Source organism: Bufo bufo, chromosome 1, assembly GCF_905171765.1.
Source record: "Bufo bufo chromosome 1, aBufBuf1.1, whole genome shotgun sequence".
In the NCBI taxonomy this organism is placed as follows: Eukaryota; Metazoa; Chordata; class Amphibia; order Anura; family Bufonidae; genus Bufo; species Bufo bufo.
The window spans coordinates 97,298,514-97,442,692 of record NC_053389.1 but is presented as its reverse complement, the minus strand read 5'-3'; the positions used below and the strand labels follow the sequence as shown (position 1 = coordinate 97,442,692).

The window sequence follows — 144,179 nt, the reverse complement described above, 5'->3', positions numbered from 1 at the left end:
TTATTCCAGATTTCCCCATGACTCCCTCATAAAACACAATAAAGATTGTATAACATATTGTTGCAAATGAATAAATGGTGCAGTATGGCATCAACCGAGCAGTCTATACAGAAAAATGTCACGAAGGGTCAGCTGCTTTCCATATATTTCAAAAACTAGTAGGGATGAGTGAATCAACTTCGGGTGAAACATCTGAAGTCGATTTGCATAAAACTTGGTTTGAATACTGTACGGAGCGAGCATTCTGTACAGTATTAGAATGTATGGCCTCAGATGAGCCAAAGTTATTACTTTGCGAAGTCTCGCAAGACTTTGGGTAATAACTTCAAAAATTAATTTCTACTGTTAAAAACCTTTTCCCGAACTCGGGTTCGGTTCCAAGGTACCACTTAGTACACAGTAATAATTTCGGCTCATCAGAGCCAATACATTCTAATACTGTACGGAGCTCCTGCTCCGTACAGTATTCAAACGAAGTAAAAGTCATACCTCACTGATCCCCTGGTGTTCCCTCTGATTGGCTGAGCAGTCACATTTCCAAGTTGAGGGGACCAGAAAGCAGAGATGGGCAGGGGGCCTAGTAAGCTCCTAAACAGGAGTAGTGGGATATTGGTGAGGAATGACTTACTTTTTTTTTTTAAACCATTTGTAGCCTTTTTCAAAAAATGTTATTGACCAGACAACCCCTTTAAAGTGGTTTTCAAGGATTAAAACACTGATTAGACCGAATCAGAGGGCCTTCAGTAAGCAAAGAGGCCAGGCGCTGCCTCACTTCTAGACACGTTGATGTACCTGGAGAGACAATGGTGACATTGGTACCTGGTCAGAGACTGGACGTTCACAATCAAACACTGGTGGCTTATTCTAATTTTTTTTTAGCCCCATAAAACTCTGGGGGGCTTAGCGCTAGAATATGCCCCCATTGTCTGATAGGTGCGGGTCCCACGCATGGGACCCACACCTACACTGAGAATAGAGCGGGGAAGGATAGTGGCCAGAGAACCGGCCACCACCAAACACTCTCCCTATAGTACTAAATGGGAGCGTGCCGCGCTTGCGCGGCCATTGCTCCCTTTCATTTCTATGGGGCCGACAGAAATAGCCGAGCCAGCGCTATGGAGGGAGGCTGCACATGTGCAGTGCGCCCTCCATAACTTTCGGGGCTCGGTTCTCAGTGTGGGTGCTGGTCCCAGAGATGGGACCCACACCTGTCAGACAATAGGGGGCATATCCTAGCGATATGCCCCCAGTGTCTAATATGGGAATACCGCTTTAAAGCCAGAATTCCAGAGGGCATGACTTGTTAAATTCAAACCTTTGACCAAAAAAAAAAAAAAAACCTTCTTTAAAGTGTCAATGTTGATTCTGGTCCAAAAACGTCGATATTGCGTTCTCTAAATAGGGTGCTCCAATTTTTATATAACAACCGCATGATCCCCATTGTCACTATATTATTTTAAAAAAAATGGGCTGTGGATTTCTATGTCATATTTCACATTTTTTTACTCCATAATACCATTTACATTTTATGTTTTTTTAACTATTCATCAGGTGGCAGAACACCGACACATACAGTAGATATACAGTAAATACCTGTCACATTCACTTCCTGATACTTTATGCCCTCTTTTTTACACACTTTAGGGCTCTTCCATGCAGCAGCCAGAGATACACCTGTTAAATGCATGTGAATTACCATCTGGATCTGTAGTCTCACTCTCTGTAGGGTGCAGCAGATGTTTAATGCAGATCTATAGCATCTCAATGTCCGCAGTTCTGCAATATGAACAATACAATTCTTCCACTTTGCGATGCAAACTGTGGTCACATTTCTCAGTAGGCTTGGGGTGATCTAAATATTGGTCTCTAATATCAGAGGCCATGGAGGTTCTGTATGACAAGAAGTATACTTTATACATTAAGGCTTCAGATATTTTGATACTTAAGTCTTGAAGAAAGCTGTTGGAGTATATTTGGTTATCTGGAGTCATATCTGTCCTTTGAGCCTCCTCCAAGGATGCTATTGACAAGTTTGTTTGTTTTTCCCCAAAAAATTTACATCATTTTTCATCCACTGATATTAATAATAGCAGAAAAGCTAATATGCATCCTGTAAAATAGCTGATCAGGACAAAATGAATGATAATTTATTATAAAATCCCATAGAAACATATAGGTTCTGATTTGATAATATATATATATATATATTATATAACATGATGGAGCCTCATCATACAGCAGAGCCTTGTGCGGTACACTACTGAACTGTAAAAACTTTGAGGGCCATTTATTATCCTGTAATACGCCTATACTAGACATATTTCAGGCGCAGTTAGTTGCGCCGCAATCAGCGAATTTTCCCCGCTCACACCAGGTCTAAAAAAGTGGGCATGGCGTGGGGCGGGGAACGGTCAGCAGGCATGTCTTATTCATCATTTTCTACACATGTTTTAGGTGTAGAAGATGGTCTAAATGTAACACAGCAAGGGAGCTGTCTTACATCTAGAATCGGAGGTGGAGATGCTGAAGTTATGTAGAGGCCGGAGCCACTTCATAACTTCGGCGGATCCACCGCCAGATATAGGAGTTATTAAGACCGGCTGTAAAACGCCGGTCTTAATAAATAACCCCCTTTGTGTGCTGCCAAATGGTGCCTCTGTATAACATTAGATTACAGAGATATTAAAATATTACTTCTGGGGAGAATACCTCTATTATGCAGGATCCGATGGATCATGCCAGATTATATATTGGTCCATACTTTGCTTGGATGAGTGTGCATTTTGGCTTTAAACATTTTTTGGCTTAAGGGAAACCTGTCATGTTGAAAATGCAGCCTGATCTGCCAGCATCATGGGATTGGGCAGGAGGAGCTGAGTAGAATGATATATTGCTGCATAAGATTTGGAATAAGGGTTCATTCACACGACCATGGTTTTAGTCCACATCCAATCCGCATTTTTTCACTTCAATGGGGCCGCAAAAGATGCAGACTCCACACTGTGTGCTGTCTGCATCCGTATGTCCATTCCACGACACCCGCAAAAAATAGAACATATCCTATTCAAATCCATATTACATAGGACAGTTGTATTATGGGTCGAGCGTTCCCTTCCACAAAATGCGGAATGCACACGGTCGGTATCTGTGTTTTGCGGAAACGCAAAAACATCTACGGCTGCGTGCATGAGCCCTAAGGCTGAGTTCACATCATTGCTATTTATTTCCGTTAGATATGCAGAACAAGGAAAACAACAGAAGTGGAGACTTCGGCACATAAATAAAAACGAACGGAGCCGAACAGACTCTATGGACTACAATGGGGTCTGTTCAGTTTTGAGATTTATTTTTACTAGTCCTTTTAAGGAAAACCCTTATTTGTCATTTATTGATCATAATCCCTGCTAATTCTGTGCTTTGAAGTCCAGTGGGTGGTCCTAATCAGTGTCATACGGGGAGGCTGTCAATTACTGAGTAGGACCGCCCACTGGACTCATAAGCCCAGAAAGAAACTGAGATTTTAAACAATAGATTACAATTTTGCTGAATCTCTTCCCATAAAGCTATATATGTATCTGCTCAGCTTTTTCAATGTGTTTCCTTTAAATAAAAAAATTAAATCAAGAAAGTCCAATAATTTCTAGGAAATTCAACTGATGATACAAATGAAGTGATGGATTGTTACAAATCATGATCTGTTTAGCTGGACACAAATGAATGATGGACTAAAAGGTTTCATGCCCCGGTCATCCAGTCAGTTTGGATCAGTTGTACAAAGCACAAAAAAAAAAGATGCAACAAGTCACCATTTTTCACTCCACTTAAAGAGGAGCTGTCCCCTCTCCTGACATGTCAGTTTTAGTAACTACTTGCATTCTCCACGTAATAGCAATTCTGGAGCATCGATTTATGACTCTATGTTGTGTCATTCCTATATTATTCCTGATAGAAGTTTACATATAAATTGCCAGCAGTCTGAAGTAAAGGTACTGCTGGGTGTTACCAGTAGCGGGTGTGTCTGACTCTGTGCTATCAGTGCTGCTGGTGTCAGACTGTGCAGGGACACACCCCCAACTGGTAACACCCATCTGTACCTTTACTACAAGCTGCTGACAATTTATCCATAAACTTCTAGTACAGTGATGGCGAACCTATGGCACGCGTGCCAGAGGCGGCACTCAGAGCCCTCTCTGTGGGCACCCACACCCTGGAGAAAGTCTATGGTGTACCAATATGCCTTAGACTTTTCCTGCCATTCATCAGTGCAGGACATGCTATAAACAGCACAGGCAGCACATTGAATGTAGGCAGGTTATTATAGCTAAATGATAAAGTACATGGAAGATATATGATATTGGTGTTCAGGTTAAATTGCCGTGTTGGCACTTTGCGATAAATAAGTGGGTTTTGGGTTGCAGTTTGGGCACTCGGTCTCTAAAAGGTTCACCATCACTGTTCTAGTAGAAATGGCAAAAGAACAGCACAACATAGAGTCAAAAGAATAGAATCACCATTTTCCAAAACAGTGTGAATGCACACTATATCATATAAACAAGAGGTATACCGATAGGGAATGAAGAGGTTGCATCAGGGTCCTGGACAATGAGGGGGCCCCAAGGCCTCTCTGCCACCTAAGAGGACACCAACTTTATAAATGCCACTTACAGATTTTGCATTGGGGCCGAGAGCTTCAAGTTAGGCCTTTGCATACATCACAACTAAAAATCGACACCTTCTCCAACATCTCTTCTTTCACCGAAAGTCCTCTTGAAGCGTTATTTACTCCGGGCTGAGAAGTACAAGGTCCTCCTTGCGCTGCATGGAGGGATGGTAGAGTGATAAATCTACACCTCATTGAGCGGCTAATAGTTTAGGAGGCTCCAGCACGGATGGGGTTAAACCAAAGGGACAGCGCTAAGTGAAAGCCTTTCAGAAATGACACCGGGTTTGATAAACAAACTCGTTATTGTGACGAGGCTTCTTTTCTGAGAGATTCCTTTTATTGAAAGCTGGTAATGAATTCAGGACTGAGGCCTGCGGAGACATTTACATCTGATTAGAGTTTAATGGGCCGGATCAGGACTACCAACTGATCTCTATGGGAACCAAGGCTTTCTCAAGATTTTAAACAGGCTGCAATGTCCTTTTATTGTCTGCTTTAAATGTGCCCTGCGAGGCCAATGGGATGGGAGCTTGTATGTATCAATTTGTTTCCCTCTTTAAAGACATGCCACTGCCAAGCCATGAATATATGGAGTATTCTCCACCGGCTGGACAAAGGACGATGCTGATCCGGGCGTCATGGAGACACATACTGACGAGTCAGAAGAATGGTAACATATGGTCTCCACCTGACCCTTGGAGGAAGCGCACAATAGCCGGCCACGTTACTCACACTGCCAGCCATTCATCCTGCCCCTTTCAACCCGGGGGAAAGTAAACTTTACTTCTACATATATTTTTGGCCACTTAAGGACTCCAAAAAAAAGAAAGATTGAGTGTCGGCCATGTGAGTCTATTAGAGGAGGCCAGGAATTTGGTAGCAATTGCCAAATGTGATTATTTTCTTCAGTACAAGAGACATCAGGGACTCTATCAGTCACTGGCAACCGGCCGCTTCTAGGCTTTTTTTCTATTGAGAAATATATCATTTATGTTGTCTTTTTTGAACACTGGCAAAAAAATATAAAATTGTGCAACTGTGCAGAAGTAAAAAAGGTCAGGATAGAGTAGTAGTAGTGAATGATAGTGGTCATGATTTAAACAGATAAAGGGGGGATTTATCTTAGCTGATCTAAAGGAAAATTGGCTTATTTGCCCATAGCAACCAATCAGATTCCACCTTTCATTTTCCAAAGGAGCTCTGAGAAATGAAAGGTGGAATCTGATTGGTTGCTATGGGCAACTAAGGCTACTTTCACACTTGCGTTTTGGCTGGATCCGGAAGGGCTCAGCAAAAACGCTTCCGTTACTGATAATACAACCATCTGCATCCGTTATGAACGGATCCGGTTGTATTATCTTTAACATAGCCAAGACAGATCTGTCATGAACTCCATTGAAAGTCAATGGAGGACGGATCTGTTTTCTATTTTGTCAGAGTTAAACAAATCCGTTCCCATTGACTTGCATCGTGGGTCATGACGGATCCGTCTTGCTCCACATCCCATGACGGAAAGAAAACCACAGCTTGTTGTGGATTGCTCTCCGGTCTGGGAACATAACCAAACGGAACAAAATGCTTTTTGGAGCACTCCGTTCTGTTCAGTTACGTTTTGTCTCCATTGACAATGAATGGGGACAAAACTGAAGCGTTTTTTGATGGTATTGAGACCCTATGACTTGAAATGAGCGGACCCGTGGATGTTCGTGTTCGTCGGGTTTGTCCGAAATTCGGGTCAAAGTTCGGGTTCGGGACCCGAACTTCTTGACCCGAACCCCATTGAAGTCAATGGGGACCCGAACTTTGGTGCACTAAAATGGCTGTACAATAGTCATAGTAAGAGCTAGAAGGCTGCTGCAAAAGGAAGCAAAATGGGGAAAAGAGCAGGACAATTGCCCTGCAAACAAATGTGGATAGGGAAATGACTTAAAATAACATAGAATAGAAGAAAATTTAAAAATAATAATTTTGAACTAGGAGGTGAAGGTCAAAGTGGAGTAGGAGGTTGAGGAGGTGGTAGAGGTGGCGGTGTAGGTGGAAGTGGCGGTGAAGGAGTAGGAGATAGCCAAGACAGTTTTTTTTTTTTTTTCTTTATTTTTTATTAATTTGTGAAGGCCCCAAAACATTGGGAAATGGAAAAGAGAACGCAAAGAGAAAGTGCGCTGGAGTATAACAATGGCTGGGTGTGGCCGGTATACTTTAGCACAAGGTACGGACAAGTCCTGTGGGATCCATGCCTGGTTCATTTTAATGAACATGAGCTTGTCCCCATTGGCTGTGGACAGGCAGCTGCACTTGTCTGTGATCACCCCCCCTGCTGTGCTAAACACACGTTTGGACAATACACTGGCCGCAGGGAAGGCCAGCACTTCCAAGGCGTAAAGGGCAAGCTCAGGCCTTGTGTCCAATTTGGAGATCAAGAAGTTGAATGGGGCAGACCCGTCATTCAGTACGTGTAGGCGTGTGCACACATACTGTTCCACCATATTGCTGAAATGCTGCCTCCTGCTAAGATGTTCCGTATCAGCTGGTGGTGCTGGTTGTTGTGGCATGCTGACAAAGCTTTTCCACATTTCGGCCATGCTAACCCTCCCTTCTGAGCTGCTGGTGGTGCCCCAGCTGCATTGGCGACTCCTTCCTACTCCTCTGCCTTCGCCTTGTGCTTCCACTCAGCCCCCCCCGCTGTCAGGTGGGAATGCCATCAGCAGCACGTTTACCAGAGCGTGCTTGTACTCGCGCATCTTCAGATCACGCTCCAGTGACGGAATTAAGGACGGCACGTTGTCCTTATAGCGGGGATCCAGCAGGGTGGCCACCCAGTAATCAGCACTGGTTAGAATGTGGGCAACTCGGCGGTCGTTGCGCAGGCACTGCAGCATGAAGTTGCTCATGTGTGCCAGGCTGACCAGAGGCAATGACAAGCTGTACTCTGTGTGAGGTGCATTGTCTGTATCCTCTGTGTCCCCCTAGCCACGCTCAAGTGATGTCCGTGAGCTTCTTTGGGTGCACCCTGCTGTGAACACTGTTCCTCCTCCTCATCATCATCCTCCTCCTCCTCATCCTCCAGAACTGTGTCCTGGCTGGACAGTTGTGTACCTGGCCTCTGTTGGTGCAGGAACCCACCCTCCGAGCCACTTGTGAATGACTGGCCTGATAACCGTGGAAACGATCCCTCTTCCTCCTCCTCTTCCTCCTGTGCCACATCCTCTTCCATCATCGCCCAAAGCGTTTTTTTCAAGAAGACATAGAAGTGGGATAGTAACGCTGAGGATGGCGTCATCGGCACTGGCCATGTTGGTGGAGTACTCAAAGCAGCGCAACACGGCACACACGTCCCGCATGGAGGCCCACTCGGTGGTGAAGTGGTGCTGTTCCGCAGAGCTACTCACCCGTACGTGCTGCAGCTGAAACTCCACTATCACCGACTGCTGCTTGCACAGTCTCTCCAGCATGTGCAAGGTGGAGTTCCACCTTGTGGGTATGTCGCATATGAGGCGGTGAGCGGGAAGGCCGAATTTAGGCTGCAGCGCAGACAGGCGAGCAGCAGCAGGGTGAGAATGCTGAAAGAAAACACAGACAGCCCGCACTGTCTGCAGCAGCTATGACATTTTTCAGGAACCTCTACACCACCAAATTCAGCACATGCGCCAGGCAAGGGATGTGCGTCAAACCGGCTATTCCTAGAACTGCTACAAGATTTTGCCCGTTAACGCACACCACCAGACCGGGCTTGAGGCTCAGTGGCACCAACCACTCATCGGTCTGTTGTTCCATGCCCATCCACAGCACCTCCGCGGTGTGTTTATTTCCCCCCCCCAAACAGATGAGTTTCAAAGCAGCCAGATGTTGCGCTGACCAGATGAGGAGGCGGTAGAAGAGGAAGCGGAGTAGGAGGCAACAGGAGACAAGAAATGTCCTGCAATCATCGGTGGCGGAAGGACATGCGCCAAACTGCTATCTGCCTCAGGCCCAGCTGCCACTGCATTTACCCAGTGTGCTGTTAGGGAGATATAACATCCCTGCCCGTGCTTACAGGTCCACGTATCGGTGGTTATGTGGACCTTGCCACAGATGGCGTTGCGCAGGGGACACCTGATTTTGACCGCCGCTTGGTTGTGCAGGGCAGGGATGGCTCTCCTGGAGAAGCAGTGGTGGCTGGGAACCACGTACTGTGGGACAGCCACCACCATAAGGTTTTTAAAAGTCTCCACCAGACGGAATGCTGGGTAGGGGGGTACTTCCTCTTTCTCTCCAGTGTTTGGGGGATGGACAGCTGAAAGCTTCCATGGGACAGTGTGGAGATGCTTGGTGACGGTGGTGGTGTTGCTGCCACATGCTCTGTTTGCGCAGTGGCAGATGCCACTGTCACTCTAGAGGGAGAGGGGGAGGAAGAGGCCAAGACCGCAGCAGAAGAGGGAGCAGGAGGAGCCTGAGATCTTTTGTGGTTTTTGAGGTGTTTACTCCACTGCAACTCATGCTTTGCATTTAGATGCCTGATCATGCAGGTGGTGCTCAGGTTTAGAACATTTATGCCTCGCTTCAGGCTCCGATTGCACAGCATGCAAACTACTTGTGTCTTGTCATCAGCACATTGTCTAAAGAACTGCCAAGCCAGGGAACTTCTTGGAGCTGGCTTTGGTGTGCTCAGTCCGTGGGTGCGGTGGGCAGTAGCAGGCGTACTGGCTAGGGGATGGCCACTCTGCTTTTGCACCCTGCTCCCTCTTTTGCTGTGCAGCTGGCGCTGTGTGACCAACACCTCTTCCTCCTAACTGCACACGTCACTCGCATGACCTTGATTCCATGTGGGATCTAAGACCTCATCATCCTCCACATCATCTTTCACCCACACTTCACCCCTGACCTCCTTGCCGGTCTGCACACTGCAGAAAGCCGCAGCAGTTGGCACCTATGTTTCATCATCATCAAAGATTTGCTGATGTGGTCTTCCCATGTCCACATCCTGAAACATAAGTGGTTGGGCATCAGTGCACTACATCTCTTCCACTTCTGGGGCAGGGCTAGGTGGATGGCCCACGGAAACCTCGCCAGCAGAGTCATCAAAAAGCATAAGAGACTGCTGCACGACTTGGGACTCAGACTGCTTGGCTGATTTTCAAGGGGGTGAGGTGAAAGACCGATGTCCATGGGCTGCAGGTGACCGGGTGGGAGACAATGTGAAGGAACGTTCTGTCGCCTACGTGCACCTGAGGAAGGTGTTTCATTTGGGCGTATAGCTGGCACAGATCGACCATGTCCGCTCGAAACAGGAGCTTCACCAACACCAGCAGCAGCGAGTATTCTACCGATTCTTTTTACGATTAATTGAGTAATCTAACAAGAAAAAATACATTTATAGACTGTTTTCCTTTATAAAAACTAATTGAACCCCCTGCCATCAGTCCCCAACACCCTTCGTTCCCCCTTGTGCGATCAGCCCAAGTGCATCAGTTCCCCCAGTGCCATCCACTCCACTATCCCCCAGTGCCACCAGCTGCCCCCCCAGTGCCCCCAGCTGCCCCCCCCCCCAGTGCCACCAGCTTCCCCACCAGTGCCACCAGCTTCCCCACCAGTGCCACCAGCTTCCCCACCAGTGCCACCAGCTTCCCCACCAGTGCCACCAGCTGGCCCCCAGTGCCACCAGCTGCCATCCCAGTGCCAATAGCTGCCATCCCAGTGCCATCAGGCTCCCCCCAGTGCCATCAGCTGCCCTCTCAGTGCCACCAGCTGCCACCCTAGTGCCATCAGCTGCCCCCCTCAGTGCCACCAACTAAAGCTAAAACTCTCATCAGATGAAATGATGATCGGACGCGTTCAGCATCCACCTCACATCAGGTCAGAGAAGTCTGCGGACAGATCTCCAGAATGGAGAGGATCTAGAAAGCATTCTAAGCCCTTTGGTTCTGCTCAGGGATTGCTGACACCTTTCCTGGCATATCTCTATAGGGCTGAGTGGCCTCTGCATGGGCTGTGGTTTCAGGTAACCTATAGACAGGGCCAAACAGGTTTAAAGGGGAACTCCCGGAGAATGATCATGCAGCAATTGCCTCGAGCCACAGCATAAGCTCCGTTCATTCTGTAAGTCAGGTTGTCACACTGGAGCCCTGTGACCCCGCACACATCTATATCAGAAGGTCATTCAGGCCGTAGCCCCCCTTTAATCAGGAGGCTCTGAGGAGCCATCAACATGTCAGATCCGGTCCTCCGGCAATGTGCAGGGAGGAGGACACAGCCTCCCTCCATGGCTGGTACCTGGTTTCCAGTCTCCGGTCCGGTGTCCCAGAATCCCGGCCGGCTTTGTTGTCTCCGTGAACCCAGCTACCCAGACGTGCCAGTCAACGGTGGGCTCCGGTGTGGACCGCGTCCCTCCCAGTATAAGCCCCCAGTGCACGGGCCTCACCGCCCTGTCGCTGCGTCTCTTTTCTCTCAGGTTGCGGATGTCAAGCGGAGCTTCCGGTAACCAATCACAATCTGGAGCGCCAGGACCCCAGGCAGAGCTGGCTGCAGATTTGCCTGAGAGGGTATGGTACAAATGATGGAGATGTGAGGTGGGTCACGTAACCACTGGAGTGAGACGCTGAGAGCGGCGCGGTTATTATACTGTCCGGGAGAAGCGGATGACCACGGAGCGGTGAGTAATAGCAAGCATCAAGGATTTTTTTGTTTCGATTTACTCGATTCAATCGAGTAATCGTTTCAGCCCTAACCCACCAAATTAACAGATGGATTAACTATATTAATTTCCCTGTCACGGATGCAGTGCAGGTGTACCTCACACCAAAAATGGGTGAGTGTCACCCACCGAACTAACAGACGGATTAATTATATTAATTTTCCTGTCATGTATGCAGTGTAGGTGTACCTCACACAAAAAATGGGTATATGGCACCCACCGAACTAACAGACGGATTAACTATATTAATTTTCCTGTCAAGGATGCAGTGCAGGTGTACCTTTTATTATATTTTTGTGTCAGGGGTGCAAAGCTGGTGTATTGCATCCACAAAATAAATCACTATAGGTCACCCACAGAATAAATGGCCGGATGAGATTCCTAACACTCTCCCTGACTTCAGCTGCCTGCCCCTGTACTACTCAAAGCTGATGGGCGGTGCTACACGTGATAAATTTTGTATGGAGGCTGGGTCACATGATGCACTGGCAAATCACAGCCATGCCATTACTAGGCATGGCTGTGATGGCTTCTAAGTTACCACAGCTTAAAAGCTTGTTGATTGGCTGCCCTGCAGCCTTTCAACAAGCTTTATTAAATGACCAAACACCGAACTCGAACCCAAACGTTTGCTGCAAAGTTCGGGTTCAGGTCCGGGTACACGAACTCGCAAAGTTTAGTACGGACCTGAACTTTGCAGTTCGGATTCGCTCAACACTACCTATGATAGATCTCAGACCTAAGCCAGTTTCCTTTACTCCGGTTATAAATCTCCCACATAGTCTTCAATGTAAAACTTTTGTTTGCCCAATTCAGTGAGAGAATTGTTGAGCAGAAATGTTGAAAACCGATCACAAAAAGTTCAGCATATACTGTATTAGATTATTAATTATTCAATAATTTAGCTAAAACTTAAAAACCTTTTGAAAGGGTCAGTCTCACTTCAGCAAATTGTATTTATCATGTAGAGAAAGTTAGGCTCCTTTTACACGGACGAGTATTCCGCGCGGATGCGATGCGTGATGTAAACGCATTGCACCCGCACTGAATCCTGACCCATTCATTTCTATGGGGCTGTGCACACGAGCGGTGATTTTCACGCATCACTTGTGCGCTGCGTGAAAATCGCAGCAAGCTCCTCTTTGTGCGTTTTTCACGTAACGCAGGCCCCATAGAAATGAATGGGGTTGCATGAAAATCGCAAGCATCCGCAAGCAAGTGCGGATGCGGTGCAATTTTCACGCACGGTTGCTAGGTGACGATCGGGATGGGGACCCGATCATTATTATTTCCCCTTATAACATGGTTATAAGGGAAAAAATAGCATTCTGAATACAGAATGCTAAGTAAAATAGGGCTGGAGGGGTTAAAAAAAATATATATAATAATTTAACTCACCTTAATCCACTTGTTCGCGCAGCCGGCATCTCTTCTGTCTTTATCTGGGAGCAATAGGACCTTTGATGACGTCACTACGCTCATCACATGATCCATCACCATGGTGATGGATCATGTGATGGACCATGTGATGAACGCAGTGATGTCATCAAAGGTCCTATTGCTCCCAGATGAAGACAGAAGAGATGCCGGCTGCGCGAACAAGTGGATTAAGGTGAGTTAAATATTTTTTAATTTTTTTTTAACCCCTCCAGCCCTATTGTACTATGCATTCTGTATTCAGAATGCTATTATTTTCCCTTATAACCATGTTATAAGGGGAAATAATACAATCTACACTACAACTAACCCAAACCTGAACTTCTGTGAAGAAGTTCAGGTCTGGGTACCACAGTCGGTTTTTTATCACGCGCGTGCAAAACACATTGCACCCGCGCGATAAAAACTGAACATCGGAACGCAATCGCAGTCAAAACTGACTGCAATTGCGTTCCTACTTACGCGGGTTTGCCGCAATGCACCGGGACGCATCCGGACCTAATCCGGACACGCTCGTGTGAAAGAGGCCTTAATACAAGGCACTTACTAATGTATTGTGATTGTCCATATTGCCTTTTTTGCTGGCTTGATACATTTTTCCTTCACATTATTCACTGCTTGTTTCCATGGTTACCCTGCAATCCAGCACTGGTGACAGTGCTTATATAGTATAGGAAAAAGGCCTTGCCTCTCCAGTGGCCGGGACAGTGGAAGCACACACAGATACACATGCGCAACGCTTCCCGGCTTCTTCGTATCTGTCCTGCAGAGGTGGCCGTAACCCCTGAAACAAGCAGTGTATAATGTGATGAAAAATGAATCAAGCCAGCAAAGGAAGCAATATGGACAATCACAACACATTAGTAATTGCCTTGTATTAACTTTCTTTACATGATAAATGCCACTTACTGAAGTAAGACAATCACTTTAAGGGCTCATGCACATGGCCTTTGCTGTTTTTGTGGTCTGCAAGTTGCGGATCCACAAAACACATATACCAGCCGTATGTGTTCCACATTTTGCGAAACGAAACGTCCTGCCCTCTATAGAGCCATCTCTAGTAGCTATAGCCTGTAATATTATTACGCTCCAGAAATACATCCAGGCCCCTCTTGAATTCCTTTATTGTACTCACCCTCACCACCTCCTCAGGCAGAGAGTTCCATAGTCTCACTGCTCTTACCGTAAAGAATCCTTTTCTATGTTTCTGTACAAACCTTCTTTCCTCCAGACGCAGAGGATGTCCCCTCGTCACAGTCCTGGGGATAAATAGATGATGGGATAGATCTCTGTACTGACCCCTGATATATTTATACATAGTAATTCGATCTCCCCTCAGTCGTCTTTTTTCTAAAGTGAATAACCCTAATTTGTGATAATCTTTCAGGGTACTGTAGTTGCCCCATTCCAGTTATTACTTTAGTTGCCCTCCTCTTACCCCTCTCCAGCTCTGCTATGTCTGCCTTGTTTACAGGAGCCCAGAACTGTACACAGTACTCCATGTGTGGTCTGACTAGTGATTTGTAAAGTGGCAGGACTATGTTCTTATCACGGGCATCTATGCCCCTTTTGATGCAACCCATTATCTTATTGGCCTTGGCAGCAGCTGCCTGACACTGGTTTCTACAGCTTAGTTTGCTGTTCACTAAAATTCCTAAGTCCTTTTCCATGTCAGTGTTACCCAGTGTTTTACCATTTAGTATGTACGGGTGACTTGCATTATTCCATCCCATGTGCATAACCTTACATTTGTCAGTGTTCAAACCTCATCTGCTACCTCTCTGCCCAAGCCTCCAATCTATCCAGATCCCTCTGTAGCAGTATACTGTCCTCTTCTGTGTTACTTTACACAGTTTAGTGTCATCTGAAAGTGTAATCTGAAAAAATGTATATTTTATTGTGCAAGATCATTAATGAATACAGGTGAAACTCAAAAATTTGAATATCATGCAAAAGTTCATTTATTTCAGTAATGCAACTTAAAATTAGAATATTGTGAAAAGGTTCAATATTCTAGGCTCAAATTGTCACACTCTAGTCAGCTAATTAACCCGTACCCCCTTAGCAAAGGGTACCTGAGATTGTGACTTTGGGGTTTTCATAAGCTGTAAGCCATAATCATCCAAATTATAATAAATAAAGGTTTGAAATATCTCGCTTTGCATGTGATGAGTCTATCTCATATATTTGTTTCACCTTTTAAGTTGCATTACTGAAATAAATGAACTTTGCACAATATTCTTATTTTTCGAGTTTCACCTGTATATTGGAGAGAATAGGGCCCAGTACTGACCCTGTGGCACCCCATTAGTGATGGTGACCCCACCAATACTGACCCCTGTGGTACCCCACTAGTGACAGTGACCCAATCTGAGTGTGCACCGTTAATAACCACCCTCTGTTTTCTATCACTCAGACAGTTATTTACCCACATACAGACATTCCAAGCATTCTCATTTTATATACTAACCTATATACTAAGTACAAAAAAAAACCTGTAGCACTCACCTAGCCCTGGGAGGTGCGATGTGGTGATACATCGGGCCTGCTGGGCTCTGTAGGAGGAACACGCAGGCTGATTGCCCGGCCTGTGTGCTCCTCCTACACAGCCCGGCAGGTGCAAGGTCTCACCACCTTGTGCCTACTGGGCAGCGCCGACAGTTAAATGGTAGTCCCTACCATACTATTGCGTTCAACTGTCTCTGGGACATACACAGGGACAGACACTAAAATCTGGGACAGTTGGAAGGAATGCATATACAGTATATATCTCTATTTGGTGTAGTGGGACATAGGTAGATAAAACAGTTGCTCAGCAGCGCTTCTCACCACACTGAAGCCTCCATGAGGTGTTGGTGTTCCTCTGACTTTACAGGACGGGGGTTATTCCTGTATCTCCTTGGTGTGTGCTGCTTCTTTGCTTGTCCTTCTTCTCATTCTATTAACTGCACGTGTTGCAACGGCGTTGCGCACGATGGTACACGCTGTTATATTCTCACTGTATTCTTATTTACCAGCCACCTTGATCAGTCTGCCACATGCAATGTGATGTCCCAGGATTTCTCCTGCAGATCAATAGTCTCCCTACCAAACATTTTGGATCCGCCTAGAAGGGAGGACATAACGTTGCAAATAGCGGATAGTAATCAAGTTGGCTGGTAAATAGGAATATGGCGAGAATACAACCATCATGCTGACTGCTGTTCACAAGTCTCGCATGCACAGCTAATACAGCGAGATGCTGAACAGGCGAAGAAGCAGCCAGTTACACACAATCCCATTATAAGTGCATTTTTTTGTGTGCCTGAAATACAGTTCCAAATCTTGATAATATCTGCTCAGCTCCTCCTATGACTACAACATGCGGCCTGCATATTTATTTATTTATCTATTTTACTCACTTATATAGCGCTGACATATTCCGCAGCACTTTACAGACAGCATCACACTGTCCCCAATGGGGCTCACAATCTAAGTTCCCTATCAGCAGAGGCGGCACTAGACTTTGTGAGGCCTTAGGCGAAACTCGAACATGAGGCCCCCACGAAGATTGTTGGGATGCTCGTGATCTCCCGTACGGCGCCCCGACTCAGTCCTCAAGAAATAAGCTGTGTCAATCACCGCACGGAGCAGTGGTGTGGTCAACACTCCCCCTCCATGTATCTCTATGGAAGACTCGGAGATACACAAGTGCTGTATCTGCAGCTCTCCCATAGATACATGGAGGGGGAGTGTTGACCACCGCTCCGGGCACAAGGAGATCCGGAGTAACGTACAGGAGATCGTGGGGGATCCCATCGGCCAGACCCCCCCGATCAGACACTTATCTCCTATCCTTTGGATAGGGGATTTATTTTCCTATCCCGGAGTACCCCTTTAATATGCAGTGACACAGTACAGGGCTTATATTCACAGTGCATATTAACACTTTGCATTAACCCTGGCTATACTGAGATGTCAGTGCATTAACCCTGGTCCCTGGCTGTACTGTATGTGACATCACTGTGCAACCCTGTACTGTGACTAACAGGGTCTCAGAAGATCCGGGGCCCAAGCCCCAATGAATATGGCCCAGTTCTCTAAATCGACTCCCCCCCGCACACTGCATTTTGCTGTACTTGCTATACAGCAGCACGTACCTCTCACATCCAGGGCCTCCAGGTGACGTCTCCTCTGATGTAGATCTTCTCATCATCCTCTCCATTCGGTCCGGACAACTTCTCTCAGCCGCCTCGTCTCTGCAGAGTGTGACACACGGACATCTTAGCTTCCTCACTTTTCTATCATCATCCCCCAACAACCTGGAGACCCCACAGTGTTATCCTGCTGCTCGCTGTGCCCCCCAATACCCCTAAATACTATCCTGAATAAATAATAGTGCCCCCATAGTAATTGTACTCCTCATAGTCCCACCAATAGTAATTTCCTTCTAGAATGCCCTCATTAGTAATACTGCCCCCCACACTGCCCCTTTATGTAATTTGCCCCCCACACTGCCCCATTAAGTAATTTGCCCCCACACTGCCTCACATTATGTAATTTGCCCCCACATTGCCCCCATTAAGTAATTTGTCCCCCACACTGCCCTACATTATGTAATTTGCCCCCCACACTGCCCCACATTATGTAATTTGCCCCCACACTGCCTCACATTATGCAATTTGCCCCCACACTGCCCCACATTATGTAATTTGCCCCCCACATTGCCCCCATTATATAATTTGCCCCCACACTGTCCCCATTAAGTAATTTGTCCGCCACACTGCCCCCATTAAGTAATTTGCCCCCCACACTGCCTCACATTATGTTATTTGCCCCCCACATTGCCCTCATTAAGTAATTTGCCCCCCACATTGCCCCCATTAAGTAATTTGTCCCCCACACTGCCCTACATTATGTAATTTGCCCCCCACACTGCCCCATTATGTAATTTGCCCCCCACACTGCCCCATTAAGTAATTTGCCCCCCACACTGCCCCATTAAGTAATTTGCCCCCACACTGCCCCACATTGTGTAATTTGCCGCCACACTGCCTCACATTATGTAATTTGCCCCCACATTGCCCCCATTAAGTAATTTGTCCCCCACACTGCCCTACATTATGTAATTTGCCCCCCACACTGCCCCACATTATGTAATTTGCCCCCACACTGCCTCACATTATGTAATTTGCCCCCACACTGCCCCACATTATGCAATTTGCCCCCACACTGCCCCACATTATGTAATTTGCCCCCCACATTGCCCCATTATATAATTTGCCCCCACACTGTCCCCATTAAGTAATTTGTCCGACACACTGCCCCCATTAAGTAATTTGCCCCCACACTGCCTCACATTATGTTATTTGCCCCCCACATTGCCCTCATTAAGTAATTTGCCCCCCACATTGCCCCCATTAAGTAATTTATCCCCCACACTGCCCTACATTATGTAATTTGCCCCCCACACTGCCCCACATTATGTAATTTGCCCCCACACTGCCTCACATTATGTAATTTGCCCCCACATTGCCCCCATTATGTAATTTGCCCCCACACTGCCCCATTAGGGTAATTTGTCCGCTACACTCCCCCCATTAAGTAATTTGCCCCCACACTGCTCCCCCACATTTCCTCACATTATGTTATTTGCACCCCACATTGCCCCACATTATGTAACTTGCCCCCCACATTGCCCCATTATATAATTTCCCCCCACACTGCCCCCATTAAGTAATTTGTCTGCCACACTGCCTCTATTAAGTAATTTGCCCCCCACACTGCCTCACATTATGTTATTTGCCCCCCACATTGCCCCATTATGTAATTTGCCCCCCACATTGCCCCCATTAAGTAATTTGTTCCCCACACTGCCCCCATTAAGTAGTTTTGCCCCCCACACTGCCCTACATTATGTAGTTTGCCCCCCACACTGCCCCACATTATGTAATTTGCCCTCACACTGCCTCACATTATGTAATTTGCCCCCACACTGCCCCACATTATGCAATTTGCCCCCACACTGCCCCCATTAAGTAATTTGCCCCCCACACTGTCCTACATTATGTAATTTGCCCCCCACACTGCCCCCATTAAGTAATTTGCCCCCCACACTGTCCTACATTATGTAATTTGCCCCCCACACTGCCCCACATTATGTAATTTGCCCCCACACTGCCTCCATTAAGTAATTTGCCCCCCACACTGCCTCACATTATGTAATTTGCCCCCAACATTGCCCCCATAAAGTAATTTGCCCCCACACTGCCCCACATTATGTAATTTGCCCCCACACTGCCCCCATTAAGTAATTTGTCCCCCACTCTGCCTCACATTATGTAATTTGCCCCCCACACTGCCCCCATTAAGTAATTTGCCCCCACACTGCCCCACATTATGTAATTTGCCCCCCAACTTGTACTTGTTCCGCTGATCTGCTAGGCTGCTGCGCGGGCATGAGTTCAGTCACTTCAGAGCGCAACCCCGTCCTGCGGCGCGTAATCCCGCAAGACCCGTGACCTCCCGCGGCGGGTTTTGCGGGATCACGCTCCGAAGTGACTGAATTCATGACCACGCAGCAGCTTAGCAGATCAGAGAACAAGTACAAGGGGGGTGGGGAAAAGCATTCGGGGTACTTGCGGCGGTGTCGGGTGGGAGCCAGAGCGAGGCCCCCACCAGCGCGAGGCCTTAGGAGGCGGCCTAAGTGGCCTAATGGAAGAGCCGCCTCTGCCTATCAGTATGTCTTTGGAGTGAGAGAGGAAACTGGACAACCCGGAGGAAACACGCGCAAACACGGGGAGTACATACAAACTTCATACAGATGTTGTCCTTATTGGACAGCGTATTCACTGTGATGGCTCCCCTTTAAGTGCACTGAGGATGAGCTTAAAGGGCTATTTCCATCTCAGACAATGGGGGCATATAGCTAGGGTATGCCCCCATTGTCTAATAGGTGCGGGTCCCACCTCTGGGACCCGCACCTACATCGAGAACGGATCCCTGAAAGTTGTGCAGGGCGCACTGCGCATGCGCAGCCGTCCTCCATTCATTTCTATGGGGCAGCTGGCTCGGCTATTGTCGTCAGCTCCATAGAAATGAATGAGAGCTGTGGCCATGCAAGCGCGGTGCGCTCCCATTCACTTCCATGGGGAGAGCGTTTGGCGGTGGCCGGACCCCGGAGTCCTCCAGACACCACCTTCCCCGCTCCGTTTTCGGTGTAGGTGCGGGTCTCAGAGGTGGGACCCACACCTATTAGACAATGGAGTGATAAAATCTTGCATTGTCTGAGATGGGAAAACCCCTTTTAGCTAGTAAACCCTTGCTCCTCCTGCCTCATTTCCCAGTCTCTCCCTCTCCTTGATTGACAGGACCAGGAGAGATGACTATGGAGGAACCTAGCCCTGTCAATTAAGAAGGAGAGGTAGAGGTTAGAATAGGAAGCATCCTTGGTAGTCTTCAGGGATGATAATAGGTCTGCTGTGCATAATGACATGGAGCTTTACATAAGAGGGTAGGTGCTACCTCAAAACCTGCAAATCAGCCATGTCTTGCTGAGATCAGGATACATGCTTATGGTGGAGTTGGATGGAATCCTCTCAAAAGTGTTTGGCCTTAACAAATGTAATTGTGGTAGAAATAACATACGGAGACCCTCTGCTCGTTAGTCCTTTATGACAATATTTTGTTAGCTATGGACTGTGAATATATAAAAAATCTCTGAAACTGCTGAGGAGCATGGTAATAACATGTATTGTGGTGAAGTGAACAGTGGAGGAATCTCATAAGGGGATCATGTGTTGTGGGCATAGGCGCTTATTTTCTGCAAGGCTGAAAGCCGGCATGTCACTTCGGGGTAAGCCATTAGCTTAATGAACATGGAGAATGGGAATTAGCCTTCTCAAGTGAGTCCATGAAGCACTTGGGAATTGTCAGACATCTGCTCTAAACAGGGATAAAAGCCTCAGTTATGTGAACAGAGCACTTAAACAAGACAACCGCGCTCGGCTACGTCTCGGTCTAACTCCGGCCTCGTCTCTTCCAACCTGTCTGGTCTTGGCGGCTCACAGAGCCCTGTGTGGCCGCTTAGGTTCCTGGCAGTGTAGGCATACTCAGCTATTCATTCCTTTCAGTCTAACTCCTAATGAGCAAGGATAATTCCAGTCTATGAGAAGCTAAGACAGCCCTGAGAGAGCGAGGCCATTACCAACATGGCTGAAGGGCAATTTAATTAGCATGAAGTGGTCGCTCAGAGGATTCGAGCATCGTGTGATAAAATCTTGCAGAGCACAGCAATATCTCTCTGATTTTTATCCGTAACAGTTTCTGAGCCTTAACCAACAAGGACGTTCACTGTGAAGTTTTATATATACAGTTGTGTTCAAAATAATAGCAGTCAGACATCACTAACCTGATCAATCACTGTTTTGGGTAGAAATTATATTTCTACATGGCAAATAATTTACTAGCAGGTGTAGTAGAGTAATAGAAACCCAACAGACCCAAGAGTCATGACATGCATGCTGCTGATTCTGTGTAATTGAATAACTAATTGAAAGGATTATGTTCAAAATAATAGCAGTGTGGAGTTCAATTAGTGAGGTCATTCATTCTTTGAAAAACAGGTGGCAATTATTGCCCTTATTTAAGGAAGGAAGCAAATGTTCATTTCTTTCTGAAATTCTGAGGAAAATGGGTCGTTCCAGACATTGTTCAGAAGAACAGCGCACCTTGATTAAAAAGTTGATTGGAGAGGGGAAAACATATAAATAAGTGCAGAAAATGATAGGCTGCTCAGCTAAAATGATTGCAAATGCTTTAAAATGGCAACCAAATCCTGAAAGACGTGGAAGAAAGCGAAAAACTACTATTCGAATGGATAAAAGAATAGCCAAAGTGGCAAGGACTCAGCCAACAATCAGCTCCAGGAAGATCAAAGAAGGTCTAAAGTTATCTGTGAGTACTGTTACAATTAGAAGACGCCTATGTGAAGCCAAGCTATCTGCAAGAAGCCCCCGCAAAGTCCCACTGTTGAAAAAAAGACATGTGCTAAAGAGGTTAGATTTTGCCAAAGAGCACATTGACTGGCCTAAAGAGAAATGACGCAACATTTTGTGGACTGATGAAAGTAAGATTGTTCTTTTTGGGTCTAGTGGCCGGAGACAGTTTGTCAGACAACCCCAAAAACTGAATTCAAGCCACAGTACACTGTGAAGACAGTGAAGCATGGTGGCGCAAGCATGATGATATGGGGATGTTTCTCATACTACAGTGTTGGGCCTATTTATCGAATACCAGGGATCATGGATCAGTTTGAATACATCAGAATACTTGAAGAGGTCATGCTGCCTTATGCTAAAGAGGAAATGCCCTTGAAATGGGTGTTCCAACAAGACAACAACCCCAAACACACCAGTAAACGTGCAACATCTTGGTTCCAGACCAACAAGATTGATGTTATGGAGTGGTCAGCCCAATCCCCGGATCTTAATCCAATAGAAAACTTGTGGGGTGACATCAAAAATGCAGTTTCTGAGGCAAAACCAAGAAATAGAGAAGAACTGTGGAATGTAGTCCAATCATCCTGGGCTGGAAAACCTGTTCACAGGGGCCAGAAGTTGGTTGACTTCATGCAACACAGATGTACAGCAGTTCTCAGATGTATAGCAGTGGTTATACTGTACAACTAAATATTAGTTAAGTGATTCAAAGGAAAGCAAAATCTTCAAACATTTTTCAGTTTATGTAGTGAATGTTTGAGTTTGTAAAGACGAATACAAACACTGCTATTTTTTTTGAACAGTCTAATATTAACTTTTCTTAAAAAATTTTAGAGGAACAACACAAATTTTATATATTTTTCTTCATGTTTTGATTTGGAATAGAATGTGTAGTGTTCCCAATGTTACATACCATGAGACCTCTCTAAAGACCACCCCTAGGGGGGCGTGGTTTGACAGCCATGTAAGATGGCTGCATGAAGCAAGAGCTCCAGTGAACCTCCAGCGACAGCGGGATAGAGCACCCCATAACCACCTAAATAACACCCGCCGACTGAGACCAGACAGACCCGATGATGACCAGAGGCAAACGGTCGGTTAAGAAACAGGGGAGTCTGGACTTTTACCTGGAAAAGAGCCAGGGCCAAAATGGCGCCGCTTCTCTGCCTCGAACATCAGGACCTGATCGCCCGTATGTCCGGAATGCTCCGATGGAGACCCCTGCGGAGAAAATGTCGAGCCCGCCTTCATCTGGGTCGTCTGAATCCATGACACCGCAAAACCTGATCAGGGCCGACCAAGACCCCCTGACAATGAGCCCAGGGCAGCGCACTTCCATACCTGCACCATCTTCCTCTTCAACTCCGGAGCGACAGACGCAGACTGCGCAGACTTCGCCTACAACATCAAGTGAGGTGAGCAGACATACTATACTCACCGTCCAGGCAATCCCCACAAATGATCAACCAGCTCTGGTAACCTGCTGAAGGACATGTTAGTCCTTTTCAGTCAATCCATACAGAAAGATTTATCTTCCCTAGTACTCCCACTCCAAACAGCAGTGGAGGCCATGGATGGCAGAGTCAGCCACGTGGAACCTAAAATGGGTGATTTTGCCACCTCACACAATCAGCTCATCGACGCACATAATGAGTTATCAGAGGAACTGGACCACCTCAGAGCCAAATTAGTTGACCTTTAAAACAGGTCCCGCCGTAATAATCTTAAATTCCGCTGCATCTCTGAAGAAATCGCTCCTAAAGATTTGGCATCCTATCTTCAGGGCCTCATGAAAACCCTGATCCCAGCTCTTTCCTCTCATGACTTCATCCTGGACAGAGCACACAGGGTAATGAGACCAAAGCATCTCCCAGACTCCTCTCCAAGGGACGTGCTAGTTAGGGTGCACTTCTTCCACATTAAAGAAGCGCTAATAGCTGCAGCAAGGAAATTGGGAACATTACCTGCTCCATATCACCAAATTAAAATGTTTGCAGACTTGTCGGTGGCCACCCTCCAACAACGTCGGACATTAAGCGCATTCACAACTGTACTGAGGCAAAACAATGTCCCATATAGGTGGGGGTTCCCAACAAAAGTTCTGATACACCACCAGGGGACCCTCCACGTGATAAGCCCATTAGAATCTGGAAAGAAACTCCTGGAACATCTCTATGGAGGACACTAACCTAGGATCACGCTCACCCACTCATTTGCCTTCTGAATGGCAACTAGTGTCCCAGAAAAGGAGGCCTACTCGCTGACTTGTGGACATGAGGTTCTACTATCGCAAATAGGGAGGCGCTGTGTGGCTTCTTCCCAATAGGCTGATAATTGGCATGTTATGCCGATCCGTTAATCCTTTTTTATATAGTTTTGTTGTGTTGTTTAACCTTTCTGATTTCCTTTCCCCTTATGTACATCTGAATGGTAGATCTCTCACAATTAACTACCTTGCCAAGTCTCCAAAACTCATATTCTTAGTGAATACCGCCTATTATGTTCTCTCCGTATTGTACTACCCATCTAACAACATTTTATGCTTTCACAGCGTGGGTCAGTCCATAAATTGTTCTCAAAGTAGTTGCCCTTAACACTAAGGGCCTGAACAGCCCATTTAAAAGATCCATGCTGTGGAAGAAAGCGAGAGCCCTAAAGTGCGATATATTATGTGCCACTGAAACGCACTTAAAAAAAGAAGACGCTCACAGGTTGAAGAATATCCATTTCCCCCATATTTTCCACTCCCATTACCCCAAGAAACAGAGGGGTGTAATGGTAGCAATAAAATATTCGGTAGCATTTCTGCTAAACAAATCCATTGTAGATCAAAATGGCCGATATATTATCCTGGTGGCCTCCATAAATAATGTGACATACACCCTAGTATTTCTATATGCTCCAAATAAACATCAGATTTCCTTTTTTAGGAGAATAATGAATAAGGTGAACGCAATAAAACAAGGCCTGGTTCTGTGGGGGGGGGGGGATTTCAATTTTGTGCTGGATCCTCTCTTGGACTCTACAACTCAACACAGAGATCATTCCCATGCTATGGTTTCCCTTTTATTGAGAGAAGATCTATTTGATGTCGTTGAGGATTTTTCTCAAATGCTCAAATTTATATTCCAGAATAGATTTCTTTTTAGCTGACAGGTCCCTCCTACGAAATACAACACACTCCTCAGTTGAACTGATAACATGGTCCGATCATGCGCCAATCACTCTATTAGCAAAAATAATATCAGACCCCCTTACTCTCCGTGGCGCAACAACACATACCTAATGGAACACCCTAAATATTGGATCTCACTCTCAGAGGAATTAACGAAATTCCTTCAAATAAATAAGGGCTCTGTATCGAATCCCTTTTCCTTATGGAATGCCCATAAAGCGTTCATGCGAGAAATATTTATTAAAATTGGCTCCAAAGCCAAAAAAGAAAGAGAGGAACGTACTTCCAACTTGTTGAGTCAGCTCCCATCCTTAGGGTCACAAAACAAGGCTAACCTCTCAGCCCATACTGCAAACCAACTGCAAGATTTGAGACTTCAACTAAAAGATTGCCTGCTATACAGACATGAAAAACGTATAAAAACCCTAAACGCATCCCACTATTCCCAAGATAACAAGACAGGGAAACTCCTAGCTCACAGATTAAAAGAAAGGGCTTTTAAAGCTAAAATCCCATTCCTTACATTACCACAATCAGGACGGAAAATCGCAGAACCTTATGGAATGGCAAATTCCTTTATAAGGTTTTATGAAACTCTATATAACATATCTTCATCAACAGATCCCTCCCCTCAGATAACAGAGGCTATTGACAAATTCCTTCTCTCCCTAAATCTTCCTTGCCTAACCAGCGCTCAGCTGGCAGATCTAAACTCCCCCGTCTCGGAGGAGGAAATTTTAGAAGTCATCAAAAACTACCCCACAACAAAGCTCCCGGCTCAGATGGATTCTCGAACACATATTATAAAACGTTTCAGAAAGAACTCTCCCCATGCTTGCTCCAAATATTCTGACAAACTATGAATACGGGTTCCCTCCCAAAAGAAATGTTCAAAGCAATCATAGTTACCATCCCAAAAACAGAACCCCCCCCCCCCTCGGACGATACAAAAAAATATAGTCCGATCTCGCTCCTGATTACTGACACAAAAATGTATGCAAAAATACTGGCCAACCGTCTACCTCCCCTTATCCCTACTCTCACCCACACGGACCAAGTAGGATTTGTCAAGGGTAGGCAAATACAAGAGAATTCTAGACGTATTTTGAACATAATAGATTATGTTCAGAAAACCAGAACTCTGACGCTTTTGGTTACACTCGATGCCGAGAAGGCGTTCGACTGTATTAACTGGTCGTTCACTTTTGCCCTGGGTTTCTCTGGGGCAATCCTGTCAGCTATCACTGCACTTTACACCCAACCTAGCGCCAGGGTTTGGGTCAATGGTGCACTCTCAGACCCCTTCGACATCACTAATGGTACCCGACAGGGTTGCCCTTTATAGCCTTTGATGTTCATACTTTCAATTGAACCACTAGCGGGGATTAGATTAATTGTCAAAACTGTATGAGACAGACAATCCACACTTTTGAATATTTACACCACATGTTCCAGATACCAAACGCTTATTTCTATAAATATCTATGTGTAAGACACTTCCTTAAAACTAACTCCCCTCTACTGATAGAAGCACATCCAGAACTCTTTAAGATATGGACACTATCACCCCCATTCAGCACTTTCCTTCGCCCTTTATATAACATACTTTGGGACAAATGCAGCGTCCTACTACATGTGTGTGGGCTCTGCTTAAAAGCACTTTTTACCCTAAAAATTGTATTATGCTATGTTATGTGACTTTGTACTAACTTATCTGCAAAATCCCTGTTACCAGGCAGATTAGGTTTAATTTATACATTCCACCACTAGATGGGGATAACACTTAGGTTCTATATATACCTAGGTCAGGCCTAGTGAGACAGATTAGGAGAGGATTCAAATTCAAACAAAGATGAGAATGCAGAGTGAAGACTTCACACCTCAGAGCCTAATAAAGCCTAGGAACAGTGGATTCGCAAATTAACTCTAATACCACCAAGAGACTGTATTCTGTACTGCTGCAGCCAAAGTCGACATCAGTAAAAGTTGTGAGTTGTACCTTACCACTGTCTACCTCATTATTACTACTAATGGTTGTACCACCATTAACGGTACTGGCGTCACGACAAAAACCATCAAGGGACTCAGCCGCAATAAGCACCCTAAGCACCCCTAACATCAAGGGCGCCTCAACCACCATCTTGGCTGATGCTTCCCTACAACAGAGCGTGCCCCGGAGGATTTTGTGCTGTCCACCTCAACACTGTGCTGCCAGCCCAGGGAGGCTTTCTGCTAACCGTGAGTAAACTGATGAACTGTGTGTTATTATTTGGCCCCTCATCGGTCCACCGTGCACCTCACGTGTTGCCCCTGCGCTACTGGCTGGCTGCACAAAGACTCATTTACTAAGACAACCCCTTTATGCACCTGGGAAAAATAACTAGGCTTAACTTTAACAGATAAGCAACGGCAAACAGCCCTAACCTTCATTTCGAAGAATTTCAAGTGTGTCCTACACTACGAATCCCTAATGAAAACCATATTGAGGTGGTATTACATGCCAGACCGCTTGAGCTACATTTTCCCAGGATTATCACACCTATGCTGGAGGGGATGCGGCCAGAGAGGCACATTGTACCACATTCTTTGATCGTGCCCTCTTTTACTGAATATATGGAGAGAAACCTTCTCTCTTGCCTCTAATTTGCTAGGTTATCAGCTGACCCCTTCACCATCATTGGCTCTACTTCTTATAGATATTGATTATATTCCCCGAAATTTCCGCATGGTTTTGAGACATCTTTTTTTATCAACCAAACTGGCGATTACCCAAAATTGGAAATCTCCAACTATTCCTCACCTAATGGAAATACTTCCTAAATTCAACTCCAATTATATATATGAGAAAACTATTGCAATAGCCGGGCATTCCTTCTCCAAGTTTGCAGAGGTGTGGAGTTCCTGGAGTAAATCTAAATATGCAACACAATCCTTAGACTAAGCTCTTCTGTGTAAGGAGAGAATCCTTGTACGAGAAATTGCTGGACTTACCTTCAGAGATGTACATCCCTTCCCTCCCACTTGTTTGTAGTATGTTTGATGTTCATGACTTTCTGCCCTATGTTGCGGACTAAGGTCAGCACTGCCAATGTGGCTTTGTAAATGTGCTGACGGGTCTGTACAACCTATGTTGTATTTGATGTATTTCTGACCAAAATAACAATAAAAACTATTGATCTAAGGACCACCCCTAATCTTGACCCAATTAATTTTCACCTCTCTTATATCCTATCTGCTTTGCAAGGACCACCCCTCCAGAAGGCCCTGTAGCCCAACATCAACCTATATTTAAAATTAGGGTAATATAGCGTATATACAAGATATATAGGTATATTTAAAAATGTGCTAATTATCGATCCATACTTAAAAAAGTCAGCATGATACTCAAAGTTAAGTAGCTGATATGAGACGCACAGGATTGAGTGAGGCCACAGGAGGAGGTGCTCTCAGTAATAAAGGATTCGCCCTTCCTTTAACAAATGAACAAATATAAAACAATATACTGGGCACTCACACTACACATGGAACCATACGGAATTAGTAATTATACAATTTATTAATAGTATATTAAACAATTTAATAATATAAGCTGGATGTGGATGATAAAATGCAATACAATATACTACTTAAAATCTGAAATTGATACATTGGTAAAATACAATTAAATATATAATAAATATATAATAGACTAGCGCTGGTAAAATTAATCTCAATTAGTGATGCAGCTAAAATGTGGAATAGCAGAGATGGTGCTTCATAAATAGTATCTTAATCCAAGTTAGGAGTGGGTGATAAGTTAGAAAGTCTCAGATTATTCCAAAGGGCAAAAAAGCAATGCAGGCAGTGTTCTCTTATAGTGAGTGTTGGTTGCGGCGTCCCGCTTCTACTCACTGTTCAGTAATTATAGGAATTCCTTTCACTGCTGCGGTTCCGGTTCTCTGTGTATCCGACTGCTCGCCTTCTGGTTGTCTCCGCCTCCGGTCTATGTCGCTCTGGGCACCGCTCCCTGTAATTCTAGAGCCGATGTCCTCCAAGTTTCTGCTTGCCTGCTTCCACGCTGGTATAACTTGGCGGTCACGAAAAAAGAGCTTGTTCTCTGGGTATGAGAATTAACAGCTCCTCGTGAGTCAGCGTGCCAGGTCCTCTTTGCTTGGGAAGCGTTCCGTATTTATAGCGCCAACCTAGAATGATTGCGGCACTGGGTACAACAGGAGTTCGTGTGAAGGTAAGCTGGGGGTCTTGGATCAAACGCGTTTCGGGGCTTCACGTTGCCCCTTCCTCAGTGATGATGTCATCACTGAGGAAGGGGCAACGTGAAGCCCCGAAACGCGTTTGATCCAAGACCCCCAGCTTACCTTCACACGAACTCCTGTTGTACCCAGTGCCGCAATCATTCTAGGTTGGCGCTATAAATACGGAACGCTTCCCAAGCAAAGAGGACCTGGCACGCTGACTCACGAGGAGCTGTTAATTCTCATACCCAGAGAACAAGCTCTTTTTTCGTGACCGCCAAGTTATACCAGCGTGGAAGCAGGCAAGCAGAAACTTGGAGGACATCGGCTCTAGAATTACAGGGAGCGGTGCCCAGAGCGACATAGACCGGAGGCGGAGACAACCAGAAGGCGAGCAGTCGGATACACAGAGAACCGGAACCGCAGCAGTGAAAGGAATTCCTATAATTACTGAACAGTGAGTAGAAGCGGGACGCCGCAACCAACACTCACTATAAGAGAACACTGCCTGCATTGCTTTTTTGCCCTTTGGAATAATCTGAGACTTTCTAACTTATCACCCACTCCTAACTTGGATTAAGATACTATTTATGAAGCACCATCTCTGCTATTCCACATTTTAGCTGCATCACTAATTGAGATTAATTTTACCAGCGCTAGTCTATTATATATTTATTATATATTTAATTGTATTTTACCAATGTATCAATTTCAGATTTTAAGTAGTATATTGTATTGCATTTTATCATCCACATCCAGCTTATATTATTAAATTGTTTAATATACTATTAATAAATTGTATAATTACTAATTCCGTATGGTTCCATGTGTAGTGTGAGTGCCCAGTATATTGTTTTATATATGATACTCAAAGTGTATAATCTAGAAGTTGATGCTATAAAATTGCATGATCTGCATCTATGACATATTATATGACAATTTAGTAAATCGATTAAAACCAAGAACACCTAAAAGCTCTTGGCACGCTCTGCGTCTGATGCCCCCAGATGTAAGGAAGCTATTCTATAGGTCAACGTTTAAGCTTTTTAATAGGCTGACATGACATGATAAAGACATGATTTGGATAATAATTAACCCAGTAACTCATCAGCGGACAGCTGTTTTGGGGTGATTGCCCCTCAACTTGCTTAACTAGGTGAGAGGCCAAGGTCAGGAATTGGGGGGTATTATATTACCAGCCTTAATCGGTGTGAGCAGTCTTACAGGCCAGGCAATGCTCCTCTGGAATTCTGGGAAGAAGGTATGCACCAGATGTAAGGTAGCTATCCTATAAGTCAATGTTCAACCTTTTTAAATAGGCCTTGAGACATGATTTGGATAATAATTAAAGGGACTCTGTCACCACTTTCTAACCCCCCCTTTTAAAAGTATTGTTCTCTCCATGGCGCCCTTGTGATTACAAAGGTGTTGTTATAACATAAATTCTCCGTCTCGTTTTGATAAAAATACCCTTTATCTAACCTGTCAATCTTGTGGATAAGGCGCCCAGGGCGTTTCTGAAGGTCTGAAGCTGCCGCCCGCCGCCGCCGCCGTTGGTGCCCAGCTCCTCCCCTGATCCTTTCAGCGCCGCCTGAATGTAAAGAAATCCGCCTCCGGCTCTCGCTCAGTGCCCCCTCCTCCTTTTCAAAGATCCCGCGCGTGCGCACAGCGAGAGCCGGAGGCGGATTTCTTTACATTCAGGCGGCGCTGAAAGGATCAGGGGAGGAGCTGGGCACCAACGGCGGCGGCGGCGGGCGGCAGCTTCAGACCTTCAGAAACGCCCTGGGCACCTTATCCACAAGATTGACAGGTTAGATAAAAGGTATTTTTATCAAAACGAGACGGCGAATTTATGTTATAACAACACCTTTGTAATCACAAGGGCGCCATGGAGAGAACAATACTTTTAAAAGGGGGGGTTAGAAAGTGGTGACAGAGTCCCTTTAAGTCAGCATCTCATCTGCAGACAGCTGTTTTGGAGTGATTGCCCATCATCAATGCACATAGGATAGCTACCTTATACCTGGATGCATTAGAGAGCTTGCTAAGAGCTCATTTGCATCCCTTTCTTCCCAGAATTACAGAGGAGCATTGCCTAGCCTATGAGACTCCTCATGCCAATTAAGGTGTTCTCCATAAGGAGATAAAGTATCCCCCAAATATAGAAGAAGAAAACACAGAAAGTATGGTAATAATGCATTCACTGACTTCTATCAACTTAGCAGAAGATGAGGACACATATTATCACTATTTCATGTTACTGTTGGTATCTACAAGTGTTCACAAAGACCATAACACTAGTGATATTTCCACTGATGATCCATAAGGACATTTTCAGCTCAAATAGCTTGAACAACACTAACCGAGTGAAGGCAACAAGGCTGGAGGAAGCTGCGGAACAATCCTCATTTGGCTGTGATGGCGTCAGAGGTCACACTTCAAGCGTCAATACTATTTTAGAGCCGTAATACACTCCTGCCTCTTGACAGACAGTAACTTAAATAGCAGTTCTTCATCTTTCAGCTTGGAGGACAAAAATGATAAACTGAAAAGAGGACAGTTGGGTCCTTGTGGTCTTACAAACTTGGCTAACAGGGAAAATATCATAAAACATACACTGACAAAAAAATAGAAATGTCAGATTGCTGCAAAATTCGGCATGTAGTTATGTCTCAGGCAGATATGTAAATGATTACAGGTGTGGTCTGGGTCTCGCCACAAGAGGGCGTAAAAGTGCTTTCCCCACTGTCTACAAAAAGGGTCTCAGAGGCTACTTTTAGGTAGTGTACGACGTGGTGAGAGAAAACTGTTAGATATGCCTCTATGACGCACTTGAAGACAGCCGGTTGACAGAATTTGAGACATTTTTGGACTGAAAGAAGCAGGATAGTCATTTTAATGAATTACCCACCATTTAGGCCGTTCTGACCTAGCTATTAGGAGGTGTTGGGAGCAGTGGTTACATGAGGGCAGCGAACAGGTTCTGGACGGCCCGGACCGACCACCAGTAAAGAGGATTGTTTGATCCGCTTACAAGTACGAGCAACTCCCACAGTTTCATTGTCCACCATCCAGACAGAAGTGGCACCTTCATAACACATCCATGTCTCTGTCCAGACCATTTCCAGGCGGAGGGAATTTTGGTGTCATGGTGGCCATTGCGTGTCCAGCCATTGACAGCCAGCCACCATTGCCTTCGTTTGCAATGGTGTTGTAAGAGAAACCTGGACTACAACAGACTGGAACCGTATTGTCATTAGAGACAAATTCAGGTCCTTTTTGGGATCCCACCACAGTCGAGTTTGAGTATAGATACCTGATTGTGAGCACTTCAATTCTGTCTGACACACTTCCTAAACTACTGGTGTAATGATTTGGGGAGCCATCGCATATGACAGTCTCATGGCAGGGCTTCCAACTGGCATTTTTCAGTAGGATACTGCTCGACCACAAACTTCAAGGGTTTCCTACAAATGCCTCTGCCAGATTTTAACTTCTTTAGCTGCCAGTTGCCAGATTTATTGCCAATCAAGTATTTATGGGACCAACTGTGACACCAGCTTTGTCAATCTACTAGTGTGCATGATCTACTGGCCCAGCTGTAGCATCTGTGGGTGAATGTGGCGCAGGATACCATATGAAACCTGTATTCCACCATGTCCAACCGTAACTCATCTTGTATCCATGCTAGAGGCGACCCAACAGGGCACAAGAGCCTCATTTCAATTGTACAGTTTCCCTCAATATACTTATGCTTTCGCTCTAATTTGTAATCACTTACATATATTATCATGTCATTGACACAAAGTTTAATTTGATTCCAATAACTCCTTCGTGGTGCACTTTTTTGTCAATAAGTGTATATACACAGTGCCCACCCCTTTATCATTGACCACCCCTTTAACAGTGACCTCCACAGTGCCCGCCCATTTAACATTGACCACCCTTTTAACAGTGACTTTCATAGTGGCCGCCCCTTTCACAATGACTTCCACAGTGCCCGCCCCTTTAACACTGACCACCCCTTTAACAGTGACCTTCATAGTGGCTTCCCCTTTAACAGTGACCTTCACAGTACCTGCCGCTTTAACAGTGACTTCCAAAGTGCCTGCCCCTTTAACAGTGACCTCCACAGTTCCCGCCCCTTTAACTCCACAGCGCCCATCCGTTTAATAGTGGCCCCAGCCCCCCATGCATGTAGCAGTGTAGTTGTGCCTTCATACGTAATATGACTGAATATTTAAGGACCTGCGAACTGCTAAAACCTGTGATCAGTTGTTATGGCAACCTGAAGTAGGACCTGCAAGCTTCTATTGGTTAATAAGGGACATGTGACCGTGTAACCGGCAGTTAGGATTTAAGTGAAAGGCTTGCTGGCTTCTATTGGCTAATGCAGGTCATTTTTGGGGAATATCTCAGGTACGGTAAGTCGTAGAGAGCTTAGACCCGGTCTAAAACCTTCCCGGACACCTGATGTACCTGTGTGCCAAATTTGGTGAAGATCGGTCTAGTCGTTTGGTTGCGCATAAAGAACGTCCAGACAGACAGATGTCTAGACAGACAGAAACTCATTTTTATATATATAAAAGAGATATTTACACTAAACAAAAATATAAACACAACACTTTCGGTTTTGCTCCCATTTTGCATGAGCTGAACTCAGAGATCTGAAACATTTTCTACATACACAAAAGACCCATTAATCTCAAATATTGTTCACAAATCTGTCTAAATCTGTGTCAGTGAGCACTTCTCCTTTGCCGAGATAATCCATCCCACCTCACAGGTGTGGCATATCAAGGTGCTGATTATATAGCATATATATTACACAGGTGTGCCTTAGACTGCCCACAATAAAACACAACTCTGAAATGTGCAGTTTGATCAAAGAGCACAATGCCACAGATGTCGCAACGTTTGAGGGAGCGTGCAATTGGCATGCTGACTGCAGGAATGTCGTGCAATTAATGTTCTTTTCTCTACCATAAGCCATCTCCAAAGGCGTTTCAGAGAATTTGGCAGTACATCCAACCGGCCTCACAGCTGCAGACCACGTGTAACCACACCAGCCCAGGACCTCCACATCCATCACATCCATCGTCTGAGACCAGCCACCCAGACAGCTGCAGCAACAATCGGTTTGCATAACCAAAGAATTTCTGCACAAACGGTCAGAAACCGTCTCAGGGAAGCTCATCTGCATGCTCGTCGTCCTCATCGGGGTCTGGACCTGACTGCAGTTCGTCGTCGTAACCGACTTGAGTGGGCAAATGCTCACATTCGATGGCGTCTGGCACGTTGGAGAGGAGTTCTGTTCACGGATGAGTCTCGGTATTCACTGTTCAGAGCAGATGGCAGACAGCGTGTGTGGCATCGTGTGGATGAGCGGTTTGCTGACGTCAACGTTGTGGATCGAGTGGCCCATGGTGGAGGTGGGGTTATGGTATGGGCAGGCGTATGTTATGGGCAACTAACACAGATGCATTTTATTGATGGCATTTTGAATGCACAGAGATACCGTGACGAGATCCTGAGGCCCATTGTTGTGCCATTCATCCACGACCATCACCTCATGTTGCAGCATGATAAAGCACGGCCTCATATTGCAAGGATCTGTACACAATTCCTGGAAGCTGAAAACATCCCAGTTCTTGCATGGCCAGCATACTCACTGGACATGTCACCCATAGAGCATGTTTGGGATGCTCTGGATCGGCGTATACGACAGCGTGTTCCAGTTCCTGCCAATATTCTGCAACTTCGCACGCATTGAAGAGGAGTGGACCAACATTCCACAGGCCACAATCAACAACCTGATCAACTCTATGCGATGGAGATGTGTTGCACTGTGTGAGGCAAATGGTGGCCACACCAGATACTGACTGGTAAGGCAAAACTGTGCACATTTCAGAGTGTCCTTTTATTGTGGGCAGTCTAAGGCACACCTGTGCAATATTTATGCTGTCTAATCAGCACCTTGATATGCCACACATGTGAGGTGGGGTGGACTATCTCGGCAAAGGAGAAGTGATCACTAACACAGATTTAGACAGATTTGTGAACAATATTTGAGAGTAATGGGTCTTTTGTGTATGTAGAAAATGTTTCAGATCTTTGAGTTCAGCTCATGCAAAATGGGAGCAAAACCGAAAGTGTTGCGTTTATATTTTTGTTCAGTGTATATACAGTTGCAAGAAAAAGTATGTAAACCCTTTGGAATGATATGGATTTCTGCACAAATTGGTAATAAAATGTGACCTGATCTTCATCTAAGTCACAACAATAGACAATCACAGTCTGCTTAAACTAATAACACACAAAGAATTAACTGTTAACATGTTTTTATTGAACACACCATGTAAACATTCACAGTGCAGGGGGGAAAAGTATGTGAACCTCTAGACTAATGACATCTCCAAGAGCTAATTGGAGTGAGGTGTCAGCCAACTGGAGTCCAATCAATGAGATGAGATTGGAGGTGTTGGTTACAGCTGCCCTGCCCTATAAAAAACACACACAAGTTCTGGGTTTGCTTTTCACAAGAAGCATTGCCTGATGTGAATGATGCCTTGCACAAAAGAGCGCTCAGAAGACCTACAATTAAGAATTGTTGACTTACATAAAGCTTGAAATGGTTATAAAAGTATCTCCAAAAGCCTTGCTGTTCATCAGTCCATGGTAAGACAAATTATCTATAAATGGAGAAAGTTCAGCACTGCTGCTACTCTCCCTAGGAGGGGCCGTCCTGTAAAGATAACTGCAAGAGCAAAGCTCAGACTGCTCAATGAAGTGAAGAAGAATCCTAGAGTGTCAGCTACAGACTTACAAAAGTCTCTGGCATATGCTAACATCCCTGTTAGCGAATCTACGATACGTAAAACACTAAACAAGAATGGATTTCATGGGAGGATACCACAGAGGAAGCCACTGCTGTCCAAAAAAAACCCATTGCTGCACGTTTACAGTTTGCACAAGAGCACCTGGATGTTCCACAGCAGTACTGGCAAAATATTCTGTGGACAGATGAAACCAAAGTTTGAGTTGTTTGGAAGAAAAACACAACACTATGTGTGGAGAAAAAGAGGCACAGGACACCAGCATCAAAACCTCATCCCAACTGTGAAGTATGGTGGTGGGGGCATCATGGTTTGGGGCTGCTTTGCTGCGTCAGGGCCTGGACGGATTGCTATCATCGAAGGAAAAATGAATTTCCAAGTTTATCAAGACATTTTGCAGGAGAACTTAAGGCCATCTGTTCACCAGCTGAAGTTCAGCAGAAGATGGGTGTTGCAACAGGACCACGACCCAAAGCATAGAAGTAAATCAACAACAGAATGGCTTAAACAGAAGAAAATACGCCTTCTAGAGTGGCCTAGTCAGAGTCCTGCCCTCAACCCGATTGAGATGCTGTGGCATGACCTCAAGAAAGCGATTCACACCAGACATCCCAAGAATATTGCTGAACTGAAACAGTTCTGTAAAGAGGAATGGTCAAGATTTACTCCAGATCGTTGTGCACGTCTGATCTGCAACTACAGGAAACGTTTGGTTGAAGTTATTGCTGCCAAAGGAGGTTCAACCAGTTATTAAATCCAAGGGTTCACATACTTTTTCCACCTGCACTGTGAATGTTTACATGGTGTGTTCAATAAAAACATGGTAACATTTAATTCTTTGTGTTATTAGTTTAAGCAGACTGTGACTGTCTATTGTTGTGACTTAGATGAAGATCAGATCACATTTTATGACCAATTTGTGCAGAAATCCATATCATTCCAAAGGGTTCACATACTTTTTCTTGCAACTGTATATAGTAATTGCCATTGTCATTGTAATGTTGCTGAAAAAATATAGAAGTCAATTGGGAAAAGCCACAAAAGATCAGTACCATTTCTCCGACAGAAATTGACATGCTGTCAGAAATAGCCACAGCAGGTCAATTTCTAGATGGAAAAATGTACACAGCATGTAGATGAGATTTCTCTAAATCTCACTTATTTGGCTGGTACAATGATCTGCTGAGGATTTTCTGTCCACAAATTCAGATAGAAGATCTGTAGTCAATCTATTAAAAACGGACAAGCCCCAATAGTTATATGGTAAATGTGGACATTATGTACATTTTACTGCATCTCTAGGATGGAAAAAAGCTGCAGCAGCATTTGCATGGACTACAGTCACTATGGTATCTGACATGTCCCAGGTCTTCGGCTACTTTCACACTCGCGTTTGGTGCGGATCCGTCATGGATCTGCACAGACGGATCCGTTCAGATAATACAACAGTCGGCATCCGTTCAGAACTGATCCTTTTGTATTATCTTTAACATAGCCAAGACGGATCCGTCTTGAACACCATTGAAAGTCAATAGAGGACGGATCCGTTTTCTATTGTGTCAGATTGTGTCATAGAAAACGGATCCGTGCCCATTGACTTACATTGTGTGTCAGAACGGACCATTTGGCTCAGTTTCAACAGACGGACACCAAAACGCTCCAGAGCGGAAAGGTGACTGAACGGAGGCAAACTGACGCATTCTGAGCGGATCCTTTTCCGTTCAGAATGCATTAGGGCAAAACTGATCCGTTTTGGACCGCTTGTGAGAGCCCTGAACGGATCTCACAAACGGAAAGCCAAAACGCTAGTTTGAAATTAGCCTTAAAATGGTCTATCGTGCAGTATGTCAGGCCTTAGGCAATAACTGATTACTACATGGAAAAGCAACAACGTTGTCTTATGGGCTGTAAACACTATACAGTGTCATATACTGCAAGTAGCCATAATAATAATTAGAATAATTTAGCTAGCTTATGTGACTGCGGCGTGCTGACAGGCGGTGTGCTCTGGGATGTGCGCAGCGCTGGATGCTGAAGTACAATGCAGTTAGGGGAGTAATGAAGTGAGTCAGGGCTGATGACAGCCGTAGCACTGGTCTCTTCATAGCTGTCAGCTCCTACATATCTCTGTAACCTTTGGCCTGCATTCTCAGAGCCTTCACTCAGTAGGCTGCTGCACACTTCTGCTACACATCATGTCTGCCAAACAGGCAGGAATACAAATCATCCTGTTTTCATGTATTCCCCCGTATAGAACTTCAAAATATACACATGATAAGCAAATAATGGTGGATTTATACGGCCCGATGGAGCAGGCAATTATCAGGAAGGGACCGTTCCTTTCCGATAATCGCCAGCTCGTCAGTGGATCACCTCCAGAGAGATCAGTTACTGCAATCGCTCGTCCTCATCGAGTCACACAACAAGATCTACTGCCCATAAACCATGATTTAATGTGCTGCATGAAAGATGAATGCATTTCATCGGATGATCTGATCTGTGGCACCTTTACATGAGCAGATCATCGGGAACTAGTATTCATAGTAACGTTCGTTCCCAATAATCTGTCCGACGATTGGGACATGTAAACTCACCATTACACTTTATAGTTTTAGTTTGCACTATTTTTTGGAGCGTCACATTGTGGCAGCCTTTCTTAGCAGTCTATTGACAGAATACAAGGTGCCAATTAAAGGTGCCCGTATTGTGCAGACAGCTTCAGTAAGGCACTGGTGGGGTATACCGGCTACCCTGCTGGGCTACTGGTACATGACCGACACACAGATCACGTCCCCGGGGCCGGTCACAGTCGAGTGCATGAGCCCTTGTAATTGTGAAATTGCTGACAATATAATTTCCTAATAGGACCATTTAAATGAATTCAATATACTGTAGATATTTGCAGAGGATCAAATAATGCAATCCAAACTTTGTATTCATTGAGTCCCAACATATCACATTCTATTGTGGACGAAGACTACCAGCTCCTATACAATGGGACTAGATATAAGGCGTCATGCACATGGCCGTTTCTATTTTTTGGTCCACATAAAAAGGATCCACAAAATACGAATACCATCTGTGTGCCCTCCGCAGTTTTCTCAGTCCCACCAACAGAAAGGGCTATTTTCATATAGGTGATTGAATGGACCGTATGATGAAGACAACCCTCTTCCATATGTCCTACTAGGCCATATGGGCATCATAGAGCAACATCTGCCTTTCGGTACACCCTCTATTAGGCAGATTGGAGAGGAGATTGGTGGGGGTCTGATTCCCGACACCCCCGTCGATCAGCTGTCTGAAGAGGATTCGGCGCTCTGGTGAGCACTAGAGCTTCTTCCTAGGCCAGTGACGTCACGTTCATCCGTCAGATAGTCTAGGTGAAGTTCAGTCCCATTCATGTGAAAGGAGCTGAGCTGCGATACCAAGCATAGCCACTATACAATGTACGGCGCTGTGATTGGTAAGCAGCAAGGACGACACAGCACTCACCAGAGCCCTGCAGCCTCCTCAGTGACCTCAGGATAGAGCACCAATATCAGAATCTCAGAAAACCCCTTTAAAAAGGTCACTTGCAAAACAACAAGGGGAAGGTTTTCGGATTACCGGCAGTTCAAGCTTTGGACATGACAGACACAAAGTAAAGAAACTGGGAGAAAGTGACCCATTCATCTCATTAGAACAATTAAAAAGATGGGGGTAATGAGTGAAAGTTCCGTCTGTTGTCCGATAAGACAAATTAGGCCCTGATTTCACTAATTCATTAGCAAGGATTCTAAGGTCAACTGGAATTTAAGACATTCTGCATAGGAAATGGCATTGTTGTGTGCAAAATCATCTAGCACCGCTCTCAAAATGCTAAATGGCAAATCTGAAATGCTCATTACTTCTTTCCAGCGGACTGGCATCTGCTTAAGCATCTTTTCTTATAACCCTTTGTTGTGCTGTTCCTCTGTTATTCTTCTTAGAAATGTAGGAATAAATTGCCAACTGGGTGTTACCATTCTCCTATTCCAAAGGGTGTGTTCTACTCAGCCTAGACGCCATCAGCATTAATTGTGAGCATATAGGGGCACACCCCTTTAACAAGGCAAATAGAAAGACCAAGTTCTTAGTTTATTCATAGATTTCCAGGAAGAATCAGAGGACTGGAACAAGACAAAGTTCTTTGAAAAGATGCTACAGAATTATTTTACTTAAAGGGTTTTCCAGGAGTTTGATATTGATGGCCTATCCCCAGGGTAGGTCATCAGTACCTGATCAGTGGGGGTCCAACACCTGGCACCTCCGCCAATCAGCTGTTTGAAGAAGCCCCAGCTCTCCGGTGAGCACCACGGCCTCCTCAGCTCATCAAGCACAGTGCTGAACATTGTATACTGGATGCGCTTAGTATTGCAGCCCAGGCCTATACGCTTAAATGGGACTGAGATGCGCCTAGACCATGTGACCATTGAAAGTGACATCACTGGTTTAGGAAGAGGCCGCAGAACTCACAGCTAATTGGCGGTGCCAGGAGTCGGACCCCACCAATGAGAAATTGATGATCTATCGAGGATAGCCCATCGATACTGAACTTCCAGAAAACCCTTTACAGGGATTTTCCGAGATTTTGATACTGAAGACCTATCCTCAGGATAGGTCATCGGTATCTGATCGGTGGGGGTCCGATACCCAGGACCCCCTCCGATCAGCTGTTCAAGGAGGCAGTGGTGCTCAGAGTAGCTTTTCCTAGGCCAGTGACGACACATTCATGGGTCACATGGCCTAGGCGAGGCTCAGCCTCGTAGAAGTGAGTGGGGCTGAGCTGTGATACCAAGCACTGCCGCTATACAATGTACATGCGCCGATGCCTTCTCAAACAGCTGATCGCGGGGATACCCAGGTGTTAGACCCCCACGATCAGATACTGAAAACCTATCCAGAGGATAGGTCAAGGTTATCAGCATTAAAATCTCGGAAAAACCCTTTTAAGTATTTACTGCTTAATAAAACAGTAATGTCAGGAGACCCCTGTTCTCTGCATTGGTTGGGGTCCAAACAGACTTTCACCAAAGAGATTCATAACATATTCAACTGATTTGTTATAAATGTCTACAAAAATATACCCAAAAGGTACTGTATATGACACGTTTACTTTATTAGTACAATTCTTAAAAATGTATCACATACTTAGAGATTTAGCGTGACTGAGATAAGACAATAGAGTAACATCATATTGTGTCCCAAATTACCCATAGAGCCCGGCAATTGTTTAACCTGCGTTTCTAAAGCAGGTTGCTATGACAGTCTGTGTAGGTGTACTCACAGCTCCACACCATTAATGATATTCATTAGAATTTGTTTTAAATAAGATTAAACTCTTTTGGAAGTTCACTTCTCCTCTAATTAGAAGCCCATTTAACATCTAAGAAGCATTTGGTGGAATTAAAAAGTGACGCAAATGGATCGTGTGGTCACAGCTTTGAGGGTTGGATGACAGTCAAATTCTTCAAGCTAAAATGTACAACAGAACTGATCAGAGGCGGATTAAGGCCACCATGGGCCCTGGACTGAATGAAAAATTGGCCCCACACACACACACCCATCTAACCCTGCATAGATATAATGACAGAACCAAGATTACTATAAAGATACAATACCAGAACCCAGATTACTACAGAGATATGATACCAGAACCAGTCCCCCTGGACAAACCGCTGAAAAACACTCCCACAGAATGATGCTGCCACCACCATGCTTCACTGTAGTGGAGGATTGGGCAGGTGATGAGCAGTCCCTGGTTTCCTCCAGACATGATGCTTAGAATTGAGGCTAAAAAGTTCAATCTTGGTTTCATCAGACCAGAAAATCTTGTTTCTCGAGGACTGAGAGTCCTTTATGTACTTTTTTTTGCAAATTTCCATGTATCTTTTACTGAGGAGAGGCTTCTTTTTGGCCACCTTCTGGAAGTTTCTCCCACTTGCACACAGGATCTTTGGAGCTCAGCCAGATAGGCTATTGGGTTCTCTTACCAAGGCCCTTTTCCCTCGATTACTTAGTTTGGTGGGGCAGCCAGCTCTAGGAAGAGTCCTGGTTGTTCAAACTTCTTCAATTTTAGAGTTGTGAAGGCCACCTTTTGCACTGAAACTACAATTCCCAGCAAGCACACTTGCTCAGCTGTTTATGTAACTCCCTTAGAAGTGAATAGAGGATTATGGGTACTGTAGTTTCAGAACAGCTGGAGTGTTGGAGATTGCTGATTCCTGGACTATTCATTTCACCTTGCTTTGGATTCTGCGACCAATGAGGGTTATTAGTCTAAAAAGCTAGAACACTCTTATCCCTGCTTTAGGGATATATATCATATCACAAGGAAACCTTATGATATGTATGGTGAGCGTTAGTTTTTATGTGTCCTCTATAACGTTGATGCTCTACTAGTTATAAAAATCCTGCTCAGCAGTGAATATGTGTTACAGGCCAGCAGTATCTATAAATCACCTTCAGCAGTGGACATGTCCTTTTCCAAGAGCCACATCAGCTCTCGTGGAAAAGCTGTCCCTTCCCTTTTATCTCCTTTGAACATGTCCCCTGACAGCGTCGCCATGGATGATGGTTTGCCCATAGGGAAAGAAACTAATGCAAGATGAGGCATGACTGGAAGACATCTCAAGGGCAGGCGGTGTGTGGCTGTCTCCGCCATGTGCAGTCTTGTTAGGACACTCGCTCACTCTTCTAAGACCCAGAAAGTGAACAGAGAATTTTCCATGTCCTCCCCTTATTTCTCACGCCTTCAACTAAAAACAAGCTATAATAAACAGACTAAAGATATTCGCATTGATTTATGGATTTCATTCTTAAATGCTGGATTACAGGGCATCCGTCAGCAGATTTATACCGATGAAACTGGCTAGCCTGTTGCACGTGTGCTTGGCATCATCACGCCTTTCAATTAAAGTCCAGAGGGCGCTGCAGTTGCAGAGATAGCAGAGCCTCTAGGTGTAATGGTAACGCCCCCATTGCTCCTAGAGGCTAATTTGCATATATTAAAACATAATGTTTCTCAGCAATGCGGACACATATGAACATGGGACCAACACAGATGCCTTCAGCTGCCAAGTGCACATGTAACAGGTCAGCCAGTGTCATAGGGACAAATCTGCTGACAGATGTCCTTTAAGATTTAAATTTAGACTTTAAATTTAGATTTAAAAGAAAGCCAAGTGGAGTAACCATAGGGAGTCACACTTTATGCTTGCAGAAGAGAATCTACACCCGTGGCCTATAAAATTCAACAATGCAACATATAAAAGTAACTGTGCTACAGACACATAAAACTAACAAGGTGATAACACAATTGTTACCTGTCCTGGATTCAGCTCCATGTTGTGCCTCTCCTCCTGCACGTTGGATGAATACAGAAGCCATGGGTGAGTTTAAACCAGGCTTCAGTGGCAGGACATCTTGGGGATACAGGGCACCTTGTTGATATGTCCCTGCAAAACCAGCCGCCAAGCGTTTCTTCCTAGCTTTGCTACATCAGCCCTTCAGCACTACTATATCTGCTTTCCATCTCTGCAACATTAGCCCCCCAGCGCTGCTACATCTGTTCTCTAGCTCTGCTACATCGAAACTACAGCCTTGTTACACCAGCCACTCATCTCTCCTATAACCGTGCTATACCAGTCACCTGGCCAGCTATGAGTTCAGCTCTGCTACATTTGTGTCTACAGTTCCGTGGCCCCAGCACTGTCTACTGCTCTTCTACACCAATGATGATTAGCCTCCCTGCTCTGTTATTAGGTTATGTGGGGTGCCCAGATATGTGGTTTCTAAAGGGACCTGGATTCTACCTGTCAAATGAAGTGACCAAAGGAAGAGTGCTGAGACTTTTGGATGATGATTTAAAATGAAGAATCTAGGACCATGCTTAGTTGCAAGGACTGAGCAGTAGTATTGGGTCAATTACTGTTCTGGGTTGGATTGTGATCCCTGAAGAAGGCATCAGTCTGATCCAGAAACGTGTTCTCATTTTCACAGTACATTCTAGTATTCTTCTTTATCATCGGCAGCTCTCTGCTCTTTAGGCCTCATGCTCACGACCATATTTTGTATCTGTGTCCGACAAGCTTTTTTTGTGGATTGTACGTGGACTCATTCATTTCTAGGGGTCTGCAAAGAAAAGGGACAGCACACGAATGGACGCTGTCCACATCCGCATGTCCTTTCTGCAAATTACTGTATATCCTAATCTTGTCTGTATTGCCTCATTTCTAGTAATGGAAGTGAGAAAAATGTGGATTGCCCACAGAAGGTATCCATATTTTGTGGATCCGTGGTTTGCGAACCACAATACGGACACATGAAGCATGAGGCCTTAGTCTTATACTTTACTCAGGGATGGCAACTAATAGGGTTTTTAAAGACTGGGTTGAATTTCAGAAAACCCTTTAGGCCTTATTCACACAGTGAATGTTTGGTGAGTGATTTCTACCAGTGATTGTGAGCCAAAACCAGGAGTGGATCCTACACAGAGATAAGGTATAAATGAAAAGATTTGCGCTTTTCTGAGTTTCAGACAGGGGTTGTCTCCTTATCCCATATTGATGACCTATCCTCAGCAGTTGTCCCCCACCGATCTGATATTGATGACCTCTCCAAAGGAGAGGTCTTAAATAAATAGGATAAGGGCACAACCCCTTAACCCCTTCCCGACATATGACGTAATAGTACGTCATGGCGGCAAGTGACTTGGCGCATTTTGATGTACTATTATGTCATGGTGATTGGGTGGCCACCGGAGCGGTGCGCACCTGATCACTGCAGGAGCCCGGCAGGCCCTGATAGCTAGGCTGCTGCTGTATCCGCCGGCATTGCTGTAAAAGCCATTACCGGCGGTTTAACCCATTCTATGCCGCGGCCAGCGCTGACCGCGGCATAGAAGGTGCATGCGGCGGGTGAGGGAGCCCGTCTGGTCCCCGCGCTGCTGTGGCGGGGATCCGACGGGTGACTAGGCAGCCCGATGCCGTGCAGAGGCTGTCTAATGCCTTGCATGGCATGGAGACCTGCCTTCTACAGGGGGCCGAGGATTTCCAGCCCCAGGCTGGGTCTCCTAGGCAACATGTTAGTGTATTACTCAGTGTAATACACTAAGGGCTGTTTCACACGAGCGGATGCCGTGAGTGTCATCCTCTGTGTGAAAAAGAGCCAAACCCCGCACTGGACAGCAGAGACACGGAGCAGTAACATGACTGATAATGCTCCGTGCCTCTCTGTGATCTTTTTACTACAAAATCACAGTGAGATAAAGTTGTCACTGTGATTTTGTAGTAAAAAGGTCACAGAGACGCAAAGAGCATTATCAGTCATGTTACTGCTGTGTGTCTCTGCTGTCCAGTGCGGGGCTTGGCTGTCTTTCATGCAGCGGATGACACGCACGGCATCCGCTCGTGTGAAACAGCCCTAACAGGCAATGCATTAGACTACAGATGCATTGTAATGCATTGCAGAGGGGATCAGACCCTCAAAAGTTTAATTCCTAGAGCGGGACAGAAATAAAGTTTAAAGGAAAGCAAAAATAAAGTGGTTTTTAATTAAAAAAAAATTAAGTTTCAAGTAAAAAAAAGAAAAAATGCCCCTTTCCCCTGATTTTATAATAAAAAATAGAAAAAAAAGGAAAAACATAGATATTAGGTATCACCGCATCCGTAACGACCGGCTCTATAAATATATCACATGATCCACCCCGTCCGATAAACACCATAAAAAATAAAATAAAATGGTGTAAAAAAAGTACACCACAAAAAGTGCAACACCAAGTGATCAAAAAGGTGTATGTCCCACAAAATGGTACCAATAAAACCGTCACCTCATCCCACAAAAAATGAGCCCCTACATAAGAAAATCGCTCAAAAAATAAAAACACTTATTTGAACCTGGAGACATTAAAACATCATTTTTTTTCAAAAATGCTGTTATTGTGTTAAAGTGAAATAAATAAAAAAAGTATAAATATTAGGTATCGCCGCGTCCGTAACAACCAGCTCTATAAAAATATCACATGATCTAACCTCTCAACTGAACACCGTAAAAACCTCATCCCACAAAAAATGAGCCCCTACCTAAGACAATCGGTCAAAAAATAAAAAATCTATAGCTTTCGAACATGGAGACACTAAAACATCTTTTTTTTTGTTTCAAAAATGCTATTATTGTGTAAATAAGTATGAAAAAGTATACATATTAGGTATTGCCACATCCGTAACAAACCCCTCAGGTGAACGCTGTAAAAAAAAACTGTGTTAAAACAACCAATTTTTTGGTCACCTTGCCCCATAAAGTGTAATAATAAATGATCAAAAAATCATATGTACCCAAAAATGGTACCAATAAAAATGTCAACTCTTCCTGGCGTTCAGAAAATGGAGACACAAAAACATAATTTTTTTTTCAAAAATACTTTATGTAAAAATCAAACAAAGAAAGTAGACATATTTGATATCATTGCGTCTGTAATAACCTACTCTATAAAAATAGCACATGATCTAACCTATCAGATGAATGTTGTAAAAAAATAAAAAGTGCCAAAACATTTTTGGGTTACCTAGCCTCACAAAAAACGTAATATAGAGCAATTAAAAATCATATGTACCCCAAAATAGTACCAATAAAACTGGCACCTTATCCCCTAGTTTCCAAAACGGGGCAACTTTTTGGGAGTTTCTACTGTAAGGGTGCATCAGGGGGGGGCTTCAAATAGGACATGTCATCTAAAAACCAGTCCAGCAAAATCTGCCTTCCAAAAACCATATGGCGCTTCTTTTCTTTTGCGCTCTGCCGTGTGCCCGTACATCAGTTTATGACCGCATGTGGGGTGTTTCTGTAAACCGCAGAATCAGGGTAATAAATATTGAGTTTTGTTTAGCTGTTAACTCTCAATGTGTTAAAGAAAGAAATGGATTAAAATGGAAAATCTGCCAAAAAAGTGAAATAAATTATATATTATATTTATTTATAAATTTCATCTCCATTTTCCTTTAATTCTTGTGGAACACCTAAAGGGTTAACAAAGTTTGTAAAATTTTGTTAACCCTTTAGTTTTGAGTAACTTGAGGGGTGTAGTTTCTACAATGGGCTCATTTATGGGGGGTTTCTACTATGTGAGCCCCACAAAATGACTTCAGACCTGAACTGGTCCTTAAAAAGTGGGTTTTGGGAATTTTCTTTAAAATTTTAAGAATTGCTACTAAAATTCTAAGCCTTCTAATGTTCTAAAAGAATACAATGACATTTACAAAATGATGCCAACATAAAGTAGACATATGGGAAATGTAAATAATAAATATTTTATGAGGTATCACTGTTTTAAAAGGAGAGAAATTTTAAATTTTTCAACATTTTTGGTAAATTTGGGATTTTTCATAAATAAAGGTGAAATATATTGCCTCATATTCATGACTATCATGATGTACAATGTGTCACGAGAAAACTATCTTAGAATGGCTTGGATAAAAAGAAGTTATTACCACATAAAGTGACACATGTCAGATTTGCAAAAAATGGCCTGGGCAGGAGCGCGAAAACTGGCCCGGGGTAGAAGGGGTTAAGGTATTTTCAGGACTGTGAAGCAAAGGAGCCCCAAACAATTGGTGTTCTGTGACTTCAATCACAACAGCCATGCAACATCTAACTAATGGTGTCTGACCGCAGCCTATTTGGTTCCTTGATTTATCCACAGTCCACCACCATATCAAATATCTCCATCTTCTCGCCTTGATCCTTTTTAGCTTTTTTTGCACTTTACATTTTACTGCTGATTAAAAAAAGAGCAAAACTTGTCAAACAAGCTACTCCTGGTGGGATCATGAAAAGACCTTTTCTTCTCAGCCAGCGGACATGGGGCAAATGTGCCTTGCACTAGAGCTAGGCCTAGTGATGACCCTTAGATTGCCTCAAGGAGACTGACAAATAGCCCATCTTAATACATCCTGAAAGATGAGTGTCCACGGTGCACAGATCAAGGACTACAGCATCCAGCCCCCAGCAACAGCTGTAGAAACCTTTACTTCACCATAATAACATGACATGTCGGAAGGACCCTTTATGGGGTTGAAGAGGAATAACATTTACTGTTCATTGCATAAAATGGATATAAACATGTGTCAGTAATAGTATGTAAAGCATGGACAAACACAAACTGTCTAAAAATAATTGACACTAAAATCTTTAATAAAGATAAGATTAAAAAAAATATGAAATAGTTTACAGTGTATGTAGAGAGTGACTGCTAAACTGTTATATACAGGAGGTTGTCCACCCTGAAGTTCCTGTACCAAAAACTTTAAAGAGGACCTTCCATCTGTTTAGCCCTAGTCTAATTAGGGTCTTACCTTGAAGGGCGGCCCCCATTGATGTCATCGCATTTTTTTTTCTGTCTGGCGTTGTCCCCTGTTGATTTTGGCGCCTTATATTCTAATTAGCCGACTTGGTTATACTAGGCGGAGACTGGAGCGGTTCCCTTCTCCCTGGCTGTGAGCGCATCCAATCAGAGCGCACCACTCATAGCCAGGGAGGAGCTCATTCTCCCTTGCTATGAAAGAAATTGGGAGACAGGGGGCAGCAATACATACCATAATGCTATTAGTGAAATTGCTGGGGCTGTGTGTGCAGGGGAAGAAGACAAGAGTTTACTGCAATGCACTCCTGAGGGATGCAGGTGCTTGACGAGCTGCTGCCCACCCGCAGAAATTGAAGAGACCACAGCTGCAGAAAGATGAGTTCAAATAAAGAGTGAGAATTGCATATTTTTAATTTTTTTTTGTTTCATATAGTTAAAACAATGGTGCCCATGACTCCAGATATTTTTTTAATTAATGGGATAAGATTACAAAAGAAGGCTACTTCCTTTTCCATAAACAGTTCAGCCAAGAGACAAAATGCCTCTAAAACAGGCACATTTTTTGTAGTAAATCCGATAAAATAAATTAGATAGACTAACAGTGGCGACTCTATAGTAAATGTGTTTTATGGAGAGGGCAGGGGGAAGGGCAATCACTGGGTGCAATAACACCCATCATCTTACTGTTATTATGGCATTTATATATGATGCGTTTGAGTTTCTCGAGTTTTATATCCACAGCTGGAATGTATAAAACGCCTAGTGGACTGGCTAAAATAAAATCAGTTAAACTGAGGTAATAATACACTTGTGTAAAACTGAGATTTGCGTTACGCTGGCGTACTGTGACCACCGCTGCCCCGCTATCCCTATGTGTATTGGGGCTAGCATTGAGTAAAACTTCTCTGTGGTACTGCAAAGGTTAAAGGGTTATCCAACTGTTTTCCTTACCCCCTTTAACTTTCCCTCTTGCTTTCTGTTCAGCCGCTGACTTGACACATATTCCGGCACAGAGCAGCCTGCCAGATCCTCTACTTCACCACTGGATCCCCATTGACTACAATGAGGTCCGGCAGTGATCCGGCCGCTTTCCTGCACTGAACAAAAATATAAACACAACACTTTCGGTTTTGCTCCCATTTTGCATGAGCTGAACTCAAAGATTTTCTCCATACACAAAAGACCCATTACTCTCAAATATTGTTCACAAATCTGTCTAAATCTGTGTTAGTGATCACTTCTCCTTTGCCGAGATAATCCATCCCACCTCACGGGTGTGGCATATCAAGGTGCTGATTAGACAGCATGATTATCGCACAGGTGTGCCTTAGACTGCCCACAATAAAAGACCACTCTGAAATGTGCACAGTTTTGCCTTACTGGGGGGGGGGGGGGGGCAGAAAACCAGTCAGTATCTGGTGTGTCCACCATTTGCCTCACGCAGTGCAACACATCTCCGTCACAGAGTTGATCAGGTTGTTGATTGTGGCCTGTGTAATGTTGGTCCACTCCTCTTCAATAGCTGTGCGAAGTTGCAGAATATTGGCAGGAACTGGAACACGCTGTCGTATTAGGGTTGTTGCGATACCAACATTTTTATTCGATTTCGATACTATAAAAAAGTATTGTGATACTCGATACCACGTGAAAAAAATTAAAACGCCAATAAAGCCGCGTGCATTCCGCATTTTAAAAAATGGCGAATCGCGCATTTTTTTTTTTTTTATGTTTCGGCGTTTACCGAAACATAGAAGATTTTTTTTATATTTTAATAGTTTGGACTTTTCGGACATGGCGATATGTGATATGTTTATTTATTTATTCTTTATATATTTTATATGTAAAATTGGGAAAGGGGGTGATTTCTACTTAATAATTTGTTGGGGTTTTTTTTTACTTTTTTTTTTTCATCCCTTGTCCTATTCACCCTAATAGAGCTCTATTAGGGTGAATAGGACCTCACACTCTCCCTGCTGCTCTGTGCTTTGTGCACACAGCAGCAGGGAGCTGATTATGGCAGCCAGGGCTTCAGTAGCGTCCTGGCTGCCATGGTAATTGATCGGAGCCCCAGGATTACACTGCTGGGGTTCCTATCAGAAGCTGCCACTGCACCACCAATGATAAGGAGGGGACCCTGTGGCGTCTGCCAACAATGATTTTAATACTGGGGTGTTGGGGGGCGCACTGCGCCACCAATGATTTTAATACTGGGGGATGGGGGAGGGCGCAATGCGCCACCAATGATAATTAACCTTTAATACAGGTGCCGGCAGCAGAATCACATAGCTGGGAGCTGCGATCAGCGTCAGTTAACTCCTTAGGTGCCACACCTGAGGGGTTGAGGGGTTAAATGCCGCTGATCGCGGCTATGTGATTCTGCTGCCGGCACCTGTATTTGTATTAAACGAGGGAACGCAATAAACGTCCGATCATGAAAAATAGTATACTTTATTAATTACAAAAAATCAATGGATAATAAATACCATAAAACAAGGGTAATAGGGAGCACAAACACCATCCCAGCATTACAGTGTCGACATAAATAACATCAGCAATGATATGCATAAAAATTGATGAACATGAGTCCTAATATAGAGACATCATGGCAATTACCAAACAATATAAATGTAGCAGGTAATATCCAGGGGGTATTTCCCACAGGAGACCCGCAAGCAGAAGCGGTTGTATGAGCCCACTGGAGCTATGTCCTGCCTATATAACAAAAGCCATGGTTGTAGATGGAAGTGACACGGACTCACCAAAGGGTAGCAGCGACCTGAATGCCTGGGATGGCGTTACCCCTGACGAAGGGATGCCGAAACGCGTGTTGGGGTAACGCCATCCCAGGCATTCAAGTCGCTGCTACCCTTTGGTGAGTCCGTGTCACTTCCATCTACAACCATGGCTTTTGTTATATAGAAATGTATGAATAAATTGACAACTGGGTGTTCCTAGTTGGAGGTATGTTCCTGCACACACCCAGTTGTCAATGTATTCATACATTTCTAGGAGGAATGATACAGTTATAAAAAAAAAAAGCCTCAGGATTTTAATTCTATGGGGAATAGAATTAAAGTATTTACTAAAACAGACAATGGAATGCAATATTTTTATGCAAAACCAGAAACAGATCCCAAAAAAGAAGTATTGTGACTAATTTATAAAGAGGCCCGCTCGTTTTAGGAAATTAGATGTATACCAATCCAGTGCAAAGTAGAAAGTATGACAACGCCAGTCTTAATAAGTCTTCCAGAGGCAGCGCCACCTATGTGCATTGGCCGCGCCTGGCATTGTAACCATTATGGCCCCATTCTAGTGGATGTGAACGAGCTGAAATAATAGCCGTGCCCCATTCAGGTTGCCTTCACACACGGCAGATTTTGCTGCAGATAATTTCTGCCACTGAAAATGAGTTCGTTCATTTTGAATGGGATTGATTTGGTGGGAAGCAGATGGATTTCTGCAAACCCCATTCAGATGAATGGAACTGCCTTTCAGCCTCAGATATTTTCTGCACCAAAATCTGACATGAGTGAAGGTACCCTTAACCCCTTAGCCACCACGCACATTTTTCAAAATTGCATTTCAAGAGCAATAACTTTTTTGTTTTTTCATCGACATACCTTTATGAGGCCTTATTTTTTGCAGGACAAGTTATCGTTTTTAATACACCATTTTGGGGACATGTAATCATTGATTAACACCAGCTATTTGTCTTAAAGGGAGTCTGTCACCACTATATGACCATATACAGCACTTACATGGCGCTGTAGCACACCTATACAGGATTCTAATGGTACCTTAGTTATTTTCTTTAGACATCCAGAAGCAGGAAAAACGACATTTATTTCATATGCAAATGAGCACTGGCAAGTGCCCAGGGGCGGTGTTCCGTGTGTAGGTGCCCAGGCTGCCCTGCCTTTTTAACCGCTACTCCTCCCCCAGCCTCTTTCTTTGACCGCCCTCCTATTCACTTGTATCATCCCTAGGTCCGGCCGAGATCCTGCGCCTGCGCACTGCTTCACCGGCTGGCGCATGCGCACTAGTTGAATTGATGCCGTACCCAAAATGGGCATTGCAGTGTGCATGCCCCGCCCCGGCGAAGCAGTGCGTCGGCCGGACCTAGCGATGATACAAGGGAATAGGAGGGCGGGCAAAGAAAGAGGCTGGGGGAGGAGTAACGGTTAAAAAGGCAGGGCAGCCTGGGCACCTACACACGGAAGACCGCCCCTGGGCACTTGCCAGTGCTCATTTGCATATGAAATAAACGTCGTTTTTCCTGCTTCTGGATGTCTAAAGAAAATAACAAAAGGTACCATTAGAATCCTGTATAGGTGTGCTACAGCGCCATGTAAGTGCTGTATATGGTCATAGAGTGGTGACAGACTCCCTTTAAACCCCCTTTGTTTACGTCGGTAAAAAAGGTGTATTGGTGGTCACTAAGGGGTTAACAGGGGTTTCTTGCAAAAAGCAGACCTTTCGTTTCTAGCGTCCCCTAGAGGGTATGGCCACATGGGGCAGAGTTTCCACTGCAGATCTGTTGCGGTTTTTGCATTGCATGATCCGACAGCATAGACTGAAAAGCTTTAGATATAAAATCCGCACCCCAAGGTCAATTTTGGGGGATTTTGCTGGTACTGTAAAATGCTGCAGATTTGCTGCATTCAGATCCGCAGCGTTCACACCATGCATGAACATAAAGGAAATTATTTTTTTCCCCATTAAAAGCAAATGCAAAGGACAAACAGCAAATTGTCTCATACGAGATCTGTCAATTATTATTGATGGGCTGTCCATAATAGTTTATGACGGGCGGATGTACTGTAGGGTCTGTGCCTGCCCTGCACCTGTGACTGCAGCCCTGTCACGCACCCTCCAGCTGCTCCCACACTTATCAGGATGTGAAGAATGCAGATTGAAGGAACCCTGGCCTGAGCTGCAGGTCACTCTGTGATTTGTAATACCAGTTTTTCCTGACATCTGCTTTTTGCCCTGAGCTCACCCTTCCTGTGTTCAAAGTACTGGTGATTTGTGCCTGCCCTGTCATCCCTTATCATTGCAGAGACCGCAGGTAGAGTTTCAGGGTATTTTTACATATGCATGGTTTTAGGGATTGTCACAAAGCTGCCTGAGAGGGTGGAAGACAGAAATGAATGGTCCTGGAGCCGGTCCACTGATAACATCCTGCATGAAAGAACACACAGGCACCATCCTTACGGAGGAGACAGCTCAGCAAATCCTACATGAAATGCACGTCATTCCGAAATGAATCACCCATCGAGGTGGGACGGGGTCCTGAGTCAATAGCAGTGGAAAACTCCGCAACAAAATCGGCAAATAAATCTGCTTAGAATGAATGCATATTTTTTGCCGATTTCACCCTATGGTAAAGGGTGGACTCAGTGGTGGAGATGGGCAGCATAAGGCGTCATGCACGCGACTATATCCGCAAACCGCGGATCTGCAAAGCACGGACACTGCCCATGTGCATCCCACACTTTCCCATTCCGCACATCCCCCACTATTTAAAAAAAAAGCCTATTCTTGTCCGCAAGACGGGCAAGAATAGGACATGTTCTATCTTTTTTTGCCGGACAGCGGAGCGAACATACGGATGCAAATGGCATGCGGTGTGCTGTCACATTTTTGCGGCCCCCATCGAAATCAATGGGTCCACATCCTGATCAAAAAATACGCTGTTGTGCATGGGGCCTTAGTTGACATGATGCGGATTTATAATCCACACCACAGGTCGATTTTAGTGCAGATTTCACATAGATTTTTTTTATACAGCGTCCATACAATATTCTGGTTGTGGGAAGTTTTCCCCTATCCACAGGACAGGAGATAATTATTAGATCAGTTGTTGTCCTACGGCTAGGACCCCCACTTCCTAAAATAAATGGAGCAGCAGGTCAAGCTTGTGCACTGCCACACCATTCATCTCTATGGGAGTTCCGGAAATAGCCGAGCGCTGCACCCTGCCGTCTCCAGAACTTCCATGGAGATGAATGGATTGGTAGTTCATTTGCCCAACCTGCCATTTATTTCGAGGGCCCCAAGGGGTACGGGTTCCACATTATCAGTGGCGATCCCGACAGTAAAACCCCCACCGATATAATAGCCTGTATCCTGTGGATAGGCGATAACTTTCCACAACCGGAATACACCTTTAAATTTCATACACTGTGAAGCTGCTCAAAAACGCCGCAGATTTGCCGTGTTCAGTTCCACAGGGGAAAATCCAGAGGATATACGGCCTGTGTGGACGTGCCCTTGTAGGAAAGGGCATAGGAAGATGTTTTGGAGATGGATATTGTTTGAGGACCCTTTTAGGATTAAATCAAACATGGCAGAACTTTCTGCAACAAATCAGCTGCAAGTGAAAATCTGCTTCATGTGAACAAGCCCTTTCTGCGTGATCCCTCTTGTTTTTGACTTTAGGACAGATTCTACATGGACATTGAGATAGATGAAAGTCCAATATGGTTCCTACGCGCTGTAAAACGCTCAGCAGGCAAAAAACAATGTTTCCCTATGGGCATGGTTCTCACCTGAGCCTTTTACAGCGCGTACGAACGCGCTGTAAAACGCCCTACGCCCCAAGAAGTACAGGAGCTTCTTTGGGGCGTATTGTCGCACGTATTGTGGCAGTTTTTCATTGGATGCCTCTGTGGTTAATCACACAAACGCGCATACTACACGCGTTTCCAAAATACAAAAATGCCCCAAATTACGCCTCAAAAACGCCCGATAAAAACGCCTGTAAAAAGCGCTTATCGAATACGCTCAGGTGTGAACCCAGCCTAACATTGGCCTCTTACGAAGATGCTAGATACCGGGCGGTAATCACTAATGGCTTTCATGACAATGCCCATAGGACTTGTGGGAACGCTTAGGGTGGGGAGAAGGGCTTCATGTCTCTTGGGCTCGAAATCAGGATTTATGACACTTCCAGGATTTACAGTTCCGTCTATTAGAAAGATCATTTTTGATAAACTGGATAAAGGGGCCACAACAGCTAAGCAGGCTTTTGAAAGGGATATTGGCAAGTCCAGACCCCATTGACTGCCACCAGTCAACAAAATGTCAACGGTAGAGTTGCAGACGGTGATATTTTTGCATTAAAGGGGTTATTTCAAGGTGAATGTAAAAATTAAAATCAGACATCATTTAGTACATAACAATGTCCTTCTAACAAGTCTAGAACCAGCCCTGTACCTCACATAAACCAGAGATTACTTCACTCTTTTCTACAATTGTTCTGCTGGATTATTTTCAAGCTGGCAGCTCAGGGGGCGTGACCTTTCTCAGGGGGCATTTCCGGGGACGTGTGCTTTCTCAGGGGGCATTTCCTTTCTTAGGGGACGTGTGCTTTCTCAAGCTGAGTATCCTTTTTGCTGCAGCTCTCTCCCTGTAGCTGTCACAGCTTCCAAAACAAGAACCAGCTGATGGCAGTTGAAATATGAAAGTGAGCATATGCGACCACCATCAAGTGGACAGAGAAAATGAGAAGAGAACAAACAGCAGGTGAAGCTATACAGCACTTTATAAAACTATTCAAATCCAGGTGTAGGTTTAAATAATGTAGAACATTTTTAGTGAGGCAAGTGGACAACTCCTTGTTAAACAATAACAGAAAGTCCAATGGAGACCCAGATGCAGGGCCACACCACCAATTAGGCGAGGTGAGGCAATCACCTCAGGCGGTGTGGCCCTGGTGACAAGTGGGGGGGCGGCAGGGCACAGGGAGATGAGCGCTTCCATTGTGAAAGCGCTCATCTCCATAGTCATCTGTCTATGTCATCTGTATGTGACAGCGATACAGATGGATGCTGTGGAGCAGAGGAGAGGCGTCTGCCTTACCTGTTCCTCCGACAGGCTGCAGGCCTAGTGACATCATGGCACCGCCTGAACAGTACAGCGCGGGACACAGGATAGGAGCCTTATGGCGGCACTTGTTACTGGCACATGATTGGGGGGGGCACTTGTTACTGGCACATGATTAGGGGGGCACTTCTTACTGGCACATGATTGGGGGGGCATTTCTTTCTGGCACATTATTGGGGGCATCTATGGGGGCACTTGTTACTGGCACATTATTGGGTGGCTCTATAGGGGCACTTCTTACTGGCATATTATTGAGGGGCACTATGGGGGCATTTTTTACTGGCGCATTATTGGGTGGCACTATGGGGGCACTTTATACTGGCACATTATTGGGGGCACTATGGAGGCCACAAAGTAGGGGTATTTTATATGGAGGGCTCTGTATAGGGGCATTTTATACTGGGACACATTATGGTGGGTACTATGGGGAAGGGGGGAGAGGAGTACTATGAAGTCATCTACGGGGGCACTAAGAAGGGGTATTTTATACTTGCAAATATGGGGGACAGTGAGGGCATCTACTGGAGCACTATATAGCGGCATTTTATACTGGTACATTATGGGGGGCACTAGGAGGAAGGGTGGGAGAAGAGCACTATGGGGGCATTATATAGGGGTATTTTATACTGGCACATTATGGGAGCACTATGGGGACATGTGGGGGCATTAAAATGGGGTGTTTTTGCACTGTCACACATTATGAGGATGCGTTTTTTGTACTGTTACATTATAAGGAGAATTATACTACTGGGGTATGGGGGGGGGGCATTATGGTGGGCTTTATTACTACTGGGGGTCTATGGGGAAAATGATTACTATTATGGGCACTATGGGAGCATTATTACTTCTGGGGCACAGTGGGGCACTGTAGGAGCACTATTACTACCACGTGTGCTCTAGCAGAGAATTATTACTATTGGTGGGACTTTTGGAAGCACTATTACCATGGGGGCACCATTCACTGTATCAGCTTACCACAATTATTTTTGGGGGACGTTATATTTACACTATTAGTGTCAGGGGCACTATTTGCTGGGTGCAGTTATTTTAGGACACTGTGTGCCAATAATTATTGAAGGGCACTATCTGCATGGTACTACTATTATCAGGGGGTTTATCTGTTTCTGCAGTATAGTATTGGAGAGCACAGCGGCACAGTATTGGGGGTTGTAGGATGATTTGTCCAGAAGATGGGAGGATGACAGAAAAGTAGTAAACTAAGATTTATCTTTTTGTCAAACTGCAGAGACGAGAAATAGCTGAAAAGTGGTGGTCTGGTCTGAAGGTCTGAAAGGAGAAGATGAGAAAAGAGAACATCTACATCAAAGGATCAAAGGAGACGTCACTGGATGTAAGAGGTATGTGTGCTGTATGTTCTGTAGTGATATACGTAATGTTAGGAGGTAAGGGGTTAGGTTGAGAATTTAGTATGGGGGGGGGGTGCTTTTTTCAATTTTCGCTTCAGGCAGCAGAAAGCCTAGGTGCCCCCTGCCCAGATAGAAACAAATAACTGTTTTTTATTCTCTTCACTCCTATAAACATGCCCCCCCCCCCCCCCCATACACCAAACTGTTTAAAAAAAATGAAAATGATTGTTCTTATTACTTCATCAATATTCCTCTCCAGCAGAGAGACAACACAAAATACTCCACAATCATAATGGACAATTGACCTTCATATGGGTAACTGTCCTTCACAGTTACAGCATGATCAGACTATGGAAGATCCTACCCCAAGAGGTAGTAGTGGCAGACACTATGGCAGCTTTGAAAAAAATAGGCCTAGATGCTTATCTAATAGCAAATGGTATTGCAGTTTATAATTAACAATTATTGATGTATAATTGCTCGAGAATGGTAGAACTTGATGGACCCCCTTCTTCCTCCTATGTAACATCTGCGCTGTCTTCACTTCATCGAGATCAATCATCTGCATTTCTCTATGTAAATATCTGTCTCCCCTGCTCTGCCGTCACCCATACAAAATGAAATAGAGCAGATACGGATGAAAAGGATGTCTGCGTGCAGAAAGCGTGAAGTTTCCACAACACTGAACCCTATAGGATCTATGCAGAGGTATTTGTGGTGGCCGCCAGAACTCTCATGCACTCAGAGGTTCAAGTGCAGGCCTGCAAATAGTTGCTGTTTTGCCACGGTTTCCGATGCGTTGGCAGTTTTTACAGTTGGAATATAATAAATACATACTTTTCATCAGTTAAAAGCTCAACCACATCGGGAACCGCAGCAAAACCGCATGCATTTTTTTCAGGGGTGGACTGGTCATAGACCCTACAGGGAAATTTCCCAGTGAGACACCCAAGGCCTTATTATGGCTGCCAGCCTGGTACATAATGATCTGATGCTCTCCGCATTCATTAATGTAGGAGCATTAGGCACCCAGTCAGCGGCCATGGGTGTCCTCCTGAATTTAACGGCATCACCGTCCTCAGGAAAATGAGACAGTTTTATAATGGGCGACAGTATCTTATCTTTTTTTTTAAATTATATTGTGCAAGCACGGCCACTGCTGCTGGATTGCAGGGTGGTCGTAACCATGGAAAGGAGCAGTGTATAATGTGATGGAAAAATAAATCCAGTCAGCAAGGAAGCAATATGGACAATCACAGTACATTAGTAAGTGTCTTGTATTAACTTTCTCTACATGATAAATGCCATGTGCTGAAGTGAGACTGACCCTTTAAGATGTGTGACCCATGGTTCAGGAAGACTCTCAAGGGATCTATAGTGACGTATGATTATTTAAAAGGGTTCTGTACCTTTTTATTACTGATGATCTATCCTTTGGATAGATCATCAGCATCTGATTGGCGGAGGTTCTACACCCGGGACCCCCTGCTGATCAGCTGTTTGAGAAGGCAGAGGCCTTGTTGAAATGAATAGGTCCTCATCCAATCTGCAAAAAATGCGGATTGAACGCGGATCAAAAATATGGTCGTGTGAATGGGGCCTGAGCCATCAATGAGCTGCAGTACGCCGGCACGCCGCTACACAATGGACGGATGCTGCTGCTTTTGGCTCCATCCACTGTTATGTTTCAGGCGCCGACGGTGAGGGCGCTGGATGTTGGATGCCCACTGATCTGATATTGGTGGCCTATCCTTAGAAAAGGACATCAATATCTAAAAGGGGGACAACCCTTTACGGGGTGGCTAATTCAATTATATGGTTTTCAGTATGACTGACCCAAGAATGTACTGATATAATGTCGCTGAGATCAGCTTTGTGATGAAATGTACCATAAACATCCCATATAAGTCAATAATGATGGGGTAATGAAAGTACAGAGGCATGTGCGGCGGACTATGTCAGCAGTCACCTATAGGACCCATGAATAGGGAAAGGAGGAGGCCCAAATCAATTTAGCCCCAGTTCCTTTCTTACTAAATTTGTCAATACGCACATTCAAGCAGGTCACACCGGGAAAGGACACTGCTGTATATTTGCCCAGCATTTATATTTCTTCCCTTCTAAAAGTTTATAGCATCAAAGATTTAAATGTAAAATTTGGACCTCAGATGTGACAGCCCAATATGACAACTTGACATACTCTGAGATTTCTCCTCACAGGCAATTACAAGTGCTCTAAACCATTCCAACAGGCCAATTCCCAGCAGTCCGACATGCGTAACACTTCTGCTGCTTAAGGAAGCAATTCCAATAATAACCCAGTATTAGGGAAATGATGAGTAAGTTACACAGGACATCCTGCAAGGTGATGACTCCACGACTGGAGGCTGAAGCACCGCGCCACAGCTATGGCTACTGATCAGAAGCTGAATTCACAAGTCTTAGTCACCGAGGCCCAAAGGTGATCAATGAGGTTGAGTGTGCTAAAGTAGTGTTCCTCAACTCCAGTCCTCAGGACCCTCCTACCGGTCATGTTTTCAGGATTTCCTTAGTGTTGAGCAGGTGATATAATTAGTGTCATTGCCTCAGGACTTACCACAGGTGTTCATTCTGTGGGATATTCTCAAATCATGAGGGGACTGGAGTTGGGGAACACTGTGCTAAAGGAACTGTTTCTACAATGCTGGAATTAGAAGAAATGTTGGCTACTGGGGGTCAGCTGCAATACCAGGCACTGCCAATGGACAGGTGTGGTGCTGTTTTAAGAAAAAAGCAGATGCATTTTTCTAGTCTTGAAAAAACAATTTTAGAGGTAATTTTACTAGAAATAAAACCATAGACCATTATTCCTTCCCCGTCAAACCTTACACCCCGGGTTGGGTCCCCCAGCCACCCATGAAATGCAGACTATGACGTGTGATTGATTATTTCTGTTAACGGTTTTGCTGCTCCACAGGCAGAATATTTTACTCCACTCCAGCTAGCCCTTGCGATTTAACATACTAATCTAAAGCTGGCTGCAAACATTAAATATCATCTGGTCGGTGGGACCACATGTCCATCTTATGTGTTTGGGGCCTGACAACAGATAAGGATTGGGCTCTTGGATTTTAAAAAAGCCCCGTCTTTTATTTCTTCAGGGAGAAAGGCTGCTGTCAGAGGACTCTCCCTTCTCCCTGTTCAAGACACATGCATGCTTGGATGAGTGGGCACGTGTATGGTGGAGTAGAAAGAAATAGCTGTAGGCCAACAGCTATCTAATTTGTATGACTAGCCTTAGTTTGTGTCCACCTCACATTTTGATGTATGTTTAGCATGTAATCGGGGTATATGCTAAACATGTCTATAAGGTTATATTAGCTTGACAGAGGCCAAGGGCTGACTGTCCTTTTTGGCCTTCACCTGGCCGGTGCAGTGGCTTCACCTAGCTACGCTGGATCCCCCAGGCACCCTCAAGGTGTCACAACGTGTTACGCCTTACTGCGGGCGGAAGTAAGGCGTGGTGCACCCCAATGGGAAGCAAGTTTAGAGAGTCAGGTTCTGCAGTAAACCAGTGTGCTTTTTCATTGGAGGAATTCAGGTATAAAACAATACAGGCGAGGAATGGGGCTGGCTCCTCCAGTCTCCACCCAGGCAGAACAAGGTTTTGTGATGAGGAAAAGCCTGAGCAAGCTGTCCCTCCCTCTCTCTCTCTCTGAAGGGTGTTACCCTGGACAAAGGGCTGGTGACTCAGGGTCTGTGGCAGAGTATCCAAGTCTCAGCGCCTTCTTCTGGTCACTCATGCAGTCTGGCATGCTGTGGTTTGCTCTCCAGTATGACAACGAAACGAAATGCATTTTGGAGCATTTCGTTCTGTTCAGTTAGTTATTGAAAAAACTCACTGAAAAAAGTGGCCTAAACGGGTGAAAATGCTCCAAACCCAGACACTGTAGCGTGTCTATAACCGGGGGAGCAATTCCTCCGCATGCGGTCCGCAGAAAACGGCAATCCCCAGCAAACAATGCGTACAATGGAGGATGCTGGGGCGGACCGCATGCACCACAAGGACATCTTACACAAAATGATACATTGTGCAGATGAAAAAAATATACATACACACAAATCACTGCAGAAAATGCACCAAAATGATACGCAACTGACAATACTAGCTAATTCCTCAGGCCGATGTTAAAAGCTGAGAACTTTGCCAATATCTTCCAGTCAGTTAGGTATTGTCCCCATTGACAATGAATGGGGACAAAACTGAAGCTTTTTTTTTCCAGTATTGAGACCCTATGACGGATCTCAATACCGGAAATTATTAACGCTAGAGTGAAAGTAGCCTAATAGGAGGGGTGGCGTGGAGAATCACAGCCTAACAGAAACTTTGTTGCAATTCCAGTCTGCAATAGACTGGTATTAAGTTTCAATACAAGTCTATGGGCACGACTAAGCAGTTTTTCCAGAAATAAACAGAACTAATGCAGGCAGTCAAAAGGTCAGTGAGTGTTTTTTTTTCCTCCAAAACTTTGCATGGGTAGAAAGTCATATTGTCTCTTAGTATTAGCTGGCTGTGTATTAACCCTTTCCACAGTGCAATGTAAATATTGTCTAACAGTGCAAATGAACAGGATATATTTCAAGAAACACAGTATAAATGCAGTTAACAATATGAAACAGTATAAATCCACACAACAGCATAAATCACAGTACAAGTTAACCCTTCAAGTACAATAAAGATGGCCATATTACAAAGTACCATTGCTCCCGGGCACTACGTTTGTATACACTTTTTCCTTTAAAAAAATAAAAATAAAGGTGTAAAATAGCACAGTATACTACATTACTCCATACAACTGTATCCAGTAAGAAAGAATAGAGCGCGGAATGTCCTTTCCTTAAAATGGGACTCTATGGGTGATGGACGTCACTGTCAAAAACATCCATTTAACGCAAAGATGTTCCGGCACTAAACAATGGAACAAATAAATATCATGAGAACAGAGTCTTAGGATATATGCACTTGGCAGTGTATGCAGATTGTCTGTGCTGATTTTCATACATTTTTCTCTGCTTTTCTACACCAAAATCTGCATGTCCCCAGATTTCACTCGTTGCATTACAAAGGCAGAAATCTGCACTGAAAACTTAAAAAAAAAAAAAAAAAGCAATGCTGTGGATTTAAAAATACAGGTCAGTTTCCGAACCTCAAAAATTGATACAAAAAGAAAAGCACTGGCTGCCCTATAATAGGTGGACGTCCTCTGCTACATTTTGACACGGATATATCTTTACATACACAATGTAACATTAATGTAACCCAGCGCCGAGGGTGGGTGTGAACATATAAGTCACACCCAGACCAGAAATTTTTTAAAAATTTGCTTTTGGCCAGGTAGGGGCTGAGGCGTGCATCAGGTAAGCGTGTAGCTGGGTTGACATTTTCACAGTAATGTGGTGTCAGAGGTTAGGTGTCATTGTGCCTCCCTCCTCATTTCTTTGTAATGAATCCTGTGACACATAGCCAGCGTTAGGTTTCCACTGGGAGGAGGCCTCTGCTCGCAGATGTCACAGCGCACGCTTCACACCAGAAGCCGCAGCTGTGTCACTTCCCACGACTGACTTGTGGCCTGTGTTACAGAGGCGTTGCGGCACACCCTGTCTGACAGCCCTAACAGGATACCTTCCTGTGACTGAAATAACAGAGCCGGGGAGTGACGTCACAGAACCCCCAAGGCCTGATCTCATGATACTTTCCCAGAACTGTGCAGGTCTTTGCTTGTGAAGAAGCTGTCAGTTGACCTTCTTCCTCACTGCCCCAATGTCCCTCCCTTAGCAGACCTGTCTGGAATCTATCCTCTAACCCAAAATAGCTCTCTGGTTAGTGCAGGAACCATGCCTGTATTTAATCACCGGCTTACATGAGTCAGGCTGCGGTGCAGGACTACGATGTGACTTAGGGCTCATGCACACGACTGTATATATTTTGCTGTCCGCAAAACACGGATCCGCAAAAAATACAGATGACGTCCGTATGCATTCCTTAATTTGCGGAACGGAAGAGCTGGCCCCTAATAGAACAGCACTATCCTTGTCAATAATAGGATATGTTCTATTTTATGCAGAACGGACATACGCAAAAAAATATTGAATATTGAAGTGAATGGTTCTGCATATGGGCCGCAAAAAAAATATTTAAAAAAAACGGACACGGAAACAAAATATGTTTGTGTGCATAAGCCCATATTCTGTGGAAATCCTACTATTTGTGTTTTTTTTTGTTTTTTTCATGTCTCCAGGATAGGCCATCACTAGATGATTGGGGGGTCGGATAGGCCATTGCTTAAAAAAGCTGGACAGCCCCTTTCAAGTGAACCATTTGAGTATCCTCACACATGGCAGATTTCTGCTGTAGAAATGACATACATCGTACTGGGGTTTACAAGTGTAATCCCAAGTACATTCTGCAGAAGCAACCCCATTAATATATATGGAACAGATTGCTGATTGTACATAACCATGTGAAAAGGCCCAAAGGTTGAAAAAGAGAGAGGCTGCTGACAATATGTGCCATTCTGATCTGTCAGCTGCAACGTTGCGTGCATCACCAAGTACAATATCCCTGGCACCTCCCCTTCCCAATCAGCTGTTTGAAGAGGCCACGGTGCTCCGGTGAGTGCTGCACCCTCTTCATCAGTCACATGGCCTTAGTGCAGTATGGTCCCATTCAAGTGAATGGACCTAGGATGCAATACCAAGCATAGCCACTATACAATGTACGGCGCTGTGCACGGTATGCTGTGAGGAAGCCTCAGTGCCAGTGCTGATTGGCAGGGAAGCCAGGCATCGGACCCCCACTGATCAGATATTGATGACCTATCCTGAGGCTAGCTCATCAATATTGAACTCCTTATACATAAAATATGAAACCATTTTTATTTTTTTCTGTGCTGAGACATGATCACTAGGTGGTTACAGGCCCAAACCCAAATGAGCGTTTTACAATTTTGTCTCAGAGGTCTCCTTTATGCCTTATCTGATGAAATGTTAATTTTAAAGATAACAACAGGGACCATTCCCTGTCCTAAAAGACTCCCTATAGCAGTTCTGGTGCCCTTCATGAGTAGCCCAGTGATTCAGTCATTCATTTGACAAAATAAAGCTACTTTCACACTAGCATTTTTGCTGGATCCGGCAGGGTTCAGCAAAACCGCTTCCGTTACTGATAATACAACCATCTGCATCTGTTATGAACGGATCCGTTTGTATTATCTGTAACATAGCCAAGAGGGATCCGTCATGAACTCCATTGAAAGTCAATGGGGGACGGATCTGTTTTCTATTGTGTCAGATAGTGTCAGAGAAAACGGATCCGTCTCCATTGACTTGCATTCTGGGTGATGACTGATCCGTTTTGCTCCGCATCCCATGTCGGAAAGAAAACCGCAGCATGCTGCAGTTTGCTCTCAGGTATGAGAACGGAACGGAATGCATTTTGGTGCGTTCAGTTACGTTTTGTCCCCATTGACAATGAATAGGGACAAATCTGAAGCGTTTTTTCCCAGTATAGAGACCCTATGATGGATCTCAATACCGGAAAATAGAAACGCTAGTGTGAAGGTAGCCTAAGGTGAATATGTGCAGTACCCCAGAAAAACTACTGCAAAGTGTTAATTACCATGCAAGTAATGCAACGTTTATTGAGTTAAATGTTGCAATTTGTTATGTACAGGCACTTAATAGCACTATATAGACTACATATGGTTAACAACTTGGCAAATTTTGCTAGGTGGTCAGAAGATGGACCAGGTCCGCCCCCTGACTAGTTAGTGTTGAGGGAGTCAAGTCTGAACAGTGTAAGGGAGAAGACATGCGTGTTACTGCTCCTGCACAGCTAGGCCCAAGTTCAAAGAACCCTAATCCCTGAACCTACAATTGCTTTTAAAGAAACCCTACTACTGAAGTACTCCAGAGAGAAGGAGAGACCAGACATCTGAGAATGTCTAGAACTCACAAGGCCATGCAATTGGACTCAGAGAGCAAGGGTATTGTGCTAGTTTAAGGCTTTGCTGCAGTGGAAGGGAATATAGGTAAAACATCCTACCATACTTTAAGACGGATTGGCCCCCCGTTTGTCAGTTTTACACCCCTTGGTCAAAGAACTGCAGAATGACTTAACCAGAACCTTACTGCATGCTGTGATTCTGCTATGGGACTGCAAAGTCTCTTTAGAGAGAGGGAGTACTATTACCACCACCATTGTTGCTGTCCATATGCTGCTATTGAGAGAATACTGCACTGTGACACACTGTGGAACTGCGACTTTTGCTGCTATTTGTGCTACAATCTCTATCATCAATCTAGTAAAGAGAGACTTTATTTATTGAAAATGTCGGGCCTGATCCTTGTCTTCATCCTTCACCAGTGCTGTCTTGCACCCGGCTAATCATCCAACATCAAGGGCACCCCAATAAACACCAGGCATGAGTCTCAATACCAGGGTGTGCCTTCCAGTCACTGCATGGCCCTAGGGATCACAAGAGTGAGGATCTTCACCATGATCTGTGGGTACTACCACTACCCTCAGAGTCACTACTATCGCACCCATCCTCCACTCACTCCTCCTGGGCCTCTGTATGTCTGCTTCACCAGTAATCACTCTAATAATACACACCACAGAGACAAGAATATGTTATAAAGGAAAGTCATATTGAGCCTATAATAAAAGTAAAATGTAATTTGTCCTCATTACATATAAAATGTGGCCACCACAACATTTATGTTTTTTTTTTAATTCCATTTCATGACCCTTCCATGGCTCTGCTTTCTTTATTCCATAAGTAGACTGCGCCCTATAATAATGCATAATTTACCCGCTGCTCTTGCCAAGTAAACAAGGATGGGCATCTGTGCTAGATGATTAGGTTGGGTTTACAAGCTACGATTATGCTCAGGGCCAACCTGTGGTCCAGTGGTTGTGGAAAATTCTACAATTAAGGTGTGTAGAAAAGGGTTGTCTTCACGAGGCATACCCTTTCAAATTTTACCTGCATTGGTCTCTGCAAGGGAAATGTATGGGGCGCCATAGCTTTCATAAAAAAAAAAAGGTTTGTCTTCAAAAGATACCCCTTTTAACCCAGCTCAGATGGACCATACCTGTGGTGACTGATCACTCTGCCCATAGGCTCAAATCACTCTCATTCCATCCCAACCAGGCTGCCATAAACAGCTACCTGTATACGGTGGATGAGGTAACATTCCCCAAATTCTGCATATGTACAATCAATGCAGCTTAGTGCTGGGGTCGAATCTGACCATGGATGACATACGTATGGAATTTGTATGTTCTCCCCGCGTTTGCGTGGGTTTCCGCCAGGCACTCCTATGTCCTTGCAAATAGTCTTTCCTGTGCTATTAAAGTAGTTTTATGAGTGATTTATACTGATGACCTATCCTCAGGATAGGTCATCAGTATCCGATTGGTAGGGGTCTGACACAGGGAGCCCCAAAGATCGGCTGTTTGAAGAGGCCGCGGCACCCTGGTGAGAGCTATGACCTCCTTGCAGCTTACCAAGTACGGTTCCGTCCATTAGACAGCAGCTGTGCTTGGCATCGCACCTCAGCCCCATTCACTTGAACGGTACAGAGCTGTGCCTAGGCCATGTGACGATGAACATGATGTCACTGTCCTCAGAAGAGGCCACAGCTCCCACCCTTTTCAAACAGCTGATTGGCGGAGGTGCCGGGAGTTGGACCCCCACCGATCAGATACTGATGACCTATCCAGAGGATAGGCCATTAGTATAAAACACTCAGACAACCTCTCATTTCCACAGACTGATACACTGAGCAATGATCGGTAACGTACGTTCATTGCCGATTATTGCCAAACACTGTCATCATTGTCTGCCGGCAGCACATGCCTGTTTACACATGGTGATGTGTTGGTGAGAAACGATGATCTTTTTTTCCACCACATAAACGATCATTTGCTGGCACACTTCAATGGGCAAATGAACATTTGTTCCCGATAATTGGCCCAATCATCTAGCCATGTAAATGGCCCTGTACTACCAGAGAAGTATTGGGTGAGAGAGTCACAGCACACAAGCTGCAGGCTTTCCTCTATAACGTAAAGCTAAATCTGTGCAAGAAGTGACAACTTCAGCGACAAAAGAACGAAGGGTATTTTTCTCTAACACATTCTTCAGAATTAGTCTAAACAATGCTGAATTTCATGTTTATATTCAGACCTGAAATGGAAAAAAATGCTGCAGGATCTTATGACTATAACACCAACAAATATTTAGTTTGTCCATTCAAGTTAGGCCAAGTTCACACTTCAGTTATTTGGTCAGTTATTTCCATCAGTTATTGTGAGCCAAAACAAGTAGTGAAGCCTTCACAGAGATCAGGTGTAATGGAAAGATCTGCATCTGTCCAAATAACTGAAGTGTGAACTTGGCCTTAAAGGGCTTACCTCATGAAAAGTATTATTGAATGAATGAAGTATTATTGCACTATACATACAATCAAAATACTGTTAATCTTTTATGTACATTTTTCTCTCTGGTAGCGCCCCCTGGAGTTTATCCTTTTTGTCCACCTTCTCCTGCATTCACTGGTGGACAGTAGCTTTCCTGCTCCCTAAGTAGTGATCTCATGGGGAAGCCTTCCTTCCATCCCTACTTCTAAATTCATAGAAATATATAGCTACATCTCTCTCAAGAGACACTGGAGAAGAAAAGTGGCCTCAGAGGTGATATGTTCTTCAATAACACGTGACCGCTGAGGTCAGTGATTGGCTGGAGTAGTCATGTGAACGATTAACATGACATCATCAGTACAGGCCAAGCGAGGATTAGAGCGACAGTGTCGGAGAGGCAAGACATTTTACTAAAATCTTGGAGAACCCCTTTATAGGGGAAGCTCCAGTTCTGACACTTCCAGGTTCCCCAGCGGTATCTACTTCTTGGTGCCTCTAGATCAGCGGTTCTCAACCTAGGGGTCGCGACCCCTTTGGGGGTCGATCGGCCCTTTCCGGGGGGTCGCCTGAGACTTCCTATTGTGGGTCGCCCGCACAACGGCAGCGGCCCCTTATCCTCGCGCACAGGAAGTGATGTCCTATCACTGCCTGTGCTTGAAGGAGCCTGACGTCTGGACGGGTAAGTCGGGCCGCCTGTCTGCTGAGGTCCGAGTTTTTTTGTTAATGACACCGCCGCTGAGCACCACTGCCACCAATGATTTCATTGAGCCTGGCTAATTTTATTTTAATTATTTGGCTGAGCAAGGCTTAATTTATTTGGGGGGACATGAAGCACCGCTGATTTATTTATTTGGGGGACCCTGAGCACCATTGATTTATTTATTTTGGGGGGGGGGGTGGGGGACCTGAAGCCCCGCTGATTTATTTATTTGGGGGACCCTGAGCACTTCTGATTTATTTATTTGGGGGACCCTGAGCACCACTGATTTATTTATTTGGGGGGGACTTGAAGCACCACTGATTTATACACCATGCTTCAATACAAAATTTCATTTATTTGTAATTAGAAATAAATATTTGACAATATATAACATTTTGTCTTTGTGATTAATTACTCTGCTTTAATTATGTTCAATTTGTAGCAATAAAAATACATCCTGCATATCAGATATTTACATTACAATTCATAACAGTAGCAAAATTAGTTATGACGTAGCAAGGAAAAAAATGTAATGGTTGGGGGTCACCACAACATGAGGAACTGTATTAAGGGGTCACGGCTTTAGAAAGGTTGATAACCACTGCTCTAGATAAATAGCAGATAACCAATCGCCGGGTCCAGAGACACCAGGAAACAGACACTGGCAGCCAACCAGGAAGGGACGGGGGAATCGGTCAGGTGAGCATTCTCAGCCTTTTCAAAAGCATTTTTGTCAACTGGACAAACCCATTTAACCTCAGTTCTGTCCACACAAAAAATTCTAATTTGGTGACCCAAAATAGTGCAGGGCGTAACTATACGTACGTGTAATAGCACCATTATTCCCTACAAAAAGGTACAATGTTCTTGCACCTGACTGGACCCTCTCCAACATTTGGGCCCCATAGCAAGTGCTATGGCTATAGTTACGCCCATGGTAAGGTTCTGCTATCTTGTGATTTTCCAATTGTGCCTTATTTCTAGCTGAAGCTAAAATGTTTTTAAAAAGTGAATTTTTCACTTATATTTGATGAGCCCAGATATACCGGGCCACTATAACAGGTTTTTGTTCACCTGCACCTATTGTATTGAAGTTGTATTTGCTTCAATATATTATTTTGAAGGATCGTGAAAAAGATTTCCTCACGCAAAATAATTCCCCCTATACCCGGTGTGATGGGGCATTTCTCGACAAGGTCTAGGCAGAATGTGTGGGCCAATGTAAGGCTGGCGCTCAGAAACCTATCTATATAGTTCTTTACAACATTTGTAGTATGCAAAACAAACAGCAATCCAGCACAATAAAGAAAGACGTTTCCACCTTGGGTTGTCATAATTAAGCGCTATCTGAGCAGGACTGTTTATAGCCATTAACCCTGGTTTGTTGACTGTCATTAAAATGTGTTTCTCCCATGTTTGCAAAACAGTTATCATGGTCACAATTTACTAAACAGCCCATCCCGCGTGTCAAGGACTGCCTGCGATTGTCTCAGTAGGAACAACCAAGAGTTCACGGTCCAGAAACTTTTTTTCTTAACAAGGTGTCATAGGAATAAAATGACCAAATAAATGCGAGCAAATACAACGGAGGCTTCTAGGGCCACACATTGGGGATACATTCAAGGTCTACTAGGGCTTCATTCCCATGTCCGTGATGACAACCATGTGAAGGTGGTCAGTGAAAATCCGTTTTGTGACCCGTATTCCATGGATCGTACTAGGCTGAAAATTCATTTCCACAGCATCTCCTACCAATGGTCCAGAAAAACCAAGGACTAAACACATGGTATCCATGTTGTGTCTATGGTTTTCCTGGACCCATAGGCTATAATGTGCATGAGGGATCCGCAATCATGGACAACATAGGACACAATGGCTATGTGTGCTGTCAATGGAGACCTCGTGATTTGGGCCCAATATGTGAATGATAAGTGAATAAAGCAGGAGTGGACCATTCATTAACTCACTAAGCAACAGGAGCAACGCTGCATTAAAAGCACCCGTAAAGTAACCTAAAAAACATGGAAAATCACTCCAAAACTGCTGGTAGAAACGTACCTCTACCCACTTAAAGAGGTTTTCCGAGACAGGAACCCCTTTAGAGTGGATATAAAAAGTCTACACATCCCTGTTAAAATCTCAGGTTTCTGTGCTGTAAAGAATTGAGACAAAGATAAATCATTTCAATCACATTATTTTATTTTTATATGTTTTCTTCCCTCCGCCTAAAAGATTTCAGTTTGTTTTTCAATTGAGTTGTACAGTTTATAGGTCACATTAAGGCTCCATTCACACGTCCGCAAAATGTGTCCGCATCCTTTCCGCAATTTTGCGGAAAGGGTGCGGACCCATTCATTCTCTATGGGGACGGAATGTGCTGTCCGCATCCACATTTGCGGATCCGCACTTCCGCATCCGTGCTTCCGTTTCCGCAAAAAAATAGAACATGTCCTATTCTTGTCCGCAATTGCGGACAAGAACAGGCATGTTCTATTATGTCGGCAATGTGAGGTCCGCAAAATGCAGAACGCACATTGCCGCTTTCCGTGTTTTGCGGATCCGTGACTCCGTGTATCCGCAAAACACATCGCGGACGTGTGAATGGAGCCTTAAGGTGGAAAAAGTTCTGAAATGATTTATCTTTGTCTCATTTTTTACATCACAGAAACCTGACATTTTAACAGGGGTGTGTAGACTTTTTATATCCACTGTAGATATGAGCAACCTGGGTGCAAAAAAATAAATAAATAAAAAAAGACTCACCCATCATGGGCGCTCCAGCTTCAAGCTTGCTTCTCCAGCGCTTCCAGCCTCCCAATGGCCTCAGTGGTGACTTGTGCAGGCACCACACATGATCACCGCCACCACTGAGGCTACAGATTCGCTGGCAGAGTGACGCACACGTGGATGGCACATCATACTACCAGTCCAGCTGGAATTGGAAGCAGAGGAGAAGGGAGCTCGGTGCTGGAACCAATGACGGAGTCTTTTTTGGTTTTCTTAACCCTTTCCACCAGGCTTAGACATTTATAAAAGGGCTTCCCAATCTCGGAGAACCCCTTTAAATGGGTCATCAAACTTTAAAAAAAAAAAAAAAAACAGCAAGAAATACTGTAAACAAAAAAGGAACAGAACTTGTTTCTTATTCCCCTCCGATTCTGCACTGGCGGTCTACCTAGTCTTTGTCTACAAGCTGCTAGCAAGTGATCGCCACAAGGATCATTAGGTGGAGCAGTCACGAGCGCTGTACTCTGGTGGTAAAGAAGAGATGAGTACCGTTCCTTTTTATGTTATGTAATATTTACGTCTGTTTTTAACTTTTTTTTTTTTTTAATAATCTAAAAAATTCCTTCACACGCAGCAGATTTTGTTGCAAATTTCTGCGACTGAAAAACAGTTCCTTTCACCTGAAAGGCACCTGCCGAAATCCATGTGCTTCCCGTCAAAACCCCATTCAGATAAATAGGAACTTTCCGGCAAACAAAATCTGCCACGTCAGTGAAAAGTGGTTCTACCAGGTGCTATCCTGAAGGGGTTGAATACTTACGCATGCCCCATTTTTCAGCTAATGGTTTTATTTTATAAATTGTGGCTTTGACAATCTGTAATTCAGACGGATCTATTGACTTTTTAGGGGATTGTATACTGTAGATCGAAGATACGGTGACTGTCACCTTGTAGCACTGGTCAAAGACATCCGTCACTGACCGCGTACAGTAGGTTGGCTACGTGAAACCATATCTTATGAAGCAAGGCCGCATACTACACAGCTGGTAAATGGATACACATTTTACACGTCTTCTGACAATGGGCTTTAAAGATACTAAAGCAAAGCAATATAAGAATGCACAGCATCGGGATCAATTACACTACTGATGAAAGTACAAGAAGCTTTGAAGTGGGGGGAAGACAAGCTGAAGGATGGGAAGACTTGAATCTGGCAGCTAATTATTTAACTATCTCCAGCGATGAGTGCTGGAAGCAATGGCAGGTTCACACTATAATCCTGCCCTGTGCTATAAATGAGAGAACGGTGACCCCCCCCCCCATTAATTAATTCTTCAGCTGTCAGGGAAATCTCTCGTAGAGTGTGCCACCTCCCTGCAAGAATAGATCAAGTGCGTCTTACCTCAGCCGGCAGCTGCATGTGGACATGAGACCACCTATATTTGGATCTAGAATGATGGGTGGGATCGGCGTTACCACAGAAATTCTAGGTGCGGAGGAGAGTAAGAAGCACTCTTAAGTTGGCCCATCTCAGAAATTGATGGCATATCGCGAGGACAGGTCCCAACTTGTGTTGAGCGAACGTGTGTTTTCAAGTTTGGTGTACAAGGTTCGAGTTATCTAAGAATCCCGTTATGGATTCTGCTACCACGGACTATAACTTATGGTCTGTGGTAGCGGAATCCATAACGGAATTCTAAGTTTGCTCATCCTTTCCAGAATGGGGTCCCGGAAATGAAGAAGAGCACCTCACGTACACACGGCCATCGGACTGCCGGAAATAGCGAGCCAGCACTCTGTTATTTTTGTAACTCCTGTATCGGTGAACGGGGGGGCGACCAACCTTGCGCAGTGTGTTCTCCTTCACTTCGGTGCCCTGTTCTGGAGATAGGTGTGCCTGCCTCTAATTTCCATACGGCTCTCAAATAGTTATAAGGGACCTTATACCCACAAATACAGCCATAAAAAAATGTCATAGGAACCACGTGTGGTTTTTTACGCACCACATAAGGATTTTATGGCGTTTTATTTCCCATATAGATGTCAAAACACCAGAAGAAATGGCAGAGCTTCAATATGCACCATCTAATATATAAAGCTGAGTCTATGTATGTGTGTATGTTCGCATTTACAATCACGAACTTTGGCACACAGGTATATCTAGTGTCCGGGAAGGTTTTAGACTGGGTCTCAGCTCTCTAGCACTTACCGTTCCTGAGATATATAAAAAAATGCAGTAGCCAATAAAAGCCTAGTCACATGATCCTTATCAGCCAATAGAAGCTCGCAGGCCCTTAGTCTCCACATACACACAGTTTTACTCCAGGTTTCCATAACAACCCAGCCATTTTTCTTCACTGCTGTAAGTTAACTTTAAAGGGGCAGGGTGTGTGGATGACACTGTTAAGGGAGCGGAGTGCTGTTGAGGTCACAGTTCAGGGGCGGGTAGGGTGGCCTGATGGACTGAAAAAGCCTGACCCCAGGTCCCGCTAAGCCACGTCCTTGACCCGATTAGGCCACGCCCCTCCCACTTCGTAGCCAATGGAGATTGAAAATATAAAGGTAAAAATCAACTTCTGTCAGCTGCAGGGGTAAGAGGGAGCAGGGGCGGACTGAGAACCCTCAGGGCCGCCGGGCAAAATAAATCAAGGGCCCCCTTACAGGCCCCACCCATGTTCTGCTGCAAGCCCCACCCTTGTCCCGCCTCCATGTCCCGCCTCCAGCCACACCCTACACAATCTTTAATAAGATTTCAAAGTTAAAGCGACACAAAAGGCACCCAGACCACTTCAGCTCATTGAAGTGGTCTGGGTACAGTGTCCCTTTTGCAAATCGATCTGCAATGTTCTAGAGAAACTGCATTGTTTACGTTCCAGCAATAAGTCGGCCTCTAGTCGCTGGCAGCCACCTGAGGGCTTCCTGGAGTAAAACAGACCTTTGGTCCGGTATCTGACGCTGGACGTCCTCACACTCTGCATGATGACCTCCAGGGACAGATTTTTCCCCATAGAAAAGCATTGATTCAATGCTCTCATATGGGGTGATCTAATCTCAGCGTCCATTAGTGAGCCTCTGTTAGAAGCACTGTGGGCATAACTACTGTGAAGGGGGCACATATCTGGGCATAACTACTGTGAAGGGGGCACATATCTGGGCATAACTACTGTGAAAGGGGGGAAGGCCCTTCACAGTAGTTATTAACCCCTTTCAGCAGTCCCTCCTTCAGTGAATGGGGGACTGCTGAAAGGGGTTAATAACTACTGTGAAGGGCCTAGCCGTCTGAGCAACCCCACAGATCATCCCCCCACCCACCTTGTACTTTTTCCACTGTTCCGCTACTTGCGGGCTACATGGGCATGAGTTTAGTCACTTCGGTGCGCAATCCCATCCTGCGGCGCGTGATCCCGCGAGACCCGTGACCTACAGCGGCGGGTCTTGCGGGATCACGCGCTGCAGGACGGGATTGCGCACCGAAGTGACTGAACTCATTCCCGCGCAGCCCACAAGAAGCGGAACAATTACGAGAGGGGTGGGGAATAGCCAAATTAAAAAATATTTTGAACCAAAAGGTGTTATGGGGGCTCTGTGGATGGCACTGTTATGGGGGCTCTGTGGATGGCACTGTTGTGGGGGCTCTGTGGATGGCACTGTTATGGGGGCTCTGTGGATGGCACTGTTATGGGGGCTCTGTGGATGGCACTGTTGTGGGGGCTCTGTGGATGGCACTGTTATGGGGGCTCTGTGGATGGCACTGTTGTGGGGGCTCTGTGGATGGCACTGTGGTGGGGGCTCTGTGGATGGCACTGTTGTGGGGGCTCTGTGGGTGACACTGTTGTGGGGGGGATCTGTGAGTGACACATATATAGCACCTTATGCTATATATGTGTCATCCACAGATCCCCCCATAACAGTGTCGCTGTGAGTGAATTACCCCCAATACAGGGTCTGGGGGCCGGCATCTGGTGTTGTAATGGCAGCGGGGCCCGGTGCAGTCACTGTATTCTATTACACCGGGCCCCGCTCACTGTAATACTAATATTCATATGTGAACAACTTGAAATCCTCTGCGATCCTCTCCCTCTGAGCTCTCTGTACTCACAAACTCAGTAGCAGGCCGGGCGGCAGCGCAACTCACTGACGTCACGCGCCTGCTCCGCCTGCTTCATTCATAAAGTGGGAGGAGCAGGCGCGTGACGTCAGTGAGTTGCGCTGCCGCCCGGCCTGCCTGCTACTGAGTTTGTGAGTACAGAGAGGGAGAGGATCGCAGAGGATTTCAAGTTGTTCACATATGAATATTAGTATTACAGTGAGCGGGGCCCGGTGTAATAGAATACAGTGACTGCACCGGGCCCCGCTGCCATTACCAGGCCAGCATAACATTCGGAATCGGGGTGCTGGGCACAGTGCTCCAGACTAAAAAAAATACCTAGTAGCCATTGGCTCCTGAACTGAAAAATTTAGTCGCCAAATCAAAACTGAATCAAAATTTTGGTATCGTGACAACGCTACGCCGATCAGATTGGCGTAGGGTTGTTTCGATACCAAAGTTTTGATTCGCTTTCGTCACCATAAAAAAGTATTGCAATACTCAATACCGTGCAAAAAAACACCAAAAAAAGCTGCGTGCATTTTATGAAACGTTCGGCCCATAATAGAACAGTCCTATCCTATTTTTTGGGGTGACAAGGTGACTAAAAATGGCGAATGCTCACCGCATAGGAGATATTTTTTAATAATTTAATAGTTTGGACTTTTCGGACACAGCGCTATGTAATATGTTTATTTATTGTTTATATATTTTATATGTAAAATTGGGAAAGGGGGGGATTTAAACTTAGAGGACCTTTCACCTGTATAAACTATGTGAACTGAGTATGCTGCCATATAGAGCGGCGCCCGGGGATCTCGCTGCACTTACTATTATCCCCGGGCGCCGCTCCGTTCTCCCGTTCTCCCCTCTGGTATCTTCGCTCTGTAAGTTATAGTAGGCGGTGTCTGCCCTTGTCCTGTGGGCGTCTCCTTCTCCTAGGCTGCAGCGCTGGCCAATCGCAGCGCACAGCTCACAGCCTGGGAGAAAAAAAACTCCCAGGCTGTGAGCTGTGCGCTGCGATTGGCCAGCGCTGCAGCCTAGGAGAAGGAGACGCCCACAGGACAAGGGAAGACCCGCCTACTATAACTTAAAAAGCAAAGGTACCGGAGCCTATAACGGGAGAACGGAGCGGCGCCCGGGGATAATAGTCAGTGCAGTGAGATCCCCGGGCGCCGCTCTACATGGCAGCATACTTAGTTCACATAGTTTATACAGGTGAAAGGTCCTCTTTAATATTTTAGGGTACTATCACACTAGTGTTTTTCATTTCCGGCATAGAGTTCCGTCACAGGGGCTCTATACCGGAAAAGATGTCTTCAGGTCAGTCTTTTTGACTGATCAGGCAAAAGATAAAACCGCAGCATTCTACGGTTTTATCTTTGGCGAAAAAAACGGAAGATTTGCCTGAATGATGGATTCAGCATTTTTCCCCATAGGAATGTATTAGTGCCGTATCCATCATTCAAAATACCGGAATGCCGGATCCATCCTTCCGGTTGAACCGTGCGATTTTCACGCATGGTTGCTAGGATGAAAGTCTATTCACTGTATTACTTTCCCTTATAACAACATGGTTATAAGGGAAAATAATAGCATTCTTTAATGCAGAATGCGTATTAGAAGGTCAATATAATAAACATTGGTGGCGCAGTGCGCCCCCCCAACACCCCAGTATATAAACATTGGTGGCGCAGTGCGTCCCCCCCCAACATAATAAACATTGGTGGCGCAGTGCGCCCCCCCTCCCTAGTATAATAAACATATAAACATTGGTGGCGCAGTGCGTCCCCCCTCCCTAGTATAATAAACATATAAACATTGGTGGCGCAGTGCGCCCCCCTCCCTAGTATAATAAACATATAAACATTGGTGGCGCAGTGCGCCCCCCCCTCCCTAGTATAATAAACATATAAACATTGGTGGGCAGTGCCAATGAGGGTTAAAAAAAAAAAAAAAAACATTGAGTGCGGCGCACCCCCCCCCCAGTATAATAAACATTGAGTGCGCCCCCCTCCCCGTGTAATAAACATTGGTGGCGCAGTGGGCAGTGCCAATGAGGGTTAAAATAAATAAATAAAAATTAACTCACCTCCTCCAATTGATCGCGTAGCAGCCTGTCAAAGGACCTGTGGTGACATCACTGTGCTCATCACATGATACATCACATGATTCATCACCATGGTAATGGACCATGTGATGGAGCTCAGTGACGTCACCACAGGTCCTGAAGAAAGAACAGGAGACCGGCAGCTGCGCGATCAATTGGTGGCGTTGAGTTAATTTTTATTTATTTATTTTAACCCTCATTGGCACTTCCTACTGAGCCACCAATGTTTATTATACGGGGGGGGGGGGGCCGCACTCAATGTTTATTATACGGGGGGGGGGGCCGCACTCAATGTTTATTATACGGGGGGGGGGGGCCGCACTCAATGTTTATTATACTGGGGGGGGGGGGGCGCCGCACTCAATGTTTATTATACTGGGGGGGGGGCGCCGCACTCAATGTTTATTATACTGGGGGGGGCGCCGCACTCAATGTTTATTATACTGGGGGGGGGGGGGGCGCCGCACTCAATGTTTATTATACTGGGGGGGGGGGCGCACTGCGCCACCAATGAAGATAACTGAGCTGTTAATATAATTACAGGAGGCGGGTGCCGGAATCAAATAGCGGCACCCGACATCTATGACAGGGAGCGGCACCTGAGGGGTTAACTGCCGCTGATCGCAGCTCCCTGTCATAGAGGTCAGGTGCCGCTATTTGATTCCGGCACCCGCATCCTGTATTTATATTAACAGCTCAGTTATCTTCATTGGTGGCGCAGTGGCCACAGCCCCTCCCCCTGTCCCTCTTCTTATTGGCCGCGGCAGCAGCAGCACAGGGGGAGGGAGAGACTCTTCCACTGCGCTGCTGATAAGAACATGATAGTTCAGCTTCTGTGCCCGCCGCTGTATTCTGAGCTGCGGTGCGTCTCTAGTCGCAAATGGATCTCTGGGGGATAACATTAACAACACATAATGTTATTCTGCGGCGGACCCCCATCCCGCCCGGGCCCTCGGACCATGCCCGAAGTGCCCGACCGGTCAGTCCGCCCCTGGGAGGGAGGGTGACGTTCTCCCTGCAGCTCACGCTCACACAGCACAGTGCTGCTGTCTGAGAGTGAGCTGTTCAAAAGGACATTCCTGTGTCCGTCCAGGCCCTGCGCCTGAAGGAGGACGGAGTCTAAAAGCCGGACTGTCCGGCCTAAAACTGGACCTATGGCCACCCTAGATGCAGGCTGCTGTGGAGGTCACAGTTAAGGGGACGGTCCGCTATGGAGGTCAGTGTAAAGGGGCAGATTGCTGTAGAGGCCACTGTTAAGGGGATGGGGTGTTGTGGAAATCACTGTTAAGGAGATGGGGTACTGTGGAGGTCACTAATAAAGGGGCAGGCTGCTGTGGAGGTCATTGTTAATGGGGCGGGCTGCTGTGGAGGTCACTGTTAAAGGGGCGAGATGCTGTGGAGGTCACTGTTAAAGGGGTGGGGAAAGGTGGAGCTCATAGTTAAGGGGACAGTCCACTATGGAGGTCAGTGTTAAGGGGCGGGGTGCTGTAGAGGTCAATGTTAAGGGGGCAGGTTGTTATGAAGGTCACCATTTAAGGGAACGGAGCTCTGTGGAGGTCACTGTTAAGGGGGCAGGTTATTGAGAAATTCACTATTAACAAGATGGGGTACTGTGGAGGTCATTAATAAAAGGGGCAGCCCCTGTGGAGGTCACTGTTAAAGGGGAGGGTGCATTGGATGTTACTGTTAAGGGGGGAGGGATACAGTAGAGGTCACTGTTAAAGGGGAGGGCGCTGTGGATGTCACTGTTATAGTGGATACTGTTGATATCTTTTAACGACACACACAAACATTAAATGAAATAGATGAAATATACCCGTGCAAAGCCGAGTCCTGCTGCTAGTGTGTATATAAATGCCAGTTTTTTTTGCCATATCAGAAGTGGATCCAGCAGGAAGGAGAAGCATATGTATCATTCCCTTCCAATCCTGACTGTGGCTTTTGTTTTGTTCTTTTTAAGCCAAGTCAGGGCTGGATTCAAGAGGAATGGGAAATATAAAGGAAGGACTTTGTTCACATGTGGCACTGTGGTAGATATGCTGTGGATTTTGCCCATGACTGAAGGACAAAAATCCGCAGCACATTACAGCGCCGGCAAAATAACTGACATTTTACAAAATCTCATCTATAGACGGAAATCGACCTGCAGTGAAAAGCATCACGGATATTACCGTGGAACTGCAGAAACGTTTGCAACGGAAATTCTGCTGAGGAATACCTGCTCCGTGTGGCTGTACTGCTAGGATAGGTTGACACAAGGAATATCCCACGGCAGAAGCTTCTGTAGGTTTTTATTTTGTCCATTGAATGGAGCTAAACCGCGAGCAGGCTCCTGCTGTGTGTGAGCGACGGGTCCGCGCGGTAATCTGGAGATCCTTTGCAGCACTGAAACCAGAGCCAAAAAACTCCATCTGGACATACTGGGTAGTGTTGAGCAAACTTGTGTTTTAAGTTTGGCGCCTAAAGTTCGGGTTATCGAAGAATCACGTTATGGATTCCGCTACCACGGACCATAACGGAATTTAGAATAAATAACGCGATTCTTCGATAACCCGAACTTTAGGCGCCAAACTTAAAACACAAGTTTGCACAACACTAATACTGTACCCTTACTGTATTTTAGTGTCTGTAGTACTACAACCCCAGACACTACTTTATGCCTCCACTGGGATGTGGGTTCGGTTCAGTTGCACGGTCACAATAAAGACGCTGTAAAATAATACTAAACGTCAGTGTGCACAGAGTCCTAATGAGAGCAACATATCAGGACCCTGCACATCTCACAGCCCGCCGCCACAGGCAGAGCACAACTGCGCGCCCCCGGCTCTCTGCTGCGTGCTGCGCGCCCCCGGCCCTCTGCTGACTGCTGCGCGCCCCCGGCTCTCTGCTGCGTGCTGCGCGCCCCCGTCCCTCTGCTGTGTGCTGCGCGCCCCCGCCCCTCTGCTGCGTGCTGCGCGCCCCCGCCGAGTGAGACGAGGCGCAGCCCTGCCAAGAAGGGATTATCCGCTGGCGCCGAGCCCGGCCGCAGGCAGCAGGGTTCGGTGTGTTCTCACGACCTCTGCTCACAGGCGGCCCCGGGGAGGAGAGCAGTGCGGGAGGCCCGGCCGCGGCTCCACACGTGTCCTGCACACACTCTCACACAACACGTGTGCCGGAGACTTTCCCACGGGCCGGATCCGGGGGACGCACCGCGCTGTAAACATCCTGTCCCTGCGCCAGCTGTGTGCGACACTTCTCTCTGGATGACGCATGACGGTGAATGAGCCGAGCTGGAAGACAGCCAGGAGACACTGATGACATATTTATGTGATCTACTGTAATGGTGGCAGGATGTGTCAGAGGGGACCCCCAGTTCCTGGACCCCCACTGTCTTACCGAACTGACTGTAGATCTAGATACCACATGCTTTTCTAATGATCTACCTACCTGCCCTCCTTCCTTGTGATCAGCGGCGCCATGCCCTCCTTCCTTGTGATCAGCGGCGCCATGCCCTCCTTCCTTGTGATCAGCGGCGCCATGCCCTCCTTCCTTGTGATCAGCGGCGCCATGCCCTCCTTCCTTGTGATCAGCGGCGCCATGCCCTCCTTCCTTGTGATCAGCGGCGCCATGCACTCCTTCCTTGTGATCAGTGTGGCAATGCCCTCCCTCTTTGTGATTAGTAGCGCTATGTCCTTCCTTGTGATCAGCGGCGCCATGCCCTCCTTCCTTGTGAACAGCGGCGCCATGCCCTCCTTCCTTGTGAACAGCGGCGCCATGCCCTCCTTCCTTGTGAACAGCGGCGCCATGCCCTCCTTCCTTGTGAACAGCGGCGCCATGCCCTCCTTCCTTGTGATCAGCGGCGCCATGCCCTCCTTCCTTGTGATCAGCGGCGCCATGCCCTCCTTCCTTGTGATCAGCCGTGCCATGCTCTCCTTCCTTGTGATCAGCCGTGCCATGCACTCCTTCCTTGTGATCAGCCGTGCCATGCCCTCCTTCCTTGTGATCAGCGGCGCCATGCCCTCCTTCCTTGTGATCAGCGGCGCCATGCCCTCCTTCCTTGTGATCAGCCGTGCCATGCTCTCCTTCCTTGTGATCAGCCGTGCCATGCTCTCCTTCCTTGTGATCAGCCGTGCCATGCCCTCCTTCCTTGTGATCAGCCGTGCCATGCCCTCCTTCCTTGTGATCAGCCGTGCCATGCCCTCCTTCCTTGTGATCAGCGGCGCCATGCCCTCCTTCCTTGTGATCAGCGGCGCCATGCCCTCCTTCCTTGTGATCAGCGGCGCCATGCCCTCCTTCCTTGTGATCAGCGGCGCCATGCCCTCCTTCCTTGTGATCAGCGGCGCCATGCCCTCCTTCCTTGTGATCAGCGGCGCCATGCTCTCCTTCCTTGTGATCAGCCGTGCCATACCCTTCATTTTGATCAGCGGTGCCATGGCCGCCTTTATTGCTTACATAAGCACCTCGGCTTGTCCCATTCAGTTCCATGGAAAGAGCTGCAATACCAGACACAGCCACGCCTATGATGGAGGCGCCGCTGATCATTACAATGAAGAGGCCCTCCTTTTTCATAATGACGATCAGTGGAGATCAGACCCCTCAATAAGCATAAAGCCTAATAAGCATAAACTCGCACCATTTTGCAAGCAAGTTCAGTCAGTTTTGCCTCCGAATGCGTTTTAGTGTTTCAATTTTTTTCCGCGTGGGTGCGATCAGTTTTGATGCGTGAAAAAAACCCTGAAGATTTACAAACATCAGTGAAAAACGCATTGGATCTGGACTGCATCCAGGTTACATCCGGATACAATCCGTTTTTCTCTGAAGCCCCATTCACTTCTAAGGGGCCTGCGCTGCGTGAAAAACTATAAGAATATAAAACATGCTGCGATTCTCACGCGACGCAGAAATAATGCGTGAAAAACGTCGCTCAGTGCGGGTCCTATGCGTTCACTTCACGCATTGCACCCGCGTGAAAAACTCGCACGTGTGAAAGGGGCTTAAGAATAGGCCGTTAAAGTCTTATATCTCTAAAGGGGTTTGTTCTGGTGACAGGTTTCCCTTAAAGGGGTTGTCTGCTTTTTACTATTGATGACCTGAGGGAAGTTGTATTCCCGTCTCATGGTATGGTGATGGTCGGTTGGGGTCCCTGCAATCTTGAAATGAAAGGGTCCACTGGTTTGGCTCTGCAGCACCTCCACCTGGCTGTGCAGAGAACTGCAGCTAGCCCCATTGATTTGAATAGAGCGGATGGCCCTTCCTCCTGTGCATCAATGAGGGTCCCAGAGCCAGACCCCACATGAAGACGTCCTAGCGATCTGCCATCGCTTTACGAGATGGGAATGCCCCTTTAAGGATTGTGACGTGCTGAATGGAAGATGTTTCCGCCTGGGGATCCGCTCCGTCTGAAGATCTGCCCCCCTTCCATGGTGTCTTGTGTATAACAACTCGAGTTCAGCTCTGGGGACGGTATTTGGTTTTGTGTTTGATCACAACCTACAGGAAGCGTTAAGGTCAAGTGGTTGAGGATACGATCTTGTACACACATGTCTGTGGTTTCCAACTGAAACTCAAGACGAGTTTCGTGCACTGAGGTTATTTAGTAAATCAGATCTCACAATCACAGCTTATAGACAAAGGATTACACAGGGGAGGTTATGTGCGGACACGCAGGAGGCGCCCGGACCTGTCGCTGGGCCAAGGTACAGTGCTTCCCAGGACCCCCATGGATCCGCAGGTTACAATAGGGGCTCACTATGTATCAGCACAGTATAGGTGCAGGCAGAGGCATGTGATCAGAGACTGTGCAGAGCCGCATGGCCTTCATATGCTGCCATATCCTCAGAACCAGTGCTGCCCCCGCGTATACGAAGTGAAAACCCGCTACATAAACTGTTGTGCTGCCAACTTAAAATGTGGGTCCTGTTGCGTTGTGTGCGAAATAGAATTTTAAAAATCTCATTGACTTTTCTGCATAAGTGCATGTTCACATGGCGGATTTTAATGCTGTCAAAACACACCGAAGGCGCCGCGGTTCTTCAGTCTCGATGCTGTGAACCCGCTCGCGGTTTAGCCTCATTGAATGGAGCGAAACCGCAAACAGACACGGGCAGCATCTCTCCAGACACCGCGTACAGCTTTAAACCACTGGCCACGTGGACTGCAGCAGGAGGTGGGCACCACAGAGCCGCTGCTGGATTGGTGCAGAGTCCACACCACACTTTCACCCGCTGAATGGGCCTTTATGCTGCTGTTTTTCTGCACCACAGAGCCGCTGCAGCATGTCCAGCCCATGTGGCCTTACCCTGAGGCCTCATTCATAGGACTGTATGTATTTTGCAGATCTGCAAAATATGGAAACTGTCTTTTTTGCGGACCTGTTGACTTCAATGGGTCCGTGGTACGCATTGTGCCACCAAGTATAGGACATGTTCGCGGAACGGATGCGGAAAGCACGCCAATCATCCATGCGCTTTCTGCATCCGTATGTTCATTCCGCAAAAATAATACGTCCGTTCTGCAAGAACATTTCTACAAAATGTGGACCACGGACCCATTGAAGTTAACGGATGGCACACGGACGGCATCTGCATTTTGCAGATTTGCGTTGTGCTGTCCGCATCCGTTGTTCTGTTCCATGGTCCGCAAAAAAATAAAATGAATAACCTGTCTTATTCTTGTCCGCACTTTGCAGGCAAGAATAGGCAGTTATATTAAAGGCTGTCCGTGTTGTTCCGCAAATTGCGGAACGCACACGGACGCCATCTGTGTTTTGTGGACCGCAAAAGACACAACTGTCATGTGCATGTAGCATTGCACTGTGGATTTTCTGCGTGGACAATCTGTGCATAACACGCACCGTATGCGTGTGCCCTGAAGGCGTGCAAAGACTGAGCAAAAACTGTGGCAGGAGGGTCAGACACTGATGCCACACAGGGCCGTCTTTGCCGCAGGGCGAAAGCTGCCCCGGGCTCAGTTGCTCCTGGGGGCCCAAGGGAGCTCTGTTTCCCGACTCCCATTCACTAGTGACTGTGTCGCTAGGTTAAAACATTCGGGGCCTGGGCCCCTGATGTTTTGTCCCAGGCCCCGAATGTCCTGCCTGCCTGCTAGATACAACTGTATTGCCGTACACAGAACGGCAATACAATTGACTCTAATACAGGTGAAGGACCTGTGGTGACATCACAGGTCATGTGATCAGCAAAACAGACTGTGATAGGATGACCTGGATGATGTCACCATCATGTGACCAGTGCAGGATTGGACCGAGTGCAGCCTAATGCTGATGTCTGTACATGAGGAGAGGTAAGTGAAGGGAGAGGCAGAGCAATGCTGGGAGTTGTAGTTATTTAACTAGGATGTATGTTAGGGCTGAAGGGAGGGATGTTATTGACATGGAACTGTGTGCTTGAGGTGGCTGGGGGAGGGAGTGATGTTATTTACATGGGACTGTATGTTGAAAGTGGATGGTGGGGGGGAATGATGTTTATGTACATGGGACTTAATGTTTAGGCTACGTTCACACTTGGGTTTGGGGATCCGCTTGTGAGATCCGTTTCAAGGCTCTCACAAGCAGCCCCAAATGCATCAGTTTAACCCCAATGCATTCTGAATGGATGCGGATCCATTCAGAATGCATTCGTTCGGCTCCGTACGGCCCCCCGTTCCGTTTTGGAGGCGGACCCCAAAATGCTGCAAGCAGCGTTTTTGTGTCCGCATGGCCTTGCTGAGCCAAACGTATCCGTCCTGACTTACAATGTAAGTAAATGGGGACGGATCCCTTTGCATTGACACAAAATGGTGCAATTGTAAACGGATCCGTCCCCCATTGACTTTCAATGTAAGTCAGGACGGATCCGTATTGGGACTTAGAAATTCAAATCTAATACAAACGAATCGGTCCTGAACGGATCCATTCGTTTGCATTATTGGTGCGGATCCGTCCTGTACAAGTACAGGACAGATCCGCACGAACGCAAGTGTGAAAGTAGCCTTAGGGGGTGATGTTTACATGGGATTGTGCGTTGGAGGCGGCTGGGGAGGAGGTGATGTTGTTTACATGGGACTGTATGGTGGAGGGAGGATTATAACTGCAGGGGGCACTGCAGATCCAGGGGACATTATAGGCGGTCTTATTACTACTGGGGGCTCTATAGGAGGGTCTTATAGATCCGCCTTTTTTCTACTAAGCGCACTATGGGGGCATTATTACTACTGAGGGGTCTGTAGGAGCTTTATTACCACTGGGGGAACAATAGGGGGCCTTATTTCTACTGGGGGCTCTGTGAGGGTATTATTAATATGGGAGGGCTCTTCTAATAATGGGGGCATTGTTGAGGAGCATTATCACGGTTGGGGCAGTGTTACTAATGAGGGCATTCTAGAAGGGAATTACTATTGGTGGGACTATGAGGAGCAGTAATGTTTCTTCAGGATAGTATTTGGGGGTATTGGGGGGGGGGGGGGGGGGCAGGGGCGTAACTAAAGGCTCATTGGCTCCGGTGCAAGAGTTCAGCTTGGGCCCCCCTTCCCTCAGTGCTTTGTGTGTCTTCTTATGCGGCACAAGTGTCTTTGGGCCCCTTCATGCTCCTGGGCCCGGTAGCGACTGCCACCTCTGCACCCCCTATAGCTACACCCCGGGGGGGGGGGGGGTGGTGTATCACACTCTGCAGAGACGAGGCGGCTGAGAGAAGTTGTCCAGACCGAGTGGAGAAGATGATGAGAGAGAAGATCTACAGAGAAGATGATGACAGAGAGGAGACGTCACCTGGAGGCTCTGGACGTGACCGGTAAGTGCTGCTGTATAGCAAGTACAGCAAAGTGCAGGGGGGGGGGGGGGGGCGGGATCCAGGGGGGCCCAAGTAAATTCTTGCCCAGGGTCCAATCAATATTAAAGACGGCCCTGATGCCACATCAAGTCTGTATTTTCACGGTGTGAACCTACCCCAGTTCTACACATTCGTCTGCATTGAATTTATCCTGCACAGATACCACCATATCTGCGCTGCCACTATATCCTCACTATGACCAAATCTGTGCACATGCATGCCAGGCTGCATACCTCTACACGTCACACCGCTTCATTTGATGGTAGATCCTAAGGCCACTCTGGAGGGCCACAGAGTGCAGACCCCTGATACGCAATGTAAGACTACATTCACACCTGCTCCGTCTTTTCCTTTTGCCTGTATGGTGCCCGACGTACCCCACTGACTATAAGGTTTGGGGGGGGGGGGTCCATTGTGGTTCTGTCAGGGAGCCTTGTATTTTATCGGTCAAAATGATACTTTATTTTTTTTTTTAAACAAACGTGAACCCAGCCTTAGGCCACATGCACACGAACGTTGTTAGTTTCCGTGTCCGTTCCGGTTTTTTTTTACGGATAGGATGCGGACCCATTCATTTCAATGGGTCTGCAAAAAATGCGGACAGCACACCATGTACTGTCTGCATCAGTATGTCCATTTCGTAGCCCCACAAAAAAAAATAGAACATGTCATGTCCTATTCTTGTCTGTTTTAGGCATTGTTACAATGGATTCGCAAAAAAAAAAAAAGGATATCATCAGTTTTTTTGGGCGGACCGCAATACACATACGGTCGTGTGCATGTAGCCTTATACTGACAGTGCTATGTAGGGAGATGCGGACCTGCCAAGGTACGTCTTCATCTTTTGGTAGCTTTTCTCATAATTGATTGCTTAAAAACCACCTTCGGTGTGCGCCCGCCTTGTGTAGGACAATATGCAGAGGACAGAACTATGACAAGAAGCCTTTGATGTTAACAAAAAAACAGGCTCGGCTGGAGGTATGTTTAAAGGGGTTGTCCCACTGTATTAGTTGTAACTTCTGTTTTTTGCAGACCTATTGAAATAAAAGGTTCCGCATACGGTCCGCAAAAAAAATTAATAATGGACACGGAAAGGAAATATGTTCGTGTGCATGAGGCCTTATACTGACAGCCTAGTCATTTGTGGGGCTGCAGGGAAACACTCCCAGGTTGCCATCAGATTCCAGCTGATCACTGAGGGTTCACCTCTGGAAGACACTTTGTGATCTGATTGTCCTTCTAATAAGTGTGGGGTTGTCCAAGGTGGAACACCTCTTTAGGCCTCTTTCGCACGAGCACAGTCCGTGGGGCAGCCACAGCGGATCGCGGACCCATTAACTTGAATGGGTCCGCGATCCGGCCGTTTCCGCAAAAAGATAGGACATGTTCTATCTTTTTGCGGAACGGAAGTACGGGACGGAAGCACTCCATAGGGTTCCGTTCCGCACCATTCCACATCTCCGGATTTGCAGACCCTTTGAAGTGAATGGGTCCGCATCCGTGATGCGGAATGCCCACGGAACGGCACCTGTGTATCGCAGATCCGCAATATGGCAACGGGCGCACATGCCCGTGTGAAAGAGGCCTTGAAAGGATTGTTACATTTGGACGACCGGTTCTTCTTAAAGTGATCCCCTGGTAATATTATTGTAGATGTGCTACTGGGGTTTGCATGTACTTGCTTTCCCTGGAGACCTAAACTGGACAACCCCTGTAAGGGGTCGGAGCACTCAAAATATCATACGCCCCCAACCAGTCAATCGATGTCACTACAATTCCTTGGGGAGAGCGCATTAATCGGTGTGAGGAGACTTATAGGCCATACACGCTCCTCTGGAATTCTGGGAAGAAAGGGATGCAAATGAGCTGTTAACAAGCTAAGAGCTCATTTGCGTCCCTTTCTTTACTGTCTCTATGACACGTCAAACATTTTACCGAACAGGAGCGACGCTTTGCTGAACTCCGGGCCTTGAAACCTGAGCTTGCTGCTTCAGAAATAAAACTGAAAAGGTTGTCCTTCTTCTTGCTGCTCTTCGCATTTCATAATCCGATGTTTCCTGTAACCTTGTACCCAGTAAACAATGCCGAATATTTCAGAAATGACTGCGGAGGAACGAGGGTTAGTTTATGAGGCAGTTCTGTGTGCACCTGCAAGCATGGAAGGGTTGTAGTCTCTCCGAGCATTTTATAGGGTCAATATAAATGTCTGCTTGTGATTATTACACATTATGGAAAGATACTTTCATGTTAAAGTGTAACTACCTATTTATGTAACGTTATCCAAAACTATTCTAAATGCCCTAACACATTTTAGTAATGTACTTTACTTTACCTACACTTTAGGCACCCATGGTTCAGGGTGTTTACAGCATTTATCACTTTTTGGAATCCGTACGCTGCTGATGTGTATGCGGTTAGAGATGAGCAAAGTTTTGAAAAATTCGATTCAACAGCTTTGCCAAAGTTCGACAAGAAATTAATTAATTTGTCACGAATCGCTATAAATCAGGTATACCAGGGCCTATCTGCCTAAAAGTAACAGTGGCTATAATACTGACGCACAGTAAGTCTACGGCTAACAACAGATTAAAGGGGTTATCCAAGACCTAAAACGCCCGGGCACCTCTTACAGGTTTTACTTACCCCGCTCCCGGACACCCGCATCGCTTCTGATGCCTGAACAGCCACCACTGCATACTTCCGTTGCTCGGGTCAAAATATACTAGGGGAAGGGGGGCAGCCAATAGCAGGCCACGACGGGAACGAGCCTCCCTAGCGTCACCTGTGACGCTAGGGAGGCTCGTTCCCATCGCCTGGTATTGGGTGATCTCAGTCTATTTTGATCCGGGTGACGGGAAGATACAGCGGCAGCCGTGCGGGCATCAAAAGCAACACGGGGAGCGGGGTAACTATAACCAGTATAAGGGACCCGGACATTGTGAGGGGCATTATAGGTCTTGGATAACCCCTTTTACTATGATTATTGGTGCATTGCACACTTGTGTACACGGCGATAAATTAGAGCTGCCTGTAATACTGACTGCACAGTAATTCTACAGCTAACAGAATGGATTATATATGACTCTTGGTGCACTGCACAGTGTGCAGTTCAGCAGTCTCCTACACTTTCTCTGCACTCTCCCTCTCCAATAGGCCTCATGCACACAACCGTTTTTCGGGTCCGCACCTATTTCGGTGCGGACCTATTCACTTCAATGGGGCCGCAAAAGATGCGGACAGCAACTCTGTATGCTGTACACATCCGTTGCACCGTTCCGTGGCCCTGCAAAAAAAAAATATAGCATGTCCTATTGTCCGTTTTGCGGACAAGAATAGGCACGTCTACAATGGCCCGCCCCGTTCCGCAAATTGCGGAAGGCTTCCGTTTTTTTTTGCGGATCCATGGTTTGCAGACCGCAAAAAACGGCACTGTCGTCTGCATGTAGCCATATTGTCCTACACGCTCGGCAACACTGTCCCTAGTGCATGAGCGTCTTGTTACATCTCTGCCTATGCTCAGCTCCCAGGAAAATGGTGGTGACTGCGCAGGATGAGGGTTTTATAGGGCTGTGACATAACAGGCAGGGGCGGATTGGCCATAGACCCTACAGGGCCACCCAATCCCTTCTCACGGCCGCAAGATGAGTACATAATGATCGGATTCTCTCCTGCTCACCTGGCCAGCAGCCCTCCTGAATTCAACTGTATTGACGTCCTCAGGACAGCTATACAGGTGAATACTGTGGCACAGATGGCTGTATTTGGTTCAGCTGGGAGGTATATTGCCCTGTGGCATTGCTGGCCCTGCCTACTTCTGTTTTCCCTTCCTAATTATGTTGCCTTCTTTCAATATGGACAAGTCTGCAACATGGGGCCTTTTTAAGTTTTTTTCCAGGGCCACTTTTAGTTCCCGAGTGTATTACTGTAGTGCAGCGGCGGCATGAAGCGCACGGCGTCATAGCAACCAATGACGCCGTGCACTCCTGCTGTCAGCAGGATGCCAGGCCGGGATACCACGGACCGCTCACGTCCATGTTCCACGGCCTAAGGGCTGCAACCAAATCACTACTAGCAGGAGCACACATCACTGCTCCTGCGTGTGCCCGCTCCACTCAGCTAAAGCCTGGCATAGCACATCGGTGCACCAACGTGCTATGCAGAGCTTTTAGCAGAGGGGGCACAGGCAGGAGCTCTGCATAGCACATGGCTGTGGCCCCTATTCCTGCAGAACTGTGGACTCCACACCACATACATGTCAGCACACAGCGCTATCGCCACTGAACTTCAGGTGCCTGTTTTGGCTGTAAAACCAATACATAAAGGACAGTACGAAAATGATTATTAGGGGCGTTTAGAATGGTTTCAAATAAAGTTATATAAAAGGTTAGTTACACTTCAAGGATATGTTCATATCTGCGTTGGAGGCTTCGTCACAGAATTTGTTATAAATAGCAGAGAAAAAAGTCCTACATGCAGGACTTCCTTCTCCACTACAAAAGTGCTCTCTCGAACGAAAACCGAATGGATCCCATGATAGTCAAGGAGGCCTGTTCGGCTGCGGTCTGGATCAGTCATGTGCCGAATCTGGCACCTCCGTTATTTTAATTCTGCTCCTTTAACGGAAATTAAAAATGTGAAAGAGGCCTAAGTTGTATGTCCAATGGAAGGAAGAAACCTCATGTCAGCCCAACAACAGATCTCCAAAGGACAAAGACTCTCATCTGTAGACCGCTGTATTGGGACTAGCCCCTCATCAGCACAGAGAAGAGTGACTGCTCGGCTGAATGAGATTTATAGCGGCAACGTATTCCACAGCGCTTGCCAGACCTCATCATCACTTGCTGTCTCCAGTGGAGCTCACAATCCAAGTTCCCTATCAGTATGGCCTCATGCACACAGCCATTGCCTGGCTGTGGCCGTGTTGTGGCCTGCAAACAGCGGGTCCGCAATATGCGGGCACTGGCCATGTGCTCCCCGCATCACGGATGCCGACCCATTCACTTGAATGGGTCCGCAATCTGGAGCTGCGGTGCAGAACGGAAGCACTACGGTTGTTGGTGTTTCTGTCCGTGCCTCTTCACCGCAAAAAATAGAACGTTTTTTTTTTTTGCGGTGCGGACGGATCACGGACCCATTCAAGTTGAATGGGTCCCGGGCCGCCGCCCGTGCATTGGGAACTGCAAATTGCGGTCCCCAATGCACGGAACGGCCGTGTGCATGAGGCCTATGTCTTTGGAGTGTGGGAGGAAAGTGGAGTACGCGGCGGAAACCCACACAAACACAGGAAGAACATACAAACTCCAAGCAGATGTTGTCCTTGGTCAGATTTGAACCTTGGACTCCAGTGCTGTAAGGAACAAGTGCTAACCACTGAGCCACCTGTAATACACCTGGGGGGGGGGGGGGGGGGAGATCTACCACTCTCTGTGCTGATGAGGAGCAAGAACCCCGAAACAGCTGTCTATAGATGGGTGACTTGTATACAGAGAAGAAGAACAGCACGCCGATGTTTGTGTACGCCTCAGTGTTTTTTATTTTCTACTTTTAGCTCAGATTTACCGCTTGGGATTCACATGACAAAAGGGGATCCGGTCACCGCTGCAGGTGATGTCAAAGCAAATGTTTTCAGCGAGGGAGCCCAGGTCCCGCCAAGTGGGGGGGTTGCCCCCTACCACCCCATTCTTGCACAACTCCTTTAAAGTATATAATCACTTGTTGACGTATGTGCCAATCTTTACAGTTTATGGCCGTGTAGGTATGGTTTATACAAAGTGGCCAACCCTTAAACAAATATAAAAGAGGAACACATGAAAACAGAGAATTTTTTCCACAACTAGGGATTGATATAATCTGAGGCCGATACATAACCTACACTGATACATTATAGAAAACTGGACTGGATACAACTTTTCATCCCCAGGATTGACTGCAAAACATATAGAAATAAAACATATAGAAATAGGGAGGGAATGAAAACCAAAGTAAATTAGAAAGTTGCCGAATTAATATACAGTGATTAAGCTTTATTTACATTAAACCAGAAAATTCCTTTAAAGGGGTGTTGTCATCTTAGACATTGGTGGTATATCGCTAGGCCAGGGATCAGCAGCCTCCGACACTCCAGCTGTTCTGAAACTACAACTCCCAGAATCCTCCTTTCACTTCTGTGGGAGTTACAAGAACAGCCAAGTAAGGACTCTTTCACACTTGCGTTGTTGGGATCCGGCGTGCACTTCCTTTGCCGGAGGTGCCCGCCGGATCCGGAAAAACGCAAGTGTACTGAAAGCATTTGAAGACGGAGCCGTCTTCAAAATGCGTTCAGTGTTACTATGGCAGCCAGGACGCTATTAAAGTCATGGTTGCCATAGTGGGAGCGGGGGAGCAGTATACTTACCGTCCGTGCGGCTCACGGGGCGCTCCAGAATGACGTCAGAGCGCCCCATGCGCATGGATGACGTGATCCATGCACTTGGGGCGCCCTGACGTCACTCTGGAGCGCCCGGGGGGCCGCACGGACGGTAAGTATGCTGCTCCCCGCTACACTTTACCATGGCAAACAGGACTTTAGCGTCCCGGCAGCCATGGTAACCACTCTGAAAAAGCTAAATGTCGGGTCCGGCAATGCGCCGAAACGACATTTAGCTTAAGGCCGGATCCGGATCAATGCCTTTCAATGGGCATTAATTCCGGATCCGGCCTTGCAGCAAGTGTTCAGGATTTTTGGCCGGACCAAAAAGCGCAGCATGCTGCGGTATTTTCTCCGGCCAAAAAACGTTCCGTTCCGGAACTGAAGACATCCTGATTTGAACGGATTTCTCTCCATTCGGAATGCATTAGGATAATCCTGATCAGGATTCTTCCGGCATAGAGCCCCGACGACGGAACTCTATGCCGGAAGAAAAGAACGCAGGTGTGAAAGAGCCCTAAGGGTACTTTCACACTAGCGGTTTTCTTTTCCGGCATCGAGTTCCGTCCTAGGGGCTCAATACCAGAAAAAAACTGATCAGTTTTACCCTAATGCATTCTGAATGGAGAGCAATCCATTCAGGATGCATCAGTTCAGTCCCTCTTACGTTTTTTGGACGGAGAAAATACCGCAGCATGCTGCATTTTTCTCTCCAGCCAAAAATCCTGAACACTTGCCGGAATGCTGGATCCAGCATTAATTTCGATTGAAATGTATTAGTGCCATTAAAATTGCCGCATTGACAGATCCATTCTTCCAGTCCGCGAATGCGCAGACCTTTAAATGTGTGAAAAAAATAAATACTGGATCAGTTTTTCCGGATGACACAGGAGAGACGGTCTGACAAATGCCATCCGTTTGCGTCCAGATTGCCGGATCCGGCAGGCAGTTCCGGCGACGGAACTGCCTGCCTGAATCCTCTGCCGCAAATGTGAAAGTACCCTAAGTTTGTATGCTGGGAGTTGTAGTTTCACAGCAGCTGGAATGCAGAAGGCTGCTGATCCCTGCGCTAGGATATGCCACCAATGTCATGTAGGTACAGTTCCCACCTCTGGGCTCCAGAACGGGACCCCTAAAGTCAGAGATGCTTGACAGCGCGCTGTTCATTTCTGTGGGACTGCTGAAAATCTCCCCCAGCCCCATAGAAGTGAATGGAGCAGCGGCTGCGCTCTCAATTAATTTCTATAGGATTTCTGAAAATAGCTGCGTGCGTTTGCATGACTATTTTCAGAACTGCCATAGAAATGAATGGAAGGCACGCTGCGCATGCACAGTCCGCTTCCCTTCACTTTTAGGAGCCCATTCTGGAGATGAGTTCCGGTCTCAGAGGTGGGACCTGCACGGATCTCACTTTGATGGCATATCCTATTGATCCTAAGGCAGGCATCCTCAAACTGTGGCCCTCCAGCTGTTGCAAAACTACAACTCCCAGCATGCCTGAAGAGCCTACAGGTATCAGCCTACAGCAGGGCATTGTGGGAGTTGCAGTTTTACAACAGCTGGAGGGCCGCAGGTTGAGGATGCCTGCTTTAAGGCTACCTACATACAGGTGAGGGCTTTCTTGCAAAAATCGTGCACGAATTTCCATGCAGATTTCTGTGTGTTTCTGCACCAAATCCACATCAAAAACCGCATGTGTTACTTGGTACGGTTTTGCATTGAAAAGGGTGAAACCTGCTCAAAAGAACCACACAAAGAATCGACCTGCTGAGGATTTCAAAATCCAAGCGGCAGGTCAATCTCCACACGGAATGAAGTATACATGAGATTTGTCTAATCTCTTACGCTTTACTGGGACTGTATTACGCTGTGGTTTTTCTGGAACACGTGGCCTAAAGGGGCTCTTGGCTATTGGAGAAGGGGCTAAAGAAAAAGACTGATTCTTCCTATGCAGCATTCACTGCAGGTATTGCACAGAGGACAGAGAAGTGATGCTGATGTGCTTCCCTGTCTCCTCTACTAGAAGGAATGCATCCTGAGAAGACCCAATCATTTCTATCAACCACTTAGGAGGGAATAAAGGATCATTCAAGTGATACATTATTTCATGATCTGCACAACAGTGAAGAGTAAAATGTTGCTAGTAAAGTGCAGTACTACTGGTAGTGATTAGGTGGCGATAGAGAGATATTTATTAGATAATTAGATATGGGAGATATATTAGATGCTTAGATAGATACATAGACAGGTAGATATAAGAGACATGATAGATAGATAGACAGGTAGATATAAGAGACATGATAGATAGACAGGTAGATATAAGAGACAAGATAGATAGATAGACAGGTAGATAGATAGATAGACAGGTAGATATAAGAGACAAGATAGATAGATAGACAGGTAGATATAAGAGACAAGATAGATAGAAAGCTAAATAGATAATAAATAGATAAGACAGATAATAGAAAAATAAATAGATAAGACAGATATACAGTAGATAGATATGGGATAGATAGATGGTAGATCAGACAGATTACACAGATAGATAACATGTTAGGCTATATTCACATCTGCGTCAGCGTTGTATCCATCATCTAATGGAAACCAGTGGTCACTGACCGAATACTGAAGTGGGGTCTGTCAGGTTTCTAACAGGAGCTCGGAGAATTTTGCTACCTTGTTCTGATGCAGATGTGCACGAAGCCTACATTTGGCATCAGTTGTCCAATCCATTTAGCAGGGACCTTGCCATAAAAAAAGAAAAATGTGCGCACAAAGGCGGATGTCATATATAGTGATCCTATCAATATATATTCATGGCTTCTCCGAACAGATACATCATACAGTTGAGTAAAAGAAAGCTCCAAGGACGTGACCCACAGGAAGACTGATGCTTGCGTGCCACGTACCGCCATGAATGACTGCATGTAACCCATTCATTACAGGGTCCCTTGAGTGCAGGGTCAAACGCAGTTGAGATAATAGCTGCCGTGAGTTTATTATAGTGCTGATCAGGTAGATAATGCTCAAAATGGGCCTCTCCCTGTCAGCCTCCGCCATATGTGACATCTCCAGAGCTTAACAATCAGGCTTGTAGTATCAGATCTCTTGTGCAAATAGGATCCTCACAGGGCGCAGGGGTTAAAATATACATGTAAAACAGTGATGAGGCAATGGAGGCCCTGCTGTCAGACACGGGAGTTGTCAGCTCTGAGGTCCCCTGGCTGTAAAAGGGTTAATAACCGCATTGTTCCCTGCCAGATGCATCCCTTGGATACCCAGGAAAGACATCAGATTTCATCCCGCCAAATATGTTAATGCAACCGCCTGTGTACAAGCATGATGCTCCTGACTTCAGCCCTAGACGTCCCAGGGGAACGCTCCCTCTCAGCTTCCAGCTCTCATCTGTAGCGCCGCCAGAAAAAAGGATTCTCTGAATGCCCATAGACATTAGTATCAGGAAATTAATTGACTTGACTGGACACTTATTACTGTGTGACACAAGAAGCTTGGCCGTATTATGGGAATCCTGCTCAGGGGAGGATAAGAAGACGTGATGTGATCTCCTTGTGACACAAGACGAAGGCGAAGCGGAGCAGAAACCAAAAGGCCCTTCACATATCACTGTCCTGCTTTACTTCTGAAGAGGTCCTCTCCTCTCTCCTGACTTGTCTGTTTTAGTAACTACTTGTATTCCCCATGTAATAACAATTCTGGAGCGTCTATTCGTATGACTCAATAATGTGCCATTCCTCTATTATTCCAGCTAGAAGTTATGACTGAATTACTGGTCTCGTCACGCAGGTACATAGTGGGCCGATGCTCAGAGGGGCACCCGAGCCCTCCGCTGGCTGGGTGTATAATGATCTGGTGCTCTCAGTAGTAATTAATGTCGGAGCATCAGGTTCCTATGTACCTGGCCAGCGGCTGCATTCAACTGTATTGCCGTCCTCAGGCCGATGATACAGTTTCATACTGTGGCGGGGCGGCAGTATCTTGTTCTGCACTGGTATTGTGCCTACAATATGGGGCCACTTTTCGTTTTTTTCCAGGGCCGCTTTAAGTTCCCAGTCCGCCCCGTGCAGGTAGGTTGCCATTCTTTAAAACAATAAACACCTCCCTGACATGTCTGTTTTAGCAATTGCTTGCACCCTCTGTGTAATAACAATTCTGGAGCAACAATTCTTATGACTCTGTGATGTGCCGTTCCTTTATTATTCCTGCTAGAAATTATGACTGAATTACTAGCAGTATTTAATGAAGGTTCAGCTGGGCGTTACCAGTTGGGGTGTGTCCCTGCACGGTCTGACACTATCCAATCACTGCTGGCAGTGTCAGACTGTGCAAGGACACACCCCCAACTGGTCACACCCATCTGGACCTTCGCTGCAAACTGCTAGCAATTCATTCATAACTATTAACGGGAATAATAAAGGAATGGCTCAACATAGAGCCATAAGAATACATGCTCCATTATTGTTATTATGTGGGGCATGTGAGTAGCTACTGAAATATACATGTCAGGAGAGGCGACAGGTCCTCATTAATGCTTATTGTAAAGAATGGCAACCTACCTGCATGACGGGACTACTCGTACTACTTTATATCTTTCTGCCATTGACATATTGTAAGTGTAAAAATTAACTAAAAAGGCTAAAGTCCTGGATCTGTTATTTCCTGTTGGTAATATAGCGCCGACATCTTCTACAGAGCCGTACACAGACCCTCACCGGTCCCTGTACCTTACTGGGCCCACAATCTAAAATTCATTTTCATTGAAGGCAATGGATGTATGAGAATTAGACTCGTGGGAAGAAGCATGGAGAACATACAAACTCCTTGCATAGGTTGGCTTTGGTCAGACCCAGGACTCCAGCCATGAAGAAGAACGGTGTTAAGCAGTGAGCCGGTGTTCTGCCAGATCTCTATACCTTGCGAAAAGTCTATACCGGAAGTGATGCGGCCGCACAGGAATCAGCTGGAGGAGGGTGTGCGCAAGCGCACATCCACCGGCTTAGCAAAGAATCATTGCAGCGCCGCGATAGAAGTATTTCGTGCACCGCGCGTGCGCACTTAGGGGTATAGAGATTTTGCAGCGCAAAATGTTGCATCAGATCTCCCTACCCCTGAGTGTGCAGGCGCCCACAAATCAGTTGCAGTTCAGCCTTACCGCAGAGCTGAGTGCTGGATACCGAGGTCACCAGTCGCCTGAGCACTCAGGGGTAGGGAGATCTGATGCAACATTTTGCGCTGCAAAATCTCTATACCCCTAAGTGCGCACGCGCAGTGCACGAAGTACTTCTATCGTGGCGCTGCAATGATTCTTTGCTAAGCTGGTGGATGCGCGCTTTTTTTTCTTGTGTAATAGAATTCTGATCATAGCATAATATGCTTCTGAGTAATGGCGGATTACAATAGGAATGTTTGGGACGGCCGCCCCGGGCCCGATGCTCCTGAGGGTCCCAATGGCTGCTCAAAATCTATTTTTCATCAATATTCCTAGGCAAACATCTGGGGCTTGGGCACATTGGAATACTACGCAGGGTATGGAAGCCAATGGCTCCCGTCCCCAATGTTCACTCTCATAGGCAACAAGCCACTAGGCCTGAAGCCTATAAGGCTGTAGAGTGGCGCAGTTGGGTGTGATGATGTCATAACGACTGTATGCAAAGCGATGATGTCTTCGCGACCACTCACGCCGTGAACAGGCAACTGAGATAAGTATATATTTTTTTGGTCACTACTGGGGGCAATAATCACCACTACTGGGAGCCCATAACTACTGGAATCGCTACAGGGGGCAGTGTAATTACTGGGGTATTATAGCTGCTGATAGTACTTTAGTGGGCCACTATAGAGGGGCTTTATTACTACTTGTGACACAGAGGGGCTTTATCACTACAGTGAGCATTATGGGTGCATTATTAGTACTGGGGGTACTGTGGGGGGCATTATTGTTAGTGGGCACAATCTGGAGGGCACTACTCACTCTAGGAGTGAATTATAATTGGTGGGACTTTTGAGAGCACTATTTGTATGGGGGGCTTCAGTACAGTATTTGGGGATAGCAACAAGATGACACTTGTGGTACCAAGATAATAATAATAAATAATAATAAAATGTATTTATATAGCGCCACCATATTCCTCCGCGCTTTACAAATTCATAGGGTTCGTGTACAAACCAAAACTAACTGGCTAATATGCGACTGAAACACTAGGAGTCAGGGCCCTGCTCGCAAGAGCTTACAATCTATGAGGAATTGGGAGTGATGCATCAGGTAGTTGATTGTGATAAGTAGGATTCGAGCCATTATTGAACTGACAGGAGTGGTGCCGGACGATCTAATTCGGGTTTGGGACTGTTAGAGGATCACGTTCACGAGTTGGTGGGGAAGAGGTTTTCTCGGGGAATAGTCATTTTAGGTAGCTTGATAAGCCTGCCTGAAAAGATGTGTTTTTAAGGCAGGTTTGAAGGCGGAGAAGTTGTGAATTGACCTAGTATTCCGGGGCAGAGTATTCCAGAGAGTAGGTGCAGCTCGAGAAAAGTCTTGAAGACGGGAGTGAGAGGTACGAATTATGGAGGATGTTAATCTTAGGTCGCTAACAGAACGGAGAGCACGAGTAGGGTGGTAGATGGAGATGAGGGAGGAGATGTATGGAGGTGCAGCACTGTGGAGAGCTTTGTGGGTGAGGGTGAGAAGTTTGAACTGTATTCTGTGGTGGATAGGCAACCAGTGACGTGACTGGCACAGACTAGTAGCATCCGTGTAGCGATTGGATAGATAGATGAGCCTGGCTGCAGCATTTAGGATAGACTGAAGGGGGTGAGTTTAGTGAGAGGAAGACCGATTAGTAATGCGTTGCAGTAGTCAAGACGAGAATGAATCAAGGCAGCAACTGAGTTTTTGCCGTTTCCACTGTAAGAAAAGGGCGCATTCTGGCGATATTCATGAGGTGCAGACGACAAGAGCGTGGAAGTGATTGAATATGGGGAACAATGGGAAAGATCTGAGTCAGACGTGGCCCCCGAGACAGCGAGCGTCGTGTTGCGCAGGAGTTATGATAGTGCTGCAGGCCGAAATTGAAATATCAAGTTTAGATGAGTTAGTAGATTGGGGGGGGGGGGGGGGGGGGAAGGGAGACAAGAAGTTCAGTTTTTGAGAGGTTCAGTGTTAGATACAGAGAGGACATGATGTTAGAGACAGCTGCCAGACAATTACTGGTGTTTTGGAGTAAAGCAGGGGCTATGTCAGGGGGATTAAGTGTAGAGTTGAGTGTTGTTAGCATAGAGATGGTGCCAAAAGCCAAATCTACTGAGTCTGTCCGATGGGGGCTGTATAGAGGTAGAAGAGTAGAGGACCTAGTACTGAGCCCTGAGGAACACCAACATCAAGAGGAAGAGAAGAAGAACCAGCGAAACATACACTAAAGGAGCGATAGGAAGAGAACCAAGAGAGAGCAGTAGGGGAAGGATGATGGAAAATTGAGGAAAGTGTGGTAAACTCAGCAGAGAGGAGTCGTGGCTGACGTATGTCATCATGGCGGTCTGTTCTCAGTGGAGAAGATGAGGAAAAAGAGTGTCTACATCAGAGGAGACTTCACTGGATGTAAGAGGTATGGGGCGCTGTATTCTCCTGTATATGTGGAATTTAATGTCCACCTAAATATCTATTTAGCACTATGGAGGGGGGGGGGGGGTATACTGTACAGTATACAATTTTTTGTAAAAAATTTTACTCATGGGGCCCAAGCTTGAGGAATGCCCCTGGGCTACTTTCACACTAGAGTTTCTATTTTCCGATATTGAGATCTGTCATAGGGTCGCAATACCGGAAAATAAATGCTTCCGTTTCGTCCCCATTCACTGTCAATGGGGACAAAACGTAACCGAATGAAACGGAATGAACCAAAATGCATTCCGTTCCGTATGGTTGCGTTCTCATACCGGAGAGCAAACCGCAGCATGCTGCGGTTTTCTTTCCGTCATGGGATGCAGATCAAGACGGATCCGTCATGACCGACAATGCAAGTCAATGGGGACGGATCCATTTTCTCTGGCACGATCTGACTCAATAGAGAACAGATCCATCTTGGCTATGTTAAAGATAATACAACCGGATCCAGCAAAAACGCTAGTGCGAAAGTAGCCTAAATCCGCTCCTGCGTCTGTGTGTGTATGTTATTCTGATCTGAATGTGGCCTGTGCCTATGGTTATCTATGCAAGCAATGCAGGCAGCACCTTCCCAAGCTATTGTAGCCTAATCATTACAGAAGTAACAGCAGAGCATGAAGAGATAAAAGCCTCATTAGTGACGCCTTGATGGCTTTCTACATGTCCAGATCCGGTATCAATGAGCGTGTTTCCTATGAGGCGGCAGCCGGGGTGGCAATGCTGCTGCTGGGGCCGTTATTGATAGAAAAGGAGATGAGGCTGGAGCGAAACTAGGCTTTCAATTGTGGATCCTGGACTGAAACTGAGAAACAAGCACCCAGCAGGGGTCACATTAAGAGGTGGGGAAAATTCACTTGCATATGAATTGGCAGCCAGCCTAATCACATAAAGGCACCTTGCTCCGTATAACACCCGGCGCACACATTGTTGACCTATTCAGTGACAAGTGGGTGTCCCTGGATTCGGCAGCCCCCTCCTATTCTAGAACATGCTCGTCCTGACTAATTGTTTGGTCTCAAGAGGCGTATTAAAGCCATAAAACCTTGCAGAACCTGGGATATCCCACCATGTAATAAGTGCTGCCGGGTGACATGTATCACAACCTTGGGGCATAATGGAGACAATGGCAGCCGTGATATGCAATGAATGTGACCTGACATAAATAGCAGCTCCCTAATATCATTAATATCCCCAAAATGGAAGCCCCCCCGATAGTAATTAGGAGCGACCCCAGCTTGTATCCTGTACACGCAGAGTATATTAGAAGAGACTGTGCCAGCATTGCATTGACAGAATACCGGCTGCTGTAATAAAAAGTTGTCTAACGTGGGAAATGCCATAGTGACGCATCAATCCCCCGCTGATCCAGTGCTCCCCTCCATTCTTTATTTGCTGCTGCAATGATGTGCCTGTCTACCACATGACCACTGCAGCCAATCACTGGTCTCAGAGTGTACAGCATGAGACCTCTGAGGCCAGTGATTGGCTGCAGCCGTCGCATAGGTAGACTGGCATTTAATCACTGCAGCTGATTAAATGTCATCTGTCAGCAGATTTCTATCTGTGAAATTGGCTGACCTGTTACATGTGCACTTGGCAGCTGAAGGCATCTGTGTTGGTCCCATGTTCATATGTGCCCGCACTGCAGAGAAAAATGATGTTTTAATATATGCAAATGAGCCTCTAGGAGCAACGGGGGAGTTGCCATTACACCTGGAGGCTCTGCTCTCTCTGCAACCGCTGCCCTCTGCACATTGATTGACAGGGTCAGGTGTGATGATGTTTTCACTGCCTGGTCCTGTCAATCAAAGTGGAGAGGACGCTGCAGTTTCAGAGACGGCAGAGCCTCTAGGTGTAATGGCACCGCCCCCATTGCTCCTAGAGGCTCATTTGCATATATTAAAACATAATTTTCTCAGTAATGCAGGCACATATGAACATGGGACCAACACAGATGCCTTCAGCTGCCAAGTGCACATGGAACAGGTCAGCCAGTTTCATAGGTAAATTTTTTCTGACAGATGCCCTTCAATTGGCTTCAGTCTACCAAGGTGACTGCTGCAGCCAATCACTGGCCTCAGTGGTCTCATGCTGTACATTCGGAGACCAGTGATTGGCTGCAGTATTCATGTGGGTAGACAGGAACATCATCGCAGCAGCAAATAAAGACTGGCAAGGAGCACTGGATCGGCAGGTTAGATGGTGGATGTGTAGGGATGAGCGAACCCGAACCTGTAAAGTTCGAGTAGAGTAGTGGAGGAATTCCGTTATGGATTCCGTTATAACAGAATTCGTAGACGGAATGCAAAACGGAAGCATTCCGCTTTGCATTCCGTCATATTAGAGGTCTATCGGCAGCATAACAGATCTGTCCTGGTTTCCGTTATGCAGGACGGAAAAAAAAGTCCTGCATAACGGAAACCAGACGGATCCATTATGATTGGTCATAGACATATTATGACGGATCAAAATGGAATGCCTCTTAAAGGCTTCTGTTTTGCATTCCGTAATAGAATTCCGTTATAACAGAATCTATAAGGGAATTCCTCCACTACCCGAACGCCGAACCTGTAAAGTTCAGGTTCGCTCATCCCTAGTCAGGAGTATAGAGGAAGCTTTATTCGCAGTAATCAATAGAGCTCTATTTCCAGGCCTGCTTCACAAGGAACACAGTGACTGTTCATGAGAATATGACATATACAGATTCATACAAATCAACCAGAGCTCTACAGGTGAAGAGGCCGCCCTGACGCTTGATTGACAGTAGTGGACGTCTCTGGCGGCCCTGACAATATTGCTCCGAGTGGCAGCGAGGTGCAGTGGCTCTGCTTCCACAGCTGGAGCAGCGACTGTTCATGTGGCATTACCCGGAAGTGTAAAACAGCGCGGAAGCAGAGCAGCGGCGCAGGCGTGAGATTGTCAGAGCTGGCTGAGATGTCTGCTCCTGTCGGTGAAGTGTCACGGGGGCGTCTCGCAGCTGTAGAACTGTGGCTGATCAGGTGAATACAGAAATATCCATCTATTCAGGGTCGGCTCCAGGCTCATGTGGGCCCTTAGGCGATAAAGTCTCAGTGGGGCCCCTTACACAGTGATAACTCTCTGAGTACAGATAATATAGTAGATATCACCTGCAGTGCTGATAATGTGCTAGTGTTACCTGCAGTCCTATGTAAAACCACAGATAACACTAGTGTAGATCATGTGGTAGTGGTACCTACATCCTTAGTGTGCCTCCCTGTGCCTCTCCCACGGACTCCATGCTGGCGGCGCTGCCTCCTTTTCCATCTTCTTCTTCTTGCCCCGCATAGAACGTCCTGATGCAGCTGAGTCAAGACAGAGGAACACTGTGGGCATGGTGATGGTGACACACACACAGGGACAGACACACACACACACACACTGTGACAGACACAGGGACACACACAGACACAGGGACGCACAAGGACAGACAGACACACACACAGGGACAGACACACACACATACATAGGGACAGACACAGGGACACAGACACAGGGACGCACAAGGACTGACAGGGACGGTCAAATACACACACACACAGACACAGGGACATACACACAGCTAGGCCTCACCACGTTCAGCCTGGCTCTTCTCCAGTCCATACAGGAACACCGCTCTCTGCTCCTCCAGCTTCTCCCCCACTGGTCACATGGGCGGATGACATCAGGAAGGTCCTTAAGCCCGGTAGGAAACTCCATCTACCCTGTTCTGAGTCCTGGGGCTGCCCACCTCAGCAGTGCATAGGGTGGCCACTGGCTTTACCCTAGAAAGCCGGACCTCACAGGCCACGCCCCAAACCACGCCCACGGCACCCCAAACCACGCCTCCAATGCACGTGAAGGTGGAAGGTGAGCTGGGGGCAGCCGATGTGCTTCTCTCCCCCTCAGTCAGCCACAGGGAGCCATATCTGCGGCTCTAGTGACTGACTGGGGGTGAGAGAAGCCTCGGTCAGTTGCTGCAGCTACTGAAAAGGAGAACATCCCTGTGTCTGTCCAGGCACTGAGCCGGACGGAGGACAGGGAGCCTGAAAACCGGACTGTCCGGCCACCCTAGCAGTGCACATGGCGAAAATTGTCTGCATTGCTGGGGTAAGCTGCCCTAGAATTCAGAACAGGCAGTTTAATGAAGACCAGGACACAGCTGCAGGAGTGAGCGGGCACAGTGGGCCCCCCAGGAGCAGTGGGCCCTGGCACTTGCCCGGGTGTGCCGGGTGCTGACACCGGCCCTGCATCTATTGTGGTCATGCACTGGTCAGCACAGGAGTTTGGGAGGAGATTTATCAAAACTGGTATAAAGTTAAACTGGCTTAGGCTACTTTCACACTAGCGCTTTTGCTGGATCCGGCAGTGTTCAGCAAAAACGCTTCCGTTACTGATTATACAACCATCTTCATCCGTTATGAACGGATCAGGTTGTATTATCTTTAACATAGCCAAGACGGATCCGTCATGAACTCTATTTAAAGTCAACGGGGGACGAATCCGTTTTCTATTGTGTCAGATTGTGTCAGAGTTAAACGGATTCGTCCCCATTGACTTGCATTGTGGGTCATGACGGATCCGTCTTGCTCCGCATCCTATGACGGAAAGAAGAACACAGCTTGCTGCGGTTTGCTCTCCGGTATGAGAACGCAACCAAATGCTCCAAAATGTATTCTATTCTGTTCAGTTACGTTTTGTCCCCACTGACAATGAATGGGGACAATTCCGGTATTGAGACCCTATGACGGATCTCAATGCCAGAAAATAGAAACGCTAGTGTGAAAGTAGCCTTAGTTGCCCATAGCAACCAGATTCCACCTTTCATTTTCCAAAAGAGCTCTGAAAAATTAAAAGTGGAATCTGATTGGTTGCTATAGACAACTAAGCCAGTTAAACTACCAGTTTTGATAAATCTCCCCTATGTCTTTTTATAACAGTGCTAGATAAGAGTCCAGGTGCAGGCCATGGCAGGACCAGTATAAAGCGTATGTACACTTGGTGGTGGGCTGGGAAAGTCGCCCTGGAAAAAAAACTAAAAGTAGCCCCATGTTGTAGACAGGTCTAAATTAACAGAAGGCGGGGCAACAGAAGTAGGTGGGGCCAGCATTATTGTAGTGCAGAACAAAATACCGCCCCAGCAGAACCAAATATCACAGTGCAGCACACAATACTGCCACCCCTGCAGCAATATTCAACTTTATCACCGTCCTGAAGACGTTGATACAGTTGAATTCAGGACACCTGCGGCTGCTGGCCAGGTGCATGAGTATCTGATGCTCCTAGCATTAATTAAGGCTAAGTCTACACGATGACATTTGTCGCGCAACCATTTTTATAATGGCAGTCTATGGTGTCACACTGCAACATGCAACATGCTGCGACTGCAACGCAACAGTCGCAGAAAATCCATTCGAGATGGATTTTTCTGCGACTGTCACGTCGCAGCATGTCGCATGTTGCAGTGCGACACCATAGACTGCCATTATAAAAATTGTCGCGCGACATTGATGCAACAAATGTCATCGTGTAGACCTAGCCTAATACTGAGAGCATCAGATCTTTATGTATCTGGCTGGTAACCGTGAAGAGGACTTGGGTGGCCCACTGGGAAATTTCCCTGTGGAGGTCTATGGCCTGTCTGCACATGACCATATTTTCAGTCCGCATCTGGTTTGCATTTTTTGCGGATCCATTCACTTCCACGGGGCTGCACATGGATGTCATTTGTGTGCTGTCTGCATCCTTGCGGCCGCGCCACCAATTAAAGAACATGGCTATTCTTGTCCATTTTGTGGACAAGAATAGACATTTCTACAATGGGGACCGTGAGAATTGCGGGAAGCACACGGACAGCAAAATAGATTTCTTCGTCTGCAGGAAGCTTGAGGGTACGACCACACGGTCAGGTTTCCTGATGCAGTTTTTGAAGCCTAAATATGGAGGGCATCATAAAAGGAGGGAAAGTATAAAGGACAGATACGACTTCTCTCTTATGATCCACCCCTGATATTGGCTTCCAAAACTGCATCAGGAAACCTGACCGTGCGGCCGTACCCTCAGCCTGCATATCTGCCAAGGAGAGATGCCATGTCAGGTTCTTCATAGACTACCTACCCCTCTGCCCACACACACTTACACAGGGCCTATGCACTATGATACTTATTAAAACTTGTTCTATCTTTTTGTGGAACGGACGGATCGCAGACCCCATTTACGTGAATGGGTCCGCGATCCGCATGCGGCTGCCCCACGGTTGGTGCCCGTGCATTGTGGACCGCAGCACGGGCCCGGCCAGCTCATGAAAGAGGCTACATGCATACGAACATTGTGTGTTTTGCAGTCCACAAATTGTGGATTGGCAAAACACGGATGGCGTCCGCAAAACGGACAATAATAGGACAGGTTATATTTTATTTGCGGACCACGGAACAGAGCAACAGTTGCGGACAGCACACGGAGTGCTGTCTGCATCTTTTGCGGCCCCATTGAAGTGACTGGGTCCGCATCTGAGCCGGCAAAAACTGCGGCTCGGATGCGGACCAAAACAACGCTTGTGTGCATGAAGCCTTAGGCTACATGCACACGACTGTATGTGTTTTGCGGTCCACAGAAAAAACGGATGATGTCCGTATGGCATCCTTTTTTTTGCGGATCCATTGTAACAATGCCTATCCTTGTCCGCAAAACGGACAAGAATAGGACATGTTCTATTTTTTTTTTGCGAGACTACGGAACGGACATACGGATGCAGACAGTGGAACGGACTCAGAAACAAAATACGTTCGTGTGCATGAGGCCTTAGGGTGTTGAATTTTCAGTTTTCCTGAATGACCATTTACCGCGTTCCTTTAATTGCGTATTTATGTGTCTTGGCTGATTTAAAAAAAAAAAAAAGGTCTTGCACACAGTAAAATTCAGTGAAATCCCGGAGGGGTAGGAGGAGGTGTGCGCCTGTGTGTGCTGTAGATAGGCCTGTGGTGGAGGAGGTCAGCCATGAATTATGTGAGAGTGTGTGTTTTATTAGGCAGACACCAGCTGCTGCTCCCACAGGAGAGGACCTCATGTCTGGGGAGGTCTCTGGTTACAAGCACGGGATGTATAGCCTTTCAAAGGCTGACTGTGCTTTCCTTCAGACGGATCTCGCAGCACATAGATGGGAAAGGCCGATCCAGGAGGAAGAAGGGGTAGTGTTACTGGAAGATCCCAAATATGCAACCCATTAACCTTGAGGGAAGGGAGCTGCATATTCAGGTGTGGATCTCATTAGCGGATGGAGGGTGGCATTTCTCTGAGGACGGGGAGATATTGGACCCGGAGGCCTCAGGGCTTGCATTAAAAGTGACATGTTGTAATAAAAAATCGTTTCCATCACCTTCCAGTTATATATATATATATATATATATATATATATATATATATAATGGCCATATGAGCGGTAACCCAGATCCCCATTGAAAATAGTGGGACACAGTTTTGCCTGTGTGAATTTACCTTTAAAGTCGCATGCACTCAACCCTTGGCTGTTTAGCGGTCCGCAAATTGCAGATCTGCAAAACATGGATACCGGCCGTGTGCATTCGGCATTTTGCGGAACTGAGCGGCCGGGCGGTAATAAAGCAGTCCTTTCCTTGTCCATAATGCTGACAATAATAGGACTAATTCCATTTTTTGCAGAACGGTCATACAAACATTGAGTTATTTCCATTTTTTGCAGCCCCATTGAAGTGAATGGTCCCACATATGGGCCGCAAAAAGTACGGAATGGGCGCGGAAAAAAAATACGTTTGTGTGCATGAGCCCCAAAGAGACTGTGTCACAAGAAAATGTTTCTGCTATTCAAAACCAGATAGCGGCACCTATCCTTTTTTTCTTTCTGACTTTTTTTCTTTCTGTCTGACTTATTTATTCTGTTTCCTGAACAGGATTACGGGGGCGGCCATCTTGCCTGAGCTGTTCTTAACAGCATTTAGAAAGCATTCAGAAAATTCCTTTACGGCAGCCCCATGGTCCATAGACACAATGGTCAGGCAGAGACCTCAGTGACTTCCATGGGAGAGTCTTCTAGGCATGCTCGGTGACCTGTGCAGAGGTCATGGTACAAGGAAAGAATAGATAAGATGTGGCAATCCCCTATTGTGAATGGTGGATCCCGTCTTATCTGTACACAGAGGTGATATCAGTACAGGCAGGATTAGAATGACAGATAAGCAGGTAACTGCAATAAAGTGATCTGTACAGATGAAGACGTGACGATGTACGTGAAGGAGCCGTGTTTGGTCCGTTTTTAGCTTCCTTATGTCATCCGTAATCCACAGACGTTGCTCAGTTGAAAATTAACACTTGCGCGTTTTACCGCGCCTTCGAACGCTCTGTAAAACGCATAACCGATGCAAACCAATGCTTCCCTATGGGACTGGTTCACATTTTTGCGTTTTACAGCGCGTTCGAACGCGCTGAAAAACGCCCGACGCATAAACAATAATACGCGCGTTGACTATGGACAAAAACGCGCGTTAAACGCGCATATCAAATACGCTCAGGTCTGAACTCAGTGTCATAGATGTGATTTTCACGGACCCATACACTTCAATGGGCATCTCCAAAAATTCTTAGAAAATATGTTAAACATAAAAATGTGATGTAAACGAATACAGGGAGTACAGAATTATTAGGCAAATGAGCATTTTGACCACATCATCCTCTTTATGCATGTTGTCTTACTCCAAGCTGTATAGGCTCGAAAGCCTACTACCAATTAAGCATATTAGGTGATGTGCATCTCTGTAATGGGAAGGGGTGTGGTCTAATGACATCAACACCCTATATTAGGTGTGCATAATTATTAGGCAACTTCCTTTCCTTTGGCAAAATGGGTCAAAAGAAGGACTTGACAGGCTCAGAAAAGTCAAAAATAGTGAGATATCTTGCAGAGGGATGCAGCACTCTTAAAATTGCAAAGCTTCTGAAGCGTGATCATCGAACAATCAAGCGTTTCATTCAAAATAGTCAACAGGGTCGCAAGAAGCGTGTGGAAAAACCAAGGCGCAAAATAACTGCCCATGAACTGAGAAAAGTCAAGCGTGCAGCTGCCAAGATGCCACTTGCCACCAGTTTGGCCATATTTCAGAGCTGCAACATCACTGGAGTGCCCAAAAGCACAAGGTGTGCAATACTCAGAGACATGGCCAAGGTAAGAAAGGCTGAAAGACGACCACCACTGAACAAGACACACAAGCTGAAATGTCAAGACTGGGCCAAGAAATATCTCAAGACTGATTTTTCTAAGGTTTTATGGACTGATGAAATGAGAGTGAGTCTTGATGGGCCAGATGGATGGGCCCGTGGCTGGATTGGTAAAGGGCAGAGAGCTCCAGTCCGACTCAGACGCCAGCAAGGTGGAGGTGGAGTACTGGTTTGGGCTGGTATCATCAAAGATGAGCTTGTGGGGCCTTTTCGGGTTGAGGATGGAGTCAAGCTCAACTCCCAGTCCTACTGCCAGTTTCTGGAAGACACCTTCTTCAAGCAGTGGTACAGGAAGAAGTCTGCATCCTTCAAGAAAAACATGATTTTCATGCAGGACAATGCTCCATCACACGCGTCCAAGTACTCCACAGCGTGGCTGGCAAGAAAGGGTATAAAAGAAGAAAATCTAATGACATGGCCTCCTTGTTCACCTGATCTGAACCCCATTGAGAACCTGTGGTCCATCACAAATGTGAGATTTACAAGGAGGGAAAACAGTACACCTCTCTGAACAGTGTCTGGGAGGCTGTGGTTGCTGCTGCACGCAATGTTGATGTTGAACAGATCAAAACACTGACAGAATCCATGGATGGCAGGCTTTTGAGTGTCCTTGCAAAGAAAGGTGGCTATATTGGTCACTGATTTGTTTTTGTTTTGTTTTTGAATGTCAGAAATGTATATTTGTGAATGTTGAGATGTTATATTGGTTTCACTGGTAAAAATAAATAATTGAAATGGGTATATATTTGTTTTTTGTTAAGTTGCCTAATAATTATGCACAGAAATAGTCACCTGCACACATAGATATCCCCCTAAAATAGCTAAAACTAAAAACAAACTAAAAACTACTTCCAAAAATATTCAGCTTTGATATTAATGAGTTTTTTGGGTTCATTGAGAACATGGTTGTTGTTCAATAATAAAATTAATCCTCAAAAATACAACTTGCCTAATAATTCTGCACTCCCTGTAGGTCATAGTCTGATGACACATTCCCTTTAAACCCCTCAAATGCAAATCTTGACGGAGGACCTCTACCTACAAAGTGCCATGTACACTACTGGCAGACAGGCATTTGGGCACCTCAGACAACCGGGCCAAGGTACAACTGTTACTTCTGTATGTCTTAAGCCTCATTCACACGTCAGTATCCATGAGAAGGTGGTCAGTGATGCATCCGTGAAGGATCTGTGTGTCCGTTTTTTTGCTGCCCATGTTGCATCCGTGTTTCACTGCACAGCTGAAAAATCATTTTCAAAGCATCTATTACTAATGATCCGTGAAACACAGATGGCATTCGTGTTGCATCTGTGGTTTTCACAGACCCATAGACTATAATAGACGTTATAGGTCCGTGAACACGGACAAAATAGAGCATTCTTCTGTGCCAAAAACACGGACCCAGGGACCGTGGTAAAACACTGATGTGTGACTACACACATTAAAATGAATGGGTACGTGTGCTGTCCGCAGAGAACACGTACAGAACACTGACGTGTGAATGAGGCTTTAAGGGTTCAGTTACACGGCGACATGTGCAAGACACAGAAAAGCAGCATGACACAAAAATATGTGCGCCTTGTCTGCAGCTTCCTGTTGTCTGACTATTTTAGAATGGAGATTTGGCTCTGAAAACACAGCCAAGTCGCAGGCGAGTCGTCTGCCATGTATGACTTACATTAAAGGGAACCTGTCACATTGAACATGGTGTCTGAGCTGCAGGCTGCATGTTATAGAGCAGGAGGAGCTGAGCAGATGGATACAAGTTTTTTTGGGAACAGATTCAGTTAGGGTACTTTCACACTTGCGTTTTTCTTTTCTGGCATAGATTTCCGTCAAAAGGGCTCAATGCCGGAAAAGAACTGATCAGTTTTATCCCCATGCATTCTGAATGGAGAGCAATCCGTTCAGGATGCATCAGGATGTCTTCAGTTCAGTCGTTTTGACTGATCAGGCAAAAGATAAAACCGCAGCATGCTACGGTTTTATCTCCGGCCAAAAAAACTGAAGACTTGCCTGAATGCATTCAAAATACCGGAATGCCGGATCTGCGCAGACCGAAAAAAAGGTTAAAAAAATAAATGCCGGATCAGTTTTTCCGGATGACACCAGAAAGACGGATTCAGCATTTTAATGCATTTTTCTAACTGATCAGGCATTTTTCAGACTGATCAGTCTTACAAATGCCATCGGTTGGCAAACGATTTGCCGGATCCGGCAGGAAGTTTTGGCGACACTCTGCCGCAAGTGTGAAAGTAGCCTTAAACAATCCCTGCTCATTCTGAGCTCTGAAGTCCAGGAGGCGGTCCTATCAGTGACTGACAGGTATCTCTGTATACACAGTCATAGAGGGCAGGCTGTCAGTCACTGAGCAGGGATTTAAATGTAGAAATTGAGTTCAGTTTCAGGTTTTAAAGTAGTTTTCCACTTTAAAAATAAATTACTAAAGTTATTCACGTGCAACTTTGCGAATAACTAACTTTGGCTTATCGAAACCCATACATTTTAAGGGTCCATTCACACGTCCGTAAGTGTTTTGCGGATTCGCAAAACACGGACACCTGCAATGTGCGATCCGCAATTTGCGGATCCGCACATCACAGACACTATAATAGAAAATGCCTTTTCTGGTCCGCAATTGCGGACAAGCATAGGACATGTTCTATTTTTTCCAGGAACTAAATTGCGGATCCCGAAAAAACGGATCCCGGAAATGTGGATTTGCATCCGTTCCATCCCCATTGAAAGTGAATGGGTCCGCAAATTGCAGAACGAATGCGGACCCAAATTACGGACGTGTGAATGGACCCGAATACAGTATGGAGACGGATCTCAGTGCAGTATTAATCCGAAGTTTTGAATGAAGCGACTTCGGATGTAATATCCAAAGCTGGCTTTGCTGATCTCTACTGCCAATGGGAACATTTTTGCTCACATTCAAAGGCTTAAACCCATGCAGGCAAACCCATACTTCTCACAGCTGAGAGTTTGCTACAGTTGTCTCCAATCTAATGTCTGCAAAGTGCTGCGGAATATAGTAGCGCTATATGAGTGCATAAAATAAATAAGTGTAGGCAATATTTTCAGAGCTACACAGTATATAAGTGCATAAAATAAAATAAAATAAATAAATAAGAAGAGAGAAATGGCCCCAATCAATGACTACAGCGATCTTGGAAAAGGTGACAAATACTGAAAAATGTTAGAAAGTTGCAGAAGTTTTCATTATAAAAGGAATTTGCTTTAGTCACACAAGACGTCTTAGGATACTTTCACACTGGCGTTTTGAATTCCGTTTGTGGGATCCGTTTCAGGGCTCTCACAAACGGTTAAAAATGGATCAGTTCAGCGCCCAATGCATTCTGAATAGATAAGGATCCGTTCAGAATGCATCAATTTGGCTGCGTTTGGTCTCCGTTGCGTTTTTTAGACGGCCACTAAAATGCAGCTTGCATCGTTTTGATGACAGTCTGACCATGTGGAGCCAAACGGATCCGTCCTGACTTACAATGTAAGTCGATGGGGACGGATCCGTTTTTTACTGACACAATATGGTGCCATTAAAAATGGATCCGTCCCCCATTGGCTTTCGATGTAATCCGTTTTGACTGACTTTTTTTATGAATAATGCAAACTGATCCGTTATTAAAGCATACAAGCGTTTGCATTATTCGTGCGGATCCGTCTGTGCAGATACAAGACGGATCCGCACCAAACGCAAGTAGCCTTACAAGTGATGTACACGAATAATCAGGAGTGCCATCCTGTCAACTGATCTGTCAATTATCTGGTTAATTTTCCACAGACCTCTAAGCTCCCTCTAGAGGAGAGGATAGGTAATGACAGGTCCTTCCCTTCATGCCAGCCACCTGCTGTGACCAGGTCTATCCATGTACTGTAAGCACACGGCACTAATACATCCTTCACATTACAATGTCAGAATAGTATTGGGCTCCATGCTGTATGAAGACAGAAAAATGGCAGGGAATTATCCAAGAGGTTTAATAACGATAGATGGATACATAGAAAAGAAAGATACTGTAGATAGATATGGAATACAGACCTAGGTATGAAATAGGATAGAGATGAGATATGGAATACAGACCTAGGTATGAAATAGGATAGAGATGAGAGATATGGAATACTGACCTAGGTATGAAATAAGATAGAGATGAGAGATATGGAATACTGACCTAGGTATGAAATAGATAATGAAGCAGAAAGCTGTGAAATATGGATTTTGCCCTGATTTATGAACTCAGTCACCATGAGCCAGAGACATTAGCAGCCGTCTGTCCTTTGCCAAGCTGTGTGCCCCTCAGGAATATTACGGACCCTTTGCTGATCACCCATAGTGGGGGGCATGTGAAGACCACCATACTCTATGCCATGTTGTATGCCCATCACCCTGGCCCCTCCTCCTGCTGTGCTCATGGATTGCGCTGGGCACATACAGATAATCAGTGTAGGTGGTGGAGGAGGGGGATGAGACCCCTCAGAGGCCCCCAGACCACCTCCACAGCATACGGAGCAATCGTGGCACAGCGTCAAGTGCAGCCAATGACTCCCAATGCTGTGTGGCAGAATGTGTGCTCCCCCATGGTGAATTCTTTTATGAGGCAGGACATTGCATTTACAGCCCATGAGTCTCAGGAGTGGAGGGTGGGCAACGCCCCCCCCCCCCCCCCCCCGCATAATAGATGAGACCCATTATACCTTGTAATTATCTGAGACCACAAAGGACTGACTTTTACACTTCTGGCTATTGTTCTTTTTTGGAGGGAATTAGCCTGATCCCTGCAATTCCTGAATGACAGGTCTCTTCAGGGTGAGCACTGCCCATTGGAGATGGCACAGATAGCTGGGCGATACTGATGGCATGTCCTACTGATCTGATAGGACAATGTCCCCCCCCCCCCCCCAAACATGCAAATATAGCTTCATGATATGGAAGTGCACGAGTACCCCAACCAGATGAAGCCAAGACCCCAAAAATCAAACACCAGGATACATTTTAAAGAGTTTATTTCATAAAACTCCTGCAAGTTTGGGAAGTTTTTGACACAAAAACACCACAAGAACTTTGGCATTACACATTATTTGTACCAATTGTACAAAACTTTTAAAAAAAAATTCTGTCTTATTACAAAATGGGTCATTTATACAAGATTTTCATCATAAAAAGTTCCTCCTATGTGGAAATAAATAGGTTAGATTGTCTCTAGGGCAAGGTCCCATACAACGGAACCAATCAATACAGTCTTATGGATGGCTTCACCAGGGTCTCCAGACAGACTCAGTGTCGGGTCCAGTGCTGACCCCCAGGGGGCTTACTGACTGAGACAAGTGGGGCATCTTGTGGCTGAAAGTGGTGAGTCCTTGCACTGGAGATGGGGCTTGAACTCCACCGCTGGATGTGACATTTCCATTGGCGTAGAGAGGGATAACAGGTCCAGGGCTGGAGGCATAAGCTGGGTTAGGGATAAGGAATGCAAATTGTCCATCAGTGGCTGGAACCAGCTGGAAACCTCCCTGGAAGACCTTAGGAGATACGGACTCGGCGGTGGTCATCTTGCAGGGCATGGGTACTGGAGCGGAGGAGACAGGTGCTGAGGGCAGCTGGACATGCATGGGTTGGCTGGATGGAGGTGGTTGTTGGTAATTCATGGCCACAATCTGGCCCAAGCAGCTGGAGAGATGACCAAGAAGACGTGTCCTGACCTCGGTGTTCACCCCTTCGCAGGTGGAGAGGAAGCGGGTGACTTCATTCATGCACTCATTGAATCCTGCCCTGTACTTTCCAAGGACTGAGGGATCTGCAGTCAGAGCAGCTATGGAGGAAAACAAGACATGAAGATTAGTCCTCTGCATCCCCATTAGATATGTACAGGCATGTACCCCCACCTCACTACTGTCTACTGGTGATCCCATAGCATCAGAGGCTCATAAGAACCACAAGCCCCAGCATCCCCACCACCAGCTCTATATTGGTCCCATATGATAACACAAGTCTGGAAGGTAAGTACCTGTCATCTGGACTCGCTGCAGGTTCCTCAGATGTTTGACGGTCATCTCCAAAATATCAGCCTTTTCCAACTTGGAGTGTCTAGAGCTCTGCAGGGAGACAAATAGGAATTGCATGAGAATCGGGCTCAGAAAAAGCAGCACAGAGGGATAAAGCAGGGCAGGAGAAGATGCTGAGCTCTAAGCCTACAGCTGTGACTTACATCTTTCTTCAGAGCATCCAGGATGAGAGTCTTGAGCTGGCCCAGGCTCTCATTGATGCGAGCTCTCCTGCGCTTCTCCATGATGGGCTTGGAGGACTGTAAAAATAAAGAGAACTGGTCAGTAACAGTCAGCTGCACAGGGGGGTCCCAAGCTTTTCTAGGTGGGGGCATCGATGGGCACATGGTGGGCATAGCATCCGTGGTTACCTTTCTGTGCTCGCTGGCACTCTTAGGTTTATCGGGGGTCTGGGCAGAGCTGGCCGGTGCCCCTGCAATAGGGGAGGCAGTGGGTTTCTCCATGCTATCAGCAGGCATGATCCTTCCAGCAGAGGGGGTGGTAATATCCGATTATCCGTGCGGCAGCCCTTTGAACACGGCCTGCTGACTGAGTCTGCCGGGCGCCGGCCAGCGCCTCTATATATACCCCGCCCGGCTGCTCCCCATTCGTGTGAAACCTTCTCTGCATTCTTTCCCACACTCGCCTCGGCCAATCAGCGCGCGAGTCTCGCCCACACGGCGCCGCCATTGGCCAGGACGCACCCTCCCTCCTGCCCCTCTTGTTGGACTTTCCACCCCCCCCCTCCTCCCCGCACCCGCAGGCTGCTAGTCACGCGTTTGGCTTAGACCAGGGATCAGGGCTGGCAATGGAGCAAAGCACAGGGCTGGGATGTGGCCGGGTCACAGGAGCCCGAGCAAGGCAGCCAGTGCTCCACACGCCCTCCTGTGTAAGCCAGAACTGCTGCAGAACCTCTTGCCAACCTGGATCCATCACATTCAATATTATTGTTACGGTGATGTCACTTCACAACCCAATTTCCTTCATTCTGGCAGCAGCCAGCAGAGCCCTCATCCTGATCACTAGTGCCTGCAATTCATGGATTTTAGAGGTTTTATCTAGAACAATACTATGTTTAAGGCCTCTTTCACACGACCGTATGGTTTCTTCAGTATTTTGAGGTCTGTTTTTCACTGATCCGTTGTTCCGGTTTTTGTTTCCGTTCCACTTTTCCGTATGGCATATACAGTATACAGTAATTACATAGATAAAATTGGGCTGGGCATAACATTTTCAATAGATGGTTCCGCGAAAACCTAACGGATACGGAAGACATATGGAATACATTCCGTATGTTTTCCGTTTTTTTTTGCGGACCCATTGACTTGAATGGAGCCACGGAACGTGATTTGCGGACAATAATAGGACATGTTCTATTTTTAAACGGAATGGAAAAACGGAAACAGAATGCATACGGAGTACATTCCGTCATTGAAATGAATGGTTCCGCATACGGACCTGTGAAAAAACGGAACAGAAACGGAATAAAAATACGTTCGTGTGCATGAGCCCTATATCTGATTATATTGTGTGATGGCGGCGCCTAGGCTTCCTACACGGAAATTCAGTGCGTATTTCTGCACCGAAAACCACGTGCGTTAGAGAGTGTTCACATGTGGCAGATTTTGTTGCAGAAAATTTGTTTCATTCCTCTGAATTGGGTTGTTTTGGCAGGAAGCGCATGGATTTCTACAAGCCTCATTCAGGTGAAAGGAATTGATTTTCATGGCAGAAAATCTGCCGCGTGTGTGGTTTTGCCGCAGATCTCACCCTTGCACAAAGAATTGATATGCTGTGGATTTCTAAATCTGCGCGGAACGAAAAAAACGTGTGTGATCCGCACCGTGTGCAGGTGGCCTTATTTAACTAGTGAAATTTACAGCAAGGCTTTTATTCAAACACTGAAACAAATCGGATTAGCGGGAAAACGTTTGTTCTGGGGCTCATGCACACAACCGTATGTATTTTACGGTCCTTACGGACACTTTTTTTTGCGGATCCATCGTAACAATGCCTTTCCGCAAAACAGACAAGAATAGTACATGTTCTGTTTTTTATGTGTGTTCTAGAATTAGGCTGTGCTCACATCTGAGGAGGCTCCGTCACAGATTGGCACGGCGTTGGTGTCTGCCATGTACCTGGCGCTGCTCGTTGGTCTGGGTCTTCCTATGAGGCAGCAGAACAATAGACATGAACAACACAGATGTGAACAGAGACTTCACACCGGCAGATTCAGTGCCAGTCCTAGATGTGGTATGTCACTCGGTGCTTGCTTAAAGGGGTTGTCCAAGTTAAATAGAAACTCGGGCAGCCACTGTAAGTGGTGTAAAATAACACCCCTTTTCTTCCCTGCACTGAGCTCCGCTCCTCCCAGCTGCTGTTTGTTTTCCTGGCTGCAGCGGTCGCGGTCAGTGACCGGCCACATAGTGACCTGTGTGTTCAGGACGTTACTTCTGCCGCCAGGAATATTATGTCAGCAGCGGGAAGACCGGAACGCTGCTGCAGAGAACTGCCTGAACGAATGGTCGGATCATTTGTGACCACCTGTTTATTCGGGGAGATGTGCCGCCAACAAATCATCATATTTATGCTGACATATGAGATACGATCAGCCGCTTTCTTCCGAACCGCGTTGTACATTTCAGGTTTGGTTCACACAGTTTTTTAGTAGCGGTTTTGATACAGGTTTTTCAGCCAAAGCCAGATGGGGATCCAGCAGGAAAGAGAAGTAGACGTCCTTCACCTATATTTCCAATTTCTTTTGAATCCACCTGCAGGAAAATCTGCCTCAAAACCTCCAAAAAACTCTGTGTGAACCTACCCTTAGCCACATAAAAGTAGCTTCAGCCGGCATCACCTTGATATATATTCCTATGCATACTTTACAGAATTTCTCATTTTTTAATATCCGGTAAAATCGGGGAGCTCAATGCCCGGGTGGTCCTGTACAGTTTTTTTTTTTTGGCATGCTGAAAGAATCATTCAGAAAAACCATATCGCCAAGCAGTGAATTCTCGGCAGATAGGAGGCCGGGCGGCCGTTGGATTGCGCTGTGTTAGGTTTGGCTCGCATGGATGTTTTTGAAATTGGGGAGACATTTAAGTTGAGCGAGAACTGGATCCTGCTATTGATGTTAGAGCTGAATCTTACCGGGCTGCTTACTGTAAACAGGGAGCCGTTCCTCGCTCGCGCTTCAATACAATGCCATTTTGAAAAAAGCCAATAACATTACAGAAAGTAAATATTTCCACTTGAAATCTTCTCATCGTTCACCTCGGCGGTAACGTGAGAGCCTTCTGTTTATTAGTGCTGGAGACAAAAAACATTTCTAGCCTTTTGTTTTTATAGGGACTGTTGCCGCCTTGTGCTGGGTCTGATGTTAGGTGAAACATTCCCACGCTGCAAACGTTTACTAAATGGATGTCATTACTCCAGATTGACTGACAATATCTCAAAATGCGCCCTTGTGTTCACAACACTCTTCTGCTGCTACTTGGAAAGCATGGATTTGCAACATTATGTGCGTTGCTGTGACATGAATCAAACCCTAGCATGAGTCACGGGGCATGAAATCCGTATCTGATCAATAATGAGCCCTCGAGGCGATCTGTGGCATCAGAGCGATCGGATTCGATCATGTAAAATGAGACGCCTGATGGCGAAATGCTGGTTGGGCTGAAAGCTGCGCCTCCTGATCCCTTATACACAGGCACGCTCAGCATGGCCGCTACCGCCAAAACCAATGGGTTCAAGTAACACTTTTACAATGTGTATGACCTGCTTTATATGAAAATTTGTCAGTACTATGGCAGTTCGTATGGGGTGCAGCTGTCAGTCAGTATTGCGGCAGCTCCGGTGGCGTACAGCTGTCAGTCAGTATTGCGGCAGCTCCGGTGGCGTACAGCTGTCAGTCAGTATTGCGGCAGCTCCGGTGGCGTACAGCTGTCAGTCACTATTGCGGCAGCTCCGGTGGCGTACAGCTGTCAGTCAGTATTGCGGCAGCTCCGGTGGCGTACAGCTGTCAGTCAGTATTGCGGCAGCGTACAGCTGTCAGTCAGTATTGCGGCAGCTCCGGTGGCGTACAGCTGTCAGTCAGTATTGCGGCAGCTCCGGTGGCGTACAGCTGTCAGTCAGTATTGCGGCAGCTCCGGTGGCGTACAGCTGTCAGTCAGTATTGCGGCAGCTCCGGTGGCGTAGAGCTGTCAGTCAGTATTGCGGCAGCTCCGGTGGCGTACAGCTGTCAGTCAGTATTGCGGCAGCTCCGGTGGCGTACAGCTGTCAGTCAGTATTGCGGCAGCTCCGGTGGCGTACAGCTGTCAGTCAGTATTGCGGCAGCTCCGGTGGCGTACAGCTGTCAGTATTGCGGCAGCTCCGGTGGCATACAGCTGTCAGTCAGTATTGCGGCAGCTCCGGTGGCGTACAGCTGTCAGTCAGTATTGCGGCAGCTCCGGTGGCGTACAGCTGTCGGTCAGTATTGCGGCAGCTCCGGTGGCGTACAGCTGTCAGTCAGTATTGCGGCAGCTCCGGTGGCGTACAGCTGTCAGTCAGTATTGCGGCAGCTCCGGTGGCGTACAGCTGTCAGTCAGTATTGCGGCAGCTCCGGTGGCGTACAGCTGTCAGTCAGTATTGCGGCAGATCCGGTGGCGTACAGCTGTCGGTCAGTATTGCGGCAGATCCGGTGGCGTACAGCTGTCGGTCAGTATTGCGGCAGCTCCGGTGGCGTACAGCTGTCGGTCAGTATTGCGGCAGCTCCGGTGGCGTACAGCTGTCGGTCAGTATTGCGGCAGCTCCGGTGGCGTACAGCTGTCGGTCAGTATTGCGGCAGATCCGGTGGCGTACAGCTGTCAGTCAGTATTGCGGCAGCTCCGGTGGCGTACAGCTGTCAGTCAGTATTGCGGCAGCTCTGGTGGCGTACAGCTGTCAGTCAGTATTGCGGCAGATCCGGTGGCGTACAGCTGTCAGTCAGTATTGCGGCAGCTCTGGTGGCGTACAGCTGTCAGTCAGTATTGCGGCAGCTCTGGTGGCGTACAGCTGTCTACCTCCACATGAAGCATGCCGACAGGCTGACGTGTAGCCTGCACCAGGCGTAACCTGCTGTGAGGGAGAACAGATTTCAGCAGACGTTGATTCTGATATCCGCCATTTACATCTCATTAGCGGAGCGACACCTTCAGCGGCATCAAGAACATTTACATATCATGGCGGTAATGTCATCTGTGTCACCTCATCTGCTCACTATCCGGGGTCAGCGAGCCTCATGGTGCTCCCCGCTGATGATGACACCACAACCATCAATAAAACCTATTACAATCTCATCTATTATAACTGTATATAGGATGCGCTATGGGACTACACGTCCAAGCATCCCCGCCCCGCGGGCACTGCTCATGGCACGCAGCGGCTCCTCACAGCCTGCAGCAGCCGGGCACGGAGCGTGTGTGGAGCCAGCTGTGTGCCGAGGGAGAAGGCAGCCGACAGCCACGCGCACAGGCTACGGCTGGCATTCCGGCAGCCAATCAGCTGCCGCCTGGCTTCACGCCTGCCGCTGATTGGCTGGAGTCGAAGGGACCTGTCAATCAAACTCAGCCGGGGTAAGGTTCCAGCAGCTGGGAGCGCTCCTGGACTGCAGCGGCCCCCTCCTCCTCCTCCCCCTCAGCCGTCACCAGGCCGCCCGGCCGCCTCAGCTCCCCCCTCCCCTGCCCCTGTCTGTACTCTGTATCACCCGGGAGCACGTGCCAAAGTGCTGCTGGCTTTCTGCAGAGTGCACAGGCAGCCGGCTCCGAGCCCAGCCTGGAAAGACGAACCACAAAGGGCGGGAGAGGAGAAGGGGGAGAAAAATAATAATATAAAAGCATGGGAAATCTCCTCCCCCTGCAGCTCGCGGCGCGCACATCACCTCACAGGGTAAACACAAGCTCCTCTGTCCCATGAAAGTCAATACAGACACTTTTTTTTTTCTTTTTTTCTTCTTTTTTTTTTTGCACGCACCAAGTATGTATTTTTCGTTCTAACTTGCGCCCTAGGGTGTTTAACTCGCTAACCTTTTGCCACTAGAAAGCGTTGTGAAAATACACACCCGGCGCAGCCACACATATAACATGTCGAGGAGCGAGTTTCACGGCGCCGAGATTTACACCCTTATGGGTGAACGACGCTTTTATTTTTTTTGAAACGGCGTACGCGGAGAGTTTGCAGCCGTTGGGACGATTTTGCTTGAGCATTGTTGTCCCACGTACGTCATTATCAGAAGAACCCCCTTTAGTCCATAAGTGTTTTTTTGCGGTCCGCAAACTGCTGGCCATGTGCATTCTGCATTTTGCTGGCGCTATGATAGAAATGCCTGTTCTTGTCCGTGATTGCGGTCAAGAATCAGACATGCTCTATCTTTATTTGCGGGACTACGGATACAGACAGCACACGGCATGACGTCCGCATATTTTGCGGCTCAGTTGAAATGAACGCGTCCGCATCCGTTTCATAATTTTGCAGAGCGGGTGTGGACCCATTCATTTCCATGGGGACTGCAAAAAAACGGAAATAACTGTGCATTCCATGTCCGTTTCACAAAAAAAAAAATAGACCATGTCCTATTCTTGTCCGTTTTGCAGACAAGGGCAGGCATTTTCACAATGGATCCGCAAAGAAAAAAAACGGATGCAACACGGACGTGATCTGTTTTTTTTTGCGGATCGCCAAATCCATACGGTCATGTGCGTGAGCCCTTAGAAGGGGGTGTCAAAAGGGAGGTCTCCCCATAGGACATTCATGTGCTCTAATAGATTGTCGGAGGCAGCCCCTCCCGGTGTGAGCGCTCTTCCAAGGACGCAACAGGGGAAGTTAAAAGGGCTTTCTGGGAATTCAGTATTAATGGCCTATCCTCAGGATATCTGATCAGAGGGGGTCCGACTCCCGGCACTCCTGCCGATACACTGAAGAGGTTGCACTGCCTCTTCCTCGGCCAGTGACGTCACATTTATCGGTCACATGGCCTATTTGCAGCTCAGTCCCATTCGAATGAGTGGGACTGGGCTGCAATACCAAGCACAGCCACTATACAAGACTCGGCGCTGCGCTTGGTAAGCTGTGAGGAGGCCTCAGCATGCATCGGAGCACTAAGGTGGCCTCTTCAAACAGCTGATTTGGTGGGGGTCCTGGGAGTCGGACCCTCACAGAACAGATATTGATGATCTATCCTGAGGAAAGGGCATCAATATTGAACCCCCCCCCCCCCCCAAGAAAAAAACAAAAAAAACCACAACCCTTTAATGGGCTCATCCCATTAGGTTCACCCTTTTTCCAACTACAAACCAGTAATGGACTTGATTTCCAGCTGATGCATGTTTAACCATGTGGCTGGACTCACCTATGAGCGTACAGCCACTTGAACTGAGCTGGGGCGTGCAAGCTGTAGAGCTAGTTGAATACCGCTACAGCCTGCACGGCCGGCCGGGACCCCCCCCCCCCCCTTCTTCCCCACCCCATGTCTAAGTCTTGTAGATGTACCTCAAGACATGGTTGCAGTGGATCCTCTACAGTGCTGTTTGCAGCAGCTCTCCACTCTGGCTCGCTGGCCATCACCCTCTGTGGTATGGATTAGCCCAAATAGCATAACAGGGGTTCGAGTGAAAGACCATAAAGTCAAAATATCACAAAGATGCCCTTTTGGAACCCAGGTTAACAACACCCAAGAGTTTCTACAGCTGCTCACGTGAGGCACCTCCGCCCCGCAGTTGTAATCTGCCGCCTTGCCGTCTAGGTTGGCTTCGCTCCTGTCTACGTTTTACAGTTCTTTTATGAGTATAAATATGACCTGGCAATTATTATGGATGTCAACAAAGGTAATCGTTCTATTCCTTTAATGCCTCCCCGACTGCTTTATACAAAACAGGTCACTTTACAATGAGCTCTTATAAATGTGAGACGGACACATTTCTATTGCTCTGCAGCGATATCAGAGATATTTATCCAACAGCGTAAATCTAAACATAAAAACACGTCCTGATCACCACAAACACTGTAACAGGAGAAATAACACTGTGAATATTCATGAAGAGTCGTGGGAAAACGCTCCGAGGTAACGAGAGCAAATATTGTTACTGGAAGAACGGTGGATACCTGGAAATATGCAGGAGAAAGACGCTTCCGTAGGAAAAACATAAAAAGCTTCATACAAAGAGCCTGTGGCCATGGCGTGTGCGCAGTATGGCGCCACCTGGAGTTGTAATGTGTCTGTTACAGGTGTTCGTGCCCCAGTGAGGCTCCATCTTAGAAGTAACGTTTCTAGGGAAGAAATCCTTAGTCTAGTAAGATCGGAGGTACATAAAGGTACGGTAATGTCATGATGAAGGACCGCTATGTCTAAGGTCTGAAACGCAAAGACTACGTTTTTATATTTGATGTCTGGAGATTTTAACACAAGGAAATAAAGCTTTTTTATGGGAAGCTGAATTCGATTTTTCTTTGTGGAAGGCTATATGGTCGTTGTCCGGGACCTTTTCCTGTGCTTTCAAGAAAAAGCACACAGGTGAGCGCTGCAGTTGATGACTTTGCATTGGTACGGTATGGACCTATAAGATTCTATAGGTGTCAAATCTAAGGTCTTAGAACTAAATAGATTCTCCAGGAACTGAACAGTTTGCAATTAACCCCCTATAATATCAGTTGCTGAGGCTGCAGGAAGTACAAGGACACAGGTTGGGGGTACAGGAGTGTCATTATTTGTCACCACCTATACTGACCGATTGACAAGAGTTGCATCCATTGGAATCTGTGCATTGCCTATATCAAGGGCCGCCAACCTCCGGCACTCCAGCTTTTTTGAAACTCCAACTCCCAGGATGCGCCGTTCCCTTCTACGAGAGTTCACAGAACAGGAAAGTAAGTAGGCATGTTGGGAGTTGTAGTTGTAGAGGATGCTGCCCCCTAGAAGAAGGAGCTGAACTGATCCTGCTTCAGTAAAGAATCAATGGTGATCTTCACTCTCTTGCGAAGAAAAGCAAAGCTATCCCTTTAAAGTATTTTTCTGTCTGGAGACGAACAGCTATAAATGCACTCTTTGGCGCAAAGCGTTGAGGTATATTTCCGAAAAAAAGCTCTTGGACTTTTGCAGAAGTTATGCTATGATTATAGAGGGTGGAAGGCTCATGAAAAAGGTGCGCACCTGCATCTTATTTTCCTATATATGTGCGTACGATAAAACATAACAAGGGCAAATTAAAAAAAGTGTTTACTGAATAATATGCTCATATAATGTGGCAAGACGAGCATTATCCCTCCTGATACATCATGGACCTGCATAAAACCTGACCTATAGTGCATATCATAGGTTATGCTCTCAATGTTCTATAGAGTTACACTAACAACCAGAGGAAAAGAAGTGCATGGCTGCCCCCTTGTGGCTGCTGCTGGTACAACTATTTTTAAGGAAACCTCTGGAACATGTGTAAGGTAGGGGTTGTCCAAGAAAATTTAAAATCTTGGACAAGCCATTTTATTGCCAAAAATAACAAATGATGCCATGATCATCTCATTCTCCAGTGCTGTTCTGTACGGTGCTGGTGCGGTCCTCTTGCCGCTACTTCTTTACCAACTGCCAGTGGCGTACATAGAGAAGTAAGGGCCCCATAGCAAGGATCAAACCAGACCCCCACACAGAACAGAAGGGTTTCTGCCTAAACCATTTTCAATGACCCTTGGGCCATTTTTCCACTGCCTCATTTGCTAAAAGTTGTTCCCTTAGAGGGTACGTAGAGTCCTGACCAACTTTTCACCCCCAGTAGAAGAGGAGATCATCCCAACTAAGACTGGGCCCCCTTTTGCCCTGGGCCCCATAGCAGTCGCATGGTCTGCTGCAGCTACGCCCCTGCCAACTGCAGCAATGATGTGCCAGTATGTGATATGCAACTGCTGCAGGCAATCACTGTTCCCAGCGGTAGACTAAAGCTCGTTAATGAATACAGTGAAGGATTTTCATTATATTTGTATATTTGAATCCCAACAGTACCAGCAAATCCTTTTAACTTCCATGCAGTTTAACCATATCAGAACTTCATGTATGAATTGTACAGAGATTGAATTTTTCATATAAAATGGAAAGAAAAAAAAACAACAAAAAAAACCTTTCTTGAGTTGAAATTTTGTAAAGCTTGGGAAGCAGTGTGCGTGTTTAAAAAAATACATGAGACTGGCCACAAGGTGGCGCCGACTGTTCATCCATGAAAAGCTAAGGACCAGGTTGACTGATCCATCAGTTTTGTTTTTTGCTAACTTCACCGGAAAAGTTTCCACTGTTTAGTAAAGTTGAACAAATCAAGATCTAATAACTTGGTAATATGTGCTCACCGTCACCTGGATTACTTGTATCATTATGGGATAAACCCTTTTTCCCTACATACATCTCTCAAATCTTCAGATAACACAGTACATACATACATACAGGACATACATCTCAAATCTATAGTTAGTACAGCATATACAGAGCAGAATACCATCCCAGCAACACAGAGCATCACAATATACTGCCCCAAAAGCTGTCCCTCTGTGGTAGCCATCAATAGCTACCATCTTCTGTCCTCCTCCAGTTGGGACATGTGCGGCAGCTGTCCGGGTACATGAGTACCTGATTCTCACGGCGTTAATTACTGTTGAGAACTCATTATGTACCCAGTCAGCGGCAGAGAGCAGAACTTGGGTGGTTCCCTGGGGCATCGGCCCACTGGAAATTTCCCTGTAGGGTCTATGGCCAGTCCTCCCCTGCTCCTATTTAAGCCATATTACGGAGCTATTCTTTTTTAAATGCAGTGCTGACAGAGGCTCCGTACAGCTGCTTATGTATTAAATACATCACATACAGGCTTTTTTTTAGCCTTGGGGGGCTTTTATTTTTGTTCAGTGGCATACTTAGAAATTGCAGCATGCTCTGGGTTTGGCATTTTTGTCCCATAGATATTCATATATTTTTTTTACCCTGCTTGAAAAAAGAAGGCCCCATTGTATGTGGTGTTTTTTGTATCAATATATTTTCCCTTACTGCCCAGGCACATGAGGTTTTGGGTGAATTTACTGCAGAAAAATTCCAGTCCTCCAAATTAGGCCTCGTTGTGCGGTCCACATTTTCCACGGACTGCACACGTACCCATTGATTTAGGCTGCTTTCACACCTGCGTTCAGGTGTCCACTCGTGAGCTCCGTTTGAAGGGGCTCACAAGCGGCACCGAACGCAGCCGTCCAGCCCTAATGCATTCTGAGTGGACGCGGATCCACTGAAAATGCATCCGTCTGGCGGCGTTCAGCCTCCGCTCCGCTCAGCAGGCAGACACCTGAACGCTGCTTGCAGCGTTCGGGTGTCCGCCTGGCCGTGCGGAGGCGAGCGGATCCGTCCAGACTTATAATGGAAGTCAACGGGGACGGATCCGCTTGAAGATGACACCATATGGCTCAATATTCAAGCGGATCTGCCCCCATTGACTTTCAATGTAAAGTCTAGACGGATCCGTTCAGGCTACTTTCACACTTATAAATTTTTCTAAGATATAATGCAGACGGATCCGTTTTGAACGAATGCAAACGTCTGCATTATAGGAGCGGATCCGTCTGATGAAACATCAGACGGATCCGCTCTGAACGCTAGTGTGAAAGTAGCCTTAAATGTGTCTGTTCAGACATTAGTATTTTTTTACTGACCCCGGGTCAGTAAAAAAAAAAATCCTAGAGACATGTATCACTTTGGTTCATGATGCTGACCAAACACGCCCATTGTAGTCTATGGGTCCATGAAAATCACGGACACAACACGGATGGCATCAGTGGTGCGTCAGTTTTTCACAGCAGACAGATAGGAAATGCCCTCAAAATAATTTTTTAGCTGAGCAACGTCCATGAATTAGGCCTCTTTTACACGACCGTATGGATTTTTCAGTGTTTTGCGGTCCGTTTTTTCACGGATCCGTTGTTCCGTTTTTTGTTTCTGTTGTGTTTCCGTTTCTGTTCCGTTTTTCCGTATGGCATATACAGTATACAGTAATTACATAGAAAAAATTGGGCTGGGCATTAGATTTTTAATAGGTGGTTATGCAAAAACGTAAGACATACGGATGCATTTCCGTATGTGTTCCGTTTTTTTTGCGGACCCATTGACTTGAATGGAGCCACGGAACGTGATTTGCGGGCAATAATAGGACATGTTCTATCTTTCAATGGAACGGAAAAATGGAAATACGGAAACGGAATGCATACGGAGTACATTCTGTTTTTTTTGCGGAACCATTGAAATGAATGGTTCCGTATACGGACTGTATACGGAACGTAGAAAATGGCATGTAAACAGAAAAAAAAAACAAGGCCGTGTGAAAGAGGCCTTACGAATGACACATGGAGGGTACAAACGGACACATGGACCATCCACGGATCCTGTGCGGACATCTTTACGGATCATATAAGGATGCTTTTTTCACGTATGTAATACTTACACACAAATGTGAACTAGGCCTTAGGATATAAGAAATATGAAATGTATTGTCAATTTGGTAGCATTTTTTTGTGTCTGGCATTTTTTTATGAACATTTTTTATGTGTTCTTTCATCTCCTTCAATATAGAGAAAAAAACACCATGCAAAAAAAGCCGCAAAAAAGAGCATTAAAAAAGCACATGAAAAAACAGCAATTGATTTTTGCAGCTTTTTTTTTTTTGCCAGACCAAAATCATGTGTAAAAAGGGCCAAAGGGATGGTTTTACACATATATTTTTTGTTTGTTAGTTTTTTTGGTGGGAAAAAGTGCAAACTTTTTTTCATGGCTTTTTAAAGTGCTATTTGTATTATATACTTTAAATATATATTTTTTCAGGTATTTTTCATCTTCCACAGGGATGCCAAAGGGAAAATTCCTGAAAAAAATGCCATACCTAGAGCATGGAACATTTTGTGAAAAAGGTTTAAAAATGCTACAAATACACAAATGTACCGGTAATACAAAAAATACACAATGCAAAAAATACAATGAGAATAAACACTTTGTAGTAAATTTCTAAATTCATTGTAGCCTTTAAAGTAACATCTACAGTATATGTATAAAAGAGCAAAAGAAAACTGCAAAAAAACATGCTGCTAAAAATGCCGAATGGAGAAAACAGCAAAAACAGTAGTGAACAAACCCCTACGTGGCTTCCGTTTGGCACCCAGAGCCTCAGTTTCCGTGAATGCGGGTGCTCATGTTTCAGAACACACAATCTATATTTTCTAGAAGTGGTGCAGAAACTATATAGGACGCTACGGGGCTTGAATTATTGAATATGCTGGAGTTTTACACAATATATAAAAGTGAATAAACTTTACATGTAAGGATGGATAAATTCCAGAAGGCACTGACATCAAATATACTGCTATCCCTGTGCGGGAAATACGTCGGACTATTAGAATTTCAACCCAGTCTGAACTACTGGAATTCCCTATGTGTTCATGTATAAATCTATACATTGAGCTTCACCTGGAGAGATGGGAGAACTTGTTTTTACGACTGGATAAAGCACAGAACATGGCTAATTCTGAGTCTGTCTATTGAGTTACAAACAGAGAGAAGACTATGGAGGAGGGCAAGCATATTGTAATTAGAACCGCACTCCAGGGCAGGAAAGTGTGGACCTTTTTTTTCTTTTTCTTCATTAGAACAAAAGGATTTTGTGAAGACTGAAGCTTCAGGACTAAAGAGCTTCAGACTCCTTTATAGGAAGACACAGAGGAGTATATATTGGATGTGGCTTCTACAATGGCCTATTAACATTCTATAGTCCTATACTATGCAAGAAAATCCAATCAGAAAATGAAGGTTTTATTCACTCACATCTTAGGCTACGTTCACATCTGTGTTTTTGCTGGATCCAGCAGGAGATCAGCATATACGCATCTATTCAGAACGGATCCGGTTGTATCTCTAAAATGAACGAGATGGATCCGGCACCAAAACCATTGTAAGTCAATGGGCGCCTAAAAAAGGGATCCAGCACCATTGACTTACATTGTGTTTCATGACGGATCCGTCTTGATCAGTATCCTATGACGCTTGAAGCGGTTTTGTGTCCGGCATGGGAACGCAACAAAATGGACCAGAATGCATTCTTGTGCACTCCGTTCTGGTTTGTTCAGTTTTTTCCCCATTGACAATAAATAAAGTCAAAACTGAAGCATTTTCCTCCGGTTTTTAAATCCTCTGCCGGATCTCAAAACTGGAAAGGAAAACGCAGATGTGAAAGTAGCCTTACATGACTCAACATTTATGCGATTTATATTGGTTTCATTCAAGGATTTTATATATATATATATATATAAAAGGACGTATGTTTGTATGTATGTATGTGCGTATGTATGTTCTGCGAAAACTCAAAAACGCAACCATCGATTTCAACGAAACTTAGTATACACATCCCTTGGTACCTGGAAAGAAATCTTGTGGAGGTACCGTTCCTGAGATATTCCCAAAACATGACCTGCATTAGCCAATACAAGCCTGCCAGCCTTTCACTTAAATCTAGCTCAAGGTTTGCACACCTCAATTTTGGGGATCTTCTTCCATTCTTCTCTGCAGATCCTCTGAAGCTCTGTCAGGTTGGATGGGGACTGTCAGTGGACAGTCGTTTTCAAATCTCTCCAGAGATGTTCGATTGGGTTCAAGTTAGGGCTCTGGCTGACCCACTCAAAGAGGTTCACAGAGTTGTCCCTAAGCCACTCCTGAGTTGTCTTGGCTGTGTACTTAAAGTCATTGTCTTGTTGTAAGGTTAACCTTTGGCCCAGTCTGAGGTCCAGAGCACTCTGTATTCGTTTTTCATTGAGAATTTCTCTGTACTTTGCTCCAGTCAGCTTTTCTTGAACTCTGAACAGTCTCCCTGTCCCAGCTGCTGAAAAACATCCCCACAGCATGATGCTGCCACCACCATGCTTCAAAATAGGGATGATATTGGGCAGGTGATGAGCATTGCCTGGTTTCCTCAAGACATGACACAGGGAGTTGAGGCAAAAAGTTCAATCTTAGTTTCATCAGATCAGAGAATTTTGTTTCTCACAGTCTGTGAGTCCCTTAGGTGCTTTTTTGCAAACTCCAAGTTTGCTTTCATGTGTCTTTAACTGAGGAGAAGTTTCTTTCTGGCCAATGTGCCATAAGGCCGTGAATGGTGGAATGCTGCATGGATGGTTGTCCTTCTGGAAGTTTCTCCTATCTGCACACAGGATCTTTGGAGTTCAGCCAGGGTGACCATTGGGTTATTGGCCACCTCTCTTACCAAGGGCCTTCTCCTCTGATTATTATTGTTTTATATTATTATTATTTATTTGGAGGCACCATTAATTTCATGCGAGAGAGAATCCTGCCTGAGAGTGTTTACAATCTGATTGCTTAGTTTGGTGGTATGTCCATCTCCAGAAAGAGCCCTGGTTGTTCCAAACTTGTACCCCAGACGCCACAGTGCTCTGGGGTACTTTCAATTCAGCAGAAATGTTGTACCCCTATCTACAGTCCTGTCTCTGAGCTCTACAGGCAGTTCTTTCCTCCTCATGGCTTGGTTTTTGCTCTGAGCTCTGATATACAGTACATTGTCAGCTGTGAGACCTTATATAGACAGGGCTGTGTCTTTCCAAAACTTGTCCAATCAACTGAATTTACCACAAGAGAAATGGGAAGCCCCAGAGCTAAATGTCAAGTGTTATGGCAAGGGGTCTGAATGTTTATGTCCATGCAAGATTATTATTTTTTCCTAATAATACATTTGCAAACATTTCTAAAATTCTATTTTCAGTTTCTCATTATGGGGTATTGCGTGCAGAATGATTTAAAAATAAAGGTAAGATAATTGTATTAAATAAACATTATCTGTCTACTGTAGACAGTACACAAGTTACAGTGTGTCCTCAATACATTCTCCACATGAATAGAGATCAATGATTGAGTTTATTCCCAACAGTTCACACTCATGTACAGCATATAGCCCATATTCATTACGCATATTACTATTAATCTGTCTTGTTCTCATCTCTTAACCCCTTTTGATAGTGAGCTCTTAGGGCTCATGGTCATAACAGGTATTTTCAATAAGCATTGCCTTTAGGGGAGATGCCTCATTGAGGCACCATATTGCTGTACAAAGAGTACCTACAGGTATGTAAGTTCGGCCTATGGAGCATTGTTCCAACATACAGGGTGCATGCAACAATGTTCTATACATGGACACTCATGGTCATGGTCCTCTGTTGCTATTCTACTACTGATACATTTAGGGTATGCTTACATGCAGCAGCTAAAGTGCAGTGAAAACCACATCAAAACAGAACTGGAAAAACCATAACAATAACATTGGTTTTCAATGCAGATTTTGCAGGTGAAACATGTAAAATAAATGTATTTCACCTGCAAAAACATCAATTGCATCGGAACTGCCTCAAACGTGCATTGTGTTGTTTTTTTTCTGATACAGTTTGATACGGTTGTATCACTATTTAACCACTACATGTGAACTTACACTAAGGCCCCCTTCACACGGGCGTCCCGGATTTGCTCCAGATGCGTCCCGGGTACATTGCGGGAAACCCGCGCGAGTGCGCACGCAATTTCAGTCAGTTTTGACTGCGATTGCGTTGCGTTGTTCAGTTTTTTCCACGCGAGTGCAATGCATTTTGCAAGCGCGTGATAAAAAAATGAATGTGGTACCCAGACCCGAACTTCTTCACTGAAGTTCAGGTTTGGGTTCGGTGTTGTGTAGATTTTATTATTTTCCCTTATAACATTGTTATAAGGGAAAATAGTAGCATTCTTAATTCAGAATGCTTAGTAAAATGTGCCTTGAGGGGTTAAAAAATAAAAAAAGTAACTCACCTCATTCACTTTATCGCGCAGCAGGCATTGTCTTCTTTCGTCTTCTTCTTTCAGGACCTGCCAAAGGACCTTTGATGACGTAATCGCGCTCACCACGTGGTGAGTGTAGTGACGTCACCGCAGGTCCTGCTGAATGTAGATAGGATCTTCTATCTTCATTCACAGGACCTGCGCTGACATCATCGCGCTCACCACGTGATCAAAGGTCCTTTTGCAGGTCCTGAAAGAAGAAGAAAGAAGACGATGCCTGCTGCGCGATCAAGTGAATGAGGCGAGTTACTTTTTTTATTTTTTAACCCCTCATGGCACATTTTACTAAGCATTCTGTATTAAGAATGCTATTTTTTTCCCTTATAACAATGTTATAAGGGAAAATAATACAGTGAATACACTTTAATGGGGTCCGGGGTTGCTCATCCCTATCATCTCCTAGCAACCATGTGTGAAAATCACACCGCATCCGCACTTGCTTGCGGATGCTTGCGAATTTTCACGCTACCCCATTCATTTCTATGGGGCCTGCGTTGTGTGAAAAACGCAGAATATAGAACATGCTGCGATTTTCACGCAATGCACAGGTGATGCGGGAAAATTACCGCTCATCTGCACAGCCCTATTGAAGTGAATGGGTCCGGATTCAGTGCGGGTGCAATGCGTTCAGCTCACGCATTGCACCCGCGTGGAATTCTCGCCCATGTGAAAGGGGCCTAAGGGCTCATTCAGACGACCGTATGTGTTTTGCGGTCCGTAAATTGCGGACCTGCAAAATACGGATACTGCCACGTATTTGCGGACCGCACATGGCCATCACTCTCATAAAAAATGTCTATTCTTGTCCGCAATTGCGGACAAGAATAGGACATGCTCTATATTTTTTGCAGGGCAGCGGAATGGAACAACGGATGCGGACAGCTCACAGTGTGCTGTCCGCATCTTTTGCAGCCCCATTGAAATGAATGGGTCCGCACCCGTTCCGCAAAAATGCGAAATGGGTGCGGAACAAAACACACGGCCGTCTGAATGAGCCTTTAGGCTGGAATCACAAATGCAGTTTTTGTAGCCATGCAAGGAGTGGATTCAAAAGAAATGGGAACTATAAAGAACGTACAGTTTTCCTTCTGACAGAATCCACTCCTGGCTTTGGCTCAAAATGCTGTATCCAAAACTGCATTCCAGCCATAGGAACTGTATTCCAGCCTTAGGGCTCATGCACACGACCGTATGTATTTTGCGGTCCGCAAAAAAAACTGATGATGTCCGTGTGCATTCTGTATTTTGCACATACAGCTGGCCCCTAATAGAACAGTCTTATCCTTGTCTGTAATGCATACAATAATGGGACATGTTCTATTTTTTTTGCGAAACGGACATATGGAAACGGAATGCACCCGGAGTAACTTCCTTTTTTTTAATGGACTCATTGAAATGAATGGTTCCGCAAAAAAAAACGGAATGGACACGGAAAGAAAATACGTTTGTGTGCATAAGCCCATAGTGAAAGAGATATGTGATATTTTGAAATAAAAAAGGAGGCAAAGAGGGCAAAAATAAGAGTGAGTGAGTTCAGCCATTGCTCTCCCATCCCCGCTCCTCTCTACTTTCTCTTCTCAGGCTCGACATGTCAGAAACGGCTTGGCCTGCTCACTCAGCTAATCACTAGTCGGAGAGATGACCTGAGCCAGTCCAAGCCATTTCAGACGTGTCGTTGGGGCTGAGAAGAGGAAGTGCAGAGGAGCAGTGGCCGAACAGCAGCAACAGGGAGTCGGTAAATTGGATATTCACTGTTTGTTATTTTTGCTCTCTCCACACCCATTTTTATTTAAAATTATCGCTGGAATACCCCTATAATTCTGCTACCTGTACTTATAAAAGGCTCTGATCCCACATCTGTTAGTATTTTTACAGCCAGAATAGTGTAGTCTCCTGAGCTATTCTTTCCTTTAAAGGGAACCTGTCACCGGGATTTTGTGTATAGAGCTGAGGACATGGGTTGCTAGATGGCCACTAGCACATCCGCAATACCCAGTCCCCATAGCTCTGTGTGCTTTTATTGTGTAAAAAAAAGATTTGATACATATGCAAATTAACCTGAGATGAGTCAGAGCTCGAAAATATGACTCTTCTCTGGTCACACAAGTGGAAGGCTGAAAAGTCAGCCTGAATTTGTGGGAGGGGCATCTTACCTTCTTAAGCTCTAGCCCCCAGCTCCTCAGGGCGCTTCTGTTCATACGCTGGATAAGGAGTCGCTTGCTCTGGTACTGCAATCGTGCACGTCGTGAGTTGCTTCATCTGCTTCGTTTCGTTTTCCATACACTGCCGTTCACGTCTTCAGGAGAGGTAAATAATGTGCAACGGTGCTCCACAAGGGCTCCTCCAGCGGCGGTCACATACTTCCGGCTCCCTGGGTCGGCGTGCGTTCCAGCGTGGAACGCATGCCGATACACATTCCTGGTCCAAGCAATTTTTTCACCTCCCTCCTGAGGCGGCAGGGGGGGCAGGGTCCGGCCTGCGGGTTCCCTCCTCCACAAGGCCTCCCCCGTCCCGTCTTATGCTTGGGCGCCGCTGCAGCTCGGCGTGCGTTCCAGCTTGGAGCGCACGCCGGAAATCCTCCGCCAGGCCTGGGCTCCTGGTCACGTGTTCGGCGTGCGTTCCAGCTTGGAGCGCGCGCCGGAAATCCTCCGCCAGGCCTGGGCTCCTGGTCACGTGTTCGGCGTGCGTTCCAGACTGGAGCGCACGCCGGAATATTCACTCAGGCCCGGCGGACTTAATCGACCTGGCGGCTCCAGTGCGGCGGCTCCAGTGTAGGTAAAATTCTGTCCCCACTGGGTCCCTTCCCTTCTAAAAACACACGCCGATTCTTGCCCCACACCCAGGTCTACCGCCCCACTTACTACTCGGGACGGGTGGGCCCCGTCCCCCAGTCTACCAGTCCACATGGTCACTCCCCTGCACATTCCATTACGAACCATCTACTTCCGGGGCAGATGGCGGTGCGTTCCAGGGTGGAACGCACGTCACAACAGTCCATACAAAGTAAGTAGGGGTATCTAGCCCCTGGGCAACAACGGCCCACGTCTACAAACAGCCACCAAAAAAAAAAAAAAAACCCTCAGCAGGATTATCCAACAACCAGCCATCTTATACGCACTCCCGCCGTGCCATGCAGCACCAGGTGGGAGGAAGACAAAGTCATCCTCGGTCCCCTCTATTAAGGTAGGGCTCCTGCATCCCCGCTGGGCTGGAAGGGAGCTAGTTTCAGTGCGGTGGTCAAAGAGAGCTGGGGGTCTCACCACGAGTAGGCTAGGTCGTTATCACACGCCATACGCGATCAGCGGTCACTAAACGCTCACTGCAGTCATCTATTCTATGGTGGCGACAGGGCCACGTGATATATGTATGTGCTTTCACGTTATATGCTGTTGTCTCCTCTACTGGTTCGCCCAGGCTCTCATCTACCTCTGTCTCCTGGATCGCCCAGTCTCGCAACTACCTCTGTCTCCTGGTTCGCCAGGCTCATACCTACCTCTGTCTCCTGGATCGCCCAGGCTCACACCTACTTCTGTCTCCTGGATCGCCCAGGCTCATACCTATCTCTGCCTCCTGTATCGCCCAGGCACGCACCTACCTCTGTCTCCTGGTTTGCCCAGGCTCATACCTACCTCTGCCTCCTGGATCGCCCAGGCACGCACCTACCTCTGTCTCCTGGTTCGCCCAGGCTCATACCTACTTCTGCCTCCTGGATCTCCCAGGCACCTCTGTCTCCTGGTTCGTTCAGGCTCATACCTACCTCTGCCTCCTGGATCACCCAGGCACGCACCTACCTCTGTCTCCTGGTTCGCCCAGGCTCACACCTACCTCTGCCTCTTGGATCGCCCAGGCTCACACCTACCTCTGTCTCCTGGTTCACCCAGGCTCACACCTACCTCTGTCTCCTGGTTCACCCAGGCCTGTCATCCTCCTCAGTTATGTTCTCTTTCCCTTCCGAACTTTATGGATTTGTCCTCTCAGGAACGTGTCCTGACCGTTCACTTGTACGACATTTGGACCAAGGTCAGGTGACCCAAGACATCAGTACAGGTAGTAACCTCTAAGCCCAGGTACGTTACCCAGACCGACTCAAGCCTTCTCGTAGGCACCGGTCGTACTACGTTCCGATCACATATAGTTATTCGGGACCATTTCTTTCTTTACAGGTTAAGCATGTCACATGCTTCAGACATGGAGGACACCATGTCACTCCCTGGAACGTCCATCTCAGGCCAGCCGGGCAACACGTCCCTGAGAAGCTGGACGATTCCCAGGCTCATCGCCGAACTCAATAAGAGGGGCATCCCTCACCCGGCCTCTGCCCGCAAAGCAGAGTTATACAAGCGGTTGATGACCACCCCGGGTCCGTCAGGCGTCCAGCTGGGCACCACGGACACTCAACAGTCATTGAGGCACCTGCAAGCCACCATTGACTCCCTGGTCGGCATGGTGACTGATGCTCAGTCCAGGGTTTCGGTACTGGAGTCACGGGCCCCGGCTCCCCCCCCCAGGCGTCCCACCCTCCGGCCATGTCCGTTGTTCCTCAGACGGCCTCTGTAGGTACGGCCATTTTCACTCCCCGGGTGGCCCTGGCTCATTTTATCCCGAATGGTATTAAAAAGGATATTCTGGTGGGAAAGGATGTGAACCTGGCGTCCATCCTTATCGCCTCACAAGACCTCCCTGAGAACAGGGTCATCAACTGTGGTGACGTCTCCCTCGTCCTGAGGGCCAAGGACGCGAGGCTGAACCGAAAGCTCACCATCCCGGAATTTGTTTTGGCGTTTAGCCTGTTCAGGGATATCGTGTGCTCGGCCCAGCCTAGAAAAAGGGAGGAATTAGATTCCTACCTCTATCTGGTCACCGATCTGGGGCATAAGTACGGTAGCGCGTCATTCTATGACTATGACCGCTCCTTCTCGGCTAAGGCTGCGGCTGCCCTGGTTCAATTCCAGTTCTTCACCAACTGGGCAAATATAGATATGGAATTGTTCTGCCGCCACTTCGCGGGTCTCAGGGCCCCGTCTTGCTCAGGGTGCCAGTCCATCTTCCATTCCTCGGACTGGTGTCCGAACGCGGTCAACCCTGTCCAGGATAGGTCCCTGCCCGGTCCCTCAGGTCTCCAACTGGGCGCCCCCGGAGTGGACAAACTGGGCAGGCCCATCGTGTACCTGGGCAAGAGCCAGGTCTGCAACAATTTTAACATGAACAGTTGCGGCTTCAATAGTTGCAGGGCCCTCCATATCTGCTCGCTGTGTTTCAGGGCTCACCCGCGTCCCGCCTGTCCCAAGAGGTCTGCGAGGCAACTATGACTATCCGACATTGACCTCGACCTCCTTGGAATCCTTCTGCAGGACCACCCCGACAGGGGGTTTGTGCAATTCTTGCTGTCCGGCTTCGCAGAGGGCTTTCACACGGGCCTCATCGCCCTGCCGCAGACGTCTTGGGAAGGCGGCAACCTGAGGTCGGCTTCTGAGGACCCGGCAGCGGTTGAGGAGTTGCTCCAGTCAGAAGTCGTCAAGGGTTTCCTCATCGGGCCGCTTGAGTCACAACCGTTTCCATCCTGGCACATCAACCCCATTGGCCTTATGCCTCTGCCGTCCCCAGCCTCAACTCGCTCATTCCATCCGAGGAGTTCTCCATGAAGTATTCCTCTATAGACGAGGCGATTAAAGACATAGTGAACTCTTCGAGGGGTTCCTGGTTGACAAAGGCGGACATCTCGGACGCCTTCAAGCTCCTTCCCATTAAACCACACTTATGGGGTTACTACGGGCTTAGATGGGCCAATCGCTTGGGTCAAAGAGTAGCCCATGGTTGTTCGACCAATTTGCCAAGGCCCTACACTGGATCCTCGTCCACCATGGCGGATTACCCACGGTCATCCACTACCTCGATGACTTCTTGATCATCGAGGGTCCACAAGGCGGGTCGGGCAACCTGGCTACTCTTCTCCAAATTTTTTCCAGCCTGCAGGTCCCGATAGTCCACGCAAAAACTGAGGGCCCCGCCAATAGGGTGACGTTCCTCAGCGTCACCCTGGATTCCATCCGGATGGAGGCCAGCCTCCCGGAGGAAAAACTGGCGAGTTGCCGTGCGGCAATTTCCCACGCCATGTCCGTGGGCTATCTGTCCAGGGTGGAGCTCCAATCCCTGCTGGGGCGTTTCAACTTCGCCTCCAGAATTATGCCCCAGGGCAGGGCTTTCACCTCCAGGTTGCTCCAGCTGTTGCCTTCGGCTCCTGACCAGAGCAGCATCGTCTACTTGGACAGTCATGCCAGCACGGACTTGGCCATCTCTCTGTTCGTACCGTCATGGGCACCGTCATACCCCACCGTTTTCTCGGACGCTACCGCGTCCCGGGGGTATGCCGCTATTTTTGGGTCCCATTGGCTGGCTGGCCAGTGGCCCGTAGAGATCCGGTCTTCCCTCCTGGAGATTTACCCCATTGTGGCGGCGGCCCAGGTGTGAGGATCATGTCCCTCCTGCGCAGACTGGTTTGGCTCTCTCTCACTCATAATTTCCATGTGTTCTGCAGCCACATCCCGGGGGTCGAGAACGTGGCGGCGGATGCCCTGTCCCGATTTAATTTCCCCCTCTTTTTTCAGGTGCTGCCAGGAGCGGACCCCACAGGGTTCCCCCTTCCGGTCTTCCAGTCTCTAGTGATGGACTAGAGTCCCTCCTTGCTCACGCCAGGAACCTGGTTCAGCATTCCCTCTCCTCCAATACCATCAGGAACTACCAAGCCAGCATCAAGGTTTACGAAGGTTTTGCCAGGTCCCACCCGCAAGGTGGCTTGGACGATGTCTCCTACACCCTGGCATTCATAGCCCACTGTCACCGCAATCTCAGGCTGACACCATCAAGCTGTACCTAGCGGGGATACTGCACTGCGCCATGCTTCATAACCCGAATGGAGGTTCTATTTTTTCAGTGCAGGCAGTCAAAGCGGCCCTTAGGGGGATCCAGAAGTGCGGGGAAGCCCCTCCCGCCGTAGGCAGCCTGTCTCCGGCGAGATGTTTAGGAGACTGTCGTCCGCGCTGGATGGACTTCCTTTTGGGCACTCTCCTAGTTTAGTTATTAAGGCAGCCATGTACCTCGGGTTTTACGGGTTCCTTAGGCCAGGTGCGTTCACCAGCACCTCCCCTAAACATCAGGGATTGCAGGTGCGGCAATTGTCCTGGGTCCATGACCTTTTTGTCCTCTGGCTCCCTTCCACGAAGGCCAATCAGCATGGGCCTCCCTCGGAGGTCAGGTTCTTTAAAACCTCGAACGATTGGTGTCCGGTCATGGTCCTCCGTCAATTGTTAGCCCTGTTGCAAGATGCCCCCCTAGATGGCCCGCTGCTTCCTTGGCGTGGGGGGTACCTGACGTCAATCCAGTTCGTGTCCCACATCAGAACGCTGGCCTCAGGTCTCGGTTACAACCCGCTGGCCATCACACGTCCTCAGCATCAAAAAATGGGGTCCCGACGCACGTGATTAAATGCATGGGTCGTTGGCGCTCTTCTTGCTTCACGAGGTACATCCCGAACCCGAACGTAGATATTTCCCAGGCGTTCTGTAACCTTGCTCTCTGAGAGGAATTAAAGTTTTTTTTTGGACACTACTCTGCTCTCCTCATCTATTTTTGCCCACTACTAGGCTTACCCTCGCTCCTGGCTTCCGGCACAACACAACCAGCTAGGTCAGGGGAAGCGCTTCCCCCTCATCATAGTCTAAGCCTCTCCCATAAGTGGAAGGCTGAAAAGTCAGCCTGAATTTGTGGGAGGGGCATCTTACCTTCTTAAGCTCCAGCCCCCAGCTCCTCAAGGCGCTTCTGTTCATACCCACCCACCCCCCCCTATTTTCAAACACTCCCCTTAGGGTACGCCCACTACTAGGCTTACCCTCGCTCCCGTTTTCTTTACACAATAAAAGCACACAAAGCTATGGGGACTGGGTATTGTGGATTTGCTAGCGGCGATCTAGCAACCCATGTCCTCAGCTCTATACCCAAAATCCTAGTGACAGGTTCCCTTTAAACATTATGGAATCCCATGATTCCAACAGAAATCTATGGTGCCAAAATAGCTGTCATAGTTTCAGTAGTAACCCAAACAAATAAATAATTTCAGCTCACCCTTAGGCCTCATTCACACGGCCGTTGTTTGGGTCCGCATCCGAGCCGCCATTTTGGCGGCTCGGATGCGGACCCATTCACTTCAATGGGGCCACAAAAGATGCGGACAGCACTCCGTGTGCTGTCTGCATCTGTTGCTCCGTTCCGTGGCCCCGCTAAAAAATATAACATGTCCTATTCTTGTCTGCGCTTTGCGGACAAGAATAGGCATTTATATTGAAGGCTGTCCGTGCCGTTCCGCAAATTGCGGAACGCACACGGACGCCATCCGTGTTTTGGGGATCCGCGATTCGCGGACTGCAAAAAACACCACGGTCGTGTGCATGCGGCCTTACATGCCACGGCCGTGCACGGAAACCCCGGACCAGGGAGCAATCCAGCCAAAGTGCAAAAATGCAAAAAATCCAGCAATCAGGCCACTATTAAAATCACAGCGTTTATTGCATCATCTTAAAATCCATTAGCTGTCCGGAGAGCAAAGCGGTCTATGCGTTTCGACATAAAGTCTTAATCATGACCATGTGGATAGTTCTAGTAGGAATGTAAACCAAGATTTTAGTGTGAACAGAGCCTTAGTTGTAAAAAAACCAAAAAAAAAACCAAGAGCTGCATATAGAAACATAGAAACCTAGAATGTGTCGGCAGATAAGAACCATTTGGCCCATCTAGTCTGCCCAATATACTGAATACTATGGATAGCCCCTGGCCCTATCTTATATGAAGGATGGCCTTATGCCTATCCCATGCATGCTTAAACCCCTTCACTGTATTTGCAGCTACCACTTCTGCAGGAAGGCTATTCCATGCATCCACTACTCTGCACATTACCATACTGCAAAAACCATGGCAAAAAAAAAGATAGTAGCATTTTGGTTGTGGTACATTTTGGCAATGTAGTCACTTCTGGGGAAATGCCATTTGTATATACAATTTTTGTAATGTCTTTTGTGGTGCATTAATAATGTTGCGATCCGCTGCATCATTATTGTTTACGTGAAAATCTACATTTGGGCTAAAAACACACGTGCAGTTTTTGATGCAGTTTGAGGTGCAGTCTTTTTCAGCCAAAGCCAGAAGTGGAACCAGCAGGAAGGAATCCTTCCCTTGTATCTCCCATTCCATTTGACCCCTTCCCTGTAAGGCAGGGGTGCACAACGTTTCCTGGTTGGGGGCCACATTGCCAGACTGAACCAATGACGAGGGCCGAAATTTAAATTTAAAGGTGTATTAACAACTTAAATATTGTACTTATGGCATATTGAAGACACATTATATACCATTAATGTCTAGTTACACTTCCAGGACTCCCATCTAATGGGAGAAATACAGGTTGTGCACCCCTGCTGTAAGGCCTCATGCACACGACCGTTGTGTGCACCCGTGGCCGTTGTGCCGTTTTCCGTTTTTTTTCGCGGACCCATTGACTTTCAATGGGTCCGTGGAAAAATCGGAAAATGCACCGTTTTGCAGCCGCATCCGTGATCCGTGTTTCCTGGCCGTGAAAAAAATATGACCTGTCCTATTTTTTTCACGGTCAACGGTTCACGGACCCATTCAAGTCAATGGGTCCGTGAAAGAACACGGATGCACACAAGATTGGCATCCGTGTCTGTGATCCGTGGCCGTAGGTTAGTTTTTATACAGACGGATCCGAAGATCCGTCTGCATAAAGCTTTTTCAAAGCTGAGTTTTCACTTCGTGAAAACTCAGAACCGACAGTATATTCTAACACAGAAGCGTTCCCATGGTGATGGGGACGCTTCTAGTTAGAATACACTACAAACTGTGTACAAGACTGCCCCCTGCTGCCTGGCAGCACCCGATCTCTTACAGGGGGCCGTGATCAGCACAATTAACCCCTTCAGGTGCTGCACCTGAAAGGGTTAATTGTACTATCATATCCCCCTGTAAGAGATCAGGGCTGCCAGGCAGCAGGGGGCAGACCCCCCCCCCCCTCCCCAGTTTGAATATCATTGATGGCCAGTGCGGCCCCCCCCCTCTATTGTAATAATTCGTTGGTGGCACAGTGTGCGCCCCCCCCCTCCTCCCTCCCTCTATTGTAATAATTCGTTGGTGGCACAGTGTGCGCCCCCCCCTCCCTCTATTGTAATAATTCGTTGGTGGCACAGTGTGCGCCCCCCCCTCCTCCCTCCCTCTATTGTAATAATTCGTTGGTGGCACAGTGTGTGCCCCCCCCTCCCTCTATTGTAATAATTCGTTGGTGGCACAGTGTGCGCCCCCCCCTCCCTCCCTCTATTGTAATAATTCGTTGGTGGCACAGTGTGCGCCCCCCATCAGCCCCCCCTCCCTCTATAGCATTAACAACATTGGTGGCCAGTGTGCGGCCTCCCATCTCCCCCCCCCCCCATCATTGGTGGCAGCGGAGTTCCGATCGGAGTCCCAGTTTAATCGCTGGGGCTCCGATCGGTAACCATGGCAACCAGGACGCTACTACAGTCCTGGTTGCCATGGTTACTTAGCAATAGTACAATAGTAGAAGATTCATACTTACCTGCTGCTGCGATGTTCGTGTCCGGCCGGGAGCTCCACCTACTGGTAAGTGACAGCCTCAGGTCTGTGCGGCGCATTGCTAAATGAACTGTCACTTACCAGTAGGAGGAGCTCCCGGCCGGACACAGACATCGCAGCTCCCAGGTAAGTATGAATCTTTTACTATTGTACTGTTGCTAGTAACCCGCTGCCACCAATGATCGGGGGGGGGATGGGAGGCCGCACACTGGCCACCAATGTTGTATAGAGGGAGGGGGGGCCGATGGGGGGCGCACACTGTGCCACCAATGATTTATTACAATAGAGGAAGGGGGGGGGGGGGGGGCGCCCACTGTGCCACCAACGATTTATTACAATAGAGGGAGGAAGGGGGGGCCGATGGGGGGCGCACACTGTGCCACCAAAGATTTATTACAATAGAGGGAGGAAGGGGGGGGGGCGCACACTGTGCCACCAATGATATTCAAACTGGGGAGGGGGGGTCTGCTGATCTCTTACAGGGGGATATGATAGTACAATTAACCCCTTCAGGTGCGGCACTTGAGGGGTTAATTGTGCTGATCACGGCCCCCTGTAAGAGATCGGATGCTGCTAGGCAGCAGGGGGCAGTCATGTACACAGTTTGTAGTGTATTCTAACTAGAAGCGTCCCCATCACCATGGGAACGCCTCTGTGTTAGAATATACTGTCGGAAATGAGGTTTCACGATCTAACTCATATCCGACAGTATATTCTAACATAGAGGCGTTCCCATGGTGATG

The 144,179-nt window shown here is 46.4% G+C and overlaps 1 protein-coding gene across 2 annotated transcripts; it reads right to left on the bottom strand.

Annotated features, from left to right (window-relative positions):
* Positions 1-114,849: 114,849 nt before the first annotated feature.
* Positions 114,850-116,469, bottom strand: HES4 (hes family bHLH transcription factor 4). 2 transcript variants are annotated; one of them, XM_040427075.1, is made up of 4 exons: positions 116,276-116,469; positions 116,069-116,164; positions 115,868-115,955; positions 114,850-115,672 (listed from the first exon to the last, which is right to left on the bottom strand). In XM_040427075.1, exons 1-4 carry the CDS (start codon positions 116,381-116,383, stop codon positions 115,116-115,118), a joined length of 849 nt encoding a protein of 282 aa, XP_040283009.1. In that variant the 5' UTR covers positions 116,384-116,469; the 3' UTR covers positions 114,850-115,115. The 2 variants fall into 2 exon arrangements, with proteins under 2 accessions (XP_040283009.1, XP_040283001.1); XM_040427067.1 differs by having other exon boundaries at positions 116,069-116,469.
* Positions 116,470-144,179: the final 27,710 nt, after the last annotated feature.

What these genes read in the sequence shown, in the direction of transcription:
- HES4 (XM_040427067.1), bottom strand. Translation starts at nt 116,383, where the DNA reads ATGCCTGCTGATAGCATGGAGAAACCCACTGCCTCCCCTATTGCAGGG. An exon ending in TGGATGCTCTGAAGAAAGAT is followed by an intron (nt 115,956 to 116,068) that starts GTAAGTCACAGC and finishes GTCTCCCTGCAG; the next exon opens with AGCTCTAGACACTCCAAGTT. An exon ending in GCAGCGAGTCCAGATGACAG is followed by an intron (nt 115,673 to 115,867) that starts GTACTTACCTTC and finishes TTTCCTCCATAG; the next exon opens with CTGCTCTGACTGCAGATCCC.